Genomic DNA, 116,023 nt, shown 5'->3' with positions numbered 1-116,023 from the left:
CCAACCTGGAATCTGTTACCCAAAGATTATATTCATTTATTTTTCTTTGCCACAAGTTTCTTTAGAATATCTTTCTTCACTGACTATATTGGTCTTCAATTCAGAAAGAAAATTTGGTACACTGTCATTCTAATGTGGGCAAAGTATTTTAGAGTTTTATTCCTTTACCCAAAATATATTTGCTTTGATTTTTGTTTCTGTTGGCCCAAATGAGTATATTTTATTACATCTCTCTGGCAAAAAAAAACTTTTGACTGAATTCAAACAAGGTCAACCTGAAGGTTAATTGAAATGTGGACACTTTTATGGAACTTCCCCCAGTTGCTTATACATTCCTGCCAAGCCAAGATAAAGAGTGAGATGTAAGGATAAATTGACTCCAAACTATGAGTCTGGCAATGATGATCCCAGGCCAAGTCATACCCATGGTGGCACTGTATAATATAATTGAACATGGTGTAACTAAAGAGATCAGAAGCAAGAAATCAGGAGAGTTAACAGCATTAACTCTTCAAACAACATTAACCCTTTAAACAGTGTTCCAGACTTGGTCTTGCGACAAACAAAAATATAGCAAGGACTTCCAGGAATTGGCAGGATTCACCAATTTCAAGGATATCATAGGTCTTCATCAGAGAATTGCTTGAGTTAAGCCACCCTGACTGGGGTAGGGGAGGTGGTTCTCATTGCTATAAACTGCTAGAGGCGAACAGGGTGTGGTATTGAATGGCATGTGGTGAGAAAGGGGAGGCCCAGGACACTTTGGTCTCTTGATTCTGTACATCAAGAAGTCCCCTTCCTTGATTCTAATGTGCATCTACCTAATTTTCTCTTTTATAGAGTCTGTCAGATCCCCAAGCTACTGCTAATCTCCCTAAAGCAGCATTCCCTATCCTGTGTATTTGCTGGTGGATGATTTGTTAACTCCATTGTTTGGGGATCATAAAATTTTAGAACAAAAAAAATTATAGAAGTCATCTTGGCCAGGTGTGATGGCTCATACTGTAATCCTGGCACTTTGGGAGGTGGAGGTTGGATGATCTCTTGAAGCCAGGAGTTCAAGACCAGTTTGGACAACATAGCAGGATCCTGTCTCTACAAAAGCAAAAAATTAGCTGGGCATGGTGGCATGCACCTGTGGTCCCAGCTACTCAGGAGGCTGAGGTGAGAGGATCACTTGAGCCTGGAAGGCTAAGGCTGCAGTGAACCACGATTGTGCCACTGCACTCCAGCCTGGGCACAGAGTAAGACTGTTTCAAATAAACAACAACGAAAGAAATCGTCTTGTCTACCTTCCTCATCAGATGAGAAAATTCAAGGCTGGAGAAATAAAGTGACTTGTCCAAGGCCATACAGCAGGTCCTGTCCACCCTACCTCAATGCCTTCCACAAGGAAAGCTCCACTTCTCTGTGTCCATGCAGGGATGCCTCCAGCATCAGACCATTCTCCTAAACAGCTGGACATATTCCTACCACTGAGGAGATGGCCCATGGAAGAGCGAGGAAAGTCAGTGGCCCAGGAGAGCCCTCATGGCCCCACTGGAAGGGCTGGGAACTAGTGATAGAGAGTAGGCCTGCCCTAAGAAGGGATAACTTGGCTGATCTCCTCTTAACGAAATGTGCTTCAGGGAGACATCTTAGGAGGCAACAAAGGCTTGCATGGAAGGAAGAGGCTGCCTTGCCCTTTTTCCCTCCAAGCTTTGAGGAATGCCCTAATTTCCCGGACTCTTCTGAAGATATGAATAATTCAGGGACCTGATGAAAACTAGTGAGGAAAAGAATCACTGAGAGTTTTCTGTGCCTGCGTCCTCACTGCACCAACCCTCCATATACCAGTGTCCTGGTCTCCAAGGTTTCAGGGGTTAGCAAGGGATGCATAACAGTGAGATGAGATGAAACAACCAGAGAGGATAAGAAGGAATGAGGGTCAGCCTGTCAGCCTGCCCCTCTCTTTTCCAGTAGCCCAAGATGAATTCATTCATTCACCCATTTATCTACCCATAATTATGTATGGAGGCCTTGCTGTGTGCCAGGAAAACAGAAATTAATGATTACTGCAACGAAATAGCTAGTGTCTGCTGAGAGTGTGTTCTGTGCTTGATATGCTATTAATCACTTTCATTTCATTACTGCGTTTGATCCTCTGAGTGACTCCATGGGTAATTTCTACTATTAGCACTATTTTACCACTGAAGACACGGAGCTTTAAAGAGATTATATCCCACAGCTGGTAAGAGAGGTGGCTGGAATTTGAAGCTAGATGGTCCAAGACGTGAGCCTACATCTTTAGCTACTGTCCCTACCTGTAAGGAAGTCACATTCCAGTAACGGATACAGACATGTTGATCAATAATTTCCATTTCTTCATTCATGGAGACATGCAGTGGGCATTTATTGAACACCTACTATGTACGTGCCAGGAAGTGTGCCAGGCTCCAAGGATATAAATCCGAGAGGCCAGGAACCCAGAGTCTGAAGGACCAGAGACCAGCTCTCTTCTCCAGCCCCACAGGCCTCCATCCACATCACTGCCTTTGCTGCTCCTTTGACTTCCTCCCTGACTAGACCCACAGCTGCTTGATACCAAGGCTGTGTCCCACACACTTCCAAGTCCACAGTCCCAAGCACCATGCTGGGCCTGAAGAAAGTGCCCAGTAAATATTTATTGGATAAAGTCTAGCCAGGGCTTGAAAAAGGCCCAGCAACAGGAAGATGATTTCTGGTTCACCAGGTCACTGCCTTGTATGACCCGAGGAAACAGCGTCCCCTGTGTTGTCCCAGGAAACGATGACGATGCTCCCGTGTGGGGTGCTCCCTGGATGTTCCCACAGGAGCTCGAGGTTCTGCAGCTGGCTCCCTTGATCCTGGAATCGAATGCAAACTTGGGTCTTACCCTTATGGGACAGTAACATTGATTTCTACAATCATGAAATATTAGAACTGGGTGAAAAAGATGAGTCTTGAAGCCAGCCAGACTTGGGTGACCTGAATCCCAGCTCTGGCCCAAACTGTGACTTTGTTTATGTCACTTAACTTCTCAGAGCTTCAGTTTCTTTATCCATAAAATGATGAGGATCATGGTGAGGATAAATTGGTGGGATGGTTATTTCAATGTGTCGATTTGGCTGGGCAATAGTACCCAGATATGTAGTCAAACATTATTCTGGATGTTTCTGGGAGAGAGCTTCTTGGTGACGAGATTTCACATTTAGATCGGTGGACTTTGAGTAAGGCAGTTTGGCCTCTATAATGAGGTAAGCCCCATTCAATCAGTTAAAGGCCTCAATAGCAGGAAAGAATGACCTTCTGAGCAGGAGGAAGCTGCCGGTAGACGGTCCTCAGATATGAATTCCAATATCAGTTCCTCCTTGGATCTGCAGACTTTAGATTTGCCAGCTTTTATAATCACATGAACCAAATTCCTTAAAATAAGTATGTCTATCTCTCTCTCACACTGTCTCTGCATCTCTTTCTCTTTCTCTCTCTCTCTACACAGATACACACATGCACATACACACCATTGGTTCTGTTTCTCCGGAGAACACAGACTAACACAAATGGCACAATCATGAAAAGTCCCATGGCAGGGTGTGGTGGCTCACGCCTGTAATCCCAGCACTGTGGGAGGCCAAGGCAGGCAGATTGTTTGAACCCAGGAGTTCCAGACCAGCCTGGTCAACATGGTGAAACCCTGTGTCTACAAAATAAATTCAAAAATTAGCGGTGGTGCATGCCTGTAATCTCAGCTACTCAGGAGGCTGAGGTGGGAGAATCACCTGAGCCAGGGAGATGGAGGCTGCAGGGAGCCATGATTGCACCACTGCAGTCTAGCCTAGGTGACAGAGAGAGACCCTGTCTCAAAAAAAAAAAAAAAAAAAAAAAAGTTCTGGACAAAAAACAGGTACTCAAAGGATATTAGTTTCATTCCTTCTTCCCCAGAGAACTTCAGCCTCTTTATTCTACAGGTAAGAAGATGGTGGCCCAAGAGGTACCAGAACTGTCCACTGTGCCAGTGTCACCTGGCAAAGCTCTGAGAAGATGAAGCAGACAATCAGCTTTGAGCATCACTGCTTATTGCACAGAACAGCTGCTCCATACCTGAAGGGACCATTTCTTTTCCCAGAAAGAATCCTTGTTGGAATTTCAGATATTATCTGGTTTAAAAATCACAGTGTTATGTTGGTGGGAGTGTAAATGAGTTCCACCATTGTGGAAGACAGTGTGGCAATTCCTCAAGGATCTAGAATCAGAAATACCATTTGACCCACTAATCCCATTACTGTATATACCCACAGGAGTATAAATCATTCTACTATAAAGACACATGCTCACATATGCTTATTGCACCACTATTTACAATAGCAAAGACTTGGAACCAACCCAAATGCCCATCAATGATGGACTGGATAAAGAAAATGTGGCACATGTACACCATGAAATACTATGCAGCCATAAAAAGGAATGAGTTCATGTCCTTTGCAGGGACACGGATGAAGCTGAAAGTCATTATTCTAAGCAAACTAACACAGGAACAGAAAATCAAACACCACATGTTCTCACTCATAAGTGGGAGTTGAACAATGAGACAGAGAGATGAACATCACACACGGCGGCCTGTCAGGGAAGTGGAGGGAAAGGGAAGGGATAGCGTTAGGAGAAATACCTAATACATGCGAGGCTTAAAACCTAGATGACAGGTTGATAGCTGCAGCAAACCACCATGGCACATGTATTGCTATGTAATAAACCTGCACATTCTGCACATGTATCCCAGAAATTAAAGTAAAATAAAATAAAATAAAAATAAAAATCACACTGTTGGCCTAAGGACCACATACGAATATGCTGCAGCATTTTGGAGATTTTTCTTTTACCTCATGTAATTTAAAAAAATTAACTTAAGATTTGAAAGATGTCATGTAAAAGTCTAGATTCCTGGTTTTTCTGGAGGGGCTGGAAGATCCAGTGACCTGAGGTCTGCACATCTGCCTGGTGACACTGAGTTGAAGCCAAGAGGCCACTGCCACTAGAGACGGGACCCAGGTCATGGGGCCATTTTACTCATTTGTGTTACCTGCCAACCCCTGTAGACATTGGAGCCTGTGACTCCTCCAGTTGTCCAGCTGCTTTCACTTAGAGAGGAGGAAACAAAGGCCCAGAGAGGTCCAGTGTTCTTGCACAGGGCAGTGTAGCTGGGATTGGCCAAGCTGGCTCTAAAACCCCAGTTCTTGCCTCTCTGGTGCCTGAGGATATGCTCCATGGCAAATGAGCACAAACACTTTTATTGACCAGTTAGGTGATTCCAAAGGTCTTTTGTTTCCCCATACAGCTTGTTCACTTTAGGAGGCAGATCAAGTTTAGTGTCACAAATGCATACAGCCCTTAAAAGTTTTTCATTAACTCACTTTATTTATCCCTGTCATTATGAACACAATTCTGGGGTCAGACAAAACCTGATCTCAGTCGGGCTTTGCCTTTACCAGCTACAGAACCTAGGGCAAGTTTCTCACCTTTTAAATACCAGTTGTTTATATTGCATAGCACAGTGGGGCAGATTAAATGAAATATTTCATGTAAAGTACTCACTACAATGTCTGGAATGCAGTAAGCACTCAACAAATATTGTTGAATTAGATGTCAGAGGAATTAAAATCAATATGGCAAAATAGCAGTGTAGCTAAGTGATATTGCATCTGCAAATGTATGAGTTCACGGTGATCCCACTGATTTAAACCTAACACTACACTGTTTTCCTCATCTTCCCCCCTTTAGTAAATATGTCGTCTATGTGCTCATTTGATCATGAAACCACCTTTGCAAAGATGATGACAGTGAGAGAGGCCTGGCATGGCTGACTCCATCTTGCCTTAAGCCTCCCAGGCTGATTGTCCTTTCCTGGGCTCAGGCCAAGCTAGCTATGGGAGGAATTTAGTTTACAGTTTAACTTTGGAAGCAAGGATGATACTAGTGCCTCCCTGAAATGAACGCCCGCCCCTTGCCCAGAGACCAAAACTGCCTTTTTAAGACAAATGAAAAGCCACAAGATTTGGAGTATAAGAGGAACATGCATCCTTCTAAAATGTAGGTGTAGCTAAATGATAACCAGCCATTGTTCCCCGTCTTACCTTTTTATAATCTCTTGCTGCTCAGGAGTCATGGACCCAGTGGGCACAAGATCTGTGACTTCCTCAACTGCTCCTATAGATAACATCGCAACTGGAGAACCTAAGATTGGTCTTTTGGGATGTTTGTCAGCCTTTTGCATTCTGGACATCAACTGACTCCATCCAGACCCAGGACTCATGACTCAACCCATCCTGGGAGTGGTGGCTCACACCTGGAATCCCATTACTTTGGGAGGTCAAGGCAGGAGCACTGTTTGAGGCTAGTTGTTCTAGATCAACCTGGGCAACTTAGCAAGATCCCAACTCCAAGAAAAAAGTTTAAAAAAAAAACTAACCAGGCCGAGCTATTAGGGAGGCTGAGGGGGGAGGACTGCTTGAACCCAGGAGTCTGAGGCTACAGCGAACTATGATCTTACCACTGCACTCCAGCCTGGGTGACCAATCGAGACTCTGTCTCAAAACAACCAAACAAACCCTGAAGTCCATGGAATATGTAACCTGCCCAAAGTCACAGCTAGAAAATAGCAAAGAAAGCCTCCATCAGCTGCTTTCTCTCTCCTTCACTCTCGCACTCCGGCACCCACCAGCACAACTCTCTCCAGCTGAGGCTTGTCAATGGCTTACCTTTTCAGAGCATATTTGTCTTGATCTCCTGGCAGACTTTGATGCTGTGCCTCCCTCTCTCTTTGTGGAAAGAAACATCTTCACAGCTGGTTTCCTCAGCATTTTATACTCTAATTCACCTGCTGTCTTTCCTATGATCTTTCTACCATTCCCTAAAACTGGGCAGTCCCTCAAGATTATGGTTTCTGCCTCCATTTTCTTTCTTCAAGTTGTTCTCCAACAATCTCATCTACTCTTACTTCTTCAAAGCTCTTCTCCCAGGTCTGGTTTTAATTTCCCACCTCCCTACTGAGCCTCCCCAGCACACCCAGCACCAATTTCTCCCTCCACCCCTCCAAGAAGGTATCTTCTCCTCACTCTGTCACCCCAGTTCAAAGCACTGCCAATGCCCTGTACCTAGAACTCACTGGTACTCCTGCACTGCCTCTCATAGCCTCTGCCTTCCCTGCCTCCCACTTGGATCTCTGTGGCACCTCTGTTGGTCCACGCCATCCTCTGCTTTCGTTCCTTCCAATCCATAGCAGAGTCCACACAGCTGTGCAGAAGGGGATTATGACTGCCCCCATCTTATGTCATCAGTTATTCTCTCCCCGAATGCTTGTTATATGAAAGTAAGCACAAATTAAAGCAATGCAGGCTTGCCACCTAGTGCATTTACTGATAAATCCTGGGGTTTTAGCAGCAAGCAACACAGATACTTCCTCCCTCATGGACCTTATGCATTGTTCACTATGTAGTTTACTTAGGATGAGCTTATTAATTCATCCAACAAATGTTTACCAAACACCTAATGTGTGCCAGCATTTTTCTAGGTACCAGGAATATGGCAATGGATAAAAAAGACAAAAGTCCTTGCCCTCTTAGAGCTTACACTCTAATGAAAGGAGATAGAAAATAAACACGAAGGTGCCTGAATAATATGTCACGTGATCCTACATGCAATGAGAGGCAGCCCATGTAGAGTTCGGAGCAGGAAGTTCATAGCCAGACCTCCTGTGTTTGAAGTCAGGCTCCACCCAACACTAACTCTGGAACTTGGATCAATATACACAACTTTTCTGTGCTTTATTTTAGTTGTCTGTAAAATGCAAATAACAGTAAGGCCTACCTCATGGGGATTTTTGTGAGAATTGAGTGAGGTATATTAGAATTGTACCTAGCACATAGAAGCACCATGAACGCTTTACGTTAAATATGGAGAAAAATAATGCAGATAAAGGGCAGAGGCTTTAAGGAGCATGGAGGGTACCACGTATGTAGGGTGGTCAAGGAAGACTTCATCGAGGGGAAGACATTTAAGTCAAGACATGGGAAGGGAGACTGCCATGCAGCTATCTGGGAAGCATTCCAGATGGAGGGAAGAGGCTGTGGAAGACCCCAAATGGGGACAAGGGATTAGTGAGGAGGCCAGTGAGGCTGCAGCAGCTGGGCCAAGGAGAGAAGCGAGGATAAAGTCAGGGGGTGTAGAATGGATGGGAGAGGAGCTCCTCAGAGGGCTGTGTAATCCATGAAATTGGCTTTTGCTGCAAGTGCACTGAGAGCTCTTGGAGAGTGTTGGTGGCGAGTGGCGGGGTCTGCTTTGTGTTCCAAAAGGCCACTCCAGCTGCTCAGGGGAGAAGTGCCATGAGGAAGTGGAAACAGGAAACCGATCAAGGACACTTTTGCAGGAGTCTGGGTGCGGAAATTGGGGGCTCTACCAGTGTGGTGATTCACAGGCAGGTTCTAGGTGTAGTTTGAAGGTTGAGCCAGCTGACCTTTCTGTTGGGTTGGGCATGGGGTTGAGAGGGGTTGAGCAGCATAACAGAGGAGAAGTACCAGATGCTATGAAGGCATGAAGACCTTCTGGGAGGGGACTGGAGAAGGCAGACAGTGGGGGGGACCCCAGGGCAGGAATGAGTAAGGAAGAGCGGTTGAAATGTGGGGTCTGAGATGGCCATCCCATTATTAGTGTTCATGTTTGATCCATTGAATTCTAAAAGTGTGCCGAGCAAGGGCAAAGCTAAGCCCACGGATGCTCTGCTGCTCTGCCGTCCGTGGGCAATGGGCTGCTCAGGTCCTTTCTGAGTTGGGGGAAGGGTCATACCAAGGGGACTGCCTCCTCTGCTGGCTCTGGTGTGCCTTGCTGCTATTTCCTAATTATTCTGATATTGTACTTACCTCAAATATTTGTCCTAGCTTTCCTGTAAATATTCAGTTTTTATAAGGGCATTTTATGCAGATTTATAAAAATTCTGTATTTCAAATACCACATGTTCTCACTTATAAGTGGAGCTAAATGATGAGAACTTGTGGACACAAAGAGGGGAACAGAAGACACTGGGGTCTACCTGAGGGTGGAGGGTGGGAGGCGGGAAAGAAGCAGAAAAAACAACTATTGGGTACTAGGCTTAGTACCTGGATGATGAAATAATCTGTACAACAAACCCCCACAACACTAGTTTACCTATAGAGCAAACCTGCACATGTACCCCTGGACCTAAAATAAAAGTTTTTTTTTAAAATTCCGTTTTTGGCCTATGTTCAAAAAAGATAATTGAAAAGTCATATCATTATCTTCATCATTACACTCATAATCCACCTTTGTCTTACATTTTCCCCCAAATTTTCCCATGCTTTATCTGATTAGATGTCACCTCCTCTGTGAGGTCAGTAAGGCATGATTCCCGTTTCATACAAGAGAAAACTGAGGCTCAGAAACGTGAAGCAACTTGCCGGCTCTAGGACTCAGCTAGAATGTTTTCCCATGAATCCAAGCCTCTTGTCACCAGAAAAATATGCCCTGTATGACCAGGAACCTTGGATAATATAGAAACAAAACTAGAGACCACCATAACATTTCTTTATGTCTTACATAGTGTTTTTCTAATTTCTCCTAACAATAATGACTATTTATTGCATCCCTCCCCCATGTCAGGTATTGCATTAATTGCAATGAGTATATACCAGGCCATTTAATATCCACAACATCTCTATGAAGTAAGTGTCATTATTAATTCTATTTTACATGTAAGCTCTGGGAGATGTAGACAGGATATAAAACTTGCCTGTGGTTCCCTACCTATTACATAAACACCAAAGCTGGGATTTGAAGCTAGGTCTACAGTCCTCACAATGTTTTCTCAGCATCCCAGACTGTGGCTTTCTCTTCCTATCTGGACATCTGAGCCTATCACCACCCTGACTCCTAGACAGTGTGGCTGGGGGCACGTCTCTCTCAGAAAGCTGTTGCACTTTCTCCTTCCAAATAGACAACTTCTAATACCAATTGAAGGTGATCTTTTGCAAGCTTGTATTGACTCCTAGGACTTTTTGGCTTTGTGTCTACCCTGTGCTCTGAGATGTGTTATTGTGTCGGGTTACTGTGTAGGTAGGTACTGTCTTCACTTTATAGGTGAGGAAAATAAAGCTCACCTAATTGCTGGCCGGAAAATCTCCCTTAACTAAGCATCAGAAGACTCACATTTAAAATCCAGATTTGTTTACTATCTGTGTGACATGGGACAGGTCGCTCTAAATCTCTGGGACTCTAGTTTCTCATCCATAAAATGGGAACACTCCGCCGGCACAGTGGCTCACACTTGTAATCCCAGTAATTTGGGAGGCCGAGGCAGGAGGATCACTTGAAGCAAGGAGTTCTAGACCAGTCTGGCCAACATATTTAGCCAGAGGCAGGAGGATTGCTTGAGGCAAGGAGTTCTAGACCAGGTTTTGTTTCTACAAGAATAAAAATTAAAATAGCCAGGCATGATGGCGTGGCCCTGTAGTCCCAGCTACTCGGGAGTCTGAGATGGGAGGATCGCTCCAGCCAGAAGTTCAAGGTTACAGTGAGCTATTATCATGTCATCACTCCAGCCTGGGTGATGAGGAAGACCTTGTCTCTAAAAAATAAATAAATAAACAAACAAAACAAAATAGGAACATTAATTCTAGTCACAGAGTTCTTCTGGGAACCTAATGACATGATGCACATAAAAGCCTACCGGCAACTGTGCAGTGCTCTTCACACCCTTATTGACTCTTTTGTGTTGACTCTACTGTGATTAAGAATTAGGCTCTGGAATCAGACTCTCCAGATGCAAATCCAAGCTCCACAAGTTCACATTCATGTCCCTGGGCACTTTACTGAATCTCTGTAAGCCTTGTTCCTCTTCTGTTCCCTTTTTTAAAGGAAATTGTAATAGCAGCCACCTCTTAGGAGTGCGATGAAGATTAAGTGAGAAAATGAGTGTGTCAAAAGTTGTCAGCACACACCATCTAGTGTTGAACAAATATCTGTCCTTGTTGCAATTATTATCATTGTTTTGTTATTCTTCGAGGCCCTGAGTGGGACTGTATGAAAAGACACATTCCCTCTGGCGGTTTCATAATATGAAGTAGAGAGAAGCTGCTGAATTGGGAGGGAGAAGGGAACGGAGCTAATGTGTTTTGAGCACCCACTCTGGGAGATGTCTGCGCCAGGTGGTTTTAAGTCAGAATAACTGAACAGGAAAATCTCACACTAATTCTACGTTTTCTTTTTTAAATTTACTTTTTAAAATCTATCTTAATTGCTAAGTTTTCAAAGTTAACATTTTCATTTGTCATTGAGGGAATTTCTAAGTCATCCAAAGAGGTCTTTTTTTGGTGGGGATGGAGGCTGTAAAGAAACATCTTGTTTAGAGAGTTTACAGGTCTGGGTGAGTTGTCTTTAGGCAGGTGAGTTAAAGAGACACTTGTGATCACGAGATCACAGTGTTCTTGTGACCTCTAAGCCTGGTGCAGATTCATGGCCTTGACATTCATCTCCCATAAAGCTAATGACTATCTGCTATATATTTTTTTCTTTCACCAAGCTTTGTAAGTTTTATCTTTCTTGCATGTGGATATTATGGATTTAAAAAACCACTGAGCTTATCTTGGCTTGGATAAACATGGGAAGCAGTAGGATATCAGAATTTAGAATAACGTATTTCCTCTATTGTAAGTGACCTTTCGTTGCTAGATGTGTCATTAATAAAAATTTTTCAGAAGAAAAAAAAACCAGAAAATAATCACATCAATTTTAAGACACTCCCAATTTTTGAAATGGGATCATATAAAATGAACGGGCTTCTTGGATTTGAAGAAATCAGGTAAGAGCTTGCCTTTGTGTGGCATTTCTAACTTTCCAGAATGCTCTTATACCCAAACCCCATTCACTTGGCTCACTTGCTCAGCAATACTTGCTGCCTTCTCCTATCTGGCTTTTGCTGAAAAATAATCATTAGTCTTCAGCAAAGAAATGAAACTCTAAAACACCATGCAGAAAAACTGACCAATTGCCCTTCCATATCAATCTGCAGGACATCTAGTAACGAGTTTCCAGGTTATATGTCTTTAATGAGCCCAGGTCAGTGCTCTTAATGACACAGAAAATGAAAAAGCCTAGATCCCTTTTTCAAGTTGAAGCATGGCCTTGCTTCTCCTGATTTTCAAGGAAATCAGGTGACACCCATGTTATAACTCAAAAACATGGTTTTCTGCAAATGAAATTAAACATTAATGGTTTGTCTTATGAATCTCCCTGATATGACATTGAATACTTCAAAAACTCAAAGATATACTACAGCCTTGAAACCAAACACAAGATACATTTACCAGCATAATCAGATGTCAGGCCTCAGCTTGGGTCGTAGCTTAATCTACTAAGGCTCAGAATTTTCTTTTGTTAATTAAGGGAAAGGCATCCTTGAGTTACAAATATCTGAGGGGTGGAGGATCCCGTTTCACTGAGTGGCAGAGCATTACAGTCACTGGGAGGGATAAATGCCTTGATATAGAAGTCAATAATAAACCATGAGTTCTTGAGCTCCTCCTGAGTCCCAGGCACCATTTGCACATGAGATCTCCACAACAGGCCTGGGACAGAGGTGCCACTTTTTCTGTATTATGCATGAGGAAACAAACTCTGAGAAATGAAGTGATGTGCTCAAAGTCCCACGACTAGGTTATGGCTCTGACTCCAAGTAAGGATGACAAGTCATCCCACTTGCCTGAAACTGTGAGGGTTTCCCAGACGTCAGACTTTCAGTGCTAAAACCGGGACAGTTCTGGGGGTGCAAACTGGGACAACTAGGCCATTGTCTATTCAAGGCCTGTGCTCCTTCTACCAGACAACTCTAGTTAAGGGGTTACATGGGCTGCTGTGAGGTGGTCTGGTCATCCAACCAGTGTTTAAAACATGGGAATTTCAAACACCTAGTTAAAAGTACACTTTCATGCTCCTCCTTTTAGCCAGTTGTATCATGGCGGCCCACAGCTCCACATCATGGTTATGACTGAGATTGGTTCTCACTCTATCGCTCAAGCTGGAGTGCAGTGGCACGATCTCAGCTCATGCAACCTCCGCCTCCTGGGTTCAAGCAATTCTCCTGCCTCAACCTCCTGAGTAGCTGGGATTACAGGTGCCCACCAACACGCCCAGCTAATTTTTGTATTTTTAGTAGAGACAGGGTTTCACCATGCTGGCCAGGCTGCTCTTGAACTCTTGACCTTGGGTGATCCTCCCGCCTCAGCCTCCCAAAGTTCTAGGATTACAGGCGTGAGCCACCATGCCTGGCTGATTTTCTATATCTAATCATTATGTTGAGGATTTAGAAAAGGTATTTATTCCTCATAGATTAATCACAGATGGGACAAAATGACTTGTTCTTGAAATTCTGTGAAGGAGGTAGGAGATTGCAGCCCTCTGTGTATGCCAAGAGACCATAAATTATTTGCCGATTTGATGAATAGCAAAGCACTTAGCAGAAATAAGGACATATCCATTCTATGACTGCAGATTTTATCAGACCAAACAGTTACTGTAATGGCCAGTCAATTCAGGACAGAAAAGTAATTTAGGAAGATGATTTTACAACTTTAACTGGAAAGAATGTCTTTTTTTAAAAATTACTTTATTTTCACCATCCTCAATCTCGATGGGAATGAGAAGAATGTCTTGACTGAAAAAGATACAATTGCCCCTGACAAAACAATGCAAACCTGGCTTCCCTTGACCAAGCAGAATAATCCAAAGATGATCAACATTGCCAGAGGGATATGCACCGGAACTGCTGGGTACAGACCAGACGGAGATGGATGTGAAATTCCAGACCCATTTGTTGTAGGATATGTCCTTGACTATAATTAATAATTTAAGGATTTGAATCACGTTTGTGTCATTAGCAAAATTGGAAAAGCAAAATACAAAGGCAAAAATGAGGGTCAAATTGATTAGCAGAGTTTGGGAACATCTGGAGTCTCATTGACATTGTCAGTAAAAGTGTCAAATGTCACTTTTCTGCAGTCATCTGCATAGTAGAGCTTTTTGCATGGATCTTCTGAGAATTTTATCTGTTGCGTGTTTTAGATATAACAGTTGCTGCCATCCTAAACTCATTGTTAGCACTAAGAACTAATAGATCATCAGTTCCCTTTGGATAGGTTGTTGTTCCACTTGTAAATAAAAAATCTCTCAGAAAAAAAAACAAAACAAATAAAAATCTCTTTAAGAAACATTGAAAGAGAAGATATATTCGTTTATTATTTGGTATATTAATATTTATTTAGTCATGAATTTATGAACAGAAGTAATTAAATACAGTTAATTATTACACCACTTTAAAAACCAAAAAGCAGTCAGTTTTCTTATCCTACAGCATATAAGATGTTTTATTTTATTGTATAAACCACATTTCCTGGAATCATCTTAGCAGTGTTTCAATAGTATTAACTGAATTTTTTCATTTGTTGAGATTATTTCTGATGGATTGGTCTCTTTCTATCATTTCTTTAAATATATGTTAGTGTGTTTAAAAAACTTTTATACATTTAGAATTCTTCTATAAAAAATCCTTAAAGACTGCCTGTGTTTTGTGTTTTGTTTTTTGGGGGTTTTTTTTGAGATGGAGTTTTGCTTTTGTTGCCCAGGCTGGAGTGCAGTGCGGTGATGTCGGCTCACCACAACCTCTGCCTCCTGGGTTCAAATGATTCTCCTGCCCCAGCCTCCCGAGTAGCTGGGATTACAGGCATGCACCATCACGCCTGGCTAATTTTGTATTTTTAGTAGAGACGGGGTTTCTCCATATTGGTTAGGCGGGTCTCGAACTCCTGACCTCAGGTGATCCGCCCGCCTTGGCCTCCCAAAATGCTATGATTAAGGCATGAGCCACCGCGCTCGGCCAAGGCTGCCTTTTTAAAAATTAAGCAAGAAATAACCTTTTAAAACACCATCTGTTGATAAGGTACATGCTGAATGGCAGGGACAAGATTAGGGTGAGATGAATGAGATGCTTAGGGTACTTGTGCAACCCTGAGAAAGACGTTTCCTTCGATTTTGTGCTCCCGAAGCCCCTCTTGCTTACCACAGTCGTGAACCTGCTGAATAGAATGGACTTGGAAAATACCCTTTACCTGGCTCTGAAGTTTCATATTCCCTTTGAAGTTTCTGATTCAAAACATACATGCGTACTCCCAGATTGGTGATAGTTCTTGAAGAGAATGTCTTACTTGAGTTGAATTAAGAGGAAAACCCCATTTTCAAACACTCTATTATTCATGCAGCTTTCCATTTCACTCTACCAATATTTTTTCTTTCATACGTAATTTATTCAGATAAAATATCTCCCCATCAGGTACTTTTTAAAACTATATACTGATCTTTTGATTCAATTAGGAGACTAGACTATATTTTAAACCAAAAAGACCACAAACATTTCTATCCCAAAACATTTTAAAGCGTGTATGTCTTAATTTATAGAAAGAACACAATTTTATCTATCTCCTTCAGATAATTTTTAAACACCTGGGAGAAGCATTAGGAGGGATGTCACCAAGAACACACCTAGCCTTTCAAACACAATAATTGTGAACCCAAACAGTGAAATCCCAGGAACCTCAGAGCTGAGAGACTTTCTTCTGAGGAAGCTACATGGTCTTCATATGAGCAAGTGTGTGTAGATGGATAATGATGGTAATGATGATGATAATGGACATTGATTGTACACTTGCTATGTGCCAAGGATAAAATGGTAAACATGTGTCTCAGCAAACTGACTGTCTCTCCAACACCCATTCTTACTTCCATCTAAAGGAATAGCATTTTTAGGTGGTTCATGGCTGGACAGAATAAAACTTTCATTTTCTTACCTCTTCTCTGACTGGTAAAGTCACATGACTAATTTCTAGTCAATGAGGTATTACTACAGGTGTCCTATGGCAGCTTTCTGGAAACTGCCTTAAAAGACAGTGCAAAGTTAGTTGCTCTTTGGTTCTTTGTCATGCTTTTTCCTCCCTTCCATTACTTGGAGCATTGGTTTGATGACTGGAGAGCCATCTTGGACCATGAAAATTAAAGGATGATTTTTAGTGATAAGGAAAGACAGCCAGTATTCTGAGGATCTTACAGAACAGAGCTGTCCTACAGGTCCCAGACAATTAGCCTCTGGGCTTTTCCACCAAAAAGATGTAAACATCTATCAGATTTAACTCACTGTGATTACAGATTTCCTGCCTCTTGGAGATAAGCCTAGTTTTTACTAATTCTTATTCAGCCCTCACAGCAACCCAACAAAGGAAATTACTGCTATTATTCCCATTCTACAGATGAGAAAACTGAAGCACAAAAAAGCTTACAGCCAAAGGGAGAAAGAGCTGGAATCCTCACAGTCTAGTCCAGAACAGGAGCTCCATGAAGGCCCTGTTCTCATTCTTACTCATTGTCTCTCAAATTGGAACTCTACAAGGCAGTACAGGCTTTAGAAAGTAGTAATACTAATAGCAGCTATTTACTGAATCCTTATGGCAAGCTAGGCGCTTAGTATTTTCTGCTTAAGAAAGCTGAGGACTGGAGATGTTAAGCGCGTTGGCCTAGGTCACACAACTCACAAGAGTCGCAATAGAATTTAAGCTCAGTAATTCAGCCCGGAGCCTCATTCAACCACTAAATGTTACTGCCAGACAAGAGTGTGCCAGTCAGAAAGCAGTGTGTGCTGAGGGTGGTGGAAGAGCAGGCATGGAGGAAGCTGGGGTTGAGGGCAAGAGGGAGAGAGAGTGCGAGAGTGGAAGGATGAGCAGGGCTACACCTTTCCCAGAGTAGTCACCACTGATCCTATTTATTACCTTGCTTCTCTCTGCTCAAGGACAAAAAGAGGGAATTTCTTATTCAAAAATGGCTCCCCGGGTGAGACATGTTCTTTTATCAGTTTCCCTCATCTGCAGTGGAGTCTGTTTGTCCACCCTGTTCTGGTCACCTGCACACAGCCACTGTGAGGATTTGCGATACTAACCTTCCTCAGTCGAGGGGAACCACAAGCAGTCTTGCACCTCTTAAGTCTTTCTATGTAGATTTAGAGCATTCTGAAATCCTTTAATGCATTAAACTTCTAAATTCCTCAACTACCCCCAACTCTCAAGAGTATTCCAGAAAGGATGTCATTAACTTCCCTGTTGCCAATTTCAAGGGCTACCTTTCTGCCCGAGGTTTTCTTGATAATTTCTAACATTTCGACCATCTATGAACCTTTCCCTTCCCCTCACTTTTCATAAGTGGCTTTCCTTCTACCCCTCTGGCTGTTACCTTTCAGATTCTTACTCACACATTTTCCTTGGACTCCCACTGCCTAGGAGGGTTGTGGGAAGAACTTCTTCACAGTCTCTCTGTGTCCAGTGAAGCTACTTTCCCATTAATTCTCTATAGAATCACCAGAGTACTGTTTCTATAATGCAGTTCTGATCACGTCTCTTCCATGTTTAAAATCTTCCCAAGTGTTTTGATAGTAAAAGCAATTTCCACAAATTCCGTGTTGTATTAGTTTGTTTTCACGCTGCTGAGAAAGACTTACCCGAGACCGGGAGATTTATAAAGGAAAGAGGTTTAATTGACTCACAGTTCCACATAGCTGTGGAGGCTTCAGGAAACTTAAAATCATGGCAGAAGGAGAAGCAAACACTTCCTTCTTCACAGGACCGCAAAAAGGAGAAGTGCTGAGCAAAGGGGGAAAAGTCCCTTATAAAACCATCAGATCTTGTGAGCACTCACTCACTATCATGAGAACAGCATGAGGGTAACCACCCCCATGATTCAATTACCTTCCATCAGGTTCCTCTACCACATGTGGGGATCATGGGAACTACAATTCAAGATGAGATTTGGGTGGGGACACAGCAAACCGTATCACATCGGTTCGTATGTATACACATTCCTTTGCAATGTGAATTGATAGTTTCCCAATCACAAGGTAAAGTTTATTTCTCTACCTCTTGAATCTGAGGTTGGCCATGTGACTTGTGACTTGTTGGACTTGCAGTGTTTATAACAGCTTGTTTGTTTTTCTTTTTAATAAATGTTATTTTTTCGAGTAATTTGAGGTTCACAAAAAACTGAGTAGAAAGTACAGCCTCCATATAATCCCTGCCCCTACACGTGCACAGTCATCCCAACCATGGTTTTTATAAAAAATGGAAATAAAATAAATGTACGAAAATAGGGGATGAATAAATTATGGTACAACAATATTCTTTGCCAATGAAAAATAACAACACAGAGCTCTATTGACTTAGAAAGATATTCAAAACATATTAGTTTGAAAAAAGCTAGTCACTGTAGGGTGAGATAGCATTTCTCTAAACCTATGATCGCATTTCTCTAAACATATACCTATTTCATTAGATCTAAGATGTCATCAAGTATAAGATAGACTATTAATTTATCCATTACTAAGAAAAAGGATGCTTCCACTTAAACTGTCATATGTTACTCTCTAAATACATTGATTCTAAGATACAGCCTGATGTCAGAAATTCTAAAATCTTTTTTAAAAATGTTTCTTAGCTTGTGTGTATGTGGTTGATATAAAAATATTATTTTTAAATTTGTTAATACATATTTGTACATATTTATGAGATACATGTGATATTTTGTTATGTGCATTGAATGTATATTTATCAAATCAGAGTATCCATTGCCTCGATTATTTATCATTTCTATGTGTTGGGAACATTTCAAGTTATCTCTTCTAGTTATTTTGAAAGATACAATACGTTGTTGTTTACTTATAGCTACCCTACTCTGTTATGAAACATTAGAACTTATTCCTTCTATGTAACTGCATGTTTGTACCCATTCAGCAACCTCTCTTCATCCCCTCCACCACACACACACACACACACACACACCCACACCCACACACACACACCCACACACACACACCCTTAGCCTTTGGTATCATTCTACTCTCTACCTCCATGACATCAACTTTTTAAGCTTCCACATATGAGGGAGAATATACAATATTTGTCTTTCTGTGTCTGGTTTATCTCACCTAGCATAATGACCTCCAGTTTCATTCATGCTCTGAAAGTGACATGATTTCTTTCTTTTCCATGACCAAATAGTACTCCATTGTGTATATATACCACATTTTCTTCATCCATTTATTAATAGATAACTCGTTAATTCATATCTTTGCTATTGTGAACAGCACTACAATAAACATACAGGTGCAAGTGTCTTTTGATATACTGATTTATTTTCCTCTGGATAAATATGCAGTTGTGGGATTGCTGGATCATATGATAGTTCCATTTTTAGCTTTTTGAAAACTCTCCATACTGTTTTCTATAGTGACTGTACTAATTTACATTTCCACCAACAGTGTATAAGAGTTTCCTTTTCTCCACATCCTCATCAGCATCTGTTAATGTTTGTCTTTTTAATAATACCCATTCTGAGGTAAGATAATACCTCATTGTGGTTTTCATTTGCATTTTGATAATTAGTGATGAACATTTTTTCAAATACCTGTTGGCCATTTGTATGTATTCTTTTGAGTCATGTCTCTTCCTATCCTTTACCCACTTTTAAATGGGATTAATTGTGGGTTGGATTGTTTGTTTACTGTCGAGTTGTGAGTGCCTCCTATATTCTGAATATTAGTCCCTTATCAGATGAATAGTTTGCAAATATTTTCTCCCATTTGACAGGTTGTCTCTTTACTCTGTTGATTATTTTCTGTGCTGAAGCTTTGTATTCTAATATAGTCCCATTTGTCCATTTTTGCTTTTGTTGCCTATGCTTTTGAGGTCTTAGCCATAATATCTTTGCCTAGACCAATGTCTTGAAGTGTTTTCCCTATGTTTTCTTCTAGCAATTTTATAGCTTAGGGTTTTGTGTTTAAGTATTAATGCATCTTGAGTGGATTTTTTGTATACGATGAGAGATGGAAGTACAGTTTTATTTTTCTGCATATGAATGTCCAATTTTCCCAGCACCATTTATTGAAGAGGGTGTCCTTTCTCCAATGTATGTTCTTGGAGCTTTTGGTGAAAGTCAGTTGGCTATAAATATGTGTATTCATTTCTAGGTTATCTATTCTGTTCTATTGGTCTACGTGTCGGTTTTTTGTTTCTGTTTTTGTTTTTGAGAGAGAGTCTCACTCTGTCACCAGGCTGGAGTGCAGTGGTGCCATCTCGGCTCACTGCAACCTCTGCCTCCAGGGTTCAAGTGATTCTCCTGCCTCAGCCTCCCAAGTAGCTGGGACTACAGGCCTGCACCGCCACACCCAGCTAATTTTTGTATGTCTAGTAGAGATGGGGTTTCACCATGTTGACAAGGATGGTCTTGATCTCTTGACCTCGTGATCCACCCACCTCGGCCTCACAAAGTGATGGGTTTACAGGCATGAGCCATAGCACCATGTTGTTTTGGTTACTATAGCCTTGTAAGACATTTTGAAGTGAGGTAGTGTGATGCCTCCAGCTTTGTTCTTTTTGCTCAGGATTGCTTTGTCTATTTAGTTCTTTTTTTTTTCTTTTTTTTTTTTTGTTCCATGTGAATTTTAGGATTGTTCTTCTATGAAAAATATGATTTATAGGAAAAGTGTACAATATATACATAAGATGTTATCAGTGGTTACCCCTGGGTGGTAAGATTATCAATGAGTAGAAGGATAGCACTGATACATTTCAATGATTTTATCTTTATTTTTTATTATCTGTATTGCTTACATCAAAGAAATGATAACTTGGTTAAAAATAAAAACATTTTAAAGGAAAACTCTCAATCTCCCCTGTTTGGGGAAGCTTTCATCATTCCTCTCACATCACCCTAAATTGTACTTTGTGCTCATGGGGCATGTTTGTGTCATTGACAGTCCTAACCATCTCATCCTCAGTCCTCCTAAAAGACCAGAGTTTTCCAGACAACACAGTAGGCAGCAACTGGGAAGGGGTATGGGGGAAGTGACTTTAACCAAGTTCAGGCTGAAGTAGAGATTCCCCCTTGAATACACAGGGAGTGGGCCATCTGCTCCACAGCATAGCCCATGTCGATTTCTGTTAATACTCTATCATCAGCACCTTGCACCTAGAAAAGTGATCAAAAAATCAATAGGTCAATTATTTAATAGTGAGGCTAAAGTGGCCAGCAAAGCCAAGTCTGGACGAAGAAACTGAGCTAAGAGGTGAGGATCAAAGAGGGCATTATGGAGACAAGAGCTCTAAGAGCAAATACTGACTGAGTTTCTGCTATGTGTCTGGGATTGCAGATAAAGCAAGGAACAAAAAGACCAGGTCTAGCCATCATGGAAATGAGATTCTGGGTGAAACTAGATCAGATGAAGAGAGGAAGAGAGAAGTGTCTTTCTCTAGAGCTTGGTACCCTCTGCTTATGGTTTCCATTTTCTAAGTCCAAGGCTGCTGCTGAAATTTCGTTGTTTTTCCGCAAAGGAAAGGAGATAAAAATGAAAATTTAGTCCATCAATGATAGACTGGATTAAGAAAATGTGGCACATATACACCATGGAATACTATGCAGCCATAAAAAAAAAGGATGAGTTCATGTCCTTTGTAGGGACATGGATGAAGCTGGAAACCATCATTCTCAGCAAACTATCACAAGGAAAGAAAATCGAACGCTGCATGTTCTCACTCATAGATGGGAACTGAACAAAGAGAACACTTGGACACAGGATGGGGAACATCACACACCGGGGCCTGTCGTGGGGTAGGGGGAGGGGGAGGGATAGCATTAGGAGATATACCTAATGTAAATCACGAGTTAATGGGTGCAGCACACCAACATGGCACATGTGTACATACGTAACAAACCTGCACGTTATGCACACATACCCTAGAACTTAAAGTATGATAAAAATAAAATGAAAATTTAGAGCAAGTGAGTGTTTTCAAAGTGACTGGGCAATTGAATTAATCATGTCCTTTCACACCCTATTGGTCAGAGCCAGCTGCAGAGCTGGGATCTGTTCTCTAGCTGTGAAGTCACGCCCTGATTAAAAATGGCAGATGGGGAAATACTGTTTAGTTTTTTAAAAAAAGAAGAACAGATACTATGCAATAGTTAGCAATCTCCACCACACCTGTTTGTGAATTCTTAGGCTTTTTGATAGGAAAGAAAGACATGGAAGGAGAAAACCTTGACTCCTAAACTATTGCTCACAACTCAACACATACCCTCCACAACCCCAGAAGAAGGACTTAGTATCTTCACTTGTCAAGTAAAGTAGATGAGCCACTGATCTGCCACCATCATGTTCCATGATTCTTTCATGATTCTGTAATAAATTATTACAGAAATGTCTATTTTGTTACTTTTACTGTGAAAGTATTTGACATGTTAATGGTCACGAGTGACACTTGAAAAACAAGAGGCCAGGTGTGGTGGCACACGCCTGTAATCCCAGCACTTTGGAAGGCCAAGGTGGGCGGATCATAAGGTCAGGAGATAGAGACCATCCTGGCCAATGTGGTGAAACCTTGTCTCTACTAAAAATACAAAAATTAGCTGGACGTGGTGGTGCATGCCTGTAGTCCCAGCTCCTCAGGAGGCTGAGGCAGGAGAATTGCCAGAACTTGGGAGGCGGAGGTTGCAGTGAGCCGAGACCATGTCACCGCACTCCAGCCTGGGAGGCGGAGGTTGCAGTGAGCCGAGACCATGTCACCGCACTCCAGCCTGGCTACAGCGTGAGACTCCATCTCAAAACAAAACAAAATAAAACAAAACAAAAAAACAACAAAAAAAACACACACATTTTAAAAATAATCCCATCTGAGAGCACAGAGTCACCCGTGTTCTAAAAGGCTGACAGCAGGAAGGACACCTGATGAGATCCACCTTGCTTCCTTCCTCTCACATCACCAGGCCAAACAAGCTGTGCCTGGAGAAGCTCATGACTTCCGTGGCCCAGCGACAAAGTCATCAAATTCTGAGTGTCTAAGAAGAATCTGGGACTTAGCAGCAGCTCCCACACGGTGTCTTTCCCTTCAGCTTGTATCTGATTATTCTACCAGTGCAGGAAAATTCTCTGGAAGACAAGACTGGGAAAACTGAACCAATTATTAAATATTATTCACAACAGGAGATTTGTTCTTGTGCAGAAGGTCAGAGTTAGCTGTCCCATTTCTTCTTAGCTCTCCTGCTTTCTCAATGTCCTTTCAGTTCACTGATTCCACAGGGAGAAAATTTCTATTCTCAGCACATCTTGTCTTCTGGCTTCTTTGCACCAAGGAAGGCTGCAGGCCTTAAGCATCATCAGAGCAGTAAGTACCTGGTTAGGAGAGCAGGGGCTTGAACTGGCAATGCTAAAGGAGGCTGTTGAACTCTTGATCAGCTTGAAGGATGAAATTTATACATGTGAACTTCTTAGATTTGGGAGCAGTGGAGTCTATTGCTGCATTTTGTCAGCCTCCAGCTTGGGATGGGCCAGCTCTTAGTGAAAGGTATCTGGCCCATTTCTCTCTTAGGTGGGAAAGTTCTAACCATCTAGGATGATTCAAAGCTTGTGACAGACTATAGCTGATCCTGTTGGTTGGCAAGAGAGCCATTCTCTACCCTCTTCTCCATTGTCCCCAAGGTCTCACAGTCTCAGCATCTAAACTAGGTAGGCTTGTCAAGGAATTTCCTCCAGAATAAAAACAGGCTCAAAAAATAAAAAATTAAAATTAAAATTAAAAAATTAAAAACCTAACATTGATACAGTTCTTCATGCGTATTAAGCATTATCCTAAGAATTTTGCGCATATCACCTTACTCAATGCTCAAAACAACCCAAAATGATAGACAGTCTTATCACTCCCCTTTTACAGACAGAGAAACTGAGCTCTGTCCTAAGCATTTTACCTGTATCAGGCCCTACACATTGAACATATCTGTGCAACCATGAATCTGTGGCTGGTGAGGAAGGAAAGCAGGCGTCATGCACCATCCACCATTCTCTTTGGTTACTTCTATTCCCAGAAATAGCCATGTCTGTGTTCTGGCCGTGATAGAGTGACAGCCAAGTGTCCGCAGGGCAAGTGGCAACTTTTCTACCTGACAAGCCAGTGGAGTAATTTGGAGTGTTGTTCTTGACTAAGTGGCTTCTAAACTATTTTCTCACCCTCCTAGACAATCTATAAGCTCTTGATATATTTTAGAAAATTCACTTTCCTTCTGTGATGGTTAATATTGAGTGTCAACTTGATTGGACTGAAGGATGCAAAGTATTGCTCCTGGGTGCATCTGTGAGGGTATTGCCCAAGGAGATTAACGTTTGAGTCAGTGGACTGGCAGAGGCAGACCCACCCTCAATCTAATCAGCTTAGATTGAGCACCATCTAATCAGCTATCAGTGCAGCTAGGATAAAAGCAGGCAGAAGAACGTGGGAGGACTAGACTGGCTGAGTCTTCTGGTTTCCGTCTTTCTCCCATGCCAGATGCTTCCTGCCCCCGAACATCGGACTTCAAATTCTTCAGCTTTTGGACTCATGGACTTACACCAGTGGATTGCCAGGGGCTCTCAGGCCTTTGGCCACAGACTGAAGGCTGCACTGTTGGCTTCCCTACTTTTGAGATTTTGGGACTCGGACTGGTTTCCTTCCTCCTCAGCTTGCAGACAGCCTGTTGTGGGACTTCACCTTGTGATCATGTGAGTCAATACACCTTAATAAACTCCCTTTCATATATACATCTATCTTTAGCTCTGTCCCTCTAGAGAACCCTAATACACAGCCAGAGTGATGCTCTGTTGTTACAGCTGAGATCACCGGCTGATACAATGTGTGAAGTGCCTTTTACAATAAACATTGGTTTTCTCTTTTCTGCAGGTTGGCATTTTGCATCAAGTTTTTTTGTTTTGTTTTTGTTTTGTTCGTTTGTTTTGAGACAGCATCTAAATATCTATTGTCCAGGCTGGAGTGCAGTCGTACAATGTCAGCTCACTGCAGCCTTGACCTCCTGGGCTCAGGCAATCCTCTCACCTCAGCCTTGACCTCCTGGGCTCAAGCAATCCTCTCACCTCAGCCTCGCAGGTAGTTGGGAATACAGGAATATGCCACCATGCCTGGTTAATTTTTGTTTAGTTTTCTTCAGAGATGAGATCTCAACAGGTTGCCCCGGCTGGTCTCAAACTCCTGGGCTCAAGCAATCCTCCCTTCTCGATCTCCCAAAATGTTGGGATGACAGGCACAAGCCACCCCGCCAGGTCTTTTGCATCAAGTCTTTTAAGTGTTGTTTCATGTTTATGTCACTTATTAAGAATCACACACAAGATCATGTCCTTTGCAGGGACATGGATGGGGCTGAAGGCCGTTATCCTTAGCAAACTAACACAGGAACAGAAAACCAGATTCCTCATGTTCTCACTTATACGTGGGCACTAAATGATGAGAACACTTGGACACACTGCGAGGAACAACAAGCACTGGGGCTTATTTGAGGATGGAGGGTGTGAGGAGGGGGAGGATCAGGAAAAATAACTAATGGGTACTAGGCTTAATACCTGGGTGATGAAATAATCTGTATGACAAACCCCCATGACACAAGTTTACCTACGTAACAAGCCTGCACCTGTATGCCTGAACTTAAAATAAAAGTTTGAAAAAAAAGAATCACACATTTTGTTGTCATTATGTTAAATCCTGCGAGATCTCAAGGTGAGTCTCTTTCATAGAGAATAAAAGATGTGTCATGTGATTCTCGAATGTGAGACTCCTACTGAAAAGCAAACAACATTCTTCTTCAATGTGTTGAAGAATAAAGAGGTGTGAGTAAGGACTTTCAGGTCTTTGTAGACAGCAGCACTGGACTCTTGTTGGCATCTATTTCCACTTATTCCACCAGTGAGACACACCAGGACAGTGACCCATCCTTTCCCCAGCTACTTAACTCACTCAATCGTGGGGTGCAGTAGGTGGGAAGTCCTGTTGTCTTCAGCAGTGTGCCACCCACTGAATATGTCCCTTAATTCTTTCAAGCCCGGAGACAACTCCTTTTAAAAGAATTATTCAACACGGCTCTTTATTATACTTTTATTGTTTGTATAATTCATTTTTGTCTGTTACAAATATATTTCAAACTAAAGAGTCACAGATGTTAATAAACTTGCCCAATGCATCACCTGCCTCTTAATTCCATAGTTTCCACTGCCTTGTGCTACTTGCATTCTGATTAGAGAATGGTAATGTGTGCCTCTCTGAATCAAGTTCAAGAGTAAATGCCCTGTTAGGGGATAGTCCAAAGTCTGTTGTGCTTTTGTGTGTGAGCTAAGGCTAAGCTAATCACCACCTCTCTGGGCAGCACCTCTCAGCTGCCTACTGAGTTCTTGGTGGATTGCTTAAAATATATATTAAAATGATGACCTTCATAGTATAAGTAAATTAATTGCTTTGTTATTCTAAGAAAAACTGTGGGAAAATATCTGGATTAGCAATGTGTTGATAAAATGACCCAAAGTTATACAGTATTCTAGGTGTACTTTAATATTTTACTTTATACAATTTTTATCTGTCATACATAAAAATTATCCAGCACATATAACGACTTGCCTTTTAAAAACCCACAAAAGCAGTTTTTCTGTGCAGTATGGAATCTTCCTGAGAAACTTAAGTTACAGATTTAGGAATTGTTCTAAGGAGGACTAAGGCACCAAGAAGTAAGTCGAGGCTGTCCCCCTTGTATCACAGTGTGCAGACAAGGGTTGAGCTTCTTCCAGACAAGAGCTACAAAAGGCACAGAAAGTTGCCAAGACAAAGCCAAAGAAACAATGTGTTTTGCCAAAATATTTGATAGCTCTTCCAGTTACATGAGAGACCTGGACATGGCACTAAACACGTTGACACAAATGATGACTCAGGGCTAAAGTAGACCTACTGAATACTGCAATTACTGTGGATTGAGAGACACAGTTTTTGTAACAGGAAAGTATATATACGGTCATGTGCCGCATAACCACTTTTCAGCCAATGATGGACCAAATGATGGACCACATATATGATGATGGTCTCATAAGATTATAATACTGCATGTTTACTGTACCTTTTCTATGTTTAGATACACAAACATTTACCATTGGGTTAAAATTGCCCACAGTATTTAGTACAGTCACATGCTGTATAGGTTTGTAACCTAGAAGCAATAGGTGACACCATGTAGCCTGGGTGTGTAGTAGGCTATATCATCTAGGTTTGTATAAGTACACTCTTATGATGTTCACATAATGACAAAATCATCTAATGATGCATTTCTCAGAACATATTCCCATTGTTAAGTGACAGAAGATGTATACAGGCATGTGTGTGCGTGTGTTTGTATATATATCATACGGCTGTATACAGGCACGTGTGTGTATGTGTGTATATACAGTCATATGCACTTATGTGTGTGTGTGTGTGTGTGTCTTTTCAAGTATTCCATCTGAAATCAAAGGACGATATTTGAAAATATGCCTCAAACATTATAAGGTCAAGAACCATTACAATAGGAAAATGGTGAGCCTTAGGAACTTAGAAAAGGGGCATTAGGGCCCAGGTCATTCCCACAGCCTATGGGTAAGCATGATGGTGGGTGAAAGTTAGGATGGTAACAGAATTTTCTACAGCAAATGAGAATGGAGTAGGGAGACAGTGAGTAGTAGATTTACAAGTAAAATAGGTGTATGAGCAACCAGTAATCCAGTGGAGAAGTCACTTATAAGAAGAGTAATACATATTGTGAGGGGGTGTTTATACATGTAGGTCAGAAAGTCCTTCGGGTCAGAGATGGCAAAGATACCCACGTTGGAACTACAGGGGGAAAGGAGGTAGAGATGAGGCATCATGATAATGAAGATAGACATACAAGGTCCTGCACGGAGAAAAGAGCACCCAGCCCCTCACCACCTCTGTAGCTCCCTGGGGCCCTCTACAGCACGGTGCAAAAACCTTGTGACCAGCCTCCCCTAAGGTCTCCACTGGCTCTGAACTTGAACACTCAAATGAGTCTCCTTAGGGGAAATTTCAAAAATTGATTTCTAATATTTCCATTTCTTGTTTGGAAGGGGATGTGACCCAGGCAGCCACTTCAAGGGGTATCCTGTTGAGCAAGGACACGATGAGCCCAGAAAGCAGCAACCAAAGTGGAAAGGGTCTTAAGAGGAAAACTGCCAGGTCACCAGGTAGACTGACCAGGCCCCATTTCTGAAGACATTCTGCAGGGGGAGCTAATGGCAACTTTGGGCAAGTCTGAATGTCACTCAGAACTGGTCCCAAACTCCTATCCTCATGTCGAGCCGAGACTAAACTCCCACGAGGATGTCTGCAAGGGGAGAAGGGGCTATTGAAGAATCCCTGGACCGATCATGGTGGCTACAGCTACAAAGGCTCCTGTGGGAAACTGGATTGTCAAGCAGGGGAGGTAGAAAGGAAGCAGCACTGTTGAGTGCTTGCTTATTTAGGAAGCTCTGTGCTGGACTCCATTTTTGCTGTCATCTTTAGTACTTACCACATTTTAACAGGGGAAAGTTTTGTAATCCTTATTTGAGTGGCAAGGAAGCTGAAGGTCAGAAAGTTTAGGTATTTTGGTCAAGATGACAGCATGATGTCAAAATATGAATCCAGAAATGCCTGACTCCAACATTTAGGCTATGTTCAATAAATTGTGGTCATTCCCCAAAGGAGTCTCAAATTAACTTATTAATTCTTTATTCCACACATATGGTTTATTTTATTTATTTTTGTTTTTTTTGAGACAGGGTCTCACTCTGTCACCCAGGCCGGAGTGCAGTGGTGTGATCACAGCTCACTGCAGCCTCAACCTCCCAAGCTCAAGCAATCCTCCCACCTCAGGCTCTGGAGTAGCTGGGACTACAGGTGCACAACACCATAGTCAGGTAATTTTTTTAAAGAAATAATGTCTTACTGTTTTGCTCAGGCTGGTGTAAAAACTCCTAGGTTCAGGCTATCCTCCTGCCTAGGCCTCCCAAAATGCTGGGGATACAGGTGTGAGCCACCATGCCTGGCTTGTTTTTTCAAAACTAGAAAATCTCCAGATGTTAAAAACTAAGCACATATTTCTATATAACAATGCACTGAAAGATATTTTTAACTGAAGGATAATAAAGAGAGGCATATCAAAACATAAGAGCTGCAGCTAAAGCAGAGCTCAAAGGAAAATGTATCGTCCTAAAATCTATGTATACAAAAAGAAAACAAGCTGCAGGATCAATGATCTAAACTTCCATCTCAAGAAGCTGAATAAGTAAATCTACCCAAAGAAATTAGAAAGCATTTCTATGTTTCCAATGATAAAGGGAGAGCAAAACCCAATTAAATAGAAAAAAATCAATGAAGCTAAAGCTTGGTTCTTTGAAAAAGTAATACAATTGTTAAAGCCCTCAAGCAAGGTTAATCCATGAAAAAAGAGAGAAAACATAAGCTACCAGTATCAGGAACAAGCATATTTTAACTGTATACTACATATATAAAACACTGAGCATGAAGAGGAGGAGGACGACAGGGGAAGAAAAACGTGTTTTGGAGCCATCCAGAAGAATTACATTCCAGATTCCATTCTAGTCAATTTAATCCAACATGCATTTGTTGGAAGAGAATAGAAACTACTATTAGTTTGGTATGAAAGGCCTAGAAGGAAAAAGCACATGAATTTTGGAGTTGGACAGAGTTGAGTTCAGATTCAGTCTCTAGCCTGATACTAAATGTAGGACTTACAGCAAATTATTAGGTTGGTGCAAAAGTAATTGTGGTTTTGCCATTCCTTCCAATGGCAAAACTTGCAATTACTTTTGCACCAACTTAAATATATAACCTCTCTGAGTTCCTATTTTCTCATCTAAAAAATTCAATAATACCAACCTCACAGCACTGTTGGAAGGGTTAGAGGTAAAGCACCAAGTATATGGGTAGCTTATATCCTACAGAGTAATTTTCACCAACATCACCCATGGCCATGAAGTCTATGGTTGGACTATCTGTAGGAAGGGTACAAAAATACATCATGCAACAAGGTCATTCATTTGGAAATGTAATGCTTTCTGAAAAACTTGAGCATTCGTTATTCTTCACTTGACTGTTCTAGTAAGAGAGGTTTGGTGTGGTCATTTTTCAGTAGAAAGGATGTTACCAACATATAAACAACATAAAAGGATCACATGAGAATCAAATGAAGTAACTTAATACACAATTTTCATTCTAATCTTATACAATAATTTGTCTTGACGATTGATAGATCACAATAAAAGCTATGCTGATGATACAAGTTATTTTAAGACTTTGGGGAAAAAGGCTTCCATCTCTGGCGTTGACCTTATTGTGGAGGACCCTCCAAAATCTTCAGCTCTGCACCAGCAAGTAGGCCAAGTCATGTATTGTTGACATAAACCACAAGGAGTCAAGGAGCTAAAACCACCATGGCAACTGGCTCAGATCCCAGATAGGCAAGAAGAATCCTCAGGATTTTTCACACACTGAAGAAACTTGTCAGGTCTGTGACAAGAAAGCAAAGAAGGAAATCAAGAGGCCATAGGATACATCTGTGGTCCAATTCGCTAATGAAGGAAGCCCCTTTTTTAGCGACGACAAGATGCACTGACCACTGAGCATCCATACAAACTCCTCTCCTGCAGTGACGTGTCAGGAGGGGAGCTGTCCATGTCAGCTTGTGGTCAAAAAACAGCAGGAGCAGCAACCAAGGCCAGGGACCCCCACAGCTTCTGTGGCTAATTTGCTTTCCTCTCTTCAGAAGCTTCCTGAGGCTGAGTATTGAACCCAGGGTCAGAGGCAGAGGTTATAGACTATCTGGGAAAAAGCTGGAGACCCTCAGCAAGGGGACCAAACTTGCTTTGAAACAAACCTTAGATAAGTACCTACCAGGCGAATGACTCTTATTTGCATAAAAATTAGCTAAAGCAACAGGAGCCAATGGGAGTGGCTGGCACGTGAATCGGGGGATGGTGGATAGTGAGGAATGAGATTCTTTAAACTTGATTTTGCTAAATATGAGCCAAGGAAGAGAGAGATCCTCAGAAGCAGCTGCCAGCACCCCTGGGCTTCTGGAAGGAAGAGGTGTCAGAACCTGCCCTTGTGATGGATCACCTCAGGCCCATCCCTAGTCAACTGTCATGACCAGCTGGACACAGCAGCTCTAAGTATAGACTTACTCCATCCTCACCAATACGGTAACCTGGGATCCCCACATGAAGACATCCTAGGAACACAAAGTATCCTCTTTATTAAGGAAATGCTGCTATAGAAAAGAAATCTTTCAAAGACTATTTAGGATTTTTGAAGCTACCTTTGCTTTATATTAAATGAGGAGAATGTGAGTATGTTTATTAATTCTAGTTTCTAATTGGGAATTCAATTTTGGAAAAGAAGTAGCAATTATGCTGTCAAGATGATCTCTCTCCATGACCATGTAAGTATTCATATCCAATATCCCCATAAAATGGACGTGCCCTGTGTTTTGAAGCAACATAAAAGAATTAATGTACCCTCTAGGGTTTTTTTTAAGCACCACTAGAGGGCACTAGCCAGATAAAGCACGCTGACCGTTTGCTAATTTTATGATATCCACAAAAAGTATTGTTACCTTCTGTTCATTCCACTGGTTAAAACATATAAACATGTGTTAAGAAATTCCATATACATCGTATCAGGACCATGAGTGTGTATATTTAAAAAAAAAGAGTCTTGGAAATATACATGTTAATAGTGTTTGTCTCTGAGTGATGAAATTTATTAAGGGGTCAATATTAGAGCCATTAGGAAGTCTAACCTGTATAGGTCTTTATATATATATAAAATATATACACACATATATAATATATATACATATATAATATATACACACATATATACATATATAATATATACACACATATATTATATACGTATATAATATATACACATATATTATATACATATATAATATATATACATATATATTTAATTATACTTCTGTTTAATTATTAAATAATCACACCAAAACAGCTAGACAGAAGTTTGCTAAAATTAGAAGGTGTGCTTGGGATGGAGAGATTTAAACTACAATCTATGTCTGTATCCATGACATTCACCCTGGGCTCCCCTAGAGACAAACAACTGTTCTTCAAAGCCACACGGCAGTTAGACACCACAAGGGGTCCTGCCAGTCCAGTCATTCAAAGAGTCATACTGACTATATTACAACTTCATGGTCAGAGAAAAGGAGCAGTGATTTCAAAGATGATCCCCAAGTTTAAAGTCACATGATCTGATGCTCTGAATAACAAGTGTTGGCTTATAAATGACCTGGTTCCCATATGGGCCACTGTCTGTACAAGTCCAAATGGAAGCCATGCCCATATTTTCTTTCCAGATGGAGAATGAGTGAGCTCACTTGGAGCCTACAGCAGACACAAAAGAGGGGAGTTGATGAATTATAATATAAAAGTCTTCTGGGCATTTATGAGAAAAAGGTTAATGTTTAATAAGACAAAAAAGATAAAAGAGTATTGGGGATAAGACCATCTTTATTTTCCAGCCTTTGTCTAGGTTTCTACTATTCTATTTTCTCCATGCAACATATCTTTGAACAGCTTAGACTGGTCAGATATCTGCAAAATTTCTTTTACACTTGCTCCTTCATTCATTCTTTCTGTTTTCCTGTGTAACCGCTGTAGATTGCTCATGGCCTTTTCTGGCAGTTTCCAGATAGAAGCAAGCTGACTGATGGGGAATTCCGGTCATGTGGGAAACAAAAGCCATCAGTAGAGTCCCCAGACTCTATCCTTCTGCTTTTTTGATATGGTTAGTGGGAGAAGGTAGTGACATGGAGACAGGAACAATATTCTAGCATCTCAGCTTCTACCTCCTTTGAACAGCTTTTCCTCTCTCTGCATCAATCTTGTTCCAAGCTATTACATGTGAGAAAATCTCCAAAGATGCTTCTACCAATGAGTCCCTACCTACACCATTGGTCACAACTGCTTAAAAGTGAGTGAGGGGTCTCAGTTTTGAAACTAGAATTATAGGTGACTTTTAGAAATATATATCTATCTGTAATTTTAAACTGTTTTCTAATAAATGCAAATTATTAGAAACAATTTTTAAAATTTTTTTTAATTTAAAAAAGATAGATCTTGGTAGACTGCCATGTGACACCTTATCAGGTGTTAGGCATCTGTGCTCAGATCCAACTAAGGAAGCGTCACATGCAAAATGATGTCAAATCACAAGCATTTTACAACTTGGAAGAAAGGGCTTAGCAAAACATTCCCTTTCTCCCCTGAAACTTAGTAGGCCAGTGAACCCTGGGCTGGGCCACTCACACTGGGAATCAGAAAATATGCCGTCAAAGGTGCTATCAGCCTTAGAGGCAAGTCCTACTTGGGACCAGTAGAGACGGATGAGGAAAGGCGGCCAAGTGAAGGCCGCTAGCTAGGATACCTTCTGGACTAGGCTTGGAAGGAGGGACAGAGATCACCAGAGGTTGCCATCTGTGATCATCATCAAGGCCCAAGAAAGATTCACACAGCCCTCCAAGCTCAGAGGAGGCTGAGGAATAAAGGACATTCTACAGTTGACAAGACAGTCGTTTTTTCATTCAAGAAGAAATTCATTACCTGTAGATATTCTTGCAGAAAAATCTAATATTCCTTTTGCTTATAATCGATTCCAGCTCTTTTATGGTGGGATCCTGGCATAAGTCTCTGGGGAAGAAAGAAGAAAGTATTAAAATTACAAGATCTCACAAACATTTTTGGAGTCTCTCTGTTTCTGTAGCAGGCCCTGGACAAGGCCCTTGGATAAAGAGGCAGAGTAAAGGCCCAGCCTCTAAGAGCTCCTGGGTCAGCAGGGGAGCTGAAATGTCAAGCAGTTAAATATCGTTTGTGGAGATAAAGTTAAGAGGCTGTTGAGATTCATGTACATTCATTTCCTGAGTCAGTTTGTTCCCAATGCATTCTTGTGACTGTGGATTCTTTTGTGGACTGATTCATAAAATAACCCTTGGGTACAAAGTAGTAAGATATACCTGGAATCTTCTCTTCCACCATGTATCACCCAGGCCTCTAGTGCCTGAACCTTCTCTGGTTGCAAATTATGGACTTCCACACTCCCAAAAGTGCTAAAACAGAAGAAACAACCACAAACGTCAACCCCAAACAAAAGCATCCATGCCCCCACTTAAAAACCAGCAGGCAGAAAGGCACTGGCTAGGACCTATCCTTTGGAGTTGACGCATCAAATTGCAAATCAATAACCTTTTCTTATTCAGCATGACCCTTGGTTAACAAGATTCTCAAAATAAAATTCTTAAGTTGTGCATTAATGTTGATTCTTTAAATATCTGCTATTCAAAGAGTGGTCCTTAGACCGACCTAATGAACATCACCTGGGATCTCATTAGAACTGTAGAATTTCGGCCAGGCGCGGTGGCGCACACCTGTAATCCCAGCAATTTGGGAGGCCAAGGCAGGCAGATCATGAGGTCAGGAGATCGAGACCACCCTGGCTAACACAGGGTGAAACCCTGTCTCTACTAAAAATACAAAAAAATTAGCTGGGCGTGGTGGTGGGTGCCTGTAGTCCCAGCTGAGGGAGGCTGAGGCAGGAGAATGGCATGAACCTGGGAGGTGGAGCTTGCAGTGAGCCGAGGTCACACCACTGCACTCCAGCCTGGGCGACAGAGCGAGACTCTGTCTCAAAAGAAAAAAAAAGAAAGAAAGAAATGTAGAATTTCAGCCACCACCACCTGCTGAAATGATCTGCAGTTAAACAATCCCCACATGATTCATATGCTCAGTGAAGTTTGAGAGGCAATGCTTTGAAAGACTATTGTGGCCTGCCCTAATCCCATTCCTAAACTCTTCCCTGTTAGTCTCTGACAACTGACACTCCTGTTGCAAGTATTTGAACCATAACATCAGATTATAAAATTCTGCAATGTTAATGCTTTTACCCAAATAATTTGGGATCAGAAGACAAAAGGACAAATGCTTCCTTGTAGAATTAAATATTAAAACAGGAGAGAAGAAAAATTAATTTGGGGCACCTAGAGTTTAGAAGGCAAATTAATATATTCTTCCTCCTTTCAGTCAGCCTTAGGTGGGATTAGAGAACAAAAATTAGAGAACAAAGGCCAAAAAGGCAATCAGTGTAGTAAAAACTTAAGTATAGAAGGAGATCAGACAAGAAAGGCACAGCTGTGGCCAGATTCAGTGGTGAGGATCATTTTCAAATGAGAATAATAGCTGATTCACATTGAGCACTTCCTCTGTTGTCAGGCACAGAGCTCAGCAATTTTCATCTGTTGTCTCAGTTAATCTTCCCATCACCATCAACTCTTCAGGTACATATACAGGGGCTCGCAGAGGTTGACTGCCCTGCTTAAGGTCACACAGATAATATGTAATGACCTCCAGTAATTGCTTTTAACCACTACAGTACATTGCTGACAATGTCTGCAAAAAGATAGTGAAGGCCAAGAGCCCAGCACAGTTCCCGATTTCCCAGTAGTAGTTTTACTACTGAACTGGGGTACACAATTTTCCTTGAGGAGAGGAGAGTCAAGGCAGGTCTTCATGGATGGCGAGGATTTAGACAGAAGGGAGCAGGGGAAGTAGGTCATATGGGGGAACTGTGTGAACAGTGGTGAGCAACAGGTAGGGTGGAGTGTAATGGCAGAGAAAGCTGAGAAAATTACACCAGGACCGGAAAAGTTAAGAGCAGGGGCTAGATATAGTGCAGTGGTCATTAGAACCTGGTAGATGATTTTTGGCAAAGGAGAAATCAGACAAACACATTGACTTAGAAGACAACTCTCTCCAAAAATTTTTACCTTTTTTAGCCCAAATCTTCAGAACTGACCTGAAACATGAAAAGCATATTCTTTCTAGAGATAAAATATCCACTGTGATATTTGCAGCATGATACTTGCAAACAAGATGCAAAATAAATGTGTTACCTGTTTTTGTCAAAGATTTTACTGCGGGATCCATTGAGCATCACATGGACCACACCACAGGCAGTTTCTGCAAACTTAAAAAAAAAAAGCTCACCATTCATCATGCAAACTTAATCACAAACCTCCAGCAGTTTCATTCAAAACAATACTTAGCAATAGCTGGTTAAGGAAGGATATTCTATATGGTTTTAGCACAGGAATGTCAGGTCTACACAATTTTCATTCCAAGCCACTGGACAGATTATGCTTCATATCAGAGTTCTTGAAGCAGTTGCTCCAATCTGTAAGTGAACAATGTTCAGTGTGATAGTTCATAGAGCTGGTGGTTCAGTGGTTCAGAAGTCAGAAGTCCAAATGAATAAGAGGAATGTCTAGAGGGGGAAGATGAAAGTGTTTTCTCAGTGTCATGCACTGCGGACACTATGCTTCATTTAGTGGAAGCAGGTGGATGATTCAGGGATAAGGGAAATGGGAACACCACAAAAGGGGAAACTGAGGAGAGAACAGGGGACCCTCAGGCCTAGAAAAGCACAGAGAGGGCCGGGCACGGTGGCTCAAGCCTGTAATCCCAGCACTTTGGGAGGCTGAGACAGGAGGATCACGAGGTCAGGAGATCGAGACCAGCCTGGCTAACATGGTGAAACCCCGTCTCTACTAAAAATACAAAAAACTAGCCAGGCGAGGTGGCGGGCGCCTGTAGTCCCAGCTATTTGGGAGGCTGAGGCAGGAGAATGGCGTAAACCTGGGAGGCAGAGCTTGTAGTGAGCTGAGATCCGGCCACTGCACTCCAGCCTGGGTGACAGAGCGAGACTCTGTCTCAAAAAAAAAAAAAAAAAAAGAAAAGAAAAGAAAAGCACAGAGAGAAAGGAGGGCTGAATAAATGAATGAATAAATATGCTTGAGCAAAGAGTCTTATTTCTTCATGCAAGAAACATTCAGCAGGAATCTTTGTTAGACTTTGGAAAAAATGAAATGAACAAAATAAAGTGTTCTATATGCTCCCTCCAGGAGGCCTCCCCAACCCCTGGGACTAGCTCAGGTCCCCTTCTCTGACTCTGACAGCATCCTACATTCCCTCCACATTATCCAACTGTATTATATTATAATGATGGGTTTAACCTACCCACAAAAATTAAAAATTAAAAAAAACCCTGCCTCTGTTATCAGAAAAAGAAAGGGACAAGTCTGAAAAAAGGCGGCCATCCACATATGTCCATGAGTGATTGGCAAAATAAAGGTGCTGGTAGCTCACAAGGGCAGGATGCCTTCAATCACATGCAACTCTGTATTCCTAGTACCAGGGACTGAGTGGGGAACACAAGGAGGTTCTTGATACACATAAAATGTGACTTGGCTTTAAAAGATTTTAGCACCAGCACTGTCCTAAAACATACCATAGAGTAGTGAAATGGAAACTATTCTCAGAAAAACCAAACAAACAAAAACTATAAAGTACCCATGACTGTCCACTGTCCATAGTAAGTACTCAATAAATTATTTTCGAAGTGGGTGGATTTTGAGTTACATTATAGGATAGTGGTATCTCATTTAAATATTGCAGTAACCCTATGGAACAGGCAAATTTTGATTTCCATTTGACAAATGAGGAATCAGAAGATCAGAATGAGTAAAGGAATCTGCCCAAGTCTAAACCTTACAACTTCCAGGCTGTTTTTCTGTTTCCATCATACCAGGGTTTACATAAATCCCCCTAAGACACAGGTTTAGCTAGGTACCAACCTAGAGTTAAGATCAAACCTGTCCTGTAAAAGATAGAACCAATAAGCAGATTCAAAGAACAAAATTGAAGAGCATGGCTTTGGAATCAAGAAGACCTAGGTTAGGCTCTTGGGTCCGCAACTTATTAGCCCAGGGAACTTGGATGAGTCACTTAACTTCTGAGTCTTAGTTTCTTCACCTTTAATGTGGGGATTTGTCACACTACCTATGAGGATGACTCAATGGGAATGACAGAGGAACGCACTTCAAGGCTTGTCACAGATACGCTGCTAGGATTTGAATGTAAGTGTTTCTTATGTTGAAACCTAAGACCAATGTGATGCTAATAAATGGTGAGTCCTTTAGGAGATAATTAGGCCCTAAGGGCTCTGTCCTGATGAATGAGATTAACACCCTTATGAAAGGGCTCCAGGGAACTAGCTAGGTTCCTTTAGTCCCTCTGCCTCTGCCATGTGAGGACACAGCAAGAAGGCACCATAGGTGATAGCTATGTTAATTACCCTGATCTCATCACTATACCTTATATGTATCACCACATCACTACATACCCCATAAATATGTAAAATTATTATGTATCAGTTTTTTAAAAAAATAGGTAGAGGGCGGAGTGGTGAGTATTTCCCAGCCTAGATTCTGAATCTGGAGTCAGACAGCTTGGGATAAACTCCCACATATGCCTCTTACTAATTCTGTACATTTAGTAGATTCCTTATTTACTTGTACCTTCACGTTGTTATGTGTTAAATGGGCACAATACTCACGGCACCTGCTTCACAGGGTTCTGATGAAGATGCAAGTTCTTAGTTCATGTAAATATCTGAGGACTGTACCTGCCACATGGTAAGGGGTCTATACATGTAGATTGTTACTACTGTCCCAGGAATCTAAGATTGACTAATACCCGAATCAGAGGATTAAATCAAGCCCCAGGTTGCTTGTGCCAAAGTCAGACACCATGTGTACGCACAAAGATTCTGCAACTGGAGCCCATGGACCCTCTAAGAATGTTCTAAAATTGGATGTGTAAATTTTCTGGCATGTGCTTCTGAACCTTTTTCTCAGGAATGAATCCTATATTTTCATTTCTAAAAGTATCTGTAATCCAAAAGTGTTAAAACCAAGCACTGACTGGATGACATCTTAAGTTCTGTGGTCTCCAAAGCTCTAGAATTTCACTGCTTGGTACTTACCCTGCGGGAAACCGTTTTCCAGAATACCGAAACAGGGTTGTTGCTGCAGTCCTTTCTCCAGTCTGGGCAAGATTGATAGTTTATTTCTAAAAGACACAGTTTGGAGAAAATAAAGTGGAAAAGAGAGAGTATAAATAAGCTCTACTCTTCCCTGGCTGTTCAATCATAGTGAAACCATTTTCCAATGTGTCACTGCCAAGACGGAGGCTGGAGAATGGACACATTTTGACCCAATTTAACTAAGTGTCCCCTGAATTCCTTCCAAGTTCTTACCTAATCTTCCAAATCCCAGATGGGAACACAGTGGCAAGTTTTGAGTCATGATTCTGGGAAATGCTAGCAAAAGTTCATCTGACAGAGAGAAGCCCTCTACATTATCCCCAGTCCAGGAAGAATTAAGAGGTAAAACCAGTCTTTCAGTGGTTGCTTTTGCCAACTGCTTTTCTGCTTCCTGACAACTCTCTCTTGCTGAGTTTCCTGTCCCACCTTCTTAAGTCTTCATCACTTACTCTCAGATGGCCTCAGGGTCTTCCTACACTTGCCCTCATCAAAGCAGTCTTATCCCTGAGCGAAGTACAACAGACATAGAACATGAATACATAGTTTCTGTGTCACTTCTCCCAAGGATATCTGCTTTAATGCACATTTATTGAGTTTTAGTTCTTAGAGGTAGAAAGATAAAACAGAAAGATAAAATAGATGCGAATTTTGCCTTCAGAGAGCACATGATATAGTAATTCTAGGAGTCTTATTATGATTAAATGTTTAAAACCAAAACCACACAAATATAAAAGAAACATTCCCGTGTATAGATACAAATAATTATTGTGGAGTCAAAAGGAATTATCTTCCCAACAGAGGTAAAGATGTTGATGGTGAAATGGACATACATTTTGTAATGTGGTTTAAGTATATATGTTTTCATGAATATAAACCTCTTTTATCTTCACAACCACATCTGGAGAGAATTCTCTCAGTTTGTCATCTTTCCTCTCCTAATAGGATTCTTCCCCATTGCTGTCTGCCATTATAAAAACATACCATTAAATAAAAATTTAAAGTTAGGAATAAAAACAAAAAGAAGAAAATTTGACAAGGAACAGAAACAAAATCAAGAATATAAAAAAGGCAAGAGAAAAAAAGGAGATTAGAAGGTTATGGAATAAATTAAGAACTTCATAGTAAAACGAATAGGCTGAATGCAGTGGCTTACACCCGTATTCCCACTTTGGGAGGCCAAGGCAGTTGAATCACTTGAGCCCAGGAGTTTGAGACTAACCTGAGCAACATGGTAAACTCTGTCTGTATAAAAAATACTAAAATTAGCTGGGTATGGTGGTGCACAGCTGTAGTCCCAGCTACTCAAGAGGCTGAGGCAAAAGGATTACTTGAGCACAGGAGGTTGAGGCTGTAGTGAGCTGAGATTGTGCCACTGCACTGCAGCCTGGGTGAGAGAGAGAGAGACAAGAAAGAAAGAAAAGACAGGAAGAAAAGAAAAGAAAAGAGAAAAGAAAAGAAAAGGAAGGAGAGAAAGAAAGAGATAAAAGAAACAATGAAAAAATGGTAACAAATACATAAATAAGAAACAAGGCAAAACTAAATCTGGTTAAAATGTTGAGAAAAAAGTAAGCCAAAATATTAAAAAATTAAAATATAAAAATCAGGTCTTTCTACTCTTCTGCCTTCTGCCATGTGAGGACATAGCCACAAGCAGAAAGCAAGTCTTCACCAGACGTTGACTTTGCCAGTGCCTTGATCGTGGCCTTCTTAGCCTCCAGAACTGAATACTTAAAGCCTAGAGGAGTGACATCAGCAAGATGGCAGGGTAGAAAGTCTCAGACTCTACTCCCACTAAAGTTCAACTAGCAATTATCCACAGACTAGGATGTCTTTCTAAAGGCTCCAATAGTTGTAAACAAACTTGAGACACCTACATGGTCCATAGAACTGAATGAAAATCAAATTGGATGGGTAAGAAGAATGATCTCACTTTGACTATGCTACCCCTTCCCCTCCCTCAAAAGAGGACACAAAGCCAGATGGAGAGAATTTTCCTGGGCCATGGTTTCTATAAGGGGAAAGAGAACCAGATGCAGTCATCCATCTTCCCTAGCATTTCCAGATGCTTCCCAGGAAAGCTCACTCCAGTCTCCTCTCATGGGGAACACTGAGGATACCAGGACAACTAGACTGCACCAGCTTAGGTAGAAACAAAGAAAGGATGCAGAAGTCACAGTGGTCAGCACGTGGACCTTGATGGTATCTCTGTGTTTCTGCCAGCTGTGGCATCCTATGGGAAACAGCAGCCAACTTCATGGCCCCAAACAAGCTGAGCTGGTCTCCTTCAGAACCACTTGGGGAAGTTCAGTCTAGCTTAAGTTCCTAGATAGCTAGATTCCATGCCTAGACTCAGAGACCAACCCAGTGACCCAACCCAGGCAGGTAGATGACTGCCTTTGCCCATCCTAAAGAAACATAAAGGCTAGATTTAATTGATCCAGGAAGTCAAGCAGTGGCTCCACTCAGCCAAAATGCCTGCCAATGACCTACCCAGGCAGGGAAACTTTTACCTCAGTGCATTTTGGAGAAGCATCAGAGTTAGTCCCAGTTGATCTGGAAGGTCAAACAGCTGCTCACTTCAGCCAAAGCCAACCGCATGGCTCCATTCTCAGGAAGGTGATCCTCAGCTGCACATTTCTAAGGAGCATAGCCTCTTATCTTGCCTGTCTACCTAACCTTGGAGCCCAGCCTGAAGTGCTGCTGAACTTAAGATACCAAATATCATAACTGTCTGGCCAGGAAATACAACCTATGAATGATGTGACTAGAAGCCATCACAGTACCCAGCCAGCAGCTATAAAACAATGAAACCACAAGGAAGACAGTAAGAGAAGAAGAAAGAAACACAGTATCTAAAAAAGCAGAAAACAATTAATAAAGTGGCAGTAGCAATTCTTTACCTATCAGTAATTATGTTGAATGTAAAAGGATTAATTCTTCAACAAAAAGAGGGAATGAATAGATTTTTTTTTTTTAAGATCCAACTATACGCTGCAAACAAGAAACTCACCTCACTTTTAAGAACACATATAAACTGAAAGTGAAGGAATGGAAAAACATATTCTATGTGAATGGAAACTAAAAGAGATCAGGAGTAGCTACACTTATATCAGACAAAATAGACTTTAAGTCAAAAACTGTAAAAAGAGACAAAGAATACTGTATAATGATAAAGGGGTCATCAAGAAAATAAAACAATTGTAAATATAAATGCACCCAACATTGGAGCAACTAAATAAAAACAACAAACATTTAAGGTTCTGAAAGGAAAAATATAATGTAAGGCAAAAATAGTAGCGAACTTCAATACAACACATATTTAAGGATCTGAAAGGAGAGATACATGTAAGGCAAAAATAGTAGGGAACCTCAATATCCACTTTCAACAACAGACAGATCATTTAACCAGAAAATTAATAAGGAGACAACAAACATGTACAATACTTTAGACAAAATGAACCTAACAGACCTTATACATCAGCATCGACACTATCCAACAGCAATGTAATACACATTCCTCTCAAGCACACACAGAGTATTTTCTAGATTAGGGCACCTATTAGGACACAAAAACAAGCCTCAACAAATTTAAGAAGGTTAAAGTCATATCAAGTATCTTTTCTGACCACAATGGTAGAAAACTAGAAAACAATAAAATAAGAAATATTGGAAAATTCACAAATATATGGAAATTAAACAGCATGTTCTTGAAAAACCAACGGGTCTATAAAAAAATTAAAAGGAAAATTAAAAAATACACTGAGACATGAAAACGTAAATACCATATACCAAAACATATGGGATGGAGCAAAAGCAGTTCTAAGAGAAAAGCTATAGTAATAAATACCTACATTAAGAAAGAAGAAAGATCTCAAAAAATACACAACATTATGGAAGGAAATAATAAAGATTAGAACAGAAATAAATAAAATAGAGACTAGGAAAATAATACAAAAGATTAACAAAATTTAGAATTTTTTTTTGAAGAGATGCACAAAACTGAAAATATTTAGCTAGCTTAACTAAGAAAAATGAGAAGATTCAAATAAATAACATCAGGAATGTAAAACAAAGACATTACAATGGATATCACAGAAATACAGAGGGTTGTAAGAGACACTATGAACAATTATTAATATATGCCAACAAGTTAAATAGCACAGAGGAAATGGATAAGCTTCCAGACACATAAAACCTACCAAGACTGAATCCTGAGGCAGTGAAAAAGCTGAATAGGAATAATGAATAAGAATGAACCAGTAATTTAAAAGCCATCAAATGAAAGCCCAGGACCTGATGGATTCACTGTTGAGTGCTATTATATCAAACATTTAAAGAACTAATTCCAATCCTCCTCAAACTCTCAAACTCTTCCAAAAAGTTGAAGAGGAGAAAATATTTTCAAACTCTTTTCATTAGGCTAGCATTACCCTGATAGCAAAGCCAGACAAGGACCCTACAAAAAAAGAAAATTACAGGTCAAGATCTTTGGTGAACACAGATGCAAAGATACTCAACAAAATACTAGCAAACTGAATTCAACAATATGCTCAAAGGATCATCCACCATGATCAAATGGGATTTATCCGTGGGATACAAGGATGGTTCCACATACACAAACTTTAATAAACGTAATATATCACATTCACGGACTAGAGAACAAAAACCATGTGATCATCTCATTAGATTCAGAAGAAGCATTTGAAAAATTCAACATCATTTTATAATAAAAACTCTCGCCAAATTAGGTATACAAGGAATGTACCTCAATAAAATAAAGGTCATATATGAGAAGACCACAGCTACCTTATACTCAATGGTGAAAATTTAAAAGCCTTTCCTCTAATATCTAGAACAAGGATGCCATTCTGTCACTACTGTTCAACATAATAATGGAAGTTCTTGTAGAGTAACTAGGTGAGAGAAAGGTAAGGCATCCAACTAAAAAAAAAAAAAAAAGTGAAATTGCCACTGCTTATTGATGCCATAATTTTATATACTTAAAAACCCTACTAAAGACTCCAGCAGTCTCACCTCCAATATTGGGGATCAAATTTCAACATGAAGTTTAAAGGATCAAATATCTAAACTACAGCAAAAACATAGGGAAAAAACTACAGAAAATTGGTCTGGGCTATGATATTTTTGGATTTAACCCCTAAAGTGCAGGCAACACAAGCAAAAATTAATAAATGGGATTACATCAAACTAAATTGCTTCTGTATAGCAAAGGAAATAATTAACAGCATAAAGAGACAAACTTGGGATTATGAATTGAGAGAAAATATTTGCAAACCATACATCTGATGAGGGGTTAATATCCAAAATATATAAGGAACTCAGACTTGAGAGTGGAACAAGATGGAGTAATAGAAGGCTCCACCAAACATCCCCTTCACAAGACACCAATTTAACAACTATCTACACAAGAAAAGCACCTTCATAAGAACCAAGAATCAGAGGGGCACATATAGTACCTGGTTTTAACTTCCTATCACTGAAAGAGGCACTGAAGAGGTAGGAAGAACAGTCTTAAATCACCAATGCCACCCCTCTCCCACCCTCCAAGCAGTGGCTGCTCGGTGTGGAGAGTGATTCTGTGTGCCAGGGAGAGGGAAAGCATAGCAATTCCGAGGCATTGAACTCAGGGCTGCCCTGTTATAGCAGAAAGCAATACCAGACCAAACTCAACTGATGCCTGTCCCCGGAGGGAACATTTAAATAAGCCCTAGCCAGAAAGGAATTATCAATCCCAGCATTAGAAACTTGAGTTTTCACAAGCCTTACTACTGCAGACTAAAGTGCCCTGGGGCTCTAAGTAAACTTAAAAGGCAGCCTAGGCCACAACGACTGCAACTCCTAGGCTAGTCATAATGCTGAACTGGGCCCAAAGCCAGTGGACTAGGGGTACATGTGACCTACTGAGACACCAGCCAGGGTAGCCAAGGGAGTGCTGGCATTGCCCCTCCCCTATCCCCAGGCTGGACAGCTCATGCATCCAAAAGATGCCCCTTCCTTCTGCTTGAGAAGAGGAGATGGACAAGTGGGGAGGACTTTGTCTTGCATTCTTGGATACCAGCTCCAGGCACAGCAGGATACGGCAGAATTATGAGGCCCCATTTCCAGGCCCTGGCTCCCAGATGACATTTCTAGGCACACCCTAGGCCAGAAGAGAACCTGCTGCCTTGAAGGGAAGCAGCCAGACCCGGCGGGATTCATCGCCAGCTAACTGAAGAGCCCTCGGGCCCTGAAAAACCAGAAGTGATACCCAATTAGTATGTCATGGGCCTTGGGTAAGACTCTGTGACTTGCTGGCTTCAGGTACAGCCACAGAGAGGTAGAGCACTAGCTGGACTTGGGGTACATGATTCCAGGATGTGGCTCTTGGATAGCATTTCTGGGCCTGCCCTGGGTCAGAGGGGTGCCCACTGCCTTGAAGGGTGAGTCCCAGGCCAGGCAGCATTAACCACAAGCTGACTGAAGAGCCCTTGGGCCTTGGAATATTAGCAGTACACTGGCAGTACTCCCTGTGGGCCTGTGGTGGTGGTGGCCATGAGGTGAGGCTCCTCTGCCTTAGAAAAGGGGAAGACAGTATGGGAAGGACTGTGTCTTGTGGTTTGAATGCCAGCTTAGTCACAGTACAGTGCAATACTAGGTAGACTTCTAAGGTTTCTTACTCTAGTTCCTGGCTCCTGGATGGTACCTCTGGACCAACCCTGAAGAGAAGAACACGGGTCTGGCTGGCTTTCTCACCTACTGATTGTAGAGCCCCAGAGCCTTGAGCAAATATAGATGGCAGTCAGGAAGTGGTTACAGCAGGCCTTGGGCAAGACCCAGTGCTGTACTGGCTTCAAGTCTTACCCAGCAAAGTCCTAGTTGTGGTGGAGTGTGTCACCAGCTTTATGTGGGTCAGAACAGAAAGAGGGACTCTGGGAGAAAGTAAAGGGACTAGAAAAAGAATCTCTGCCTGGTAATCCAGAGAATTCTTCCAGATTTTGTCCAAGACCATCAAGGTGGTACCTCTATGAGTGTGTGAAAGACCCACAGTATTACTAGGCTTGCAGGGCCCCCCCTACAGCAGATACAGCGTAGATCACAACATCCAAGTCCTTTAGAATATCTGGAAAGTCTTTCCAAGGACAAGTACAAACAGGCCCAGGCTGTAAACACTACAATAAATACAATGCCTAGACACAGAAAAACACCTACAAGTATCAAGACTATCCAGGAATACATGACCTCACCAAATGAATTAAATAAGACATCAGAGATCAATCCTGAAGAAACAGAGCTATGTGAGACAGAGAATTCAAAATAGCCATGTGGGCAGCAAGCACCCAGGTGCTGAGGCAAGAGATCGAGGGCACGAGCTGTTCCAGTATGATAAAATACATAAAATAAGAATAGTTATACTAGATACAGATCATAGATATGATTATATATGAATATCATTAATCATTAGTGTGCAGCAACTATTCTTTGTTCCAATATTATAATAATCCTCGCTCTACAATCATAACCTAGGAAAAACCGGCCATACAGAGATAGGAGCTGAGGGGACATAGTGAGAAGTGACCAGAAGACAAGAGTGTGAGCCCTCTGTCACGCCCAGACAGGGCCACTAGAAGGCTCCTTGGTCTAGTGGTAACGCCAGCATCTGGGAAGACACCCGTTGCCAAGCAGACCGTGGTCTAGCAGTAGCGTCAGTGCCAAGGAAAACACCTGCTACTGCGCAGACCAGGAAAGGGAGTCTCCCTTTCCCTGGGTGGGGGGGGGGTTTCTGCATTTCTGGGTGGCAAAAGACAGACCATAAACACTATGTAAAGTCCAGAGTAAGAAAAACAGATTTCCACCTTGAGCCAGAAAGTGGGCAGAAAAACGTGGCAGTTAAGAGCAACGTTTCTCAAGTTAGTCTGAGTTTGCTTCGTGCTTTGCTACTTACTGGCTGGCAAGTTACTTAACTCCATGTCTCAGACTTCCTATCTCTAAAATGGGATCACCATATGAGCTCGTGGGGCCGTGGAGGATTAAATGAGTGACTACATACATAGCACGTGGAACACTGGCTCTTTTTAAGTACTTAATACATAGTAGCTCTTATTAATTTATAAAGGACTTCTACTAATTAGAAAATAATAGATATCCCAGTACAGATGGTCGAAATATATGAACTGCCAGCTCACTGAAGAAACAGAAAATCTACCATTTATGTATATATAGTAGCCTCACCATCAAAGAAGTTCAAACTAAATTGAGGTATTATTTTTTTCTCAAATGAGCCAAAAAAATTTAAAGTAACAACATCTGGTGTTAGTGGGCATATAGGTAAATAAACTATCTCATATACATTCTTTATTTTTCTTTTTTTAGTATAAAATAGAGATGGGGTCTTACTATGTTGCCCAGGCCAGTCTTAAACTCCTGGGCTCAAGTGATCCTCCCTCCTCCACCTCCCAAAGTACTGAGATTGCAGGTATGAGCCACTGTACCTGGCCTCATATATACTCTTGATGAAGGTATAGTTACCATCTTTTAAATTACACATTATCAGTTTCTATTACAATTTATCCTTTAACATTGAAGTTTCATTTATAAAAATTTATCATTCAAGTATGTGTGTGCGTGTGTGTACACAAAAGTGTTTCTTACAACAGTGATACAATAGCAACCAAAGCTAAAGCAACTTAATATCCATTAATAGGATTCTTAACCATAAAGCCTTTTTAAAAAGTATAGCTATCTTTATACCTACTAATTTTAAGTGAATAAAGCAAGTTGCACAACAGTATGTGTACATTTTAAACATACATGCTTACATTAGCATAGGGAAAAGTCTGGAAGGATCTATATCAAATTGTTGACAATAGTTACGCTTTGAGAAGTGATGTGGAGGTAGGACAGGAAGGGAAAATTCAGAGTGACATTTGCTTTTTTCTTTTATGCATTTCTGTAATCTGCAAGTATTTTTTTTTCAAATAATCATGGTCTATTTTTGTAATTGAAAATAATGCAAACCTGGGACGAAGAAGCTATAATAAGATAAGCTTTTAAAAACAAACAATGAAAAGTAGTAAAAATAAGAATAAAACTATATAAAGTAAAAATATCCACCATACAAACAAAAAGGAAAAAAAAAAAAAAAAAGAAGTGAAAACTGCAATAGGGTTTTGGTTGTAGGAAATCCCTTCCCATGGTGAGGTATTGAGACTTTCTGGGCAGGATAAGGCTACATTTGAAAAATGATGGCAAAGCCAGTGCCTGAGATGGAAGAGTCCAGTCCATGGCTACTGTGATAATTCTGAAGAACAAGAACCTTGGTCTAGGTCCCACTGAGACCTCATCCCATTCTAGAATTCTTTGGACCTGAATGATGACCTTATAGAGAGCAAAATACCAAGAATTCAGAAGCAGGCTATGTGAGCACTCAAAAGAAGGGAATTAGGGGGCATGGGCAATCCCAAACTCTGAAGTCAATTTTTCAAGAAAACAGGGAATGCTACTTTACATCAGCCTGAGATGCCATTAAGGGTAGTGCTATACTTTGGATATTTAACTCTCTAAACCTTATGTTGAAATTGGATCCTCAGTGTTGCAGCTGGGGACTAGTAGGAGGTGTTTGGGTCATAGGGATGATCCCGCATGAATGTCATGGTGCTGTCTTTGTAGTAATGAGTGAGTTCTTACTCGACTAGTTCCCAGGAGAGCTGGTCATTATAAAGAGCCTGGCATCTCCCCTGACGTCTCTTTGCCTTCCTCCCTCACCGTGTGATCTCTGTACATGCCAGCTCCCCTTCCCCTTCTCCATGATGGAAACAGCCTTAGGCCCTCACCAGAAGCAGATGCTGGTGCCCTGTTTCTTGTACAGCCTGCATAACTGCGAGCCCAATAAACCTCTTTTCTTTATAAATTACCCAGCCTCAGGTATTCCTTTATAGCAACACAAACGGACTAAGATAAGTATAGATGGCATCAGGGTGGGTACCTGTGGCTCTGTCCTCCACACTGACCGTTCAGGGCCCCCAGCAGAACTCACTCTGTTCACCCTAGACATCCCTGGGCAATCCCACAGGGCCCAGAGCCTCACCGAAAGTGTTGAATTCTCCACACCATGTGAGGTCATCAGCAAGGTAGCCTAGCAGCATGTCCTCCAGGGTGAACATGTCCCGCTGGACCTGTGTGAACTGATGGGCCAGATCTTTTATTCTGCTCCAAAGAAGAGTCTAAGGAAGAATAAATACAATCTATTACTGAGATCAACTTAGCATGACAAAACAAAATAAATCCATGGTTTTGTAATGAAAAGAGAACAGAGCATATCAAAGTAAATCACCCATAGTATGAATAAGAATTGTTGTATGCATCAATGATTTCTGAGTGCACGAGAGTGTAGGGGAGAGAGAGAGAGTGTGGGTGTGCGTGTGTGTGTGTGCGCGTGTGTTCTAGGTCATAATGTAAATGTTTATTTTTATTCTAGGTTGCAGTCAAAAAAGTCTGAAAGTCACTGATCAAAATCTTATAATCAACATGGGATCACATCTGGAGGTGGCATTAGAGAGTTACAATATTCCTAAGCTTATCTCCAAAAAAACTTTGTCTACATGCTGTTTTCAAGAAGATGTGCTCTTTGATTCTTAAAGAACTATATAACCCCTTCCAAATTCCCTAAATATTCCCTACCCCTACCAAAAAAAAAAAAATACAATAGATTTTTTGTATTTAAGGGTTCCTCTTAAAGGTACAGAGAGTCAAAGTTCAGAATAATATTCTGTTTTATGAATCTATTTTTTTATTTTTATTTTTATAAGTTCCAGGGTACACATGCAGGAGGTACAGGTTTGTTACATAGGTAAATATGTGCCATGGGTTTGCTGCACCTATTAACCCATCACCTAGGTATTAAGCCCAGTATGCATTAGTTATTTTTCCTAATGTTCTCACTCCCCTCACCCCAACCCCAACAAGCTGCAGTGTGTGTTTTTCCCCTCCCAGTGTCCATGTGTTCTCATTGTTCAGCTCCCACTTATAAGTGAGAACATGTGGTGCTTGCATGTTCCTGTGTTAGTTTGCTGAAGATATGGCTTCTGGCTCCATCCATGTCCCTACAAAGGACATGATTTTATTCCTTTTTATGGCTGCATAATATTCCATGGTGTATACGTACCACATTTTCTTTATCCAGCCTATCATTGATGGGCATTTGGGTTGATTCCACATCTTTGCCATTGTGTGAATGGCATTGCAATGAACATATGCGTGCATGTATCTTTATAACAGAATGATTTTTATTCCTTTGGGTATATACCCAGTAATGGGATTACTGGGTCAAATGGTATTTCTGGTTCTAGATCTTTGAGGAATTGCCACACTGTCTTCCACAATGGTTGAACTAATTTACATTCCCACCAACAATGTAAAAGCATTTTTATCTCTCCACAATCTCACCAGCATCTGTTGTTTCTTGACTTTTCAATAATGCCATTCTGACTGGCATGATATCGTGGTTTTGATTTGCATTTCTCTAATGACTAGTGATATTGAGCTTTTTTCATATGTTGTTGGCCACATGAATGTCTTCTTTTGAGTCTGTTCACGTCCTTTGCCTACTTTTTGATGGTGCTGTTTATTTTTTTCTTGTAAATTTGTTTAAGTTCTTTGTAAATTCTGGATGTTAGACTTTTGTCAGATGGATAGATCGCAAAACTCTTCTCCCATTCTGTAGGTTTTCTTTTCACTCTGATGATAGTTTATTTTGCTGTGCAGAAGCACTTTAATTAGATCCCATTTGTCAATTTTTGCTTTTGTTACAACTGCATTTGGCAATTTCATAATGAAATCTTTGCCTGTGCCTATGTCCTGAATAGTATTGCGTAGATTTTCTTCTAAGGTTTTTATAGTTTTGGGTTATACATTTAAGTCTCTAATTCATCTTAATTTTTTTATGAGTTGCAAGGAAGGGGTCCAGTCTCAATTGTCTGCATATGGCTAAATAGTTCTCAAGCACCAGTTATTAAATAGGGAATACTTTCCCCATTGCTTGCTTTCATCAGGTTTGTCAAAGATCAGACAGCTGTATATGTGCAGTTTTATTTCCGAGATCTCTACTCTGTTCTATTGGTCTATTTGTTTATTTTTGTACCAGTACCATGCTATTTTGGTGTCTGTAGCCTTGTAGTACAGTTTGATGTTGCGTAGTATGATGCCTCCAGCTTTATTCTTTTTGCTTAGGATTGTCTTGGCTATATGAGCTTTTTTTGGTTCCATATAAATTTTAAAATAGTTTCTTCTAATTCTGTGAAGAATGTCAATCGTAGTTTAAAGGGAATAGCATTGAATCTATAAATTACTTTGGGCAGTATGGCCATTTTCACAATATTGATGCTTCCTATCCATGAGGATGGAATGTTTTTCCATTTGTTTGTGTCCTATCTGATTTCCTTGAGCAGTGGATTGCAGTTGTCCACGAAGAGGTCCTTCTCTTCCCTTGTTAGCTGTATTCCTAGGTATTTTATTCCCTTTGTGAATGGGAGTTCATTCATGATTTGGCTCTCTGCCTGTGTGTTGGTGGATAGGAATGCTTGTGATTTTTGCACATTGATTTTGTATCCTGAGACTTTGCTGAAGTTGCTTATCAGCTTAAAAAGCTTTGGGGCTGAAAACCGGCACAAGACAAGGATGCCCTCTCTCACCACTCCTATTCAACATAGTATTGGATGTTCTGACTGGGGCAATCGGGCAAGAGAAAGAAATAAAGTCTATTCAAATAGGAAGAAAGGAAATAAAATTGTCTTTGTTTGCAGATGACATGTTTTCTAGTTATAGGATCATGAGTTTGCCAGTATTTTATTGAGAATTTTCACATTGATGTTCTTCAGGATATTGGCCTGAAATTTTCTTTTCTTGTTTTATCTCTGCCAGGTTTTGGTATCAGGATGATGCTAGTCTCATAAAATGAGTTAGGGAGGGGTCCTTCCTTTTCAATTATTTGGAATAGTTTCAGAAGAAAGGGTATTAGCTCTTCTTTGTAACTCTGGTAGAATTCAGGTGTAAATCTGTCTGGTCCTGAGCTTTTTTTTTTTTTCTGGTTGGTATTTATTACTGCCTCAACTGTAGAATTTGTTATTGGTGTATTTAGGGACTCAACTTCTTCCTGGTTCAGTCTTGGGAGGGTGTATGTATCCAGAAATCTATTCATTTCTTCTAGATTTTCTAGTTTATTTGCATAGAGGTATTTATAGTATTATCTGATGGTTGTTTGTATTTCTGTGGGATCAGTGGTGATATCCCCTTTATCATTTTATTGTATCCATCTGATTCTTCTCTCTTTTCTTTTTTATTAGTCTAGCTAGTCATCTATCTATTTTATTAATTTTTTTTTTCAAAAAACCACCTCCTGCATTCATTTATTTTTTGAAGGGATTTTTGTGTCTCTATCTCCTTCAGTTCTGCTCTGAGCTTGGTTATTTCTTGTCTTCTGCTAGCTTTGGGATTTGTTTTCTCTTGGTTCTCTAGCTCTTTTAGTTGTGACGTTAGGATGTCGATTTGATATCTTCCTAGCTTTTTGATGTGGGCATTTAGTGCTATAAATTTCTCTCTTAACACTGCTTTTATTGCATCCCAGAGATTCTGATACATGGTCTTTTTCGTATTAATTTCAAAGAACTTGTTAATTTCTGGCTTAATTTTATTATTTACCCAGGAGTCATTCAGGAGCAGGTTGTTCAATTTCCATGTAATTGGTTTTCAGTGAGTTTCTTAATCTTGAGTTCTAATTTGATTGTGCTGTGGTCTGTGAGACTGTTACGATTTTAGTTCTTCTGCATTTGCTGAGAAGTAATTTACTTCCAATTGTGTGATCAATTTTAGAGTAGATGCCATGTGGCACCAAGAGTAATGTATATTCTGTTGCTTTGTCATGGAGAGTTTGGTAGATTATCTATCAGGTCCACTTGATCCTGAGCTGAGCTCAGGTCGTGAATATCTTTGTTAATTTTCTGTCTTGATGATCTGTCTAATACTGACAGTGGGGTGTTAAATTTTCCCACTATTATTGTGTGGGTATCTAAGTCTCTTTGTAGGTCTCTAAGAACTTGTTTTATGAATCTCAGTGTTCCTATATTGGGTGCATACATGTTTAAGATTATTCTCTCTCTTTGTTGAATTCACCCCTTTATCATTATGTAATACCGTTTTTTATTTTTTGATTTTTGTTGGTTTAAAGTCTGTTTTGTCATAAACTAGGATTGCAACCCCTGCTTTTTCCATTTTCCATTTGCTTTGTAAATATTCCTCCATCCCTTTATTTTGAGTCTATGTGTGTCTTTGCATGTGAGATGGGTCTCTTGTATACAGCACACCAATTGATCTTGACTATCCAGCTTGTCATTCTATGTCTTTTAATTGGGACATTTAGCCCATTTACACTTAAGGCTAATTTTGTTATGTGTGAATTTGATCCAGTTATCATGATGCTAGCTGGTTATTTTGAAGACTTGTTTATGTAGTTGCTTCATAGTGTCATTGGTCTGTGTACTTCGGTGTGTTTCTGTAGTGGATGATAATGGTTTTTCCTTTCCATATTTAGTGCTTTCTTCAGGAGCTCTTGCAAGGCAGGACTGGTGGTGATGAATTCCCTTACCTTTTGCTTGTCTGAAAAAGATTTTATTTCTCCTTCATTTATGAAGCTTAGTTTGGTTAGATACGAAATTCAAGGTTGGAAATTATTTTCTTTAAGAATGTTGAATTTTGGCCCCCAGTCTCTTCTGGTTTGTAGGGTTTCTGCTGAGAGGTCTGCTGTTTGTCTAATGGGCTTCCCTATATAGGTGACCTGCAGAATCTGATGATTATGTGTCTTGGGGTTGATCTTCTCATGGAGTATCTTACTGGGGTCCTCTGGATTTCCTGAATTTGAATGTTGGCCTGTCTTGCTAGGTTGAAGAAGTTCTCCTGGATGATGTCCTGAAGTGTTTTTTCCAACTTGGTTCCATTCTTCCTGTCTCTTTCAGGTACCCCCAATCAGTCATAGGTTCTTTTTACATAATCCCATAGTTCTCAGAGGTTTCGTTCATTCCTTTTCATTCTTTTTTGTCTAATCTTGTCTGCCTGTCTTATTTCAGCAAGATAGTCTTCAAGCTCTGATATCCTTTCTTCCGTTTGATCTATTCAGTTATTGATAGTTGTGTTTGCATCGTGAAGTTCCCATGTTGGAACTTTTTCAGCTCCATCGGGTCATTTATGTTCCTCTCTAAACTGGTTATTCTCTTTAACAGCTCCTGTGTTTTATCATGGTTCTGAGCTTCTTTGCAATGGGTATGAACATACACCTTTAGCTCAGTGAATTTCATTATTACGCATCTTCTGAAGTCTACTTCTGTCAATTCATCCATCTCAGCCTCAGCCCAGGTCTTTTTTTTTAACATTGGGTAAATGTAGCTAGTATCTTTAGTTTTTTTATACTTTAAGTTCTGGGTTACATGTGCAGAATGTGCAGTTTTATTACATAGGTATACATATGTCATGGTGGTTTGCTGCACCCATCAACCCATCATCTACATTAGGTATTTCTCCCTAATGTTATCCCTCACCTAGTTCCCCTCTCCAACATGCCCTGTTGTGTGATGTTCCTCTCCCTGTATCCATGTGTTCTCATTGTTCAACTCCCACTTATGAGTGAGAACATGTGGTCTTTGGTTTTCTGATCTTGTGATAGTTTGCTGAGAATGATGGTTTCCAGCTTCATCCATGTCCCTGCAAAGGACATGAACTCATTCTTTTTTATGGGTCTCAGCCGAGTTCTATGCCCTTGTTGGAGATGTGTTAAAATCATCTGGAGGAGAGGCACACTGGTTTTTTGAGTTTTCAGCATTTTTGTACTGATTCTTTCTCATCTTCATGTATTTATCTACCTTTGATCTTTGAGGCTACTGACCTTTGGGTGGGTTTTTGTGGGGTCTTTTTCATTGATGTTGTTGCTTTCTGTTTTTTCTTTTAGCAGTCAGACCCTTTCTTCCATAGGGCTGCTGCAGTGTGCAGGGGTTCCACTCCAGACCCTATTCACCTGGGTTCCTCCCACACCTGAAAGTATCACCAGTGGAGGCTACAGAACAGCAAAGATGACAGCCTGCTCCTTCTTCTAAAAGCTTCATTCCAGAGGGGTACCGGCCTGATGCCAGCCAGAGCTCTCCTGTATGATGTGTCTGTCAACCCCTGTTGGGCAGTCTCCCCCAGTAAGGAGACACAGGGGTCAGGGATTGACTTGAGGAGGCAATGTGTCCTTTAGCAGAGTTGGTGTGCTGTGCTAGGAGAATCCCTTTTGTCAGGATCAGCTGCTGTCTTCAGAGTCGGCAGGCAGGAATGATTAAATCCACTGAAGATGCGCCCACAGCCGCCCCTTCTGCCAGGTGCTCTGTCCCAGGGAGATGGAGGTTTTGTCTGCAAGCCCCTGACTGGGGTTGTTACCTTTCCTTCAGAGATGCCCTGCCCAGTGAGGAGGAATCTAGAGAAGCAGTCTGGCCACAGCCATGTTGCCACACCCAGTCCAGACTTCCCAGCCTCCTTAGCACTATCAGGGGAAAACCGCCTATTAAAGCCTCAGTAATGGTGGATGCTGCTCCCCCACCCAGCTCCATCATCCCAGGTCAACTTCAGACTGCTGTGCCAGCAGCAAGAATTTCAAGCCAGTGGTTCTTAGCTTGCTGGGCTCTGTAGGAATGAGACCTGCTGAGCGTGACCACTTGGATCCCTGGCTTCAGCCTCCTTTCCAGGGGAGTAAACAGTGCTGTCCCACTGGGGTTCCAGGCACCACTGGGGTTCCAGGCACCACTGAGGTAGGAAAAACACTCCTGCACCTAGCTTGGTGTCTGCCCAAACAGCAGCTCAGTTTTGTGCCTGAAATCCAGGGCCCTGGTGGTGTAGACACATGAGGAAACCTCCTGATCTCAGATGGAAATGCAGAAATCACCCACCTTCTGCATCAGTCTCACTGGGAGCTGCAGACTGGAGCTGTTCCTATTCAGCCATCTTGGCTCCTCCCCCTATTCATTCTTAATGGGAGTCAGTGAAGGATACTGGTTTAAAGCATGGGACCGAAAACCCCAGTCCTCATTGAAGCCCAGCATCATCATCACTTATCACATGTTTCACCTTGAGCAACCAAAACATCACTAAGCCCCACTTTCTACACCTGTAAAATGGTAACGATAATGACTGAAATAAACTACTGGGGTGCTAGGGAAATTAACTGAGATAAATGCAAGTAAATTGCTTAGCATACTATCCATCGCATAGTCACTTATTTGACAAATGTCAGCCTGGGTTATTATTTGCCAAACACCTTTTCTGCATAGGGCATCATGCCTGGTGAATGGAGAAGTTTCACAATGACTCCAGCTCACTAACAATGGAATGAGAGGCTGAAATTTCTGGGTGGTTTTAAGGGCTTCACAAAGAAAATTTTAGGCATGCGGAATTTTGCCTTAAACATCGACTATAGAAAAGGTGCACTCTGATAGACCTTTTCCAATATAACCAATGTATTAGAATCCAAGCCTCTGTGGCTCCAAGTCTCATACTACTTACATTTAAACTGGTCACTTTCAAGCCTGCCACACTTGGGCAACACTGGTCACCTAAACACACCAAGCCTCAGTTTTCTCACTGGTAAAATGGGGATGCTGACACCTGACCTGCCCATTCCACAGAATGGCTATGAAGGCCTAAGAAGATAAGGATTAGGAGAGTCTTTTGTAAGCAAGAAAAAGAAAAAAAGCACTCTGCAAGTGTAATTTGGCATTGTTATTATTACTACTACTACTATCATTAAGTCAGGGGAAAGTTTTGTTATTATATAGGTTGTGTTAATTTGTTTGTTTGAGTTGGGTTTGGTGTTAGGTTTTTTCTGCCTAGTTTTTGGCCAAAGCCCCTTTCCTATTTCTGTATCCCCATTTATCTTATCCCCATTTATCTCTTATCTCCCTTCTCCAGAAGTACTAAATCTTGATTATATCATGGCCCCTCAATGGCCTGCAAATTCCATTCCTACCAACCACACTCACACTATAATATATGGATTTTTCCTCTTCCTTCATTCTAATCAAAATTTGGACCCATGAATTTTTACCACTGGCTTTTATCCCCAGTTTTAAAATCAATGGCATACCCCCAATTACCTTGTTGCAAGGTACGGTCTGAGTTCCCAACTTCACTAGTGGCTGATAGTCTTCTTCTGTAATGTTGCAAGGATATTTTGAAATAAATGCACCCTTGAATGCATCCCATACACTTTGGCAGTCTACATGTCTGTGAGATAAAACACAGAAAATAAAACATAAATTATTCTATTTAAAAAATATTTTTGGAGCATAATTATTTTTTAGAATCTCATTTAGGAAGCATCTATCATATGCCAGGTAGTCCATACCTATCATCTCATCTCACATGTGGTCTACCAGGGGTACAAAGAGAAGCTGATACCATTCCTTCTGACACTATTCCAAATAATAGAAAAACAGGGACTCCTCCATAAGTCATTTTATGAGGCCAGTATCATCCTGATACTGAAACCTGGCAGAGACACAACAAAAAAGAAAATTTCAGTCCAATATCCCTGATGAACATCAATGCAAAAATCCTCACTAAAATACTGACAAACTGAATCCAGCAGCACATCAAAAAGCTTATCTACCATGATCAAGTAGGCTTCATCTCTGGTATGCAAGTCTGGTTCAACATACACAAATCAATAAACATAATCCATCACATAAACAGAACCAATGACAAAAACCACATGATTATCTCAATAGATGCAGAAAAGTCCTTCAATAAAATTCAACATCCCTTCAGGCTAAAAACTCTCCATAAACTAGGTATCGATGGAACATATCTCAAAATAATAAGAGCTATTTCTGACAAACCCATAGCCCATATCATACTAAATGGGCAAAAGCTGGAAGCATTCCCATTGAAAAGTGGTGTAAGACAAGGATGCCCTCTCTCACCACTCCTATTCAACATAATATTGAAGTTCTGGCCAGAGCAATCAGACAAAATAAATAAATACAGGGTACTCATATAGGAAGAGAGAAAGTCAAATTGTCTCTGTGTGCAGACAACATGATTGTATATTTAGGAAACCCCATCATCTCAGTACAAAACCTCCTTAAGCTGAGAAGCAACTTCAGCAAAGTCTCAGGATATAAAATCAGTGTGCAAAAATCACAAGCATTCCTATACACCAAAAATAGACAAGCAGAGAGCCAAATTATGAGTGAACACCCATTCAGAATTGCTACAAAGAGAATAAAATACCTAGGAATATAACTTATAAGAGACTTAAAGGACCTCTTCAAGGAGAACTACAAACCTCTTACGGAAATACGAAAGGAAACAAACAAATAGAAAAAAAAATCCATGCTCATGGATAGGAAGAATAAATATCGTGAAAATGGCCATACTGCCCAAAGTAATTTATAGATTCAATGCCATTCCCATCAAGCTACCATTGACTTTCTTCATAGAATTAGAAAAAAACTACTTTAAATTTCCTGTGGAACCAAAAAAGAGTCCATATAGCCAAGACAATTCTAAGCAAAAAGAACAAAGCCAGAGGCATCACATTACCTGACTACAAAGTGTACTACAAGACTACAGTAATCAAAACAGCATGGTACCAGTACCAAAACAGATATATAGACCAATGGAACAGAATGGAGGCCTTGGCCATGCATAGTGGCTCATGCCTGTAATCCCAGCACTTTGGGAGGCCAAGGCGGGCAGATCACAGGTAAGGAGTTCAAGACCAGCCTGACCAACATGGTGAAACCCCATCTCTACTAAAAATACAAAAATTAGCCAGGCGTGGTGGTGCGTGCCTGTAATCCCAGCTACTCAGGAAGCTGAGGCAGGAGAATTGCTTGAACCAGGGAGGCAGAGGTTGCAGTGAGCCGAGATCGTGCCACTGCACTCCAGCCTGGGTGACACAGCAAGATCTCGTCTCAAAGAAAAAACAAAAAACAAAAAAAAACAGAACGGAGACCTCAGAAATAATACCACACATCTATAACCATCTGATCTTCAGCAAACCTGACAAAAACAAGCAACGGGGAAAGGATTTCCTATTTAATTAATGGTGCCAGGAAAACTGGCTAGCCATAAACAGAAAGCAAAAACTGGACCCCTTCCTTACACCTTATACAAAAATTAACTCAAGATGGATTAAAGACTTAAATGTAAAACCTAAAACCATAAAAACCCTAGAAGAAAACCTATGCAATACCATTCAGGACATAGGCATGGGCAAAGACTTCATGACTAAAACACCAAAAGCAATTACCACAAAAGCCAAAATTGACAAATGGGATCTAATTAAACTAAAGAGCTTCTGCACACCAAAAGAAACTATCATCAGAGTGAACAAGCAACTGACAGAATGGGAGAAAAATTTTGCAATCTATCCATCTGACAAAGGTCTAATATTCAGAATCTACAAGGAACTTAAACAAATTTACAAGAAAAAAATAACCCCATCAAAAAGTGGGCAAAGGTTGTTAACAGATGCTTCTCAAAAGAAGACATTTATGCAGCCAACAAACATATGAAAAAAACCTTATCATCACTGGTCATTAGAGAAATGCAAATCAAAACCACAATGGATACCATCTCATGCCAGTTAGAATGATGATCATTAAAAACTCAGGAAAAAACCAATGCTGATGAGGCTATGGAGAAATAGGAATGCTTTTACACTCTTGGTGGGAGTGTGAATTAGTTCAACCACTGTGGAAGACAGTGTGGCGATTCCTCAAGGATCTAGAACCAGAAATACCATTTGACCCAGCAATCCCATTATTGGGTATATACCCAAAGGAGTATAAATCATTCTACTATAAAGACACATCCACACGTATGTTTATTGAAGCACTATTTACAAGACTTAGAGCCAACCCAAATGCCCATAAATGATAGACTGAATAAAGAAAATGTGGCACACATACACCATGGAATACGTAAAAAAGAATGAGTTTATGTCCTTTGCAGGGACATGGATGAAGCTGGAAGCCATCATTCTCAGCTAAAAAACACAGGAACAGAAAACCAAACACTGCATGTTCTCACTCATAAGTTAGAGTTGAACAGTGAGAACACATGGACACAGGGAGGGGAACAACACACACTGGGACCTATTTGGGGGTTGGGGGCAATGGGAGGGAGAGCATTAGGACAAATACCTAATGCATGTGGGGCTTAAAACCTAGATGATGGGTTGATAGGTGCAGCAAATCACCGTGGCACATGTATACCTATGTAACAAACCTGCACGTTCTGCACATGTATCCCAGAACTTAAAGTAAACTTTAAAAAAAGATAACTCAAAAATCAATCAATTTAATATGCTGTATTTTGTAGAATAAATGACAAAAACCATATGATCATCTCTAAAGAGACACACAAAAATATTAGACAAAATCCAACACTCTTCTGATGAAAGTGTTGTAAGAAATTACAAATAAAATGAAATGTCCTCAACCTGATAAAATTCATCTATTAAACCCCACAGCTAACATTATACATAATGGCAAAAGACTGGATGCTCCCCCTTAAGATCAAGTACAGTCCAAAGATGTCTGATTTCATTACTTATATTCAACATTGTATTGGAGTTCTAGCCAAGGAATTTAGGTGAGAAAAAGAAACTAAACTCATCCAGATTAGAAAGGAAGAAGTAAACCTATCCCCTTAATGGATGACATGATACTGTATATAGAAAATTCTAAGAAATCCACAAAAAGGAAACTGTTAGAACGAATGAACATGTTCAGCAAGGTTTCAGGTTACAAAATCAGTATACAAAAGTCAATTGCATTTCTATATACTATCAATGAAAAATATAAAATTGAAATTTAAAAAATTCCATTCATAATAGCAGCAAAACAACTAATATTCTCAGGAGTAAATATAACAAAGAACTGTAGGACGGGAATGCTGAAAAATCCAGAACACTGTTAAAAAGTAAAGAAGACCTGAAAGAATGGAAAAACATTCTACATTCATGGATCAGAAGACTTAAGACTTAGTATTTTTTTGTTTGTTTTTTGGTTTTTGTTTTTGAGACGGAATCTCACCCTGTTGCCCAGGCTGGAGTGCAATGGCGCAATCTTGGCTCACTGCAACCTCCGCCTCCCGGGTTCAAACAATTCTCCTGCCTCAGCCTCCTGAGTAGCTGGGATTACAGGCACACACCACCATGCCTAGTTTTTTATTGTTTTTTTTTTTTTTTTAGTAGAAACGGGGTTTTACCATGTTAGCCAGGCTGGTCTCGAACTCCTGACCTCGTGATCCACCCGCCTCGGCCTCCCAAAGTGCTGGGATTAGAGGCGTGAGCCAGGCCAGAAGACTTAATATTGTTAAGATGACAGTATTCTCTAAGCTGATTTACAGCTTCGATGGAATAGGCATAAAAATCCCAGTTCCCTCTTTTGCAGATAGTGACAGTTTATCCTAAAATTCATATGGAAATGTAAGGAACACAGAAGAGCCAAAAATCCTGAAAAAGAAGACCAAAGCTGAAGAGACACATACTTCCTGATTTCAAAACTTACTACAATGCTCGTAATCAAGACAATTGGTACTGGCATAATGATGTAATCACAGGACCAGTTCTAACTGGCCCTACTCTGTTGATAATAGTATGTCAAGTTATTCTACAGGCACAAAGCCAAAAAGTTGTAAGTCATGCAGCCGAAGAATGCAGAAAAGAAGACGTCAACCTTGAATAACACCCAGAAGAAAAATTCCTCTCCTCCCCACCACAGAAGCAAATGGTCAAGACATGACTGGAACCTGAGGGCCCAAACATTTTTAAAAGCAAGAAACCTGAGCCCAAGCATGTCCAGTGTTAAGACCCCTTACCAAACCTTACCATAAATGGTCCTGTTTAAAGTCCTTCTAATCGAAACCTGCCCCACCAGTGCTTCTGCATACTAGTTTACCCTCCCTAACCCGTAAAACTTGTCCCAGATCCCAGATGGGGAGACAGATTTGAACTTTGCCTCCTAATTCCTTGCAAGCCAACCTCACGATAAAGGTTTTGCTTTTCTCAAAAACCAGTTCCATAATATTGGCTTCTCTATCTGTCAGGCAGCAAGCACATTGTTCAGTAACAATGACAGAAATATAGATCAATGGAATAAAGAGTCCAGAAATAAAGTCTTAGAGTTATCATCAATTAATTTTAGACAAGAGTGCCAAGGCCATTCAATGGGGGAAAAAAATCACTTTTCAACAAATGGTGCAGGGACAACAAGATATCCACATACAAAAGAATAAATTAGGACCCCTATTTTACACCACATACAAAAATTGTCTCAAAATGAATGAAAGACCTAAGTATGAGAGGTAAAATTTAAAAATTCTTAGAGGCAAACATAGAATAAAGAAATTGTCATAACCTTAGATTAGGTAATTATTTCTTAAATATGATATCAAAAGCACAGCAACAAAAGAAAAAATATATAAACTACACTTTATCAAAATTAAAATCCTATGTTCTTCAAAGGACACCATCAAGAAAGTGAAAATAAAATTCACAGAATGGATTAAAATATTTGCAAATATTATTTATGTTTCAGGACTTGCATCCAGAATAATAAAGAGCTCTTATAATTCAATAATAAATGGATAACCCAATTAACAAATAGGCCAATAATTTTATACACTTTTTTATAAGAGATACAAAAATGGCTAATAAACACATTTAAAAATGCTCAACATCATTAGTCACTAGGGAAGTAGAAATCAAAACCAAGAGATACCACTTACCCACTCACTAGGATTGGGTTAGGGGTTGAATTATGTCCCATTTGAAATTCACATGATGAAGTCCTCAGTCCAGTACCTTAAAATGTGACCGTTTAAAAATAGAACAGTTGCAGGTGTAATTAATTAATGCAAGGGTGGCATCCAACAATCATGTTTTAATAAGCCCTCCAGGCAATTCTGATGCAAGTTTAGGTTCGAGAATCATTGGGTTATACACGAAAATGTGAAGAGTTCAACAGTGGTTTCTTTCCAATATCTGAGCACCATATTTCTACTTGATCCACACTCGCCTTTGACAGCCCTGCCAGGAAACCATTATTAACCTGGTTTTCTCTGTACATTATATATTTAAGGGGAAAAAAGCTTATTACATTTTGTATTTCAATGTCAATCAAACTTTATGGGGCACCATTGTGGATAGTTTAGAGAAAAGAGATTTGGCATCAATTTTGCTTTAGGGGATCTTGTTTTGATTCCATTAATTAATGCAGTGGCCTTCTCGGGAACTTCCTGTTCCCATACTCCAACTCCCTCATAAAACTCTTCTACATCTTTCCTTAGCAGCATCTTTGCAGACAAAGATGGAAGAATAAGATAATTTTCTGCTATAAAAGATCTGGCCGGAAAGAGAAATTCATGTGCACTGAGCACCTACATGTACCAGATGCTTTCAAGAGTGTGTTCATATATAATCACCAAAACTTGTATTGAGTCCCACAGAGAATTAAAAAACCTCCAAAATTATTTTTATTCTTCTTGGGTATATATACCCTACTTCAAGAAACATTACCTCAGCATTCAAGAAAAGTCCAGGTTACAAATTTAACAGAATTCCTTGTTTAGATGGAGCAGAGCTATAGAGCATTAGAGTTGAAAGAGACCTCGGAAGAGTTTGTAACTTAACTCTTTGCCCTCTCTACATCTTATGAATCCGAGCTTTCAGTGTGCCCTACAAATAAGAGAAAACGAGGAGAGCCAATGAGAAATCTGGGGGCAGGTTTTATGAAGCTATTTCTTTTATCCCAAAGCCAAACACCTCACCTTGGTTGTGCAAGTCAATTTTTTGTTGTTGGTTTAGACATATATGTCGAAATAAAAAGGGATTGGGACTGCAGTAGACAGGGATGGGGGCAGATCTTTCCGACTAAAGAAGCAGCAGAGAAGGACTGAGTCATTTCTGGAAGTTCAATAATATTTTTCTTCAAAGATTCTTCTGTTCCAAAATTGGAAACCTTCATCAGGAGAGGTCTAGGAATACCTGCAGTTGGGACGGGGAGACAGTGTCGTGGCAATTGTTAGCTCAGCAGCCGTTCCTGAGAGCTCATTCTGTGCCTGTGATTCACTTCTTCCTAAACCAGAAGTGCTGTTGAAAGTCAGAGGTTCTCATCCCTGGCCACACTTCAAGTTCACCTGAAGAGCTTTGGAAAAGATGCAGTGCCTGCTTTCAGACCCACCAAGTCAGAATGGGGAAAGTGGAAGACCCCAGAACTAAGAATTTCTAAAGAGATCTCCCAGATGATTCTAATGGTCAACTAGGGGTGATGACAAGTAACCTAATGAAACCCTTTCATTTCACAAATGAGGAAAAGGAAGTTTACAAAGGAAATGTGACTAGCCCGAGGTCACACAGCTGTTAAATGTTAGACAACCAGTTATTCAACTGAGTTTTCCCCAGCACTTAGGCAGACTAGAACCCACAAGTGTCTCCTGATTCCCTCCACCACCTCCCTCCGCTGCTACTGCCTTACTTTACTTCCATTTCTTACAACCAGTTAGCCAACAATCAGCAATGACTAATCATTGTAACAATTATAACAACCACAATGATTAACATTTACCAAGTGCTTTCTTCACGTAGCCATCTGGCTAAGCGTCTTACAGGCATCTCATTGGGTCCTCATTCACACAAACCTATTATCTCCAGTTTACCTATAAACTCAGAAGACCAAATAACTTGCCCAACACTCTACAACTAGAATATCCCAGCCAGAATTTGCATCTTGTACTGTCCAAGTCCAGACCACATACCCTTAAACACTTCATCAGACAGCCTCCCAAGAGGCCATCCCAAACACTGCTTCCAAGAACAGAGAGGAGCCCTCTACAATATTTTTAGAGAAAGAAAAGCTTTTTTAAATAGCTGTTTTTCCAGAGCCACCTGACCCAGCCACCATGATGGAACCAAATAGTTACCAGAGAGCCCAGACAAGGCTAATGCAATCAAGCAAACAAATCTGAAAGTAATTCATAACATCATTTTGAACTGTTCAACTATAATTCCTTCATCCTAATACCTTAAAACCAGGGCATCGTCAATGATTTTCTGTCCAAAACAAAAAAACTTGGAGAAATCACCCCACACTGATCAATCCATGTTTTAAGAATAGCTATCGCCGGACAGTAGTATAGAGTTGTTTTGTGATCTTCTATTCTCCTTCTTATATTCTCAATTTTTCTGTGATAAGCATATATTACAAAGGGGGTCATGACAAAACTTTGATTTTCTTGTTAAATTGCCTGGACAACTATACCAAATGTTGGAGAATCTTGGCGGTAAGGTCTTAGGAAATGGGAACATCTCAGGTCCAAGCACCCTTGGTGGTCACCTGTTATTTCTGTGCCTCTCCCAGGTCTCTTGGCCATGATATATCCTTTCGCATCCCTCATCCAGATAAAGACCATACTGTGTAACCAGGTAAGACAATGTTGGTGCCCCAGACCCATGTGCTGAAGTCTAATGATGTGAAATGTGGAGTGGAGTGGGAGGCTAGGACTACAGACCTCTTCCAATACAGCTTTCTCCCCAAACACTTCCTTGCATCCTTAAGCAAAATTGGATACCAAATCACACAAGAATCACAGAACATACCCAGAATCACAGTACGAATAATGTCAGGGAGACAGGGAATAAAGAGGCTTAAACAAAGCAAGCAGAGAATGAAAGAATGGCACGACCTGCAAAGCCCCGCTGGTCCTGCCTTCCTTCCTGCATGGGACACGTGTTCAGGCCCAGAAGAATGAATATGGCCACTAAGTGAGGTTTCGTGGGGTTCCTCACACAAAGGGCTCTAAGGGATGAAGTCTCCAATTTATTTCAGAGAGAATTGTACAGTTTACGTGATCTTCCAGGGAATCATGCCTCATGGATTCTGTATTTAGTTTTCAGAAATAATCCTTTAATCAAGGACATCCTGCTAAGGGTATTCTAGAGATGGATCTCTTTGTTTTAGCAAATATTTTCAGTCTATCTGCCTAGAGCTCCAATAGAAAAGGAGATTAGACCAGCTCACCTGCCTTCCTCTGGTTCCCTCGAGTTCTCTCTCTCTCCTCAAATTGAGTAAAGTGATCCCAGTCTAGCTGTTTTAGCTCCTTCCTTCTGGGACCTCACATGCACGGGTTGTATTGTAAGTGGAGATGTTGGTAATGACAAAGCAGTGCAACCCCCCGACACTCAGGAGCTGGCCTGGTCCCCACAGCTGGGCGTTAGTGTTCTCCACCTGAGCATAATCAACTCCGTGGGACACTAGCATCAGACAAGGCCACTGTGTACGTGGTCTGTCACCATGATAGGCCATGATGTGAACACAAGCAAAAACGGCATCCAAACCACAAAGTAACAGCCAAACATCCTTTTATCACAGCTGTAGGAGTGACTGCAGCTTCTTTACTTATTACAGCTTCAGCCTTCTCATTCTTGCAGCCCAGTAGAGGAAATTTATTTAAACATCCTACCGCAGACTTACCACCATCCCCCTACTTCCTAGCAGCATCCAGGAAAAGCCAGCCTCCTTGAACCTTTCCCCCACATCTCCTAAAACAAGCCCAAATCCTCAGTAAGTCCTTCTAATGTCATCAGATAAAACCTGTCCCACCCTCATGGGTCCCTATGCTGAGTGTCCTCCCTTCTTGCAGACAGCAATAAACCCATCTTTTTCAATTACAGTGTGTTCCTGGTGGTCTTAGGTTGCGGAGGCATTGACAATAACAAACAATCTTGAATGGGATATTTAAGAATCAAAAGGATTATGACAATCAGACTGCCATAATCAGTGTTTATGCTTGGCCAAAGCTCCGTGATCACCTTCTGAACAAGACAACTAACCCACTGATGAAAGTTATCCTGGAAGACTGGACAAGTCTTCATCTGTTAGCAGTTTTCTGCTCACCTCCTCAAACGGTGACCTGAGGCTCAACACAGCATAGGCTGGGCATAAATGTCAAGATTCAAGGTCAATATCATGTTCTCCCCTTTCCTACCATTCTGCTCCTGCCAATAGATCCCAGACCTCTCACTCACCCTATCCCCCTGTGCATCATTCCCTCGAGTTCACCTCCTACCACTTCCTTCTACCTTCTCTGACCTACCCAAGGTGGATTGACTCCAGGTGCTCAGAGGGAGGAGGCAGCACTACCAGGAGAAAGGGAAAGTCATGATCACCAAAGAGCATTCACCACCTGCCACATTTAAATCTCACACTAGTCCATGGGCGGGGTATTAGCACCACCCCTGTTTTCGAAATAAAGAGACTAAAGCTAGAGAAGTTTATTACCTTGTCCAAGTGGCAGAGCTGCCTTACATGCCAAACTTTGTTCTTTTTGCAAAGCAATGCTGCCTCCCACAGGAAATTTACAATCATGGCCCTACCCGCAGAATAGGATTGGTTCTAACAGAAATGAGGATCTGAGACTCCAAGAGTTCTCGTTCCCCTAGATGGTACGAAAGGTTCAAGACCAGCATAGGGCAGAGTTATTCCCCAGTGCTGGGGTAAAGTGAGTCAGGCAAGAGGGCACAGGGCAGGAAGCGGTGAAAACAGATCTATTCAGTGGTTACATCCAGTTTGTCTGTTGTCAGCCTACTTCAGGTGTCATAGTGCTATGCTGGTACCTCTCTCTAAACCTGTACCATTCTCACAAAGAGCAACTATGCTTCAAAATCCCTGTCAATTAAAAAACATCACCTTCATAATGTGTCCCTCTCCAGGAAAACTCTCACACCCTAAATCCTCTTGCCTAAAAGCACTCAGATCTTGCAGGGTAATTACATTCATCCTTTGAATTTTACAGCTGTCAATTCCCATAGAGCAGGCTGTCTGGGCTCAAAGAAAACAAGCAGGTTAAAAGCTATTAATTCTCAAATTTAAGGCTATCAGAACCTGTGTTTAAGGTAAAGACTGCCACCTTGTGGGAGAAGTGAATGATTGGTGAGAGTCACTGAGACAATTAGTATTATCTAAGTAGAATCTTAAAATCAGAAAACTCTTCAGGCTGAAGGAAAGCTTAGAAATCATTAATTAGCTTAGAAGTCATCAACCCAGCAAATATTTATTGAGTACATACTAGGTGCTAGAAACACTTATGAGAACTTAGGGTATATCAGTGAACAAAACGCAGGTCTCTGTCCTTATAGGAGTTGACATTTTACTGGAACAAAGACTGACAATAAACAACAAACATAATTAATATGTAAGTTATAAAGCATGTTAGAAATTTATAAGTTCTATTGGAAAAAGGTAAAATAGAATGAATGTCAAGAGTGATGGGGGAGGAGGTGTCAGTGGTATTAAATAGGGTGGCATTAAATACGGTGGACAGTTGACATTAAATAGGGGGGACATATCTGAGTAAAGAATTGAAAGAAGCGAGGGACTTAGCTCCACAAACATCTCAGGAACATTCTAGGCAGAATAAGCATCACAAACCATGTAAGAAAAAAATTAACAAATTGGACCTCAAGTAGGTTTTTTTAAAACTTTGCTTTTTAAGAGTTTTAAAAAGTTTCCATTAAAGAAAATAGAAAGGTAAGTCACAAAATGAAAGAAAATATTTCTAGTACACATCTGAAAAAGGACCTGTTTTCAGAATATATAAGGTTCCTACAAGTCAATAACAACATCAAAAAAACTAATTTTTCTTATCACTTTTAAAGACACGTTATTGCACATATTTATGGGGTAAAGGGTGACATTTCAATACGTGCATGCAATGCATAATGATCGAATTTGGGTAACTGGCATATCCGTTATCTCAAAGGTTTATCATTTCTTTGTGCTGGTAACGTACAAAATTTTCTCCTCTCAGTACTTGAACACATACAATACGCCCCGGTGGAGAAGCTGAGGTCAACATCAGATTTGAAATATTTAAAGTGGATACAAAACTATTTCAGCAATGCAGACAATTAAGTGTGGTGTTGTGGGCGATGGTGCTGTTGGTAAAACATGTCTCCTGATATCCTACACAACAAACAAATTTCCATCGGAATATGTACCAACTGTTTTTGATAACTATGCTGTCACAGTTATGACTGGTGGAGAACCATATACTCTTGGGCTTTTTGATACTGCAGGGCCAGAGGATGGTGACAGATTATGACCGCTGAGTTATCCACAAACAGATGTTATTTCTAGTCTGTTTTTCAGTGCTCTCTCCATCTTCATTTGAAAATGTGAAAGAAAAGTGGGTGCCTGAGATAACTCACCACTGTCCAAAGACTCCTTTCTTGCTTGTTGGGACTCAAATTGATCTCAGAGATGACCCCTCCACTATTGAGAAACTTGCCAAGAACAAACAGAAGCCTATCCCTCCAGAGACTGCTGAAAAGCTGGCCCGTGACCTGAAGGCTGTCAAGTATGTGGCGTGTTCTGCACTCACACAGAAAGGCCTCAAGAATGTATTTGACGAAGCAATATTGGCTGCCCTGGAGCCTCCAGAACCGAAGAAGAGCCGCAGGTGTGTGCTGCTATGACCATCTCTCCAGAGCCCTTTCTGCACAGCTGGTGTCGGCATCATACTAAAAGCAATGTTTAAATCAAACTAAAGATTAAAAATTAAAATTCGTTTTTGCAATAATGACAAATGCCCTGCACCTACCCACACGCAAGGCCCATAGGTATGGCCCCCCTTTCCCCTCCCAGTACTAGTTAACTTTGAGTAATTGTGTGTTGTCAGAAAAGTGATTAGTACTAGTTTCTGTTTTGTTGTTTCAAAACAAAAAAGGTTTTTTTTTTTTTGTTTTTTGTTTTTTTTGTTTAAAAGCAAGGCATGCTTGTGGATGACTGTAACAGACTAATTGGAATTGTTGAAGCTGCTCCCTGGTTCCACTCTGGAGACATCTGGCACATCTTAGTGTTTTGTTTTGTTTTTTTTCTCCTTTTTTTGGGGGGGGAGTGTGTGTGGGGTTTGTTTTTTAGTCTTGTTTTTTTAATTCATTAACCAGTGGATAGCCCTTAAGGGGAGGAGGATGGATTGATTCCACACTCCACTTCCTAGATCTAGTTTAGAAAACATGTTCTCCATCCGGTGCTCTTAGGAAGGAGTATAGTAAATGCCTCATTTAATAACATACTCCTTTTTGAAAGTTGCCTTTTCTCTCCACCCTTGAGTAGATCCAGTATTTGATGAAACTCATGAAAGTGGGTGGAGCCTGTCTTGCCCCTCCTCTTTTCTAGGACGCACTATATGTGACTGTGACTTTCAAGGACAATTTGTTTGCCATTCACTGTTTTTTTGGGGAAGTTGATTTCTAACTTCTTTCACTGATAAATGAAGAAAAGTATTGCACCTTTGAAATGCACCAAATGAATTGAGTTTGTAATTTAAAAATTTTTTTCCCTCTCAGTCATTATCTTATATGCTTAGCATAGATTTGCAGCTCAGTAGTATATGGTGTTCCTAGAACGCAGCTGAAGACCTGGTACGTAGAGGAAATACGAGGGGTGGTGCTAGAAGACAGACATCTGTGGAATGATTCACATCTTCTCAAGTTAGGAGGATAGAGGCCTGCTTCATTAAGAAGCTGGGGGTAGGGTGGGAGTGGGGAGAACACTTAACAACATGGGGACCAGTCAGGGGAATCCCCTTATTTCTGTTTTGCATATGAGGAACACTAGAGCAGCCAGCTGAGGCTCTCTAGTTTAATAAAAATCATGGAAAGGGTCTTAATGAAGACTCTTAATAAGTGTTAATAGGGATTTTATCAGCTTATTTTGGTTGCAGTTTCCAATTTTTAAAAATGTTGAGGTAATCTTTCCCACCTTCCCAATCCTAATTCTTGTAGATTCATTAGTGTTGAACCAATGCTTTCTCGTGTCTCAATTCTTTGTATATGCATTCTTTTCAGATGTATTAAACAAACAAAAACCTTCCACAAGCCAGCCTGAGGGTTGTTATTTTCCCTCTGTCTCTTACTTTTCAGATACTGAGGAGTGGGAACTTAACTCTTGATAACATCAATTTCTAACAAACTTTGAGATAAAATTTTAAAGCTTTATTATTTTTATTTTATTTTCTGGCATTTAGTTTGAGATAATATTTGGCCCTCTATATATTCAGGTTTGTGCTTTCTCCCCTACATTTGACACTTCCCTTAAATACCAAGTAGGTCCGTAATAATTCTTAGTGAAGCAGTGTTCTGGAAGCTCACTGCTCATGGTGGAAGGAAATGTTAGTGTACCTTTAATCCATAGATCATTGGAAAGCAGCTCCTTTCCCAAGGTTTCTGCATCAGTGGTTCTCAAACTTGGCTGCTTACTGGAGTGCGCTTGAACAATGTGATTTTTAAGTTTTCCAGGCTTTCTAAAATGTAGCCAAGTTTGGGAACCACCACTCGTAGGTGGTTATCTCAAACTACTTCTATCAGAATACAGACTGTGTGCTGTGAATCTGAATATGGGCTACATTTTCTTTAGGTAGCAAGAATGGTTTATTTACCTTTAGGACATTATACTGATCTGCTTGAGAATCTTAGGAACTAAGAACCCTTAAAATCAGTTAAGGTTGATACACTGTGGTGTCATTTTGATAGTTCTCTGCATGGAGTCATGTTTGGCATGATTTGCATACTGTGCTAGAATTAAGCTGGGTTGGTTGAGAAGGGGTTAGGAAGAGGCAGATGTAAGCTTCAACAGTTCTAACCAAGAAATGCATCTTATTTATTCCTCGTTGACCATACTAAGGAGAGATACCTGGATCATGTGATACCCTGGAAAGCAGAGACATAGGTATCCTTAGTGTAGTCAGGGGCATATAGGTCCTTAACTATTGCTATATCTTTGTCCTAAAGCAATGCTTGACATGATATGGCTCTAGAAATAGCCATTGGATGGGTGTATTATTTTATAAATAAGTAAGTGAAATAAAGCAGGTCATACAATGAATTATCCATGTATCAGAAGAACAAGGATGACAAGGGGATTGATTGAAGCTAACGTTTTCTTAAATATTTTCAAATTGATTTCTGCGTGTCAGAAGAACTTGGGTAGCAAATGGATGCAGCTTAGGTTTTCCATTTAAATATTGTTTTCTGTTTGACTTAACAAACTTGTTTATAGTCGTGACTTAGAAGGTGAGTGATATTCTCCAGGGAGTATGATTTAGAGGCTGGAAAGGGTTATAGAAAAGTCCTTACAGGCTTAGTTTGTGTCTGAATTTACAGCATTTAATACAATGTTAATATCTTATTGCTATTTGTGTTTTACTGAACATCTTAGAAATCGGTCTTATAGTTTGTTAAAGTGATGTTCTTCAAGCTGGACTTCATGCCACAAGGGGAGTGCATTCTAAGGGGGAAGAAAAGGATTGTGGTTTGAAAGAACAATTGTAGTATTTCCTTCATTCTGAGGTGTATTTTTCTCACATTTTCATATTGTAATCAGGATACCTCTTAACATTGGTGTACATTTAATGTAGTAGTACTTTTTCTCCTTTTATCCTGCAAGTTGTCACTAAATTTATGCTATCATAATTGTTACCTTCATAGAACGCATAAAATAGTGGTACTTCTTAAAAAAAACATACAATAAATTATTGTTCACTATAGTCACCCTACAATGCTATAGAAAACTAAAACTAAAACTTATTTCTCCTATCTATATATAATTTTGTATTCATTGATCAACCTCTATCTCCCTACCCTTCTCAGCTTCTACTAACCACTGTTCTACTCTCTACTTCTCTGAGATCAGCTTCTTTAGCTCCCACATGTAAGTGAGAATATATGAAACTTGTCTTTCTGTGCCTGGCTTATATCATTTAACATAATGTCCTCCAGGCTCATCCATGTTGCCACCAATGATAGGATTTTATTCTCTTCTATGGCTGCATACTATTGTCTATATATACCACATTTTCTTTATCTCTTCATCTGTTGATAGACACTTAGGTGGATTCCATATCTTCATTATTATAAATGAAACTGCAGTAAAGATGGGAGTGCAGGTATCTCTTTGACATATGATTTTATTTTCTTTGGATATAGGTCCAGTAGTGAGATTACTGGATCATATGGTAGTTCTATTTTTAGCCTGTTAAGGAACTTCCATACTGCTTTCCATAATAGCTGTACTAATTTGCATTCCTTCCTGTGTGAGAATTTTCTTTGTCGCTTATACACTGTTGGTGGGAATGTAAATTAGTTCAGCCACTGTGAAAATCACTTTGGAGATTTCTTAAAGAACTGTTAATAAAATCTGAACTACCATTCAACCCAGCAATCCCACTACTGGGTATACGCCCAAAGAAAAATAAATTGTTCTACCAAAAAATAGACATGCACTTATATGTTCATTACAGCACTATTCACAATAGCAAAGATATGGAATCAACCTAGATGCCCATCAATGGCCGATTGGATAAAGAAAATGTGGTGGTGTGTATGTACCATGGAATACCATGCAGTCATAAAAAGAAGATTGAAATCATGTCTTTTGCAGCAACAAGAATGCAGCTGGAAGCCATTATCCTAAGCAAGTTAACACAGAAACAGAAAACCAAATACTACAGTTTCTCACTTATAAGTGGGAGCTAAACATTGGGTACACATGGGCATAAAAATGGCAATGCTAGGCACTGGGGAGTATAAGAGGAGGGAGAGAAGGAGGAAGGAAGGGTTGCAAAACCACATATTGGGTACTATGCTCACTACCTGGGAGATGGGTTCAGTCATACTCTGAAACCTCATCATCATGCAACGTACCCTTGTAACAGACCTGCACATGTACCCTCTGAATCTAAAGTAAAAGCTGAATTTTTTTAAAGTTTTATTTTATCTGCATTCTTGCTAGCTTTGTTATTTTTTCCTCTTTTTGATACTAGCCACTCTAGCTGGCGTGAGATAATCTCTCACCGATTTTGATTTGCATTTCCCGAATCATTAGTCACACAGAGCACTGTTTCAAATACTTAGTGGCCATTTTATGTCTTCTTTTGAGAAACATCTGTTCAGATCAATGGCCAATTTTAAAAATCAGATTATTTGACTTTTTGCTGTTTAAGTTCCTTGTATATTCTAGATATTAATTCCTTGTCAGAGAAATCGTTTGCAAAGATTTTATCCCATTCTGTAGTTTGTCACATTACTCTGCTGACTGTTTCCTTTGCTGCACAGAAATGTTTAGTTTGACGTAATCCCATTAGTCTATTTTTGCCTTTGTTGACTGTGTTTTGGAGGTCTTATCCAGAAAATCTTTGCTCAGAACATTTCCCTTACGTTTTCTCTTAGTAGTTTCATTTGGGGCCTTACATTTAAGTCTTTGATTTCATTCGTTTTGAGTTACTTTTTGTATATTATGATAGATGGGGCTCCAGTTTCATTCTTCTGCATAGTTTCATTCTTCTGCATATGAATATCCAGTTTCCCCAGCAACATTTACTGAAAAGCGTGTCCTTTCTTCAGTTTATACTCTTAGTGCTGTTGTAGAAAATCAGTAGGCCATAAATATGTGAATTTATTTCTGGGTTCTCTATTCTGTTCCATTGGTTTACGTGTCTGCTTTAATGCCAACACAATGCTGTTTTACTATAGCATTATAGTATATTTTAAAGTAAAATAGTGTGATCCCTCCAGTTCTTTTTGCTCAGAATTGCATTGGCTTGGCCAGGAGCAGTGACTCTTGCCTGTAATACCAGCACTTTGGGAGGCTGAGGCAGGTGGATCACTTGAGGTCAGGAGTTTGAGACCAGCCTGGCCAACATGGTGAAACCCTATCTCTACTAAAAATAGGGCATGGTAGTGCATGCCTGTAATTCTAGCTACTGAGGTGGCTGAAGCAGGAGAATTGCTTGAACCCGGGAGACAGAGATTGCAGTGAGATGAGATCATGCAACTGCACTCCAACCTGGGTGACAGAGGGAGACTGTCTCAAAAATAAAATGAAATAAAATAAAACAAACAATTGCTTTGGCTATTTGGGGTCTTTTATGGTTCCTAACAAATTTAAGAGGTTTTTTTTTTTTTCCATTTCTGTGAAAAATACCATTGAAAATTCGATAGGGATTGCATTGAATCTGTAGATTGCTTTGGGTAGTATGGAATCTTAACAGTATTGATTTTTCCAAGCCATGAACATGGGATATCTATCCAATTTTTATGTCCTCTTTAATTTCTTTTATTAGTGTTCCGTAGTCTATCTATCCAATTTTTATGTCCTCTTCAATTTCTTTTATTAGTGTTCCGTAGTCTAGAGATCTTTCACCTCTTTGGTTAAATTTACTCCTAGGTGGGTTTTTTTTTTGGGGGGGGTAGCTATTATAAGTGGGGTTCCTTTTACAGATAGTTTATTATTGGTGTATAGAAATGCTACTGATTTTTGTATGTTGATTTGGTATCTCACAACTTTACTGAATTTGTATATCAATTCTAAGAGTTTTTGGGTGGAGTCTTTAGATTTTTCTATATATAAGAGAATGTCATCTGCAAACATGGTCAATTTGACTTATTCCTTCCAAATTTGGATGTCTTTATTTCTTTCTGTTGCCTAATTGCTCTGGCTAGAACTTCCAGTACTACGTGGAATAAGAGTAGTGAGGGTAAGCATTCTTGTCTTCTTCCAGTTTTAGAGAAAAAACTTCCAACATTTCCCTGTTCAGTACAATGTTAGTTGTGGATTTGTCACATATGGCCTTTATTAAGATAAAGTGTGTTTCTTCTTCTAAACCTAATTGTTTGAGAGTTTTTATCAGGGAGGGATGTTGAATTTTATCAACTGTTTTTCTGCATCTATTGTGGTGATCATGATTTTTATCCTTTATTCTGTTGATGGGATGTATTATGTTTATTGATTTGCATATGTTGAACCAATCTTGCATCCCTGGAATAAATCCCACCTGGTTTTAGTAAATAATCTTATGAATGTGCTGTTGGATTCAGTTTGCTAGTATTTTGTGGAGGAACTTTCCATTTATGTTCATCAGGGATACTGGCCTGCAATATTATTTTTTTGTTGTTGTATCCTTGTCTGGTTTTGTATCAGGTTAATTCTGGCCTTATAGAATGAGTTCGGAAGAATTCTCTTCCCTTCAATTTTCTGGAATAGTTTGAGAAGAATTGCTAGTTATTTTTTAAATTTTGGTATAATCCAGCAGTAAAGCCATCCAGTCGTGAGTTGTTTTTTTTTTAAAAATTGGGAAACATTTTGTTGTTATTTAATAAATATTATTATTGAGGTTCCTCCTTGTTATTGCTGTGTTTGGATTTCGTATTTCTTCCTGGTTCAATCTTGGTAGATTGTAGGTGCCCAGAAATTTATCCATCTCCTCTGGGTTTTCCAATTTATTGGTGTTCATAATAGTCTCTTATGCTCTTTTATATTTTTGTGGTATCAATTGTAACATCTCCTTTTTCATTTATTTGGTTCTTCCCTCTTTTCTCTTAGTCTAGGTAATGCTTAGTCAATTTTTTTTGAAAAACAACTTTTCATTTTGTTGATCTTTTGTATTACTTTTCCAACCTATTTCATTTATTTCTGTTCTGATCTTTATTATTTACTTCCTTCTACTAATTTGGAGTTTGGGGGTGTTGCTGTTGTTGTTGTTTTGCTTTTGTAGTTTCCTGAGGTTCACTGTCGTTTGTCTTAAATCTTTCTACTTTTTTGATGTAGGCAATCATTACTATGAACTTTTCTCCTAGTACTACTTTTACTGTATTCCATAGATTTTGGTACGTTGTGTATCCATTTTTATTTGGTAGGCATGTTTTCATCATTTTTCAGTAAGTTTTTTTATTTTTCTTAATTTCTTCATTGACCCATTGGTCATTCTGGAGTATGTTGCTTAATTTCCAAGTATTTGTACAAAAAAAAACACCCTAATTTTTAAAGATGGGCAAAAGATTTGAACACATACTTCAAAAAGCCTATGAGATGATCCTCAGCATCATTAGTCATGGGGGAAATGCAAACTACAACCACCATAAAATAACATTATAAATTTTTAGATGGCTATGATGTAAAAGTCTGACAATACCAAATGTTAACAAGGACATAGAACAACCAGAATATCCACACGCTGATACTACACATGTAAAACTATACAATTGCCTTATAAAATGGTTTGATGGTTTCTCAAAAAGTTAATCAACTTATCTACCATATGGCTCAGCTATTCTATTTCTGGGTGTTCACTCAAGAGAAATAAAACCGTATGTGTAAGAATTAAAGAAAGAAGAAAGAAACACGAAAGGTAGCTTGCCAGTTAAGACAGGTTTATTTTAGAGAAAACCCGTAAGGAGCTCTTGGCCGAGCTAGGTAAGAGGCACACTCTCTTACAGACTAAGAGTTTTTAAGGATTTAGGATGGGAGAGTTTATTAGAAGCTTGGACTGCTTTTGTGTTTTTTGTTGTGCTTATCTGGGAGGGAGAGTTGTGTGTCTGTTTTTATACATTTTCTGTAGCTGCAGGCATACCCCCCGAGTCTGCTTTTCGCTTCCCTATTTTAGTGCACCTGAAGGGAAAAGAATGTGTTTATTAACGCCCACTGTCTTACTGGGGCCCACTGTATGAGGGTGAAGTTTGGCAGTTACCCAAGAGATTTTTCTCCCACCTCCCTCTGTGCCTGAGCTGTTTCATCTGTGTTTTACTGTTTGCTCTTTCTGGCTACTTGTAGTTAGAAGAGAAGTGATTTCCTTGAGATGCATGAGGCTAAAAATGGAGCTGGAACTTAAAGTGGCAGTGTTTGTCCGATGACAGTGCTCCTGCTCTGTCAGTATGTCCATACAATAACTTGTACACTAATGTTCAATGAACCTATATTCATTGTATCCAAAAAGTGAATACAAGCCAAATGTCTATCAACAGGTAAATAGATAAACAAATTGTGATATATACACACAATAGACTCAAAAGTAAAAAGAAACAAGCTATTAATACATACAACAACATGGATGAATCACAAAAACATCATGACAAAGACATACAACTCAGACACAAAAGAGTACATGATATGTATTCCATTTATATAAACTTCTTAAAAATGTAAATTTATCTCCAGTAACAGAAAGCAGACATGTTCTACTGGATATCAAAGCATTAGTAATTTAAACAACGTGGCAGTGGTATAGCAACAAACAGACCATAAAACAGATTGGAGAGTCCAGAAATAAACTGACATACATAAAGAAACACAAGATGCAGTGGAAGTGGTATCCGAAAGCCCTCGATAAAGGATGGATTATTTGATTAACAGTACTCACACAACTGACTATCCATCTGGGGGAAAATGAAATGGGCTTCCTAATTTCACCACACACAAAGAAAAATTCCAAGTGGATCAAAGATCTAACTATGAAAAGCAAACATTTAACATTTTTAGAATATATATAACCCTTTTGTGATCTCACATTAAAGAAATCAGTTCTTAAATAAGATACAAAAGGCAAAACCATAAAAGAAAACATAAATTTGATCATATTTAAATCTTTAGTAAATAAGGGACATGATAAATATAGAGTCAAGAGTTAAGCCATAGATTGGGAGACTATATTTGCAATCCACATAACTGACAGAAGATTATCCTGAACGTGTAACGAGACAATTCAACATAAGAACAAGCAAAAGACAGAAACAGGCTTTTCACAGAATGACCTGAATGACAAATAAACACATAAAAAGATAATTACTTGTGTTAATGATCAGGGAATTAAAAAGATAAAACAACAAGGAAATGGGCTTTTTTTTTTTCTTTGAGAATTCCAAATGATAACGAGGATGAATAGCAATGAGGACCTTACACCGCTTTTGTGAAAATAAAGTGATATAACAAATTTGGTGACCATTTGGCTATATGCAATGTGGCAGATGCAGTTGGTTCCCTCACTCCAGAAGATTTCTTTTACCCTTCTTTCCTATTGGCAAAGCATGTCTCCTATTATGATTCAAAATATCAAATTCTCACTTCTTAAGCCTCTTTTATAGCTTTGGGTAACCATGTGGCTCGATTCTGGCCAGTGAAATTTAAGGAGAAGCCTAGAGAAGGTTGAAAGAGGGCTGCTGGGAAATATGTTATTCAACAGACTTGAAATGGGGGTGTGCTCTTGCCCCCCTCCCTGCCCTCTGTTCCAGGTATATGAGGGCATAATGCAGCCGTCTTGTGACAAGAAGCTGAAAGCCACTCAAGGGAGATGGAAGAGTGGAAGGAAAGAGCCTCGGCGATCACTGTGCTGCTGAACCGACCCTATGACCACCCCACTTCTGGATGTCTTGTTATGTGTGTCAACAACATTTTAAAGTGGCCAGGCTCTATGGCTCATGCCTGTAATCCCAGCACTTTGGGAGGCCAAGGTGGGAGGATTGCTTGAGGCCAGGGGTTTGAGACCAGCCTGGGCAACACAGTCAGACCTCATCTTTATAAAACATTTGTTTAAAATTTAAAATATATTTTAAACCTTTTCAGTTGAGTGTTCTGTTAGTTGCAGCCAAAAGCATGTTAATTAGTATACCTGTTGTTATTCATTGAATTTTACCCCCCTCCAAAGGATGTTGAAATCCTAACCCCCAGTACCTCAGAATATGACCTAATTTGGAAGTAAGATTACAGATGATCAAGTTAAAAGGAGATCATGAGGGTGAACCCTAATCCTATATGACTGGGTCCTTATAAAAAGGGGAAATTTGGGCATTGAGACAAACACAAACAGAGAGAAGACAATATGAAGACACTGGGACAACACCATCAACAACACAAGGTATGCCTGAGGTTACTAGAAGCTTGGAAGAGGGCATGACGCAGATTCTCTCTCACAGCCTTCAGAAGGCACTGACCCTCCTGACTTGATTTTAGACTTCCAGCCTCCAGAACTGTGAGACAGTACACTGCTATTGTTGAAGCCACCCAGCTTGCAGTACTTTATCACGGCAGCTGCAGCACACTAGCATACCCAGTAAAGGTGAAGATGGCACACCTCACAACCTTAGTCATTCTACCTTAGTCATTCTATTAAACACACTGGGAAAAAATCATATGCACAAGTAGACATGTATGCTTTAGCATTGTTCATGCCCACAAAAACTGACAAAAAAGATAAAAGACTAATTAATAAATAGATAATAATAAATAAGTGAGTAGTATGGTCATTCAATAGGATACCATATAGCACTTAAAATTGATGAACTAGAGTTTATATGTTAGCAGGGGTAAATTTCAAAAGTGATGTCATTAAAATCCCAACAATATATTGTTAGCTGGAAAAGTAAAGTTCACTCTACAGGGCAAGAACACATAGTAAATGCAAATAAAGATTAAACTGAGGTAACATTCCCTTATCAGACCGGCAAAAATCAGAACATTTGAAGATACTCTATGTAGCATGGGTACAGGGAAACAGCAGTTCTCATTACCTCAAGAAGATAATTGCCTTGTGAAGAGAAGTTTGACAATTTTTTCAAAATTGCAAGCAGCATATGCTTTAACTTAGCAATTCTACTTCCAGAATTCTATCTTATACACAGATCCACGTATGTATACATACAGAAAGATTTCATTGCAGCATTGTCGGTAATGTTGCCAAAGGCTTAAAACAATCTAAATGTTCATAGATACAAGTCTAAAGTAGAGTAAATTTGTTAAGTGGAATCTATATAATTATTAGAATGAAACAAAGCTACTCTGATCATCAAGATATATTGTAGAATGAAAAAAAGTAAGACATGGAAGAGATACTATGTGTAGAAAAATACATGGATATATGCTTATATATGCAGAGAATATTTCTAAAAAGATACAAGAGAAGCAAGTAGCATTATTTGCCTCTTTGAGAGGAGACAAGGAAATTGGGGGAAGGAGTATTTTGATTTTATTTGTAACGTTATTTCTTTAAAAACTAGAAAAAAGATGTAAAACAAATATGGCAAATTTTTATCGTCTGTTAACGCTGTGTGGTGGGTAAATGGGTATTTGTATTACTATTCCATTAACATTTCAGTGTATTTAAAATGTTAATAATTTAACATTTTTAATTTTAAAAAGGAAAAATTGAGAGGAGATATTGACTGAGAAGCACTGAAGGAGGATATGAAGATATTGAAGGAGCAAAAGGAGTTCCCTCAAGTAGGAAAAATGAAGAAAGCCAGACCTGGGAAATACAAAGTGTGCAGTTTTCAGAGATAAATAAATTAATATGTTCAGCTCCTAGGGTTCAAAAGTACCTTTGAAAAAATTTTATCTGGAAGTATTAACACATAAAAGCAAGTCCCCAAAACGTGAACAGTGAACCAAATCTTAGATTTTTTTGTGTGTGGTTTTAAATCTCTCTCAGTTTCAACAAGGTGTTTTCAGTCCTTTTTTGCCTTTGAAGAATTCTCATGGAGATTTAATTACTCCCAACTTAGACACTGCTAGAGATAATTTAACTCATATACTATCTCTCTTAGGAACCAAGATAATCAATGAAGCAGTTTTATTCATAATTTCACAATATTTCATCTATCAAGTGCCAAATTCACAAATAATTTTAAAATATTTGCTTGACAGTCATAAGAGAAAATGAACATTTGGACAATATCAAGGCGAATATGGATCATAACCAGGGAAAATATGCCCTGGGAAATTTATAATGTCTCTTCAAATCAAACTTAGCTAATTGCTTCAAAACATCCAAAGACTAAAAATGTAGAATTACTGTCCACAATGTGGATGCACCATGTTTGATATATTCCAACAGGGAGTAGACAACTGAGCTTAGCAGTTTTTAAAAATATCACGTAATAGAAAAAAAATTAATTATATCTATAAGACTACTTATGTTGAGGCCATCCATTTAAGCAGGTATATATCTTCCTTTTGTGGATCTCCTTATTTATTTTTTTAAATTGTGGGTTTCTCCACTATTTAGAATTCTACTTTGAGGCTTAAGAGATTTTACATTCTTTTCTATACTTCTGTATTCATCCAAATGTTCTTCAATGGGCATGTTTTTACTTTTATAATTTTTTAAAAAGAAGAGTTATTAGATGGAACAAGAATGTTAGCATCTTGCTACATTTATTCTTTAAATTTCTGACCTCAATTTTCACCTTTTTGGTATTTAAATACAAGATTCTTATCCTCTTTTTCCAGAATAGACATTTGCTGGTAATATTTTGCTGAAAAAAGATAATCTCCTATTCCCTACTAAGATCAGCCACAAAAATCTGTGAATATAACCATTCCTCCCCTTTCAGCCCCTTTCTGTGAAATACACACACACACACACACACACACGAAACTAATTCTTGATTTCACCTATTGTTGAGTTTCCTGTTTTTTTCTCAGCATCTTACATCCATTTTTTTCCACCACCCCCTTATTTAAGAAAACTGTCTTGGTGGTTTTCTGACCTGATCTATTTTTAAGAGTTTCCTTTAATGGTAAGAATAATACCTAGCCAATTCTAAATGTACTTATTGCCTCAAAAATTCAACTGATACCTATTTAACTGACTCACTACACTAATCAACACTATTCATTCCCTCTATAAAAGCAAGTTTTCTATCTTCTACACAGCTAATAAACTACTCTTTTGCACACCTGAGAATTTTTGTTTCTATCTACTTTGTTATTTATTTACCTGTTTATAAACATGTTCATGCTTGTGGTTTTTACTTATATAATTTAATTAAATTGTGCACAAAACTGAATAAGTAGAAAAAGAAAAACCATTTCTTTTCTATGAAAAGTAAGTTGCATGTTTTGGAAAACATCCAGCCACTACTTCACTTGTATTGCTGTTCTCCTGGCCAGCGAAACCTCTTGCAAGAGTTGTCTATGCGCAACAGTCTCTAATTCCTCTCTCTTCTCATTTGTTTTTTTCTTGAATTTGTTCCACATAGGCTTTCATCACTACCACTCCTCCCAACCTGACCTTGTCAAGTCACCAATCCATTGGTCAATTTCCAATCTTCATCTTACTCGGCCAATCAGAATCACTTGAATGAGCTGATTATACCCCCTCTTTCTGAAATGTTTTCTTTCCTTGTGTCTGCATACACTGTTGACTTCCAGATTTATATCTCCAGCCCAGACCTCTCTCCAGGACTCCCATATTCATATGAACCAGTCTTCTGATCAACATCTCCACTAAAACAGTAGTCTCCCTTATCTGCCAGGGTTATGTTCCGAGCCCCTCAGTGATGCCTGAAACTGCAGATAGTACATATAAACCCTGTGTATATGTACTGCTTTTTCAATCAGATAACTGAGATGGATACTAAGCAAGTAACAGGCAGGTAAAATATGCAGCATGGATATGCTGGACAAAGGGATGATTCACATCCAGGGCAGAAGAGAGTGGGATATCATGAGATTTCATCACGCTAACTCAGAAGAGGGCTCAATTTAAAACTTATGACTTGTTTATTTCTGGAATATTCCATTTAATATTTTCACACCGTGGCTGGCCATGGATAACTGAAACTGCAGAAAGTGAAACCCTAGATAAGGGAGGGTTACTGAATGTGGAAAACCGAGCTGCTGCTTCCTTCCCAACTTGCTTTACCACAGTCTTTCTCTTTCTGATAAATGGAAATTCATTTTTTTCAGCACCTCTGCCCCAAAATCTTGGAAGCATTGTTGTTTCTTCTTTTTCTCTCACATTCCATATATTAGCCCATGGCAAATCACATGGGATCTACTTTCAAAACATATCCAGAATCCACCCACTTCTCAGCATCATCCATCACCATCCAAGCCAAAATCACCTCTTATCTGAATTACTAAAGAGCTTCCAAATGGCTTCCAGGCTGATGTTCTTGTCCTGCTACCACCTGTTCTCAATGCAGCAGACAGAGAGATCCTTTAATTAAGGTACCAGACACTGGTACATAGTATTTTGACTATACATCATTACTGGGATAAGTCCTGTATCCCAAGGACCAAAAGAAACACAGAGAAAACTTACATCATTCAGTAGACATTTCATTAGCAATAGTATATATACACATATGTATATATAAAACAATTATATACAACATATATATGGGAAGTAAATACATAATTACATTAATGTCATTGGGAACTAAGATTTTCAGTGTAAAGGAGAAACAAGCATAAAATTAAAATGTTAAATAAAAACTCTGTGCCCTTTACTTTGAAATGAAATTATCAATATGAGCTCATAATTTGTCTCTTTCTCGAAATGGATGTATTTTCTAGCATTGGATACTAAAAAAAATCAGAAAGTTATGAAAAACACAGTAGCAAGCAGAAGTACTGGAGAGAGGTCTGGGCTAGAAATATAAATTTGGAAGTCAACAGTGTGTATAGACTCAAGGGAAGAAAACATTTCAGAAAGAGGGGGTGTAATCAGCTCGTTCAAGTGATTCTGATTGGCCAAGCTCTCAGTCAACAGATAATAAAGGGAATAGAGAAGGATTTTTAAATAACACCACAAGGATGTAATTGGCCAAACCCAGAAGGTTGGAAATTCTACAAGATGAATTGCCCACTCTGTTTAATAAATTAATATGCATTCTTAAATGGGGGAGGGAAATGGTTGTAAATTAAAGGAAATGTAAGATACATTTATTTTTAATGCAATGTGCAAATCTTGATTAGAACAAATCAGTTATAAAACTACATTTTAAAGAAAATCATGGAAAATTAAACATGATCAATATTGTTTGATATGAAAAATTAGTTGTGTCAGGTAGGAGGATGGTATGATAGTCGTGTTTTTTAATGTTCATTTTAGAGATACAGACTGAAAGATTTACAGACTGAAAGAATTAGAGATACAGACTGAAAGATTTACAGACAAAATTATGTAAACCCTGGAATTTGCTTTAAAGTACACTTTTTAAAAAATGGGTAAATAGGTGAAATAAGAACAGCAGAATGTTGATAGTTGTTGAAGCTGGGTAATGGGTAAGTAGGGGTTAATTGTATTATTAGCCCCAGTTTTACATATCTTTGAAATTTTCCATAAGAGAAAATTTTTCCAAACACACTGGCTGGCTTGCTGCTTTTCAGGGCCTTTGTACATGCTGTTCCTTTTACCTAGGATGTTCTCCCCAGATATTTCTATGTTTTGCTCGCCTTCTTTCTTTAGGTCTTTGCTAAAATGCCACCTTCCAGTAAAGCCTTCTGTCTTAGTCTCTGTCTGTTGCTTATAGCAGAATACCTGAAGCTGGGTAATTTATTTTAAAAATGAATTTATTCCTTAAAGTTATGGAGGCCAAAATATCCAGGGTTTAGGGGGCACATCTGGTGACAACCTTCTTGCTTACCAGAACTGTGCAGAGTCCTGAGGCAGGGCAGGGCATCACACGGTGAGGAGGGTAAGCATCCTAGCTCAAGTCCCTTTTCGTCTCCTTGTAAAGCCTGCCATTTCATTCCAATGATAACCCAATCCATTAACCCGTTAGCATATTAATCAGCATTCCATGAATGGATTAATCCAATCATGAGGCAGATCTCTCATGACCCAATCACCTCCTAAAGGGCCAATCTCTCATCCTGCCACTTTTGGGATTACATTTCAACATGAGTTTTGGAGGGGACAAACGTGCAAACCATAGCATCTTCTTTATTTTACTACCATACCTAAAAAAGATATCCCCAAAGTTTATCACTTTTTATCGCCCTGAGAAACTAACCACTTTTAAATCTACTCAGTGCCTCAAAATGTTCTTTGAACTGAGTTTATCATCTTGCAAATTCCTTCATAAATGGGTAAATTGTAAACACCACACAGTACTCTTTTTAACACTTTCCACCATCTGCCATACGATATATTTTTCTGTTTCACTTAATGTCTGTCTCCCCTACTAGAATACAATTCCCATGTGAGCAAGAATTTCATCTGTTTTGTTTAGTGCTATATCTCCAGGATCTAAAAGAGTTTCTGGGGCACCATAGGAGCTCAATACATATTTATTGAATAAATATGTTACAAAAATACCTAAAACATGGAAATAAGGCAAAAAGATGGGCAGGCATGTCTTTTCAGAGTCACACTGGGGCACTGTTTGCCAGGTTTACCAAGAACTATTTAATTATCTGGCAAAACATATATTTGTTTGTCTTTTCTATTTACCATTGATTAATAACTCAAACCTTATGAAGTTAGATGGTAACTTGGAGATCTTTTCTGTTAAGGATGCAAATAATTTCTGTCTGATAAAAAAGAAATCCCCAAAGTTTATGGCTTTTTATTGCCCCGAGAAACATTAACCAGTTTTATATCTACTCAGTGCCTCAAAATATTCTTTGAACTAAGTTTGTCATTTTGCTGATTCTTTCATAAATGAGTAAATAAATCTTTGATGTGTGTTGATTCTGCATACTATGAAAGCCATGCTCTTAACTTTTTGAAAACCGATTTTAAATTGTGATGAGCTGGGCAAACTCAGCTGTTATTCTTGCCTATTTATTATTTGAGGTCCTGATTCTGAGGTGTCTGTTTACACAGCACACACCTACCCCCTTGCAACAAGTCTGTTCTTCATCAGCAGAGGACATTTGGATGCACCCCACCTCCCATCAGATTCATCCAAGCCAAGCAGCCCCAGGCCCCTGACTCTCTTCATCTGGCTCCTCATCCTGCCGCCCCTCTGTTTGGAGACCTGCATTCATGTGTCGGTCACTTTTTTTAAAGTAAGCTCCCAGGACTCAAGGTGCATGGAATGATGATGGGATCTTCCTGGGGGCGGATAATGTGTTAGGTTTCCCTGTCTCGGATAACAAACAACATGATTCTAACCCAGAATCACAAAGAAATGTCACCTCAGAGCAACGCCAACCAACTGGTAGCATCTCCATGGTGCGCTGGGTGGAAGATTCTTAGGCAGACTCAGGCTCATCCAACATGTTCTGAACAATCAGCAATGCCCATCATGGGCACAGTATTAGGAGTGCCAGGTGCATGCTGCATACTTTCTGACCCAGCTCTAAGAAGTTATTGTTAAACACGTGAGATCAAATATAGGAGATCGGTCAGAGTGGTGGGAGAAGCTATGGGAAAGAAGCAGACCTTTTGAAAGGTCAGAAGGCTCTGCAAAGCTTCTGGAGAGGATAAGCTGAAGGCAGCTATTCTCTTACCCTGAGGCAGAGGGCGAGGAGTAGGTACAAGGGAATGTAGGGGGTTTGTCTACATAAGCTTGTTTACTTCCGGAAACCGACCTTTGGTCACCCTTGGGCGAGACTGCTCCCTGCAAGGGGGAACAACCATGTTAATTACCCACAGACTGGGTTGGCTCCAGGTTTTCGGCATTAGGTCTGTACTGAATAAAAGCGAGCAGCATCAGGCAGTCCCCTAGCCACTCTTTCACTGCATATCTGTGTCTGAGTATTCCTTTCATCTGTCGCTCAGTCAGGGTCTGCAGGACAGACCCGGCAAACATACGTCCTGGCAACCAGGAGAGGACATGGCATTCTGCCGCTTTACCTGCAGAAATTCGTAATCATTCCTGAAGTACAAAGACAAGGCGTTGTGGCTCCCTAAAAGGAGGCCAGTGACCCTGAAGCCTCAGGACTCACCTTTGAGGTCTACAGAACAAGGAGCAGATACCCTGTCCCTGCAAGTATCCCTGTTGAGAGGAGACAAAGTGCTAGCAGCCCTCCCTCTCAGCGCCTCCTCTGCCTCAGTGTCCACTCTGGCGGCGCTTGAGCCCTTCAGCCCGCCACGCGTGGAAGCCCCTCTCTGGGCTGGCTGAGGCGGAAGCTGCCTCCCTCTGCTTGTGGGGAAGTGTGGAAGGAAAGGCGCAGGTGGGAACCAGGGCTGCGCACGGCACTCGCGGGCCAGTGCGAGTTCCGGCGGGCGCGGGTGCGCGCGCAGGCTCGGCGGGCCCCGCACACTGAGCGGCCGGGCCAGCCCAGGACAGTGAGGGGCTTAGCACCCGGGCCAGCAGCTGTGGAGGTTGCGCCAGGTCCCCCAGCAGTGCCGGCCCGCCGGCGCCGCACTCAAATTGTCGCAGGGCCTTAGCTGCCTCCCGGCGGGGCAGGGCTTGGGAACTGCAGCCAGCCATGTCTGAGCTCCTCCTGCTGTGGTGGGCTCCCCCTGTGGTGGGCTCCCCCTGTGGTGGGCTCCCCCTGTGGTGGGCTCCCCACGAGGCCTGAGCTTCCGGCGGGCGCTGCCCGCTGCTCAGTGGCGCCGGGTCCCATCGACAGCCCAAGGGGTGAGGAGTGCAGGCGTGACTCGGGACTGGCGGCAGCTCCGCCTGCAGCCCCAGTGGAGGATCCACTGGGTGAAGCCAGCTAGCTGGGCTCCTGAACCAGATGGGGACTTGGAGAACTTTTATATCTAGCCAGAGGATTGTATGTGCACCAATGAGCACTCTGTGTCTAGCTCAGGGTTTGTAAATACACCAATCAGCACTCTGTGTCTAGCTCAAGGTTTATAAATATACCAATTGGTGCTCTGTATCTAGCTAATTCTGTATCTAGCTAACTAGCACTCTGTGACTCTGTGTCCAGCTCAAGGATTATAAATGTACCAACCAGCACTCTGTCAAAATGGAGCAATCAGCTCTCTGTAAATTAGACCAATCAGCTCTCTGTAAAATGGACCAATCAGCAGGATGTGGGTGGGGCCAGATAAGGGAATAAAAGCAGGCTACCCCCCACCAGCCCAGGACAACCCGGTTGAGTCCTCATGCATGCTGTGGGAGTTTTGTTCTTTTGCTCTTTGCAATAAATCTTGCTGTTGCTCACTCTTTGGGTCAACTCTACTTTTATGAGTTGTAGCACTCACCATGAGGGTCTGCAACTTCACTCCTGAAGCCAGCGAGACCAGGAACCCACCGGGAATAACGAACAACTCCAGACACGCTGCCTTTAAGAACTGTAACACTCACCCTGATGGTCTGCAGCTTCACCCCTGACTGCGAGACCACGAACCCACCAGAAGGAAGAAGCTCCAGACACATCTGAACGTCTGAAGGAACAAACTGTGGACACACCATATTTAAGAACTGTAACACTCACTGCGAGGGTCCTTGGCTTCATTCTTGAAGTCACTGAGACCAAGAACCCACCAATTCCGGACATACTGTGCCCAAAGGGGCTCAACATTAAATAGCAACCAAACACCCCCATGGCAATTGGAGGAAAAGACCCTGGAAGAAAGGAAAAGCTGTTTCCTGCTTTTTGAAAAATGAGCCCCACATTTTCATTCTGCACTAGGCTCCATAAATTGCATAGCCAGCCGGACTAAAGCATATCACCAAGTTACTTCATCTCTCTCGGGGTCCATTTCCCCAACCCTAAAATGTGGTTCCTGGGACTTTCCTGACAGGATTAGGAGAAAGTTTGAAAAGAACCAACTATGTAGTTTCAGTACATTGCAGGCAACCCGTAAACATTGATTCTCAACTTTTTTCCCTCCAAAATATCTAAACTGACATTTGGCAGCTGTTTTTCAAGAGTCCTAAGATAAAGAGAAAAGGAGGAAGCAGAGAAGCCATGAGTGTTCATTGTGATAAAAAAAAAAAAGAAAGAAAGAAAGAAAGAAAGAAATGTTCTCCAGGCTAAACACCACCACTTTCTGCAGCTATTATGACACCAGAACAAGGAGCAAGTGTGTGTCTTGAGCAGTGGGTTCCACTGACCTTCCTGGGAACAATGTCTGAAGTAAAACACGAGGCCAAAAGGCACAGAAGTAGGTATCTTCTTCTCCCTCTCCTGAAATCTCTGTTGTTTCCCACTCAGCTTTTTCATCCACTTTGGGGGCTTCCAAATAGCTTTTGCTTCTAGAAGATTCTATTCCCTGATATTCTGGTGGTAGCACGCTAAGCCCCTAGAATCAGCTAATTTGCATAAGTACTCCACCTTTCCTTCCACAACTGAGGCTTATGGTCTCACTTCCCCGTTTGTTACCACAGCAGCACCCAGGCCCCACACCTCGAAGGCCTTCCCCTTCCACATTCAATCTGTCCCAGATGCACCTGCGATTTTTTTTTTTTTTTTTTTTTTTAAAGATAGAGTCTTGCTCTGTCACCCAGGCTGGAGTGCAGTGGTATGATCTTGGCTTACTGCAACCTCCACCTCCCAGGTTCAAGCGATTCTCCTGCCTCAGCCTCCTGAGTAGGTGGGACTACAGGTGCACACAACCATGCCTGGCTAATGTTTGTATTTTTAGTAGCGACTGGGTTTTACCATGTTTGCCAGGATGGTCTCAATCTCCTGACCTCGTGATCAACCTGCCTCGGCCTCCCAAAGTGCTGGAATTACAGGTGTGAGCCCCCGTGCCTGGCCTGCACCTAAGATTCTTAGAACCCCAGAACAAAAGGTAGGACTGAAGGAAGCCTTCAATCATAACACTAAGCATTGAGAAGCACAGGTGAGCATGATGCTTTCCAGTGCTCTAATGAATCTCATGGTCTCAGTGGGGACACTGATGTTGAGCACGTGGCCATTCCATCACTCCAGGGGGCAAACATGCTGGAATTCTGTCCTGTGCAAAATGGTCACCCTTATACTCTCTTGTGTGCTGAGAAGGTCCAGGTGTGGACAGGCCAAGATGAAGTTCACACTCTCTCACCAGCAGAATCCTCCCCAAGATCCCAAAAGGGATCTAAGACTCTGTGTGTGTGTGTGTGTGTGTGTGTGTGTGAATATTATCTAAAATATATAAAAAGCTCCCACAAGAAGAAATAAATAAGCAGCTCAATAGAAAGTATCAAGTATCTGGACAGGAAAATCACAGAAAAAAATATAAGTGGCAAATAAACATACACAAGATGTTTAGACTCACTGATACTGAGGGAACAATTAGATGCTTTTTTTTCTCTTACGTAAAAAAGTTGAAAATATTCAGCATTGAAGAGATTGTGGGAAAGCATCCCCTCTGATAGACTGATGATGGGAGAGTAAAATGGCACAACTATTTTGGAGGATATTTGGAATACCTGGAATTTGGAAAAATCAAAACTTAAAATAAGCCTAATTCTCCCTTTTACTCAGCAATTTCATCACTAGAGATCTATCCTACAGAAATACTCCCATATGTACACACAATATATGTATGAAGATTTTCATTACATGGTGTTTCTCCCAACTAAGGTGAAAATTTCGTGAGCGAGAACTTTGTCATTTACTAGTGTCATCAGCAGCTAGATCACTGCCTGGAACAGAGTGTGTGCTCAACAGATACTTGTTGGATGAGTGGGATTGAAAAATTGGAGATAAGCTAATTTCCTGTCAATAGGAAATGGTTACATCTAGTTTATGAAATACTATGGGCTGTTAAAAGAAATGAGATAAATCTATATGTATTCACATTGAAAGATCTTCAAGACCAGTGTTAGTTTCCTTTTCCAGTGTTAGTTTCCTTTTTTGTTTGTTTGTTTGTTTGTTTTTTGGCATGAGGTTGCTTTCTGACATTACCATTTCATTTTGGATTTCACTTCATACTTTACAATGCAGCCTGGAGGAACGCCTCAACTTCTAGTTTCTCTCTCCGTTAAGTATCTAATTATGTGTAAATAGAACAACTAACGGGACGCTGGGAATCCCAGAAGGCGAACATTTTGCAACCGGAACCGTTGCGTGTGCTCGGAGAAGCGAGGGAGGTCTTTTCCCTCATTTCCTGGGATTGCTTAAATGCGGGATTTTGCTATCACAAGCACACAACCTAAAGTAGCAGCTTCCCCCCTTCCCGGCTTGTTCTGTTTTACAAGAAACGAAAATGAGTCCTGCCTGTGAAAGCAAGCCCTGGGAATCAAATCTAAAAAGCAGTTCACTTTAGGAGAGGTTAGTAGCTGGAAGAAGCATGAGAAAACTGGAAGGTCCCATGTGGTGGTTTTTTCCCGAGGTTTGTACAGATTCACCGAGTTGCTGCGCCTTATCATATAAGTAATGTCTCACTTTTTAGAAGCTGACATTGTTTTGTTAATTACTTCTCTGGTCACATGTATTTCAGCCAGCGCAAAAAGAATCGGAATGCTGTTTTATGTAAATGAATAAAACTAACTTCCGTGGTTTAGCCCTTCTACACCCTCCTCTCCGACCACAGGCTTTGCAAGCTACAATCAAGTGTCCTCTGCAACAGTCCTGGCACTTTCGGGTCAGAGACAGAGGGCGGAAACCGCAGAAAAAGTTGAAAATGTCAGCGACCGCCTGCGTCTGCGTGTTATTTTCTGTCCCTAAAGCGGTGAAGTGGGGCTGAGCGTGCCGAGGGTGGGCTGCAGCCCGGCGAGGGGCTGGGCTCAGGGCACCTTGCCCAGAAGGCAGGCATCGGTGCCAGGTGTTCACCGGCTACGCAGCAGAGCCACCGAGCAGCGCCCCCCTCCCCCCCGTGGGCACGCTCGATGCCAAGGTCAGCTGCTCCTGCAAGCGGCCCGCGGAGCCCCGAGCCCGGGACTCCCTACTCAGCACCACCCGGCGAGCTCTCGGCTGACCCGCCACGGAACATGCTCGGTTCCGGGCGATCTGGGCGCCTCCCCCGCGTGCCGAGCCCTGCTGTCCCCGCAGTGCCCACCGGTGGGCATTAGTCGCCAACCCACCTCATCTCAGGATGGACTTCAGTGTACTTGACGCATCGTGCCAGGACGGTCTCAGGAAAGCGGCTGGTTGTGCCCGACCCGCTCCACTGCTGGCGCCACCTCGGGAGGACCACCGCGACCACCACGACGAGGATCAGGAGGACCAGGAGACAGACGCCAAGACAGACTTGGGCTCTCCTAGAGAGCCGGCAGCAGGGTTTGTCCCCGGACACCGGGCTGAACTCGCAGTTGGCCATAGGACTCCAGGTGGGGTCGGTTGGGCGAAGATGAGGCCGGCGTGAGGCTAGGCAGCAAGAGAGAGGCTGACTGGGTTCTGAAACTGCACCTCCCCTTCTCTTTCACTTGCCTTTTCTGTTTCCCTTCCCACCCCCAACCCCCTGCCTCAGAGTTCAGTGGCTGGTTACACCAATAAGAGTTTAAAAGACCAAGGCTCCTGTGCAGTGACCCACCCACTCCACCTCTAGGGAGAAATAGCCACCTTAATCCTCTGCAGATGTGGTAAGAGGGCAGCCAGTACATCCTTATATTCCCTCCCCTAATTCCCTTCATCAACTGGGCACTTTACACCTGAGCCACATTTGCTTCCTGGAACGCATGAGGGCGGGCTGCCCGCTTCTATACCTGTGTGTACACAATGCCCTCTGCCTGGAAAAGGGTGTCGTCGTACGTCTTCTTCTTAACTCTGACAAATGCCTGGTCAACCACCTTTAAAGACTCAAGACTCAAGTCTGACTCCTTCTCTGAAGTGGCATCAGTGGCTAAGCTCCGGGTTCAAATTTAGTTCATCTGGGATGACATGGGGCAAGTTACCCAACTCTGTACTTCAGATGTAAAGCCAGGATGGTAGCAGTACCTACTTCATGAGATTGTTACGAGAATTAAGTGAGTTAATATCTACAACGTGTTTAGCATAATACCTGGCACATGGTAATTACCCATTAAGTGTAAGTTTTTCCTACCAGCTCCATGGAGTTGCTCAGAGATGCAGTTTTATAGTCCATGAAATGTGTTTGAAGCAGGGTCTGGCACACAGTAATACTGCACTCTGTGGGAGTTTAATAAATAATAAAGTGGCTTTTCTTGCCTCTTCTTTGTTAAGACAACATCTGTGACATTCAAACAGAGATCTAAGTAATGTGAGCCATCAAGTTACCCAACTCCCTTGGGACAAACATTTCCCAAGCAGAGGAAATGGCAGGTGCAAAGACTCTAAGGCAGAAAAGCCCTTTGCCTGTTCGGGAGAGGCAAGGAGGCCAATTGTAGTTAGGCTAGAGCATTGAGGAAAACAGAACAGAAGTTCGGAAAGTAGCAGGAGGCCAGATCACCCATGGCCCGGTAGGACAGGATGACTTTTTTGGACTGTGCGTTTTATTTATATTTTATATTTTTATTTTATTGTATTTTAAGTTCTGGGATACATGTGCAGGACGTGCAGGTTTGTTACTTAGGTAAATACGTGCCATGGTGGTTTGCTGAACCTATCAATCCATCACCTAGGTATTAAACCCACGTTTTAGCTATTCTTTCTGATGCTCTCCCTCCCTCCCCTCTCCCCAACAGGCCCCCGTGTGTGTTGTTCCCCACCCTGTGTTCATGTGTTCTCATTGTTCAGCTCCCACTTATGAGTGAGAATATGCAGTGCTTGGTTTTCTGTTCCTGTGTTAGTTTGCTGAGGATAATGGCTTCCACCTTCATCCATGTCCCTGCAAAGGACATGATCTCGTTCCTTTTTGTGGCTGCACAGTATTCCCTGGTGTATATGTACCACATTTTCCTTATCCAGTCTGTCATTGATGGGCATTTGGGTTGATTCCATGTCATTGCTATTGTGAATAGTGCTACAATGAACATATGCACGCATGTATCTTTATAATAGAATGATTTATATTCCTTTGGGTATATACTCAGTAATGGGATTGCTGGGTCAAATGGTATTTCTGGTTCTAGATCTTTAAGGAATCCCCCATACTGTCTTCCACAATGGTTGAACTAATTTACATTCCCACCAATAGTGTAAGTGTCCCTATTTCTCCACAGCCTCACCAGCATCTGTTGTTTATTGACTTTTTAATAATCACCATTCTGACTGGCATGAGATGGTATCTCATTGTGGTTTTGGTTTGCATTTCTCTAATGATCAATGATGTTGAGCTTTTTTTCATATGTTTGTTGGCCGTGTAAATGTCTTCTTTTGAGAAATATCTGTTCATGTCCTTTGCCCACTTTTTAATGGGGTTATTTATTTCTTGTAAATTAAGTTCCTTGTAGATTCTGGATATTAGACCTTTGTCAGATGGATTGTGAAAATGTTCTCCTATGCTGCAGATTGTCTGTTCACTCTGATGATAGTTTGTTATGGTGTGCAGAAGTTCCTGAGTTTAATTAGATCCCATTTGTCATTTTTGCTTTTGTTGCAATTGCTTTTGACATTTTCATTATGAAATCTTTGCCACTGCCTATGTCCTTAATGGTATTGCCTAGATTTTCTTCTAGGGCCTTTATAGTTTTGGGTTTTATATTTTAAATCGTTAATCCATCTTGAGTTAATTTTTGAAAAACATGTAAGGAAGGGGCCCAGTCTCAATTTTCTGCATATAGTTAGCCAATTTTCCCAGCACCATTTATTAAATAGGGAATCCTTTCCCCATTGCTTGTTTTTGTCAGATTTGTCAAAGATCAGATGGTTGTAGATGTGAAGTCTTATTTCTGAGATCTCTATTCTGTTTCATTGGTCTGTGTGTCTGTTTTTGTATTTTATTTTTAACCCATTCATGTGCATTTTATTTTTAACCCATACAAGGTCACCAAATGACTTGATCTGACATACTATTTTAAAGGCTCAATCTGGCTTGATATTGAGAATAAATTGTAGGAGGATAAGGATGGACAACAGTTACAATGGCTGTAATACCAGTAATGAAGGTGGCAAAGAAAAAAAAGATGGATTCTGAATAGAGTTTGAAGGTAGCAGTAGCAGGATTTGCTGATGAATTGGATGTAGCATTTGCAAGAAAGAGATGAGTCAAAGATGATGCCAAGATTTTTTATTTGTGTAACTGACCAAAGGAAGGAAAGCACTGCAATCTCCAGTGATGAGAAAATGGGAAGTGAAGTAGATTTGGTCTTGGGAAGAGGCATGAATCAAGAATTTGGTTTTTGATGTGCTAAGTTTGAGATGTCTATTAGACACCCAACAGGAGGCATCAAGGAGCCACTTGGGTATAAGCTTCTGGAGTTTGAGCAAGGGATTAATGATGGAGACACTAATAAGGGAGGTCTTAGCTATGGACAGTTTTTAAAGCCAAGAGTATATATAAGTTCATGTGAAGAGTGTGTGCAGAAACAGAAGAGTTCCAGAGGCTCAGCCATGGGCTACTCCTGTGGCAGAGGTCAGAAAGATGAGAGAGCTTCAGCAAAGAGAACTGGGAAGGATGATCCCTGAGACAAGAGGAAGGGTACCCTGAAAGTTATTGATGATATTGACAAGAGAAATAATTTTAGAGGAATGATGAGGACAAAGCCCACCCACAGTAGGTTTAGGAGACTATGTGAGAAGGTAAGTGGTATCAGTAAGTTAGCTAGAGTTTGTGTGTGTGTGGAGAGCTTTTCTGTAAAATGGAATCAAGAAATAAAGCCATAGCCAGAGGATGCTGGGCAGTCAAGGCAGGAGAGAATATTTTGTTCTAAGATGAGATTATCACAGTACGTTTGCAGGATGCTGGGATGACTCAGTAGGCAGGCAACAACTGACAATTGCTCCAGTAATTTCCCTCGACCTGCTGAGCTCAAGTGATCCTCCTGCCTCAGTCTCCCAAGTAGCTGGGACTACAGGAACGTACTACCATGGGCCTGGCTAATTTTTTGTATTTATTTATTTATTTATTTATTTATTTATTTATTTATGTAGAGACAGGGTTTCACCATGTTGCCCAGGCTGGTCTTGAACTCCTGGACTCATATATTGGTGATAGGTATCCAAAGCACAGGTGAGAGTGTGGGTAGGAGCTCCACCACCTCACAGAAGAAATTTGGAAAACAGCTTTCAGGGTTGGGAAGTTCATGGATTTGATGATGATGACGTGGATGTACTTTTCTGCTGCTTCTCAGCGAAATGAGAAAAAAAAGTTGTCTTCTAAGAGTTGGTGGGGTGCTGGTAGACCTGGAAGGAGACCAGGAGAGCAAATGGACTGTGGGTTCTCAGGGTATCATCAAGTGGTCAGGAATTTTTTAAAAGGTCAGTTAGTAGGTTGTGTTCTTTTGCCCAGCCACTCACCACTGTTTAAACAAAAGGGTGAAAGTGAACAGAGTTGGATTTGACAGGGTTGGGATTTGCTGCATGTATTTGTGTTCCAGGGTTGCCATAACAAAGTGCCACAACTGGGTGGCTTAAGCAACAAAAATGTATTGACTCACAGGTCTGGAGGCTAGAAGTACGAGATCAAGCCGTCACCAGGCTGATTTCTTCTGAGGCCTCTCCCGTTGGCTTGTAAGTGGCTGTCTTCTCACTCTGTCTTCACATGGTCTTCCCTGTGAACTCCTCTGTCCAGTTTTCCTGTTTTTATAAGAACACCAGTCATAATGAATTTGGGCTCACTTTAATGACCCATTTTAACTTAATTACCTCTTTAAAGCTATTACCCTATCTTCAAATACAGTCACATTCTAAGGCACTGAGGGTTAGGATTTCATCATATGAATTTGGGGGGTACACCATTCAGCCCCTAACACTGGTAAGTATAATGGAGAATAAAAGGTCAAGGAAGCAGAAACTTTAAGCAAGAATGGGTTTTGTTTTTGGTTTTGGTTTTGGTTTTTGTGAGTTGTTTTGTTTTTGTTTTTTGTTCTTTGTTTTTTGGTTTTTGGTTTGTTTTTGTTTTGTTTTATTTTTTTGAGACAGGGTCTTGCTGTGTAACCCAGGCTCTGGAAAGCAGTGCTGAGACCATGGCTCACTGCAGCCTTAACCTCCTGGGCTCAAGCGATCCTCCTGCTTCATTCTCCCGAGTAGCTGGGGCTACAGGTGTGCACCATCACACCTGTCTAACTTATAGTCTTTTTTTGCAGAGATGGGGTTTTCCCATGTTGCCCAGGCTGTTTTCAAACTCCTGGATTCAAGCCATCCACTCACCTCAAGGATAGGATTTTAATAATGATCCGTGGCATCTAAGACCCACAGAAACTGAAGCAGGGGCAAAAGAAGGGTGAGAGATCACGAAAAGATGAGAGAGCTCATGGCTGGGAGGTCCTGAAGGGACCAAAGAGTTGTTAGAAAAGACAACATTTGCATTCGAGTGCTTTCATAGGCGATGCAGATTTACTCTGTCCAAAACTGAACTGTTAATCTTTCTCTGTCAAACCAGCTCCTCTTCTGGTCCTTTGCATTTCAGTGAAAAGAACCAACATCTCCTGCAGTTACTCAAGCTGGAAGTTTCCCAGTCTTTGACTCTTCCCTCTCCCTCATTCCACGTATCCACATGGACGACAGTTCCTACTGCCTGCAAATTATTCATTAAATATCCATTTCTTCATCTCCACTACCACTACCTTAGTCCAAGAAAAAGTTCACCTCCTTTCTTCCCTAGGAAGAGTTTCCCCAGCGTTCTCCTGATTCCACTCTTTCCACCTTCCTCCACGTATTGTCTGTACCACTAGTATAGGCTGGTGGGGTTTTTTTTTTTTCCAAGTCACTCCTTTTAAAGACATAACTTTTACAACATAATTCTGACTCCCTCCCCTCTTGCTCTGGACGTGGCAAGCAGCTTGTCATCAGCCCACATCTGCTTCTCCAGCCTCCATGGGCACCTCTGTCCCCAACAGCTCCTATGCTTCTCCACTCCTGCTGGCCTTCTCTCTGCCCCCAGCGAGCCCAAGCTCTCCTCTGCCTCTGGGCCTTCACAGATGCCATGCCTTCACCCTGCTGACTCCTACTGACCCTTCATGTCTCAACTTCAATGAGACATCCTCAGGAAGCCTTTTCTAACCCCACTCACCTCCCAAGATAAGTTCGATCTGCAAATTGTTGTGCACTCTTCTCGCTGAATAACATAGATGCCAGCAGATCTCATGAGACAATACCCATCTCAGAGGCTCTGGTCTGGACCACTTAGCCCGGGAATGCACACTCTGAGAATTTCTTCAAGGTGTCTCCTCCTCAGGAAACTAGGAGTTTGCACAAGGCTAGGTTGTCAGCAATTGAAATTTATTCTCTAAGTATCCTGCGATCAAGTTGATGTCTCTAAATGCTGGTTGAACAAACCAGTTAGTGAATGACAGAAATGTGGGTTTTGCCTCTGGATTCATTTCTGTAATTTCTGACCTTACTGTGTTCCCTGCCTTCTTCTACTCTCTTGTTCTTGGGCATGTGCTTTCTTTCATGATCCCTGTAGTGCAAGGTTCAAAATCAGTTACCATGCAAGAAGGTTTGCCACCTGCTCTTTATGAAACTGAACCGTTGGAAATTATAGCTTTCCAGCTTGTGAAATGAAACATCTAATACCTGCCACAAAACACACCCCTTTGAAAGGGCTATTTGTTTCTGACAATAAATATGATAAACACACATGGAATAAATGTCAAATAGATCGAAGTGCTAGATTCAGAAAATGATTCTTTCTTCTTCCCTGAACTCCCCTCTTCCCATTTTAATGAACAAGCAGCATATACACACAGAGAAAGAGAGAGAGAGAGAGAGAGAGAGAGAGAGAGAGAGAGAGAGAGATCTTCATTGTTTCATTAAAATTATAGCGTAAGACATATCCTGTTGTTTTCCTAGCTTTCCTCACATAGTAATGTGTGTTGAAGACATTAAATACCAGCATGTATTGTTTACCCAATTCTTTTACATGACCCCTAGAATTCTATCATATAGTATACTAGAGTTTACTTAACTAGACCTATATAAATAAGCACAGAATACTACAACAAATATTCTTGTGGCGGCATATTTTTTAGGTGTCCAAGTACATACACTCCTAAAAGTAGACTCCCTGGGTCAAAAGACACAAGCACTTAAAATTTTGAAATATATTGCCATCCAAAGGGGTGGTACTAGTTGGCCCTCTCACTGACGGTGCCTGAGAATGTTGGTTTTTCAACCCTCACACGGTTACAGTTTCAAGTTTGTTTTGATTTCATTTCTGATTATTAATCATCAGGGATTTGGGGCAACTACAGATGTTAGTTTCTCTTTCTGTGAAATGTAATAAACACTTGAGGAAATAAAACCTAAAGGAACCCTATAGCCCTTTACTTTTGCTACATTACTTGGTTTGTGAATATTCTCATTTTGCATTTTCTCTTTCTGCAGCAGGAAGCTTGGTTACAAGCTTCTAACACTCTGGTATATTTGGGAAGTAAGAAGATAACAATGTACAAGAAACTACCCAGATCCTCCTACCACACCCTGTTTCTGTGGTATGATTTGGGGCACGTTATCAATATTTTTTAATTTCTATTTTCTCATCTGTAAAATAGGTACAGTGCAACGTCTACTCATCAGCTTGAAGTGGGGATTAATTGATAATATACACACCTAGACCAGGCTAGACACTCAACATATGGTAGTATCATTATTGCAGACTTATTTGTACATAGTTACACTGCACTGAGGCTTGAAAAATGGCATATTCTGATATTCATTCATTCAACAAATAGTAAGGACCCACTATGGGCCAGGTACTGTGTTGGGTATTGAGAGCACAGAAATAAACTGGCTTTGAGGAATCCCTATATAGCCCAGCACTTAAGAGCACTTTGTGGTCAGGTAGACCTGGGTAGGCTTTGCTATTTGGGCAAATAATAAAGCTTCTCTGAAGGACAAGTTTCTCATCTGTCGAACAGGCTGCAAAATATCTGTGGGCGTCATTGAATTCTTTTGAGAGTTGAATCAGGTAATGTGTATAGAGAACATAGCTGAATGTCTGGCCCCTGGCAAGTATTCAACAAATAAGCACTAATATTGCAGTGGTGATGTAGAAAATGGGGGAATCACAAGGAATCGGAGTGCTGTTTGTTTGTTTGTTTGTTTGTTTGTTTGTTTTGAGACAGAGCCTCACTCTGTTGCCCAGGCTGGAGTGCAATTATGCAGTCTCGGCTCACCACAACCTCTGCCTCCCGGGCTCAAGCGATTCTCCCGCCTCAGCCTCTTGAGTAGCTGGGAGGCACGTGCCACTGTGCTCAGATAATTTTTGTATTTTTAGTAGAGACGGAGTTTCACCATGTTGCCCAGGCTGGTCTTGAACTCCTGACCTCAGGTGATCCACCCGCCTCAGCCTCCCAAAGTGCTGGGATTACAGATGTGAGCCACCACACCTGGCCTGGAGTAGTTTTTAGGAAGTCTTTGAAAATATAGTGACACCACAGCAGGCTGTTGAAGGGCAAGCAAGGTTTGCAGAAAGGAGGGAACAGCATTTAAGCAGAACGGTGGGGAGAACAACAGATCTGGGGACACCTGGGGACAAGAGGCATATATATATACACACACACATATATACACACACACACACACACACACACACACACATACATATATATATATAGAGAGAGAGAGAGAGAGAAATTCTGTTCTTTCTACTTCACTGTGTATACATGGCTCCTGCCAGTCCATATAAAACCCAGAGCCCAGACTCCAATACCAGCTCTCCACCCCCACTAGCTCTTTGAGCCTGAGCATCTCATGTAATCTCCCTGTGGCTCAGGCTTGCTGCAAGAATATGTGAGTGTATATGTCAAGCAAAAAGCAGCCAATGTCCCTGGGAAAGCCTCTAGAAATGGGGGAGCCTCCTGTCTTCAGTTCCCCTACTAGAAGGTCAACTCCATGCCAACAGGGCCATTGCCTGGCTTTGTTCACCAGAAATACCAAGTTCTCTGTCCCTAGCACCAGAACCGTGCCCAGTATGTGGTTGGCACTCAAGCAATGCCGGCGGAATAAACAACTCCCTCTCCCACAGTTCAAACTCAGTGACAACAGGCTGGACATTCACCAACAGATCCAAGGTCTTCATCGGATTCACCGGCTAAAACCATCTATCAACAAGAATCTGTTGGCTCATTTGCTGAGGAATAAAGCACAATGTTAAAGGGAGAAAAGGGAGATGCTACAATTCATACATAATTCTTGTTTTATTCTTTCAACAATAATTGCTAACATCTTTGAGCGTCAGGTCCTTTGTGAACAGTACCCTCACAACACTGCCATCATGTAAACATGTGATGACTTTCATCTTGTAAATGTGAAAACAAAGGCTTACAGTTGACAGGCTCAGTCTGTTCTCAAATGAGACTTACGGTCCATAGTAGGAACTTCTGGAAACATGCTCTCGGGTACAGATCTGTGGCAGCTCTCAGGAAGCCTTTTTTTCCCCCCAAGCCAAACTGTATTCAGCTTTATTAAAGATACTGTCCATCAGCACTCATGGTATTTCAGCAGCACATGGGCAGACAGTCATTAACAGTATGCAACAACTTTCAAACTCTCTTCTTCCATGGACTACCAAAAATCAGAAAGCCACTGTAAAACCCATGAAGTCTTCGACTGATGCTCTGCACAGAGAAAGTTTAGAGTGAGGGTTGACATTTCACATTTAGCACATTGTTTAACAACTTTGAATTCTGTCATTTTTATTTCACTTCCTGAAAGTCAGGGTTATCTGAAGACCCACAATCTAGAATCGGAACCGCTGCTCTTTTGAGGGGCACCATCTCAGTGGCATCACTGGAAAGTTCAGATTGCCTGACACACTGGTAACCAATTATTGGGGGCCAGGTCCCAACAGGTGTCTGGATTTAAGGGAGATAAGTCTATGCTGAAAGATGGAAAGGAAGAAGAGGACTTAAAAATGAATGAATTTGTTTTTCCACACTACAAGGCTTTTGTGCCAAGGTGACCATGTGGTCAAAGTCAGGGAATCCCTCCTCCTGGCAGCCAAGAGGAAATCTTTCAAAACTAGAAGGGGGCTGGGCATGGCGGCTCATGCCTGTAATCCCAACACTTGAGGAGGCCGAGATGGGCAGATCACTTGAGGTCGGGAGTTCGAGACCAGCCTGGCCAACATGGTGAAATTCCATGTCTACTAAAGATTAAAAAAAAAAATTAAAAACTAGAAGGGAAAGATGTTTTCCCCACATCAATCCAGCTTCAGAGACATTCTATTAGTGACATATGCCCCTTCCCCAAAAGACAATAAAGTGTTCTGTGTACTAACAACATAGCTTTAAAAGAGTAAAACAAAATTCTGATTTTTATAAAACTGGATTAAAAAAAAAAAAAAGTAGGGCCAGGCACGGTGGGTCACGCCTGTAACCCCAGCACTTTGGGAAGCCGAGGTGGGCAGATCATGAGATCAGGAGATTGAGACCATCCCGGCCAACATGGAGAAAGCCCGTCTCTACTAAAAATACAAAAAAATTAGCTGAACGTGGTGGCGCGTGCCTGTAGTCCCAGCTACTCAGGAGGTTGAGGCAGGAGAATCGCTTGAAACCCGGAGGTAGAGTTTGCCGTGAGCTGAGATCACACCATTACACTCCAGCCTGGCGAAAGAACAAGACTCCGTCTCAAAAAAAAACCTAAAAAAAAGATAAAAAGCAGCATTTCAAACTGTGCAGCCACCAGAAGTACATAGTTTTCAAAAATGCACACACTTCCTCAGCACCTACAGCACCTTCAGCTTTCTGTGTGCCTAGTCTGTTCGGGCATCTCCATTTTCTGCAGGGTTATCCACTCCTTGCCAGCATCAACTTTTCCCTTTTTTTCCTTTGGGTACATTTTCTCCCTTCTTTGCAGGGGCCTTTTTAGGCTTCAACTCTGGCTTTGGAGGGGCAGGCGTAGCAGACAACTTGCAGATCTACTGTGTGGTTCATCCTTCACCTTGGCCTTATCTCCTATAGCATCCCCTTCCGCCATTCTCTCGGGCATGCTGGCAATGGCGGTGGGACGTGGCCACTGGGCGCGAGATGCAGCAGCGTGTGGGCTTTGGTTGGTCCAGGGATTGTTCTCGCCTTTTCTTCACACTTCTCCTGGTCAGAAGGCTTTGAGTGTCACCAGGAAGCTCAGGGTTAACCTGGTTTTTTTTAGGGAGGTCTTTGTCTCCTTAATATGTTTTGTGCCTCCTGAAATGCAGGATACAATCACGAAAAGACTAATAGATAAATGCTGAATATCAAAAACAGCAGAAAAGCATGCTCGTTGATGCCACACAGAGCACCTGTGACCTGCTTCTTTCTAGCAGATTCATGTAAGACAGCTGCATGATTTCTCCTCCCACATCCTGAAACTGAGCAAGGCTGAATCTTGTATTTACTACTCTTTCTGTATTTTTAATGAAATAAGAGTAAATAGAACTTGGCAAGATGCCTCAGAATGCTTTTAATTCACTTGGGCTGCCTGCCCTTCATTCTAGGCTTCCTTGTTTATTTCATCAGAGTAAAGATAGTTCATCAGAAGTCAACTTCTCAGCCACATCCTCCCTTAGGTCTGACCACAGCTTAACAGAGCTGGTGACTTTTCAGCTCTCCCACTGCCCCACCTCCTTCACCCAGTTGCTATTCCTTAACCTTCAGGTGACAGTTTAGACACTCCAAATCTGAGACATCTTTTACAGCCCTTCATGTCTGGATTATAAGCTTATATCATGGATAAACATATGCATCCTACACTTCCTGATTTTTTGGGACAGTTTTTCCACCCCACCTCCATCCCCAACTAGATTGTAGAAGGATGCCAAACAATCTTTGTCTCAGGTACATCCTCAGTGGCTAGCAAGTCCCTGGTGCTTAGAGGGCACTGCACAACTATATGTTGATGAGTATCACACTGTAATCCTATTCTTTTTACTTGCATCCCCTTATTCAGCCATTTGTGCATTAAATATTTACTGAGCACCATGAACTATTTTAGTACTGGGTTTATAGCAGTTAAACAAATTCAGTCGCCAGAAGCTTATGTTTTAAAGGGAAATAGACATATAATAGACAAGATAAGTAAACCATAGCACATGTGAGGTGATGGTGAGGGCTAAGAAACAAACTCAGCAGAGAACAGGATAAGGACTGGGGGGAAGGTTGCAATTTTGGGTAAAGGACCAAGGAAGGTCTTACTCAGAAGGTGGCACTTGGGTAAGAATCTGAAGAAGGTGAGGTGAAATCTGGGGGAAGAGGGCTCCAGACAGAAGAATGTATTCAAGAACACATTCTTGAATATTTAAGAAGCAACTATGCAATGCTTTCTGAATTGCAAAGGCCCTAAGTTAGAAGCAAGCCTGGTGTGTTCAGAGAACAGCAGAAGTCAAGTAACAGGTATATGGCACAGGAAGAACAAGGAGGAAATATGTGGGAGATAAGGATAGAGATGTAATTGTGTGTTTGGGACCCGGAGATAGACAGGCACTGGTGCAAAAGAGTGACATGTCCTGACGTGTTTTGTCAGGCTCACTCTGGCTGTTTATTGAGCAGAAACGGAAGTGGGGCGGGGACAAAGGCAACAAGGCCATTTTGGAAGCCATGGTGCCATAATCCAGACAAGAGATGATGGTACCTTGAACTGGGTTGGCATCAGCAGATGCAATTAAATTCTGAATATATTTTAAAGGTACAACAGACAGGATTTACTGATGGAGTAAAGAGACAATGAGAGTGGTCAGACACAACTCCAAGATTTTTGGCTTGAGCAATTGAAAGGATGGAGTTGTCATTTACTGAGTAGAGAAAGACTATGAAAGGAGAATTCATTTGAGGTATGTCGAGTTTAAGATGCCTGTTACATATCCAAGTGAAAATGTTGAGACAAACACCGTGCTGTGCTCCACAAAAGTTAACTTGTTCAATCCTCATCAGAACCCCATGAGATAAGTAGTATTTTTGACCCTATCTTACAGGAAAGAGACTGAGGCCTGAAGCCCAGAGAAGTGACTTTTCCAAGTTTACCTAGCTGGTTGGTGGTGGAAGTGGGGAACTGGGATTCAAACCTAAGCAATAGGGCTCCGGAATTCATGCTCTTCTATACTTTGCAAAACACACACACATACACACACACACACACCACCTCATTCTAGTCACTTAATAAATTTCTTGCCATGAGCATTCATTGAGCCCATTTATGAGCCCGTCACTGTGGCAAGGGACTGGAGTGCTCTAATTAGATTGGGTCCGAGTCACTTTCTGTGGGCCTGATCTTGGGGGTGGAGCCTCACATCGGCTGAGAGTAAAGTAATGAGCAGCTGTCCAGAGGAAAATCAGGGTGTCGTCACCAGAAATAGGGTGAATAGATGCTGAATATATCTATTTCTTAAAACCCATTCTGATATCCAATTTAGCCCATCATAGCACATGGACAAAGTTTATATATGATCCATTCTTTATATGCATTTTAAACACACCCAGAACACCAACTTGTGCCAAAATTTTCTCAAAAGATTTTCTAATAAGATGTTTACTTGATTCCCTGGGACAATTACACTTGCCATTCTTATATTCTAACACAAAGAGGCTGAAGGTCAAATACCTCAGCTGAGGGGAGGAACACATTCTTGAATATTTAAGAAGCGACTGTGCAATGCTTTCTCAATGCAGCATTTTTCAGAGCAAGCGAAAAACAAACGCAAACAAAAATTCCAAAAGAAAGCCCCAAGTATAATTCATTGAAAATAAGGATACTGAATATCATTCACTGTGTTTTTATTTTATTTTATTTTATTTTTTTAGAGCAGCTTTAGGTTTACAGCAAAATCCAACAAAAAATACAGAATGTTTTCCTGTTCTTCCTTCTCCCTACACATGCAGTCTCCCCTCCTATCAACATCCCACCCAGAGGGGTACATTTGTTAATATCCATGAGCCAACATTGACATGTCATTATCACCCAAAGCCCATAGTTTACACTGGCACTCCCTCTTGATATTGTACATTCTAGAGGTTTTAAGAAAGGTAGAGTGACTTCCACACACCATTATAGTATCATACAGAATTGTTAAACTGCTCATTCATCACTTCCTCTCTTCAACCTCAGACAACCATTGTTGTTTGTTTGTTTACTGTCACTGCAGTTTTGCCTTTTCCAGAATGTCATACAGCTGGAATCACACAACATGTAACCTTTTCAGATTGGCTTCATTCACTTAGCAATATGCATTTAAGGTTCCTCCATGTCTTTTCATGGCTTAAGAGCTCATTTCTTTTTAGCACTGAATAATGTTCATTTATCTGGAGGTACCACAGTTTATCCACTTACCAACTGAAGAATGTCTTGGTTATTTTGTTTTGTTTCCTGATGGTAAATTTTTCTTACTCTAATAAATTGTAAAATTCTGCTTATTAATATTTTACTAAATAATTAGTAATCAAAGCAAAGTTCAAATGTATATTTCAGAAAGACATTCCAATTTTTCAGGTTGTAATAGCAATTGTGTGCTTACATATAATTTTGAAAAATAAGAGTACAAAGAAAAAATACAACTACTTGTAACTTCAAGAATCAGAAATCAATAGCATTAATATTAATATTTTGGTGTATTATATATACATTTTTCCTGGAATTTATATCCTAAGATTTTAACTCCACATTATATGATACATATTTTAGCTTATCTTTAAATATCCTTCCTTTTTGATTGTTTTTCCTCCTCTATACATACATGGACAAATATTCTTCTGAAATAGCATTTTTATTTATTTGATTTAAAAACATATTCTAAAGCTATAATCTTTAAAATTCATGTAGAAAAAAGTAACTCAGCTCTTTAAATTAGATTGTCAAAAACATCATCAAGTACCTAGAAATCATTTTTTCTTTTCAAAAATGCATTTATTATACATTTCCAGATCAATAGTGTAATGCGTGGTTTTTTGAAAAGTAATAGGAAAATAACCTCATGTTCATTATAGCATTATTCACAATAGCCAAGATTTGAAATCAACCTAAGTATCCATCGTATTCATCAAGGGATGAATACATTAAAAAATTGTGGTACATATATACAATAGAATATCACTCAGCCATTAAAAAAAAAAAGTAAATCCTGCCATTTGTGACAATTTGGATGAACCTGGAGTACATTATGCTAAGTGAAATAAGCCTGACACAGAAAGATAAATACTGTATGATTGCACTCATATGTGGACTCTAAGAAAACCAAACTCATAGCAGAGAGTAGAATGTTGATTGTCAGCAGGTTGGGGTTGGCAGAAATGGAGAAATGGTCAAAAAGTACAAACTTTCAGTTCTAAGTTCAGAGAATCTAATATACAACATGGGTGGTGATGGATGTGTTCATTTGACTGTTGTAAGCTTGTATGCTTTGAATGTATTCAATCTTTATTTTTAATTAAATATTTTTAAATGAAATAAACTTTAAATATAATAAAATATAAGCAGTTACAAATAAGATTATAAAAACCACCCATAATCATAGTACCTAGAGAAAATTATGTTTTTATTTATCCTTCTACTTATGTGTGTGTGTGTATATATATGTATATATGGGTATATGTGTATAAAAGGAAAGTTGTATATATACATACACACGCATATGTATGCACAGTTTTGAAATTAAGTTCTTTTTTTTTTTTTTTTTTTGAGATGGAGTCTTACTCTGTCGCCCAGGCTGGAGAGCAGTGGCGCGATCTCGGCTCACTGCAACCTCTGCCACCTGGGTTCAAGCGATTCTTCTGCCTCAGCCTCCCCAGTAGGTGGGACTACAGGCACATGCCACCATACCTGGATAATTTTTGTATTTTTAGTAGAGACGGAGGTTCACCATATTGGCCAGGCTCCTGATCTGCCTGCCTCGGCCTGGCTTGGCCTCCTAAAGTGCTGGGATTACAGGCATGAGCCACTGCGCCCAGCCAAATTAAGTTCTTAAAACCATCTACAAAAAAAGAAAATAGCACATAAACATGAAAATCATGTAACAAAAGCTCACTCATTCATTCATTTATACACTCAAAACCTGTGTTGAGCCTCTGCTATTGACCTGGCTGTGGGCCGGGTTCCAGGAATATAAAGACCTTCAAGACAAGGTGTCTGTTCTGTGCATGTCTATATTCTATCCAGGAGAAGGAATTTCTATCACATAAAAATAATCTATCACTGTGCACACCATCATGCAAGCTCAAGCACAGAAATGTGGTGGCAAATGTGAGAGAATGGTGAATGAACTAAAATTACAACTTCATCCAGATTCTCATTCATAAATTATTTTATCATATTTTATGTCCTAAAGCTTGGTTTTCTAGCTACCAAGCTAGCAACAGACTGGAAGATAACAATAAAGAAACTACTTTCTTATTTTTTAGCACTTCAATACATTCCCTGTTTTATTGTATACATGTATTGCCACATACAATTTTATCTCACTTAAGTTTCATGCTCAGTTAATTTCTTTTCCTTTCCGAGTGAGAAGGTGGCACTCAGGACAACATGCCAAAAAAAACCTCTTTCCTAGAAATGCACAGCTACAGTAGAATTTTAAAACTCCATTTTTAACAAACAGCAATTGCCACTTTAAAAAACTATATGCCCATGGAGAAACCCCGTCTATACTAAAAAATACAGAAAATTAGCCAGGCGTGGTGGCGCATGCCTGTAATCCCAGCTACTCAGGAGGCTGAGGCACAAGAATCGCTTGAACCCAGGAGGCGGAGGTTGAGGTGAGCCAAGGTCACGCCACAGCACCCCAGCCTGGGCAACAAGAGTGAAACTCCGTCTCAAAAACAAAACAAAACAAAACTATATGCCATATGTAATGTTTAAACAAAAATATGTTGACTGGGTGCAGGGGCTCACATCTGTAATGCCAGCACTTTGAAAGGCCAAGGCAGGCAGAGTACTTAGGAATTTGAAACCAGCCTGGGCAACATGGTGAGACCCCATCTCTACTAAAAATACCAAAAAAAAAAAAAGGTAGGCATGGTGGTGCATACCTGTGGTCCCAGCTACTCAGGAGGCTGAAGGAGGAGGATCACCTGAGCCCAGGAGGCGGAGGCTGCAGTGAGCCAAGATCACACCACTGCACTTCAGCCAGGGTAAAAGAGGGAGATCTTATCTGGAAAAATAAATAAATATATACATATATATTTATATGTATTTATATTTCTTACATTTATATTTATATATGTATATATTCGTTTATGCATGCTTACATATTATAAGGAAAAATAATATCTTTAGCAGACAACTATTAATTCATTTATTCAATTTATTTAATAAATAGTTTTAAGTTTACCATATGTCAGCACTTGATCAGCAGTGAACAAATCAGACAAAAATCTCTGTCCTCAGCTGCTTTGGAAAATAATCTGGCAATTCCTCAAAATGTTAAGCAGAGTGAACATGACCTGGAAATTCCACCCCTGGATATCTACCCAAGAGATATGAAAACATATGTTCACACAGAAATGTACATGAAGGTTCATAAAGGAATTATAATAATTGAAAAACAGAAACAACCCAAATGTCCTTAACTGAGGAATGGATAAGCAAAATGTGATTTGCCCACACAGTGAAATATTATTGAGCCAAAAAAAAAAAAAATGAAGTGCTTACACATACCACAACATGGGCGTACCTCGAAAACATGCTAAGTGTAAGAAGCTAGTCACAAGAAGTAACATATTGTATCATCCCATTTACATGAGATATCCAGAATAGGCAAATCCATAGAGACAGAAAGTAGATTAGAAGTTCCCTAGGGCTGGATGGTGGTGGATGAGGAGTGACAGCCCAACAGGAATGGGATTTTCTTGGGGTTGAGAGGAATGTTGTAAACGTGTGTGATAGTCACAAAACTGAATATACTAAAAACTACTGAATCATATACTTTCAGGGTAAATTTTATGTTTGTAAATTCAATCTCAAAAAAAGATGTTAAACAAAATCCCTCCTCGCATAGGGTTTATAGTTTCTGGTGCAACTCCCTACCATTTTTCCTGGTTCTGATATGAAGATAGCCCATTCCAGATTTGATGCCAGTGGGTAAATACTGGGAGTGGAGGGGGGAAAGAAAAGGAGAAAGCGGGGTATTGAGCATTTATTAATTTATGGTACTATCCAACTAAATAGTAGCTCTTTGGCGCTGTACCCCATGACACCCCCTGTCACAGAAACAGGGAAAATTGTTTCCATTGGCAGAATAGTCATACGCTGCCTCTTACCAACTCTTAGGAAGAGAAAGAAGGAATGAGGAAGAAGAAAGGGGATGGAAGAGAAGTGAAAAAGTGAGAAAAACAGGAGGAGGAGGAAGAAGGTAGAGAAAGAAAAAGAAAAGCAGAAAAAAGAAAATAGAGAAGTTTAGGTAGAAGAAAATGAAGGAGGAAATGAAGAGGAAACATTAACTGAGCATTGACTAAGTGCCAAACACCATACTGAGGTCTCTGTACACCGTGTTATTAAAGCTTCAAAATAACCCCATGAGGTAAATATTATTACTATACCCGTTTTACAGATTTGAAAACTTGAGCGTGGTGAACACAGCATTTCAGAGGTACCACTGCTGGGAGTTCTACCAGTCAGACCTTGAGCAGCACATCATGTTCTTTCACCCAGAAATCTGGGTAGTGGGCTCTGTAGTGGACCAGTAGTATAATCTGGATGTTATTCTTGGCTATTTCCTTAGTCCTTCCCCATCCCTGAGATGCTTGAGCTTCCTAATATTCTGTAATATGCACCAGGAGATGGTTTTGATATACTAAGAATTTGTAACTAAGAATTTTGCCTACAGCAGACAGAGGTCAGGTAACTTAACTGAGGACACACACATATATGTGGTGGAAATGGGACTTGATCCCTGTGCACCTGATTCCAAGCATTGACTCTTAGCCATGATTCCCTACAAAAGGCAGTGAGGTGTGTAGGCCGTAGCTCCATGGCCCACCTGCAGTGAAGACAACACCAGCATTCAGGTTGTGGCTCAGGTGGGAAAGGTTTTGTCCTGTTTCATTCTATAGAAATGTATAGGCATTGACACCAAATACTTTATACACACTGAAACTTAACTAATTGATCTTAAATAAGATTGCATATTCTCACTTAAATGAAGAATCTAAAACAATCAAACTCATAGAAACAGAGAATAGATGGGTGGTTACAGAGGCTGGAGGGTAAGGGTATTAGGGAGATGATGAATAAGATATGAAAATCTCAGGAGGAATATGGAAGTTTTTTTGAGATCTATTGCATAGTGTGGTGAATATAGTTAATAAACAGTATTGTACATTTCAAAATTGCTAAGAGTAAATTTCGAATGTTCTCATGACAAAAAAGGCTAAGGATATGATTTCATTCTTTTTTATGGCTGCATAGTATTCCACATCTTTTGCAGCAACATGGATACAGCTGCAAAAGATGCAGCTTAGGATAGTAGAGGCCATTGTCCTAAGTGTATTGACGCAGGAACAGAAAATCAAATGCCACATGTTCTCACGTTTAAGTGAAAGCTAAATATTGAGTACACATGGACATAAAGATGGAAACAATAGACTCTGGGGACTACTACAGGAGAGAGAGTGGAAGGGGAGGGAGGGTTGAAAAACCAGCTATCAGGTACTATGCTCACTACCTGGGTGATAAGATCAGTAGCATACCAAACCCCAGTGACACACAATTTGCCTGTGTAACAAACCTGCCCATGTACCCCCTGAAACTAAAATAAAAGTTGAAAAAAAATGCTAAATATTTGAGGTGATGGATATGTTAACCAGCTTAATTTAATTTTCTTACATTGTATTTATAAATTATAACATCATTTTGTACCCCAGAAATATACACAATTATAAATTATCAATTTACAATAAAAATTATTATTAAAAATGCTGATGTTATTGGGTTTTTAAAACATTAAACATTTAATGTTTAAGAAATTCCCACCAGGCGTGGTGGCCCATGCCTGTAATCCCAGCACTTTGGGAGGCCGAGGAGGGCGGATCACCTGAGGCCGGGAGTTTGAGACCAGCCTGACCAACATGGAGAAACCCTGTCTCTACTAAAAATACAAAAATTAGCCAGGGGTGGTGGCCCATGCCTGTAGTCCAAGCTACTTGGGAGGTTGAGGCAGGAAAATCGCTCGAATCCAGGAGATGGAGGTTGCAGAGAGCCGAGATCGCGCCATTGCACTCCAGCCTGGGCAACAAGAGTGAAACTCTGTCTCAAAATAAATAAATAATTTTTTAAAAAAAGAAATTCCCTGTAAAGGATTCTCTGTAATATTAATGGAAAGAAGTGGTGAAGAGGGAGTGAGGTTGAGAAGAAGTTTTCTTTAACAGGGGACCACTATTCAGAACAGTCTAGGAAGTGTGTGCTTTTGTCCTCTTTCTAGACAGGAGGATTATTATTCCGTTCAGGCAAGGTCACAGGCCTAGGACAGTGGAGCTGGTATTTGACCTTGGGCCCACAAAAATACACTGCAGTTCGTGCACGGAGAACCAAATTGTCTTCCTCCACCCTCCTTGGTTCTTCGGCAGGGCTATGAATTAAATCGGCATATAACAGATTAGCAAGAAAAAAACTATGTCTAACTACATACATTGGCACAGGGATCCCATGAAAATGTGAGAGTTGAAGAAAGACCAGATGATTGAAGCTTATATAGTAGCCTGAGCTACAGAAAGGAATAGGAGGAGCTTGGGGCTTCCCGGGGTGGTAGAGACAAGCTATGAGAAGGGGAGGGAGGAAATATAAGGTGAGTAAAAGTTTGTCTTGTTATGCAAATGAAGTATCTCAGGTAATAAAAATTATCTAGGAACAGCCCTCTTCCTGATACAGCTAGTTTTACTAATGTAGATTTCTTTTACAAGAAACGTAACTTTCAATTTACAATAGGCATAAATTTCTTTTACAAAGGGCAGCTTTTCAGAGATACTCCTGCGTCTGCAGTTTATCTGAGTAACCAGCTTGAAATATGCCAAGAAGTGTATTTTGGGGTGGCACATCTTATGTCCCACAGTATGTTTTGAGGTGGTGCATCCTGAACCCCAACAAATGAGCATCTTCGAAAGATATGGTTGGCCACTGCACAGCTGTGCCGTGCACAGAAAAATGTGAATAGCCCTCCAAACCTCACCCTCCAAGGCCACTAGGGGAAAAACAGCTCTCCACAGCCCAACATACCTGCTGGATGTTACAATAACCCAAGCCCATGATGAAGGCCTGAGTCATTCAGAGAAAATACACCCATTAAGGGCATCTTCTTCACAAAACTAATTACATGTAACACGGCCTATGTCAAAATGTTTCTCGACATTTGTTAACCTATCAAACATATCCTCAACTAATCTCCACTCAGGTCAAAAAAATGCAGTTGAGTGTCATTTCCTGAGTCAGGCTGGTATTGCAAAATATAAATTCAACAATTTTTCAAACACATCTCACATCCCAGACCTGCTGTTGGTATGCACCTCTTTAACCACAAACCACATTAGTGAAAATGAGAAAGAAAAACTTTCCTCTTGCTAGGCGCTTCATAGAACTAGCCAGGTGAGACCATCTCTGAGGGTCTTCGACAGCTCAGTTTTACTGCATACTCTGTTTCAAGACCCTTTAAAAGGCCAGATTGTCTAGCACTTTTATGAGAAGAGCTTCCCCCAATCCACCCTGCTGTCTTTTAGCAAAAACACCAGAAAGTCGGTTTTTCCCTTTGTTTTGTTGTGGGTGGTATGTTTTGTTTTAGTTTTATTTTTTTAAATTCCATGATTATTTTCAAAATGAAGATCTAGCTTACCATGTAATTTTTAAGTTTACGTTTATGTCGCAGAGAATGGGAGAACTGTTTAGTCTCCACCTTGAGAACCTTAACATCATCTATCAGTTTACATGGTACTTGCCCTGTGAAGAACTTCAGAGCTCTCGGATTGTTTTACGTTTATTCCCTGGAAACTTTGGACTATCGGAATATAAGCTGGAATAAGAAACTCATTGATTGGAAAGTGGAGTGAAGTGATTATCTGTCTAATAACCCGATGGTGAAGGGTTTTTTTTTTTTTTTTCCCAAATAGGGTTTCAGAGTACACAAGTGAGCGCACACACACACTCACAGATGCACAAACACTCCGAGACATTCATCACTGGTGGTAACCATCACTCTACATTGACTGAAAGTTACATCTGGACACAGCATTTCTTTTTTCTTTGGGGATTTTCACCCATAAATAATATGCAGTTGTTCAATTCATTGCTAAACTACAGAGATTCAGTGAAAAGTGAATACATTAATATTGTAAATGCATTTACTCTTTGACTTACTGACCCCATTTCTAGGAATTCAACCTACAAATATCTCTGCCCACATGAAAGATAATAAATATACCAGATTAGTCATTGCAGCATTGTTTATGAGATAAACTGGCACTGGGCACGGTGGTTCACGCCTGTAATCCCAGAACTTTGGGAGGCTGAGGCGGGCAGATCGAGAGGTCGGGAGTTTGAGACCAGCCTGACCAACATGGTGAAATCCCGTCTCTATTAAAAATACAAAAATTAGCCAGGCATGGTGGCACGTGCCTGTAATCCCAGCTACTCAAGAGGCGAAGCAGGAGAATTGCTTGAACCTGAGAGGCGGAGGTTGCGGTGAGCCGAGATTGCACCACTGCACTCCAGCCTGGGCAACAGAGCGAGACTCCATCTCAAAAAAAATTTTTTTAAAAGAGAAAAACTGATTGCAAACAACCTGAATGATGTTCCTAACGGGGTGGGTTAAATAAATTACAAAACATCTCTCCCATGGAATATTATGCAGCTGTAAAAAATAAAGTGAGGGATCTCTGTATGTATTGATACGGAATAATCTCCAGGATGTACTATTAAGGGGTACAAAGTATTTTGTATTGAATGCTTCCTTCTGTGTAAGAAAAGGTAGGGAGTAATAACATGTGTTTATGTGCTTGCCTTTTTGCAAAGAAACCCTAGACGGATCTACATGAATCTTTAAACAAATGGTCATCGGAATAAGAGGTGTGGGAACAGAACAGGGGACAGGAGTGGGAATGAGATTTTTTCATAGTGTTTTATTTTTAAGCCATGTGTCTATATTACCTTTTTCAGAAACAACATAAAAATCACCAAATGTAATCTAAAACAAATCGATGTACTTAAATTACAAAAATGGACCATTGGGAAAGAGCCCGTTTTATCCATCTTATCAGGCATGCTTATCAAATACTTCATCAATTGGAAAATCAACAAAATAAAGTATGTGTGCAGCTACATCCGTCGCTGATTCTTTATCTCATTCAAAACCACACAGTGCTGACGGCCACATCCTTCCTCTCAGCATTCATGCTTCTGCTACCACCCAGGGGCACTGAGTTCACAGCCGGTTCACAGAAGGTAAGAAACTGCACACAACCCTTAGAGAGGAGACAATCATAGATCTGTGCATGTTTCAGAGAAGAACATCTGGAAATTCAGCAATGTTCCTAAACTAAACATACCCCTGTTTCCTTGGGTCCCTTTAGGCCAGGGTTCACAATGGGGTCACACTAATCCAACAACCTCTATTTCAGTGGCTCATGAAGCCTGTATTGTTCTGCAGAACACCATCCCCTTTCAAAGAGCCTCCCTCTCAATATTTCTGGGGGTCATCGCAGGGATTATCTCACCTGT

At 40.6% G+C, this 116,023-nt stretch overlaps 1 protein-coding gene and 1 pseudogene across 2 annotated transcripts; one reads left to right on the top strand and one right to left on the bottom strand.

Moving 5' to 3' along the window:
- Positions 1-30,061: 30,061 nt before the first annotated feature.
- CD38 (CD38 molecule) lies at positions 30,062-92,715 on the bottom strand. Its single transcript, NM_001261773.1, is given in 8 exon segments — positions 30,062-30,500; positions 33,620-33,706; positions 34,030-34,122; positions 35,962-36,035; positions 38,892-38,977; positions 49,036-49,171; positions 57,116-57,245; positions 92,446-92,715. Coding segments are annotated over 8 exon segments (906 nt in total). The 5' UTR covers positions 92,682-92,715; the 3' UTR covers positions 30,062-30,436.
- Positions 68,859-69,558, top strand: LOC714448 (cell division control protein 42 homolog pseudogene; annotated as a pseudogene). Its single transcript, XR_013417503.1, has one exon. The product of XR_013417503.1 is annotated as a cell division control protein 42 homolog pseudogene (transcript).
- Positions 92,716-116,023: the final 23,308 nt, after the last annotated feature.

Source organism: Macaca mulatta, chromosome 5, assembly GCF_049350105.2.
Source record: "Macaca mulatta isolate MMU2019108-1 chromosome 5, T2T-MMU8v2.0, whole genome shotgun sequence".
Taxonomy (NCBI): Eukaryota; Metazoa; Chordata; class Mammalia; order Primates; family Cercopithecidae; genus Macaca; species Macaca mulatta.
The sequence above is the reverse complement of the archived record's forward strand: the minus strand, read 5'-3'. Positions and strand labels throughout refer to the sequence as shown.